General features: G+C 41.7%; 4 protein-coding genes, 1 long non-coding RNA gene and 9 other non-coding genes across 19 annotated transcripts; 12 read left to right on the plus strand and 2 right to left on the minus strand.

Annotated features, from left to right (window-relative positions):
• Positions 1-30,917: 30,917 nt before the first annotated feature.
• On the plus strand, positions 30,918-36,735 carry LOC100486597. The gene is made up of 12 exons (XR_001169043.3): positions 30,918-30,990; positions 31,469-31,498; positions 32,520-32,566; positions 32,753-32,776; positions 32,965-32,993; positions 33,594-33,626; positions 33,863-33,989; positions 34,868-34,896; positions 35,067-35,102; positions 35,636-35,697; positions 35,979-36,005; positions 36,613-36,735. It is a non-coding gene; the product is annotated as an uncharacterized LOC100486597 (long non-coding RNA).
• LOC116410671 lies at positions 31,327-31,395 on the plus strand. The gene has a single exon (XR_004222584.1). It is a non-coding gene; the product is annotated as a small nucleolar RNA U25 (small nucleolar RNA).
• Positions 31,542-31,612, plus strand: LOC116410624. The gene has a single exon (XR_004222539.1). It is a non-coding gene; the product is annotated as a small nucleolar RNA SNORD26 (small nucleolar RNA).
• Positions 32,605-32,676, plus strand: LOC116410623. The gene has a single exon (XR_004222538.1). It is a non-coding gene; the product is annotated as a small nucleolar RNA SNORD27 (small nucleolar RNA).
• On the plus strand, positions 32,817-32,896 carry LOC116410622. Its single transcript, XR_004222537.1, has one exon. It is a non-coding gene; the product is annotated as a small nucleolar RNA SNORD28 (small nucleolar RNA).
• Positions 33,654-33,779, plus strand: LOC116410633. Its single transcript, XR_004222548.1, has one exon. It is a non-coding gene; the product is annotated as a small nucleolar RNA SNORD22 (small nucleolar RNA).
• Positions 34,715-34,783, plus strand: LOC116410626. Its single transcript, XR_004222541.1, has one exon. It is a non-coding gene; the product is annotated as a small nucleolar RNA SNORD31 (small nucleolar RNA).
• On the plus strand, positions 34,936-35,000 carry LOC116410621. The gene has a single exon (XR_004222536.1). It is a non-coding gene; the product is annotated as a small nucleolar RNA SNORD29 (small nucleolar RNA).
• Positions 35,495-35,567, plus strand: LOC116410625. Its single transcript, XR_004222540.1, has one exon. It is a non-coding gene; the product is annotated as a small nucleolar RNA SNORD30 (small nucleolar RNA).
• On the plus strand, positions 36,202-36,269 carry LOC116410627. The gene has a single exon (XR_004222542.1). It is a non-coding gene; the product is annotated as a small nucleolar RNA SNORD31 (small nucleolar RNA).
• Positions 36,736-45,785: 9,050 nt separating the features above from the next.
• On the plus strand, positions 45,786-53,766 carry wdr74 (WD repeat domain 74). Its single transcript, NM_001005144.1, has 11 exons — positions 45,786-45,856; positions 48,923-49,029; positions 49,428-49,549; positions 49,646-49,709; positions 50,274-50,417; positions 50,495-50,596; positions 51,142-51,242; positions 52,274-52,329; positions 52,407-52,549; positions 52,813-52,869; positions 53,262-53,766. The coding sequence occupies exons 1-11, from the start codon at positions 45,799-45,801 to the stop codon at positions 53,433-53,435; spliced, it is 1,128 nt and encodes a 375-aa protein (NP_001005144.1). The 5' UTR covers positions 45,786-45,798; the 3' UTR covers positions 53,436-53,766.
• A 7,879-nt stretch (positions 53,767-61,645) lies between these two features.
• nxf1 (nuclear RNA export factor 1) lies at positions 61,646-100,916 on the minus strand. 3 transcript variants are annotated; one of them, XM_031900170.1, is made up of 21 exons: positions 100,381-100,444; positions 90,391-90,589; positions 90,154-90,295; positions 89,496-89,579; positions 87,971-88,075; positions 87,284-87,364; positions 87,135-87,204; positions 86,965-87,053; positions 82,908-83,015; positions 81,858-81,967; positions 79,225-79,261; positions 78,932-79,000; positions 78,793-78,848; positions 75,318-75,428; positions 75,132-75,190; positions 72,196-72,311; positions 71,358-71,400; positions 70,711-70,783; positions 68,345-68,527; positions 66,649-66,709; positions 61,646-65,449 (listed from the first exon to the last, which is right to left on the minus strand). In XM_031900170.1, exons 1-21 carry the CDS (start codon positions 100,427-100,429, stop codon positions 65,411-65,413), a joined length of 1,884 nt encoding a protein of 627 aa, XP_031756030.1. In that variant the 5' UTR covers positions 100,430-100,444; the 3' UTR covers positions 61,646-65,410.
• A 1,241-nt stretch (positions 100,917-102,157) lies between these two features.
• LOC100487425 (protein RD3) lies at positions 102,158-110,931 on the plus strand. Of its 2 annotated transcripts, none has more exons than XM_002941458.5 (3): positions 102,158-102,469; positions 106,685-106,998; positions 109,414-110,931. In XM_002941458.5, the coding sequence occupies exons 2-3, from the start codon at positions 106,694-106,696 to the stop codon at positions 109,715-109,717; spliced, it is 609 nt and encodes a 202-aa protein (XP_002941504.1). In that variant the 5' UTR covers positions 102,158-102,469; positions 106,685-106,693; the 3' UTR covers positions 109,718-110,931. The 2 variants fall into 2 exon arrangements, with proteins under 2 accessions (XP_002941504.1, XP_004919263.1); XM_004919206.4 differs by lacking the exon at positions 102,158-102,469 and adding an exon at positions 105,575-106,444.
• Positions 110,932-113,604: 2,673 nt separating this feature from the next.
• Positions 113,605-124,694, minus strand: stx5 (syntaxin 5). Of its 3 annotated transcripts, none has more exons than XM_012953584.3 (11): positions 124,536-124,694; positions 119,886-120,094; positions 119,707-119,777; positions 119,278-119,333; positions 118,328-118,398; positions 117,794-117,910; positions 117,605-117,661; positions 117,445-117,523; positions 116,912-117,012; positions 114,799-114,920; positions 113,605-114,695 (listed from the first exon to the last, which is right to left on the minus strand). In XM_012953584.3, exons 2-11 carry the CDS (start codon positions 120,078-120,080, stop codon positions 114,536-114,538), a joined length of 1,029 nt encoding a protein of 342 aa, XP_012809038.1. In that variant the 5' UTR covers positions 120,081-120,094; positions 124,536-124,694; the 3' UTR covers positions 113,605-114,535.
• Positions 124,695-144,179: the final 19,485 nt, after the last annotated feature.

The raw sequence follows: 144,179 nt of genomic DNA on the forward strand, positions 1-144,179 counted from the left end.
TACACTTGCACACTTACACACTTACACCTACACACTTACAAACTTACACTTGCGCACTTACACTTGCACACTTACACCCTTACACTTGCATACTTACACACTTGCAATTCAACGCTTACAGTTGCACCTTGTACATTTACACACTTACAGTTGCACACTTGTACACTTCCACACTTACAGTTGCACACTTGTACACTTCCACTTGCACGCTGACACACTTCCACTTGCACACTTACACTTGTAAATTTGAACTTGCACACTTACAAACTGATACACTTGCACACTTACACCTGCACATTTAGCCCTGCATGCTTACAAACTGACTTGCAGGATTACATTTACACTTGCACACTTGCGCTTACAGAGCATCACTCACTGAAAAGACCACTGAGTTACACTCACTGAACAAGACACTGAGTTACACTCACTGAAACAAGACCACTGAGGTACACTCAATGAACAAGACCACTGAGTTACACTCATTGAACAAGAACACTGAGCTACACTCACTAAACCAGAACACTGAGCTACACTCACTGAACCAGAACAATGAGCTACACTCACTGAACCAGAACAATGAGCTACACTCACTGAACTTGACCACTGAGATACACTCACTGAACTAGAACACTGAGCTACACTCACTGAACCAGAACACTGAGCTACACTCACTGAACAAGAACACTGAGCTACACTCACTAAACCAGAACACTGAGCTACACTCACTGAACACGATCACTGAGTTACAGTCAATGAACAAGACCACGGAGCATCACTCACTGAACAAGACCACTGAGTTACACTCACTGAACAAGACCACTGAGCTACACTCACTGAACCAGATCACTGAGTTACACTCAATGAAGAAGACCACGGAGCATCACTCACTGATCCAGACCACTGAGTTACACTAATTGAACCATCCATCTATCTATCTTAGTATCTATATCCATATCCAGGGTTTGGACTGGGAGGTGTCGGGCTCACAGGGGCCGCTGCCTTAGGGACACCTAATTGAAACTTGCCTTAAGCGCATCAGGGGAGGAGACCAGTGGCTCAGGGGATTGCCCAGAGATTACCGGGTCAGGGGAGGGTCCCTGCGCCCCAGTCCAACCCTGCCCATACCTATATATAGTGTGTATTTATTCTATCTATATACATTAGCATATACATGTAATAGGACAATTAAATTGCTAAAGACCAGAAGCACTCCTGTACCCTTTCTCAGTTGGGGGTTACATGTTCAACCGAAGAGGTGCAACATACCCATCCTCTACCTAACCTTCCATGAAGGACCTCTTTGGTTGAACATGAGATCCCTTGCAAAGGGACCTAACCCCTTAGAGAGCCAGCAAGGACATAGATAATAAAATAATAACATTGCATTTTACTTGTATCCCGTTTCTCTCTTCTCTTTAACCAAACGTCCTTCTTCTTCACTTTCTCTTTATCTTTTTCCTTCATCTTCTTTTGCCCAAAATGACCTAAAAAATATGAAGGAATTGTTTACACAGTGCACTCAACTTCTCAATACATTAGCCCTATGGCAGTTAAAATCCAGTTTCACCAGATCATAGTGCATGCAGCATCCCATGACAACATAGAAGGAAAATATTAACTTTAAAACCAAGAAATGTGCCTTTTTGTTGGATGTCCTAATTTCAAATGTCTCACCTAGGAAATAAAAAGGCTTTGCTTTGCCCATGTAACTCCGCTTAAATACAAACTTACTTATCTCACTGCTGCACATAGGTAGTTCAACAAACTATTTCTCCTATTTGTTGAAAAAATGTTTATCCCAACTGCAAATTTAGTCAATAAAATTAAAATTAGCCCCAAAATGACAAAAGTTGTTATAAAGAGCAGTCATAAAATCAGTGTACAAAATCTTCGTAAATTTACAAGAAAGATGCAAAGATTTCACCCTATAAACATGACAATCGCCTTTTTAAATTTGCAACTTACTTGTTTCACTCTCTTTCTCTCCTTTGCTGGTTTTAAACTAATTTTGCTCTCTTCTCTACCAAATATTCTACCTCTTGGTAGAACTATATAACTCCCAGCTTCTCTTTCTCCACTTTCAGCTGCTGCTGAACAAATATACAACGGACATGTGTAAAATCCTAAAAACATATTAAATTAAAGTTAAACTCACAAACGCCAAAAATTGCGCCCATCGGAGTCCTTTTATAAACAGCATCGGATCCTTGCTTGCTTGTCAGTCTCCTTATGCGATCTGCAGTATTCGCTTTGGTCCTGGTTTGCAAGTCTCTCCGTTCGCGTTTCCCCCTTTGGCGTCTCTCTACACCGCTTCGCCGACTGGCTTCCTCTGAGCAATCGCATAAGGAGACTGAAAAGCAAGCAAGGATCCGACGCTGTTAAAAAAGGACTCCCAATGGGCGCAATGTTTATGGCGTTTGTGAGTTTAACTTTTAATATGTTTTTGAATAAAGTTTTAGGATTTTACACATGTCCGCTGTATATTTGTTCAGCAGCAGCAGCTGAGAAAGAGAAGCTGGGAGTTATAGTTCTACCAAGGGGGAATTTGTTACAAGCTCCAAGACCATAGTGCTGGTCTGTAAGTATATGCACAATTGGTTGGGGATAAAAGGAAGTCACGGAAGAGTGTGAAATATGGAAATTCACCTATTTAAATAGACACGAACTTTAAACACTTTGCAGTGGATTGTACTTTCCCAAAAAAGTGAAGTAAATTAGGTAGTGGTGTTCACAAGATTTGTTTTGGATATAAAAACGTTTGGAGGGGTGATTATCAATATTATATTACACTATTTTTTTTTTTTTTTATCCCATAAGACCTCATCTGGGAAGTCTGCACAGAGGAGGGCGCTCCAGAGTTAAGTATTATTGTTTAAACCGAAGCACAAGGTATCTGGAGTGGGTTATACATTTCATTCACACTAAAAAATCATTTTGTTTCACTCTAGAAACCATACCACTAAGCAATACTCTATAAACTAGATCATTGAGATATACTCCACAACTCATTACACTGAACTACACTCAATAAACCAGAAAATTAAGGTAAACTCCATAAACCATACACCTGAGAAATACTCTATAAACCAGATTGTGAAGATATACTCCACAAATCAGACCAATCAGCTACACTCCAAAAACCAGATCATTCAGATACACTCCATAAAATATAACACTGTCCTACACCTAATAAACCAGAAAATTAAGGTACACTCCATAAACCATACCACTCAGGTACACTCCACAAACCAGCTCATTGAGAAATACTCCATAAACTATGCCACTGACCTATACTCCATTTACCAGATCATTGAGATACACCCTATAAACCATATAACTGTAGTACACTCTATAAAACAAATAAAGTTGAGCAACACTCCAAAAACTATAGAACTGAGCAATACTCACACTGAACCAGACCACTGAGCTACTCCACAAACCATACTACTAAGCAAAGCTCTGTAAACCAGATAATTGAGCTACACTCCAAAAACTACACCACTGACCTACACTCCATTAACAAGACCATTAAACTACATTTCAAAATCCAGATCAATGAGCTACAGTAACTGAACAAGACCATTGAGCTACATTCACTGAACAAGACCCCTAAGCTGCACTCCATGATTCAGATCGTTCAGCTACACTCCATAAACCAGACCACATAGCAACACTTTGTAAACCAGGCCAATGAGCAACACTCCATAAGCTAGACCACTAATCTACACTCCTAAAACCAAACCACTGAGCAACACTCCCATAAACAATACCACTGAGCAACACTCCATAAACAATACCACTGAGCAACACTCCATAAACAATACCACTGAGCAACACTCTGTAACCAGACGATTGAGCTATTCTACAAAAATCAGACCATATATATATATATATATATACCTGTGTATATAAATATAATATATATATATATATATATACACATACATTTAATATTATATTATTATTTATATATATATATATATATATATATATATATTATATATATATATAGACAGAGCATAGAGTGGGAGCACACCAATAAGTTTCTAGCGATACCTGGGTCCCTGCGGCCCAGCGGCCCAGTCCAACCCTGCCCATATCTATATATATTGTGTATTTATTCTATCTATATACATTAGCATTATACATGTAATAGGACAATTAAATTGCTAAAGGACCAGAAGCACTCCTGTACCCTTTCTCAGATGGGGGTTACATGTTCAACCAAAGAGGTGCAACAATACCCATCCTCTACCTAACCTTCCATGAAGGACCTCTTTGGTTGAACATGAGATCCCTTGCAAAGGGACCTAACCCCTTAGATAGCCAGCAAGGACATAGATAATAAAATAATAACATTGCATTTTACTTGTATCCCGTTTCTCTCTTCTCTTTACCAAACGTCCTTCTTCTTCTTCACTTTCTCTTCATCTTTTCCTTCATCTTCTTTTGCCCAAAATGACCTAAAAAATAGGGTGACAAGCAAGCAAGGATCTGACGCTGTTAAAAAAAGGACTCCCAATGGGCGCAATTTTTATGGCATTTGTGAGTTTAACTTTTAATATGTTTTAGAATAAAGTTTTAGGATTTTATACATGTCCGCTGTATATTTGTTCAGCAGCAGCTGAAAGTGGAGAAAGAGAAGCTGGGAGTTATAGTTCTACCAAGAGGGAATTTGTTACAAGCTCCAAGACCACAGTGCTGGTCTGTAAGTATATGCACAATTGGTTGAGGATTAAAAGGAAGTCACGGAAGAGTGTGAAATATGGAAATTCACCTATTTAAATAGACACTTTGCAGTGGATTGGACTTATGTGTTTTCCCAAAAAAGTGAAGTAAATTTGGGTAGTGGTGTTCACAAGATTTGTTTTGGATATAAAAACGTTTGGAGGGTGATTATCAATATTATATTACACTATATATATTTTTTTTAATTTTATCCCATAAGACCTCATCTGGGAAGTCTGCACAGAGGAGGGCGCCTCCAGAGTTAAGTATTATTGTTTAAACCGAAGCACAAGGTATCTGGAGTGGGTTATACATTTCATTCACACTAAAAAAATCATTTTGTTTCACTCTAGAAACCATACCACTAAGCAATACTCTATAAACTAGATCATTGAGATATACTCCACAAACTCATTACACTGAACTACACTCAATAAACCAGAAAATTAAGGTAAACTCCATAAACCATACACCTGAGAAATACTCTATAAACCAGATTGTGAAGATATACTCCACAAATCAGACCAATCAGCTACACTCCAAAAACCAGATCATTCAGATACACTCCATAAAATATAACACTGTCCTACACCTAATAAACCAGAAAATTAAGGTACACTCCATAAACCATACCACTCAGGTACACTCCACAAACCAGCTCATTGAGAAATACTCCATAAACTATGCCACTGACCTATACTCCATTTACCAGATCATTGAGATACACCCTATAAACAATATAACTGCAGTACACTCTGTAAAACAAATAAAGTTGAGCAACACTCCAAAAACGATAGAACTGAGCAATACTCACACTGAACCAGACCACTGAGCTACTCCACCAAACCATACTACTAAGCAAAGCTCTGTAAACCAGATAATTGAGCTACACTCCAAAAACATACACCACTGACCTACACTCCATTAACAAGACCATTAAACTACATTTCAAAATCCAGACCACTGAGCTACAGTAACTGAACAAGACCATTGAGCTACATTCACTGAACAAGACCCTTAAGCTGCACTCCATGATTCAGATCGTTCAGCTACACTCCATAAACCAGACCACATAGCAACACTTTGTAAACAAGGCCAATGAGCAACACTCCATAAGCTAGACATCTAATCTACACTCCTAAAACCAAACCACTGAGCCAACACTCCATAAACAATACCACTGAGCAACACTCTGTAAACCAGACCAATTGAGCTATTCTACAAAAATCAGACCACTCCCATTTTTTACTAATACCACGCTGACCCACTGTGGTGTGCATGTAATGCATATTCACAGTGCTAGATCAACCATAACAAGTCCATAAAAATAAAGTCCATGTTCATACCTGTACATTTGGCGTCATGATTATTCCAAATTGGTCATTTAAAGTGACAGTTTTAAATTCAATATAGATCAGCCTACCACACACTGCAGGTATAGTGGTAGACGTGGAAGTGCTGGGTTATTTTATTAATAACATTATGCATACACACATATATATAATATATATATTATTAGACATTAAGCTTGCACTCACGATAATAAATCTTTATACACACCTGGGTGCAGTCCTAAAGTTCACCGGATCAACATTCTTCAAAGCAGGACCACTTCACACGGGACTTATAATTCACAAATGATATTTCATTAAAGAATAACAGCCGAAATGTCAGCTTTGTTATTGTTTAATAAAATACTATTGTGATTAGAAGTCCAGTGTGAAGTGGTTCCTGCTTTGAAGAATATATATTACACACACACACACACATATATAATATATATATATAACATACGCAGATTCAGCACTCCTAAGCGTGCGTCAAAAGACCCAGGTGCTACCAATTAAGCATTAAAAATAAAAAATCTAGTGAGTATTGGTGCACACCGGGAATCGTTTAAAAAATAGCTTTTTAATGTAGTAAATACATTACAAGACAGGCCTGTCCTGTAATGTATTTACTACAATAAAAGCTATTTTTTAAACTATTCCCGGTGTGCACCAATACTCACTAGATTTTATATATATATATATATATATATATTATATACATACATACATACAGGTATAGGACCCGTTATCCAGAAATGCTCGGGACCGAGGGTTATTCTCGGATAAGGGGTCTTTCTGTACTTTGGATCTTCATACCTTAAGTCTACTAAAAATCAATAAAACAGTAATTAAACCCAATAGGATTGTTTTGGCTCTAATAAGGATTATTTATATCTTAGTTGGATCAAGTACAAGGTGCTGTTTTATTTCTACAGAGAAAAAGGAAATCAGTTTTAAAAATCTGAACTATTTGATTAAAATGGAGTCTATGGGAGACAGGCTCTCCGTAATTCGGAGCTTTCTGGATAACGGTTTCCTGATAAGGGATCCTATACCTTTATATATATATATATATATATATATATATAGACAGAGCATAGAGTGGAGCACACCAATAAGTTTCTAGCGATACCTGGGTGCCAGAGCCGAAGTAATCACAATAGCAGAAACAGTGTCGGCACTCACAGGATTTAACGATCGATTGCTTGAAATCGATCGTGAAATCGTGTGAGTGCCGACACTGTTTCCTGCTAGCTATATTATATTATATATATATATATATAATGACTGTGTAATATATTGATGTCATGATTATTCTAAATTGGTCATATTAAAGTGACAGTTTAAATCAAATACCATAGATCAGCCTACCACACACTGCAGGTGTAGTGGTAGATGTGGAAGTGCTGGGTTATTTTATTAATAACATTATATACACACACACACATATATATTAGCCACTAACAATAAGTCTATATATAGTCCCAGCAAAGGTAGCAGCACTCACGGGACTTCAAAGCAGCATCAACAGAAAAAAAAAAAGTTTTACAAAACGTATTGTAGCATGGTTTTTTATTTATCCGATGTCTCATTTTCCAAACAGGAACTTTCTTCAGGGAAAAAAAAAAACCATGCTACAATATGTTTTGTAAACTTTATTTTTTCTGTTGATGCTGCTTTGAAGTCCCGTGAGTGCTGGCATACTCACATCAAATAATTCATCTAAAGTAGGCTTTTGTACCATTGTAATTATAAGAATTATAAGAAAGCAGATCCAGCTCAACTATCAGTTTACATGCTGCCATTTGCTGCAACCAGAAACCCATCTACAGATTGCTAAATAAAATGGAGATAACTGCCATTGCGATCTGCTAGCCACTACCAAGCTTATGAGAAGGAGGGGTATATAGGCATGGGGTATATATATATATATAATAATGTCAAAACAGTGTATACTCAAATAATACCAAAATAAGTGCTATTGCCATCTTCTAGCCAGTACCAATATTATGAAAAGGAATTATGAAAAGTTATTTCCGATGGCCATTACAGTGAATGGAAATAGTGCTTCCTAGAAATAATTGCACGCTGCAGAAATCTTGATTTTAAAACTATATAAATATCATGCTGAATCAATCATATATTGAACGTTTTTTTCAGCCCATACTACAATAAATAAAATGTCAATACAGCGTAAACTCACAATTTCTATTCTGCCGAGCTAATCTGTAGCGCTCCTGTGAGATGCCATGAACCTCCACCGATGGCTGACAGGTCCAGTTCGCTATCTCCGTCCGGAGATCCAACCTTAACCTGAAGTTAAATTTGATGGTTTTGCGTGTTTATTTCTATGCTGCTATGTGCCCATGATAAGAAAACATTTCCATGCCATTTCCATCAGAGCAGACGTTTCCCTCTCGCCAGAAGCAACTTGTGACAGAAAAAGCCGCCACCTGACTTAACGGTGACGTGACGTAACTCGTCTTACCAATCAATAGTAAGGCAGGGGCGTGGCTTCTGTGACAGCGCGCTAACTACATTGACGCAGGTGGATCGTCACAATGTTGAGTCCTGGGTTGCTATGGTAGCGGCTAGTTCCTACGCTTGGAAGGGACCTTCTTGACGTCACGGTCATGTGATAATACCAAATGACCGCTCATTGCGCATGCCCCATTATTGCGCGGGAAATTTAAACACCCAGACGTCCTAATTGCTGCTACTAGCAGAGTCAGTGGGGTATGATTTTCTGGGGGGTCTGATTTTCTGGGGGGGTATCCCTGTGCCTCTGATTTCTGGGGGGTATCCCTGTGCCTCTGATTTTCTGGGGGGTATCCTGTGCTCTGATTTTCTGGGGGGTATCCCTGTCCTCTGATTTTCTGGGGGTATCCTGTGCCTCTGATTTTCTGGGGGGTATCCTGTCTGATTTTCTGGGGGGTATCCCTGTGCTCTGATTTTCTGGGGGGGTATCCCTGTGCTCTGATTTTCTGGGGGTATTTTCTGGGGGGGTATTTTCCTGTGCTCTGATTTTCTGGGGGTATCCCTGTGCCTCTGATTTCTGGGGGGTGCCTCTGGGGGGGTATCCTGTGCCTCTGATTTTCTGGGGGGTATCCCTGTGCCTGATTTTCTGGGGGGGTATACTGTGCCTCTTTTCTGGGGGGTATCTGTGCCTCTGATTTTCTGGGGGGTATCTGTGCCTCTGATTTTCTGGGGGTATCCTGTGCCTTTGATTTCTGGGGGGTATCCCTGTGCCTCTGATTTTCTGGGGGTATCCCTGTGCTCTGATTTTCTGGGGGTATCCTGTGCTTCTGATTTTCTGGGGGGGTATCCTGTGCCTCTGATTTTCTGGGGGGGTAGTACTGTGCTCTGATTTTCTGGGGGGTATCCTGTGCCTTTGATTTTCTGGGGGGTATCCCTGTGCCTTGATTTTCTGGGGGGGTATCCTGTGCCTCTGATTTTCTGGGGGGTATCCTGTGCCTCTGATTTTTCTGGGGGGTATCCTGTGCCTCTGATTTTCTGGGGGGTATCCTGTGCCTCTGATTTCTGGGGGTATCCCTGTGCCTCTGATGCCTCTGATTTTCTGGGGGGTATCCCTGTGCCTTGATTTTTCTGGGGGGGTATCCTGTGCCTCTGATTTTCTGGGGGTATCCCTGTGCTTCTGGGGGGGTATCCTGTGCTGATTTTCTGGGGGGTATCCTGTGCCTCTGATTTTCTGGGGGGTATCCCTGTGCCTCTGATTTTCTGGGGGTATCCCTGTGCTCTGATTTTCTGGGGGGTATCCTGTGCCTTTGATTTTCTGGGGGTATCCTGTGCCTTGATTTTCTGGGGGGGTATCCCTGTGCCTTTGATTTCTGGGGGGGGTATCCTGTGCCTCTGATTTTCTGGGGGTATCCTGTGCCTTTGATTTTCCCATTTCATTAAAGAATAACAGTTACCAGTGGTGAAGTGGTTTCCCGCTTTGAAGAATATATACACACACACATATATATATATATATATATATAACATACGTAGATTCAGCACTCCTAAGCGTGGTCAAAAGACCCAGGTGCTACCAATTAAGCATTAAAAATAAAAAATCTAGTGAGTATTGGTGCACACCGGGAATCGTTTAAAAAATAGCTTTTAATGTAGTAAATACATTACAAGACAGGCCTGTCCTGTAATGTATTTACTACAATAAAAGCTATTTTTTAAACTATTCCCGGTGTGCACCAATACTCACTAGATTTTATATATTGTGAGAGATGCAATGGGAAAGGTCATTATTTGGTGTATTTCCACCAGTATTTAAGGTGGGATGCAAATGGCCCAAGGTAAAATACCTGGTTTTACAGCAGGTAATGCTGTTTTAGAGTAAATCTCCCATTAAGGTTTGATTTGGCCAGCTGTAGAGAGCTGCCTGATTAGGCTGCAGGTGAGCAGCCAATAAAAGGGTTGTGTGATTTACACAGAGTGTGGGAGTTGGAATTGAACCGTGACTATGTGAAGGTCACTCTCAGAGCAGGAGGGCTGCCTGTGTCAGGAACTCCCAGAGGAGCTGGGGGTGCCACCTGCCACTGCCAGGAAGCAGAGGGAGTTCTGACCAGGTGGATAAGTGCTGAGAGGGCTCAGCAAGGCTTACTGTGAAGCCTGTGTGTTCCAGAGAAGTTGCGCAAAGTTGCGCATTTTTCGCGTAAGTTTTAACGCTACGCAAAATGCGCAACTTTTTACGCAACTTTCGTAATGGATAGGAAAACTCGTGTTTTTACGCAAAAATCGTATTGGATCCGAAAAATTCGTAAAGAATCCGAAAAAATCGCAAAACATACAAAAAAATCGCAAAGTACCGATCATTACGAAAAAAACGCAATCGGACTCCATTCGACCCGTTCGTGGGTAAGTAAATCAGCCCCTTGGTGTCCCTGTCTCTATGCTCCAGATTCTCTGCATGCCTGCCTGCCTACCATTGCTAATTCCCCCAAAATTGCGTGTACAGGCATTCAGCATGTCACAATATATATATATATATAATACATACAGGTATAGGACCCGTTATCCAGAATGCTCGGGACCGAGGGTATTCCGGATAAGGGGTCTTTCTGTACTTTGGATCTTCATACCTTAAGTCTACTAAAAAATCAATAAAACAGTAATTAAACCCAATAGGATTGTTTTGGCTCTAATAAGGATTATTTATATCTTAGTTGGGATCAAGTACAAGGTGCTGTTTTATTTCTACAGAGAAAAAGGAAATCCGTTTTAAAATTCTGAACTATTTGATTAAAATGGAGTCTATGGGAGACAGGCTCTCCGTAATTCGGAGCTTTCTGGATAACGGGTTTCCTGATAAGGGATCCTATATATATAAAATTACTGTGTAATATATTGATGTCATGATTATTCTAAATTGGTCATATTAAAGTGACAGTTTAAATCAATATACCATAGATCAGCCTACCACACACTGCAGGTGTAGTGGTAGATGTGGAAGTGCTGGGTTATTTTATTAATAACATTATATACACACACACATATATATAGCCACTAACAATAAGTCTATATATAGTCCCAGCAAAGGTAGCAGCACTCACGGGACTTCAAAGCAGCATCAACAGAAAAAAAAAAAAGTTTTACAAAACGTATTGTAGCATGGTTTTTTATTTATCCGATGTCTCATTTCCAAACAGGAACTTTCTTCAGGGAAAAAAAAAAACCATGCTACAATATGTTTTGTAAAACTTTTATTTTTTCTGTTGATGCTGCTTTGAAGTCCCGTGAGTGCTGGCATACTCACATCAAATAATTCATCTAAAGTAGCTTTTTGTACCATTGTAATTATAAGAATTATAAGAAAGCAGATCCAGCTCACCTATCAGTTTACATGCTGCCATTTGCTGCAACCAGAAACCCATCCTACAGATTGCTAAATAAAATGGAGATAACTGCCATTGCGATCTGCTAGCCACTACCAAGCTTATGAGAAGGAGGGGTATATAGGCATGGGGTATATATATATATATAATGTCAAAACAGTGTATACTCAAATAATACCAAAATAAGTGCTATTGCCATCTTCTAGCCAGTACCAATATTATGAAAATGAATTATGAAAAGTTATTTCCGATGGCCATTACAGTGAATGGAAATAGTGCTTCCTAGAAATAATTGCACGCTGCAGAAATCTTGATTTTAAAACTATATAAATATCATGCTGAATCAATCATATATTGAACGTTTTTTTCAGCCCATACTACAATAAATAAAATGTCAATACAGCGTAAACTCACAATTTCTATTCTGCCGAGCTAATCTTGACAGGTCCAGTTCGCTATCTCCGTCCGGAGATCCAACCTTAACCTGAAGTTAAATTTGATGGTTTTGCGTGTTTATTTCTATGCTGCTATGTGCCCATGATAAGAAAACATTTCCATGCCATTTCCATCAGAGCAGACGTTTCCCTCTCGCCAGAAGCAACTTGTGACAGAAAAAGCCGCCACCTGACGTAACGGCACAACTCGTCTAACCAATCAATAGTAAGGCAGGGGGCGTGGCTTCTGTGACAGCGAGCTAACTACATTGACGCAGGTGGATCGTCACAATGGTTGAGTACTGGGTTGCTATGGTAGCGGCTAGTTCCTACGCTTGGAAGGGACCTTCTTGACGTCACGGTCATGTGATAATACCAAATGACCGCTCATTGCGCATGCCCCATTATTGCGCGGGAAATTTAAACACCCAGACGTCCTAATTGCTGCTACTGGCAGAGTCAGTGGGGGTATCACTGTGCCTTTGATTTTCTGGGGGGGTATCCCTGTGCCTCTGATTTTCTGGGGGGGTATCCCTATGCCTCTGATTTTCTGGGGGGTATCCCTGTGCCTCTGATTTTCTGGGGGGGGTATCCCTGTGCCTCTGATTTTCTGGGGGGTATCCCTGTGCCTCTTATTTTCTGGGGGGGTATCCCTGTGCCTCTTATTTTCTGGGGGGGTATCACTGTGCCTCTGATTTTCTGTGGGCCTTGGGGTGGGGGGTATCCCTGTGCCTCTGATTTTCTGGGGGGGGGTATCACTGTGCCTTTGATTTTCAGGGGGTATCACTGTGCCTTTGATTTTCTGGGGGGGGGTATCACTGTGCCTTTGATTTTCAGGGGGTATCACTGTGCCTCTGATTTTCTGGGGGGTATCACTGTGCCTTTGATTTTCTGGGGGGGTATCACTGTGCCTTTGATTTTCGGGGGGTATCACTGTGCCTTTGATTTTCCTGGGGGGGTATCACTGTGCCTTTGATTTTCTGGGGGGGTATCCCTGTGCCTCTTATTTTCTGGGGGTATCACTGTGCCTTTGATTTTCTGGGGGGGTATCACTGTGCCTTTGTATTTTTCGGGGGGTATCACTGTGCCTTTGATTTTCTGGGGGGTATCACTGTGCCTTTGATTTTCGGGGGGTATCACTGTGCCTTTGATTTTCTGGGGGGGTATCGCTGTGCCTTTGATTTTCTGGGGGGGTATCACTGTGCCTTTGATTTTCTGGGGGGGTATCACTGTGCCTCTGATTTTCTGGGGGGTATCACTGTGCTTTTGATTTTCTGGGGGTATCACTGTGCCTCTGATTTTCTGGGGGGGTATCACTGTGACTCTGATTTTTCTGGGGGGGTATCACTGTGACTCTGATTTTCTGGGGGGTATCACTGTGCCTTCTGATTATCTGGGGGGTATCACTGTGACTCTGATTTTCTGGGGGGTATCACTGTGCCATTGATTTTCTGGGGGGGGTATCCACTGTGCCTCTGATTTTCTGTGGGCCTTGGGGTGGGGGGTATCCCTGTGCCTCTGATTTTCTGGGGGGTATCACTGTGCCTCTGATTTTCTGGGGGGTATCACTGTGCCTCTGATTTTCTGGGGGGTATCACTGTGCCTCTGATTTTCTGGGGGGTATCACTGTGCCTTTGATTTTCTGGGGGGGTATCGCTGTGCCTCTGATTTTCTTGAGGGGTATCACTGTGCCTCTGATTTTCCGGGGGCCTTGGGGTGGGGGGTATCACTGTGCCTCTGATTTTCTGGGGGCCTTGGGGTGGGGGGTATCACTGTGCCTCTGATTTTCTGGGGGGTATCACTGTGCCTTTGATTTTCTGGGGGGGTATCACTGTGTCTTTGATTTTCTGTGGAGTATCACTGTGCCTTTGATTTTCTGGGGGGGGGTATCACTGTGCCTTTGATTTTCAGGGGGTATCACTGTGCCTTTGATTTTCTGGGGGGGTATCACTGTGCCTTTGATTTTCGGGGGGTATCACTGTGCCTTTGATTTTCTGGGGGGGTATCACTGTGCCTTTGATTTTCTGGGGGGGTATCACTGTTGCTTTTGATTTTCTGGGGGGTATCACTGTGCCTCTGATTTTCTGGGGGGGGGGTATCACTGTGCCTCTGATTTTCTGGGGGGGGGTATCACTGTGCCTCTGATTTTCTGGGGGGGTATCACTGTGACTCTGATTTTCTGGGGGGTATCACTGTGCCTCTGATTATCTGGGGGGGGGGTATCACTGTGCCTCTGATTTTCTGGGGGGGGGGTATCACTGTGACTCTGATTTTCTGGGGGGTATCACTGTGCCTCTGATTTTCTGGGGGGGGGGTATCACTGTGCCTCTGATTTTCTGGGGGGGGGGTATCACTGTGCCTCTGATTTTCTGGGGGGGTATCACTGTGACTCTGATTTTCTGGGGGGTATCACTGTGCCATTGATTTTCTGGGGGGGTATCACTGTGCCTCTGATTTTCTGTGGGCCTTGGGGTGGGGGGTATCACTGTGCCTTTGATTTTCAGGGGGTATCACTGTGCCTTTGATTTTCTGGGGGGGTATCACTGTGCCTTTGATTTTCCCCCCTACCCCTGTATTCCCTCACTTGTGCTGAGAGCTATCTCCCCTACCCCTGTATTCCCTCACTTGTACTGAGAGCTATCTCCCCTACCCCTGTATTCCCTCACTTGTACTGAGAGCTATCTCCCCTACCCCTGTATTCCCTCACTTGTACTGAGAGCTATCTCCCCTACCCCTGTATTCCCTCACTTGCTAAGAATCCATCCAGCCCCTTCTTAAAGCTATATAATGTATCAGCCAGCACGACTGATTCGGGGAGGGAATTCCACAACTTCACAGCTCTCACAGTAAAAAAATCCTTTCCGTATATTTAAATGGAACCTCCCTTCTTCTAAACGGAGTGGGTGCCTTTGTGTCCGTTGGAAGGACCTACTGGTAAATAAAACATTAGAAAGGTTATTATATGATCCCTTTATATATTTATACATAGTTATCATGTCACCTCTTAAGCGCCTCTTCTCCAGTGTAAACAGACCCAACTTTACCAGACTTTCTTCATAACTGAGACATTCCTTACCCTTTACCAGCTTAGTTGCCCTTCTCTGGACCCTCTCTAACTCAATAATGTCCCGTTTGAGCACTGGAGACCAAAACTGAACAGCATATTCTAGATGGGGCCTTACCAGCGCTCTGTAAAGGGGAAGAATAACCCCCTCCTCCCGTGAATCTATACCCCTTTTAATACAGCTCAAAACCTTGTTTGCCCTTGCAGCTGCTGCCTGGCATTGCTTGCTACAGCCAAGTTTATTATCTACAAGGACTCCAAGGTCCTTCTCCATTATGGATTTGCCTAGTGCAGTCCCATTAAGGGTATACGGGGCTTGCATATTTTTACATCCCAGGTGCATGACCTTACATTTATCCACATTAAATCTCATCTGCCACTTAGCTGCCCAGATTGCCAGTTGGTCAAGATCCTGCTGCAGGGATGTCACATCCTGGATAGAATTGACTGGTCTGCAGAGTTTTGTGTCATCTGCAAACACTGATACATTACTCATAATACCCTCCCCTAAGTCATTTATGAACAAGTTAAACAAAAGTGGACCCAGTACAGAACCCTGAGGGACCCCACTGAGAACCTTACTCCAAGTAGAGAATGTGCCATTAACAACCACCCTCTGTACCCGATCCTGTAGCCAGTTTTCTATCCATGTGCAAACGACTTCACTAAGACCAGTAGACCTTAGTTTAGAAATCAGTCGTTTGTGGGGAACAGTATCAAATGCTTTGGCAAAATCCAAATAGATTATATCTACTGCATCCCCACTGTCCAGCTTCTTACTTACCTCATCATAAAAAGCAATTAAATTGGTCTGACATGACCTGTCCTTCATAAAGCCATGCTGATTACTGCTCATAATGCCATTCTCCACTACATAATTTTGAATGTGATCCCTTAACAAGCCTTCAAATAACTTGCCCACCACGGATGTCAAACTTACAGGCCTATAATTGCCAGGCTGAGATCTTACTCCCTTTTTAAATATAGGAATAACATTCGCCTTCTTCCAATCCCTAGGTACCATACCTGATGAAAGAGAGTCTGAGAATATCAGAAACAAGGGCCACTGTAATTCTGCCCCTAGCTCTCTCAGTACCCGAGGGTGTATTCCATCTGGCGCAGGTGCCTTGTTTACATTTATCTTGTGTAACCATTTAAGCACCATATCCTGTGCCAACCATTGTGTAGTTGGAGCTGAGGCAACAGTGCAGCTATTGGGTGGGACTTGGCACTCTGGCTCCTCTACTGTATACACAGAAGAAAAGAACTGGTTAAGCACATCTGCCTTTTCTGTATCCGCTGTAACCATATTGTTATTATAACTCAATGGGGCCACACCCTCAACCTGCATCTTTTTACTATTAATATACTTAAAAAACTTTTTGGGGTTAGTCTTGGCCTCGGCCACGATGCGCTCCTCATTTTCTATCTTTGCCTTCCGGATTGCTGTTTTACAACACTTGTTATAGTGTTTATAATCATTAAACACAGCTACTGTCCCCTCTGACTTATATTTCTTAAAAGCTTTCCTTTTTCTCCCTATTAACTTTTTACCTCAGAGTTAAGCCACATAGGGTGCTTCTTAACACTTCTACTTTTTCTTATTAATGGAATAAATTGAGAACAGTAATGATTTAATATCATTTTAAATGACAACCATTTCTGCTCTGTGTTTTTATCAGAAAACATAATGCCCCAATCTATGCCCTGAAGCGCTGCCCTTAAGGAGCTAAAATTTGCCTTTCTAAAATTCATTGTCTTTGTTGTCCCCGTGTAAATTTGTTTCCTGCACCAAACATCAAATGAAATAACATTATGGTCACTATTACCCAGGGGTTCAACCACTTGCACATTTGCTATACGTGATCACTAGATCTAGTATAGCATGGTTCCTGGTTGGCTCCTCAACAACCTGTGACATAAAGTTGTCATGCAGCAAGTTTATAAACTTGTTCCCATTTACTGTCCTGGCAGTACTATCAGGGCCGCCTTAATAAGCGGGCAAAATGGGCACCTGCCCAGGGCCCACTCTTAAGGGGGGCCCACCGTGCCGCTTAGTACTTTTTTATTTATATATATATTTTTTTTTCCCCCCCACAGCTGCAGCCACAGCCGACCACGCCCCCTCAGCACCCCCACCCCCCACGCCAGCCAAATACCCGCCCGGAAGACAGTACCTCCTCACCTGTTTTTTTTTGTTTTTTTCTTCCCACCCTTCCCTATACTGGCGGCGCTGACCTCCGTGCGCCTGTATGACACGCATGCGTATTGGGCACGCCCCCCCTACGCATGCGTGTCATTGAAACACAAGGCGCTTGGGTGCGGCGGCGGTCGGTTGGGCTGGCTGAGTGAGCAGGACTGCTGGCCTTGGCTGACTGGGACTGGGATTTCGAGGCACTGCTGCTGCTGACACAGGTACAGATGCTGGGGGCGCAATATGAGGGGGGCTTGGCTGCTGACACAGGTACAGAGGCTGGGGCCTGGCTGGGGGCGCAATATGAGGGGGGCTTGGCTGCTGGCACAGTACAGATGGGGCATGGGGGGCAATATGAGGGGGGGCTTGGCTGATGACACAGGTACAGAGGCTGGGGCCTGGGGGGGCAATATGAGGGGTGGCTTGGCTTCTGACACAGGTACAGAGGCTGGGGCCTGGGGGGGGCAATATGAGGGGTGGCTTGGCTGCTGGCACAGTACAGATGGGGGGCAATATGAGGGGTGGCTTGGCTGCTGACACAGGTACAGAGGCTGGGGCCTGGGAGGGCAATATGAGGGGGGGCTTGGCTGATGACACAGGTACAGAGGATGGGGCCTGGGGGGGCAATATGAGGGGTGGCTTGGCTGCTGGCACAGTACAGAAGGGGGGCAATATGAGGGGTGGCTTGGCTGCTGACACAGGTACAGAGGCTGGCCTGGGGCCTGGGGGGGCAATATGAGGGGTGGCTTGGCTGCTGACACAGGTACAGATGGGGGGCAATATGAGGGGTTGGCTGCTTCTGGCACAGTACAGATGGGGGCAATATGTTGGGTGCTGGCACAAATACATGGGGGCAATATGATGGCTGTTGGCACTGGTACATGGGGGCAATTGGGGGCTTTTTTATGTGGCATGATAATGGCAGCTACCCATTTTTTAGTTCTATCTACTTGGGCCGTGGCTGGGCTTCGGGTGGGGCAATACATGTGACTGGGGGTGGTTGCTGCTGTGCTGGAACTGATTGGGTTTATGTGTGCTGTGACTAGGGGGTAGGGGCTTTTGTTTTAGCACTGATAAGGGTTATGCATGCTGTGACTAGGGGTGGGGTGGTGTTTCATGTGTGCTGTGTTTTAAGTTTGGGCTGATGTGCTGCCTGTGACTTTGTGTGATTTATTATAAAAAATTAAAAAATATACTTTAAAATGCAGAAATAAATGCCAGATTTGCCAAGATTTAATAAGAAGCTTTTTGATGTTTTTAATGTATGGAGCTAAATATTTTTTCACTAAATGGGCTGTTAATAAGAGTTTAGTGTGCCTTAACTGTAAATCATTGGGCCATTCGTGTGACATTCAGCGCCGGATTTGTTTTCCGTGCGCCCCTAGGCCGCCCCCCCTACTTCCCTGAGTGCTCCGTATGGGGGTAAAATTAAAAAATTTTGTTGTGGCAGGGCGGCATGCCGCCCCTAAATTTCTGCTGCCCTAGGCCCGGGCCTTTGTGGCCTCTCCACAAATCCGGGCCTGGTGACATTGACTATTTGTCCTAGGGCTGGGCTTCAGATCTCACTGTTTTGTTGCTTATCAATATGATGTTTGTGCCTTTATAATGTTGATGATGCCTCGTGGCTCTGGGTATCATTTTTATGCCTGTCCTGCTCTGTGTTGTGTCTACCATTCTGTGATGTAGATAGTGACAATTTGCAGTTGGTCTTGATTTTCTTTGTGATTTTTTTCAATTATGTATATTTTTGTTTAGCAGCTCTCCAAACATTTCCAGCAGCTATATGGGTGCTAGGGACCACTTTAAAGGAACAGTAACAAAAAAAATTAAAGAGCTTTAAAGTAATAAAAATAAAAGCATACACATCATTGGATAATCGATTTGGATTCCTAGATGATCTTGCTTTTAGAAAGCAAATGCATTCAATCTTTAACAGGCATATCCAAGTGATTTGGAGCTCACATTTTCAGATGAAGTTGTTGCATTTCAGAGCTTACTGCAGTCCTTTCATTCCACTACTAGTGTTATTCAAAATAGCCTTTACCTCAGCAAATTTTTGCGAGAAAAAAACATTATATCTGTCTACCCAAATGTGGAAATTGCCCTCCGCATATACTTAACATTACATGTCTCTTTAGCTGGGGGAGAGCGCACTTTCTCTAAACTTAAATTTATAAAATCAGAATTACGCTCCCAAATGCAAGAACAGCGTCTTAACGCTTTAACTCTTATGGCAATAGAAAATGATATTGTACAGAGTTTGGATTTCAGTGATCTTGTACATTCCTTTGCAATACAAAAGTCGAGGAGAAAGTTTTAGGCTTGCAGCACTGTTCTGTAAATGTTCCTTTTAAGCTTTAAAGTTCCTTTTTGTGTACACAAAATAGTAGTTTTGCCTGGTTGCATCCATATTTTTCATTATGTCTTATTTAAAACTTGTAAAAAATGGAAACCATGTTCTGATGTTAATGTCCCTTTAATGTTTGATCAGAACTACTGTAACATGCCCTGTGTGTACACAAAATAGTAGTAGTTTTGCAAGGTTTCCTCCATATTCTTCATTACATCTTCTTTAAAACTTGTAAGAAGTGGAAAATATGTTCTAGTGTTAATGTTCTTTTCAGCTTGATCAGAACTACTGTAACATGCCCTGTGTGTACCAAAATATTAAAGCTTTCTAACTGACTATACAATCAGTAAAGGTTCTAAGTATGGTTGCATTTGTTTTCCTTTTATCATAACAGTGTGTGTAACTGCATCCTATGGTGATGGCAATGTGGGGATCAGTTTGTTAATGCATGATCGGGGGTGTGGCCAGGGGTGGGGCGGGGGTGTGGCCAGGGGGGCCCACCAACTGTATCTCTGCCCAGGGCCCACCAAAGCCTTAAATCAGCCCTGAGTACTATGGCTCCAGTCAATATCAGGGTTAATTAAAATCCCCCATTATTATTACTTGCCCCAAACTAGCAGCCTTTTCTATTTGCAACCGGAGCTGGGCCTACCCCTACATTTAGTTTAGTAGCTTCTTTACTATCTGTGAGAAGCTCAACCCATAAGGATTCAGCTCCCTCTGTTACCCCCATCACTTCCTCTTTAATATTTTGCTTTTAGTTCCTGCTTAACGAACAGACAAACCCCTTCTCTAGAGGGACACACACCCCTCCTCTAGAGGGACGGTCCTTTCTGAGGATGGGAACGAGTCGCTTCTGTATAGAATGGTCTAATTCCTATTCTGTTCTGGTACCTCACCACTAAAGGCATTAGGTCCTTTTTAGGGATAGGAACTAGCTCACTGCCATATGAACCGTCTATTTCCTATCCACTACACTACAGAATATATGTCAAACTCGCAGCCCGCGGGCCACATCCAGCCCGGCATGTAATTATATCCGGCCCACGAGATCATTTTATTATTATTGTTTTCAATGGCCCGGCAATATGAAGCACCACACAATAAACTACATATCCCATAATGCAGCTCTCTTCTAATTGCTCTGGCGCTGTGACACATGTGCAGTAGGGGTTGGCGTGCGCATACGCCGTCATTCAAACGGCAGAGACAGAGAGAGCTGGCGCGAAACAAAATGTGGAGGGAAAATATAAGCAGGAGAAACCGGGGAGTTCTGGCGCTTGCTGCTGGCACAGGTAGAGATGATTTGGGGCCAATATATGATTTTTTGGCTGCTGCTGCTGCTGCCTGCTAGCATAGGTACAAACTGAGGCCAAATTGGGTAATATACAGTGTTGGCTGCTGCTGCCACAGGGACAGATGGGTGGCAATATGATGGCTGCTGGCACAGGTACACGGGGCAATATGGCTGCTGGCACAGATACATGAGGCAATATGGCTGCTGGCACAGGTACACGGGGCAATATGGCTGCTGGCACAGGTACAAGGGGCAATAATATGGCTGCTGGCTCAGGTACACGGGGCAATAATATGGCTGCTGGCACAGGTACACGGGGCAATTATATGGCTGCTGGCACAGGTACACGGGGCAATAATATGGCTGCTGGCACAGGTACATGGGGCAATAATATAGCTGCTGGCACAGGTACATGGGGCAATAATATGGCTGCTGGCACAGGTACAGGGGGCAATAATATAGCTGCTGGCTCAGGTACATGGGGCAATAATATGGCTGCTGGCACAGGTACACCGCGCAATATGGCTGCTGGCACAGGTACATAGGGCAATAATATGGCTGCTGGCACAGGTACATGGGGCAATAATATGGCTGCTGGCACAGGTACATGGGGCTAATATATAGCTGCTGGCTCAGGTACATGGGGCAATAATATGGCTGCTGGCACAGGTACATGGGGCAATTATATGGCTGCTGGCTCAGGTAAATAGGGCAATAATATGGCTGCTGGCACAGGTACATGGGGCAATTATATGGCTGCTGGCTCAGGTAAATGGGGCAATAATATGGCTGCTGGCACAGGTACATGGGGCAATAATATAGCTGCTGGCTCAGGTACATGGGGCAATATGATGGCTGCTGGCACAGATACATGGGGGCAATATGATGGCTGCTGCAGTATTGACAGTATTTATCGCAGCTAGTATGGTGTGCGCAATACAAATACATAATTTATGTCAATGCAATAAACAAACATAAACAAACTTGTTACCAAAAAAAGATGCCAGGTGTCCAGCTCTGATAAAAAGATATGAGCAAAGACAACTGAATTTTAGTGTGTTTAATAAATGTTTATCCTGTTCGGCCCGCAACCTAAAGTGTGTTTTGAATTTTGGCCCCCTGTGCAATTGAGTTTGACACCCCTGGTCTATGGGGTGGGGGGATCACTGTGCCTCTGATTTTCTGGGGGGGTATCACTGTGCCTCGGATTTTCTGTGGAGTTGGGGGGGGTTACTGTGCCTCTGAATTTCTTTGGGGTAAGGTTGGGGGTCACTGTGCCTCTAAAATGGTGGGATGAGTGGGGGCAATGTGCCTCTTAATGTCTGTGGGGTAAGGGGGGATCACTGTGACTGAATCTCAATGGGGTAAGGTGGGGGGTCATTGTGCCTCTGAATGTCGGTGGGTCATTCTGCCCCTTAGTGGGGGGCCACGTTTTTGTCTTCTTTCTCCTCTTAGGCACATCCTGTCTCTTTCGGCGAATGCGTATTTTTCAAACCCAGAAATTTGCTACAACTGTGCATGCGCCAAAATGCCGCTCCATTCACGAAGATTAAGAAGATGGCGGCTGGGAGCTCCTTTGCACTCACTCTGCTTTTCCAGTCTCTATTTCTGGAGGGAGGAGGATTCAGGCGTAAGACTGTACAGGGGGGCATACTGAGGGGGGGTTAGATGGGGACTTAACATCAAGGGTGGTTGAAATCTCCTTTAATTCACAGAACTATTTAATTTTAGTAATTGTTCAGTGGCATCTGTTTTTTCAATTTATTTAGATAAGAATGTGTTAATTGATTCTTTGTTCTCCTATTTTACAGCTGCTGTTGGAATCCTCACATCCCGACTCCTTTTGTCTCTATCGTTTGGTGCATTTTCCTATTGTTTTGCCAGGAATGGAAGTGGTAGTCGTTAAAGAAAAGCTCTGGTTTTATTTATTGTGTCCTAGATTTGTTGTCTGATTCTGCTTCGTGTTTTCATTTATGTTTTAATAAAATTATAAATAAAATTACTTTTTTGTTTGAAGTACATTTTTTTGTCCACTCTTTGGGATTGAATACATAACTTAATTTACTTGGCTAGAAATACCTATGCACAACCTTAGTTGATTGTATTGTAAGTCCTGGCTAAAGACTTTCAGAGGACTAGAGAGCTGTAGTTCCGTAATATGTGTGCAATTCATTTTTTTCACAAACTGAGAAAAAGTATTTTCACCACACTTTTTCTAATCTGTTAAAATAAAGTAGAACTCTTGTTTAAGCTTTAGTTTGTGAGAACACAAACAAATGTATCATATTCATGTATTTAATCTATACGTCTGTATTGGTTGCTTTTATTTATTCTTTTAGAAATATCATTGAAACTGGTTATTTCTTTGATTTGCAACTCACTACCCCTGTTCCGACAGGTGCTATTCACTATTTTTGGCTATAGGAGGATGCCATTAGACTCAATGTCCAATTTGATTATTTCTAAACTAGTACAGTACTGCCACATTTGACAGGTCAGTGATCCCAACCAGTGGCTCATGAGCAAAATGTTGCACTACAACCCCTTAATGTTGCTCTTAGGAACAAGCATGGTTGACTATAAAAGGCAATGAGTCAGTGCATAGCAGGAGGTCATATAGCCAGACTAATACTTTACACTGATGACCTATGGCCAGATTAGGGAGATTGGGAGAAAAAGGTATGCCTACTTTCAAATAAAGAGATAGTAATAGCAGTGAACACTGCCCTTAGCTGTCTGCTCATATAGAGAAGAGGTACTACAGACAACATGAAAATACCAGATTATTAATTCAACTCCAGGCAGGATGTGGGAAGTTTCATGGATTGTTTATACAGATACCATTCATTATGCCATATTTACCAAAAAAGACATTAAGTTTGCCCAGGTACAGTTACCATAGCAACTTATCAGCAATAAGCACAAGCCAGCCCCCCCTCCGATCCCCGCACCTGCCACAAACCCCCCTGGCTCCCCGCACCTGCCACAAACCCCCCCCCCGCCACAAACCCCCCTGGCTCCCCGCACCTGTCACAAACTCCCCGGCTCCCCGCTCCTGCCACAAACCCCCCCTGGCTCCTGCCACAAACCCCCCCCGGCTCCCCGCTCCTGCCACAAACCCCCCCGCTCCCCGCCACAAACCCCCCCCGGCTCCTGCCACAAACCCCCCCTGCTTCTGCCACAAACCCCCCCGCTCCCCGCCACAAACCCCCCCGGCTCCCCGCTACAAACCCCCCCGGCTCCCCGCTCCTGCCACAAACCCCCCCCCCCCTGCTCCTGCCACAAACCCTCCGCCGCTCCCCCCACCTGCCGGGTCTGCATGTCACAGAGCAGAGTTCTCCTGTCAGCTGTGTCGCCATGGCAACCAGACGCTCCTGCTGTGTGCGCATGCGGCGCCTATAGTCCCAAGTCGCCAAGTCTGGGGAGGAGCGTTGCATTATGGGAATCTTCTCTACCCTGCTCAGTGTTTTTTTTTCTGTTTGGCTTCTGATCTTCTGAACAGGTGAAGTATGGGGAGACTTAAGGGCACTATTGAGACAACTGGAGGTATGCCTGCAGCTTGAGATTAACTCTTTATTAGCCTTTCCTTCTCCTTTAAGGGCTCAACAAGGTGTACTGCCACCTCATCCCAAAGATTCTTTCTATTTTGTTTGTTGTGATATATGGGCAAGTCAGTTAGATATAATGCCGGACGTTCCTGCACGAGATCGATGAGGCGCTCAGTATCAAAATGAGGTTTAACAAACGGCATTGTGGAAATGGGAGTGCTTTCCTCAGTGTGTTGTCGTCGGCGTGTGTTGTCGTCGGCGTGTTTTCGCACGGAATGGCTCATTGTACTTTGGCGCGAATACAAAACCTGTTCAAACTCCCCGCCCAAACTGCGTGCGTCATTACGCATGACATGACGTAGGCACCGAATCGTAGCTACTAATCTCCTCGTGTACTACGCTGTACTTGATTTCAGTGCTTGTGAATGGCGAGGCTATTTTGTTCAAGTCGCTCAGAAAAGGGTCTGTGTGCGATTTCGAGCAACAGGCGACTTGAAATAGCCTTGTATGTTTTGGCGCAGGCGATTGCCATTGGGGTCTACTGCCGTTTTGTCGTTCGTCTTGTCACCAAAGCGCCGGTAAAAAAATCGCGGGCGACAAAGCTCCCCGTGTGCCAGAGCCCTAAGGTGTTCACTTAACTGGAAGGCAGTATCTGATTCATGCTTTAATGGACTTGTTTCTATCCCTATACTGGACCTGTCAGGTATTTGCCTATTACAGATTGTCCCTGTACTAAGTTAGAGAAGGCCTTAGACAGGATAGGAATTAGCTTGTTCATATATGAAGGGACCAGTTCCTATCCCTATACTGGACTTATCAGGCATTTGCCTAATACAAATGATCCCTGTAATGTTAGAGAAGGTCCTTAGACAGCATAGGAATTAGCTTGTTCATATAAGAAGGGACTAGTTCCTATCCCTTTACTGGACCTGTCAGGTATTTGCCTAATACAGATGGTCCCTTTACTGATAGAGAAGGTCCATAAACAGGATAGGAATTAGTTTGTTCATACACAATAAGAAGGGAGTAGTTCCTATCCCTTTACTGGACCTGTCAGTGTTTTGCCTAATACAGATGATCCCTTTACTGTTAGGGTAGGTCCTTAGACAGGATAGGAATTAGCTTGTTTATATATGAACTGACTAGTTTCTATCCCTGTACTGGACCTGTCAGGTATTTGGCTAATACAGATGGGCCCTTTACTGTTAGAAAGGTCCTTAGACAGGATAGGAATTAGCTTGTTTATATATAAAGGGACTCGTTCCTATCCCTTTACTGGACCTGTCAGGTTTTTACCTAATACAGATAGTCCCTTTACTGTTAGAGAAGGTCCTTAGACAGGATAGGAATTAGCTTGTTTATATATGAACTGACTAGTTTCTATCCCTGTACTGGACCTCATATGAAGTAGCAATAAAACAACTGAACACAGGATGATGGATTTTACACATCTTATATAAGAATAACTAAGTAATATCTCAAAAAATATTTAATTTAATGAGTTGCAAATTAGTTTCTATCTATTTAACATACCAAAAGATTCATATATTGTGTGGGCCTTTACAAGAATGGGAAATATAAACAACCGCAAAAAATCCTCTGCACTCACCCATTATCAATATGTAAAAATAGGACATTAGGACATTTCTGTGCATTCAGCTACTAAGAAATGCCTTCCCTCCCCACCCCAAAAAGAGGGATTGTTTGTCCGTACATTGCAATATACTTCAAGCTGGCCAACTACGTCAAAGTCATCCCTTCTGGCCAGTCCTACACTGACTGACCTATATAAGTAATTTAAGATTAGTACTGAGCAAAGGGACTAAGTTTTACTTGCAACATGCTTGCGTATAAGGTTAAAACTCCCATATGGTTGCCCTTTTATTGGCTCCATTGGGATCACCTGACTGTAGCTGGGAATAGTGGGGGCTACAACATGGAGCTGGCCACTGTTCCTGTATAAACAAACTTTCCCTTTTTCTTGTGTTATTATTAAGAATGGGAAATAGCCAGCTCTATTAGAATAGACTAGATTCTATCCTTATTTGGGACCTTACTTTTAAAGTCCTTGTACTGGATGGCATTTAGCTTTGTCAGTATAGAATGGACTAATTCCTATCCTGTTCTGGTACCTCACCACTAGAGGTATTTAGGTCTTTCTAGGGATAGGAACTAGCTCACTGTTATATGAATCGTCTATTTACTATCCACTAGTGCAGGGGTGTCAAGCTCAATCACATAAGGGGGCCGAAATCTAAAACACAGGCTAAGTCGCAGACCAAATTTTTTATTAATATACTTTGTAAGATACTAAGGGGTATATTTATCACAATGGGTAAAAAGTGGAGTAAGATATTACCGGTGATGTTGCTCATAGCAGCCAATAGATGCTTCGCTACTGTTGAAATCTGATTACTGATTGGATGCCTTGGGCAATCACTCCACTTTTTACACAGCATGATAAATATACCCCTTAGTCTTAGTTACTATGTGAGGAAAATGGAAATTGATCAGGCTGGATGGTCAGACACTCACCAAGGGCCACATAAAACAGCCAGATGGGCCGGATTTGGCCCCCGGGCCTTGTGTTTGACATATATGCACTAGAGGGACGGTCCTTTCTGAGGATGGGAACTAGTTGCTTCTGTATAGGGGGCTACAACATGGAGCTGGCCACTGTTCCTGTATAAACAAACTTTCCCTTTTTCTTGTGTTATTATTAAGAATGGGAAATAGCCAGCTCTATTAGAATAGACTAGATTCTATCCTTATTTGGGACCTTACTTTTAAAGTCCTTGTACTGGATGGCATTTAGCTTTGTCAGTATAGAATGAACTAATTCCTATCCTGTTCTGGTACCTCACCACTAGAGGTATTTAGGTCTTTCTAGGGATAGGAACTAGCTCACTGCCATATGAACCGTCTATTTCCTATCCACTAGCAGTGCTGTCCAACTTCTGCGGTGCTGAGGGCCGGAATTTCTCTCGCATACATGGTGGAGGGCCGCTAATGGAAGCCAGTGTTGGCCACTCCCCCATTTTTAAACCACACCCACCTCAAACCACACCCATTCAAACCAGCAACCCTCAGTACATAATTACACACCTTAGGGACCATTTAATGGCTATTTCCAACTGCTAACAAACTCCCAGAACAAACCCCTGCCAGGTTCACCTCCCACAGGCAGCATAGGGTAGGCAGAGAATGGCACACACAGGCAGCACTCTGCCTGTCCTATGCTGCCTGTGTGTGCCATACTCTGCCTGTCCTATGCTGCCTGTGTGTGCCATACTCTGCCTGTCCTACCCTGTCTGTGTATGCCATACTCTGCCTGTCCTATGCTGCCTGTGGGTGCCATACCCTCTGCCCTATGCTGCCTATGTGCCATACTCTGCCTACCCTATGCTGCCTATACACAGGCAGCATAGGCCAGGCAGTACATACAATGTCTGAGGTGTGAAGAGGTGAACAATGTGGGTGATTACAGCCTGAGGTGTGAACACTGCAGGGGGTGAACAATGCAGAAACTAAAAGGTGAGAAAAACACAGGGGATTACATGTTTAAACAATACAGGGGGATTACAGCCTGAATCTGAGGTGGAACCATGCAGGGGGGGCAGTTAATCACAGTACTGATACCATTTAAAGCTTACACAAGAGTAAGCCATCAAAGCAGCCAGACAGGTGGGGGGCCACACAGAGGGGGTTCAAGGGCCGCATTGGACAGTTGGACAGCCATGCACTACAGCATGGATCCCCAACCTTTTATACCTGTGAGCCACATTCAAATGGAAAAAGTTTTGGAGAGCAACACAAGCATAAAAAAAGTTCTCGGTGGTGCCAATGAGAGCTATAATTGGCTATTTGATAGCCCCTATGTTGACTGTAAGCATACAGAAGGCTCTGTTTGGCAATTACACTGGGTGTTTATATAACCAAAGCTTGTCTCCTAACCAGAAATTAAAAAAAATAAGCACCTGCTTTGAGGCCACTGGGAGCAACACCCAAGGGGTTGGGGAGCAACATGTTGCTCACGAGCCACTGGTTGGGGATCACTGCACTACAGCATATGTGTCAAACTCGTGGCCCGCGGGCCACACCCGGCCCAGCATGTAATTATATCCGGCCCGCGAGATAATTTTATTATTATTGCTTTCAATGGCCCGGCAATATGAAGCACCACACAATAAACTACATATCCCATAATGCAGCTCTCTTCTAATCGCACTGGCGCTGTGACACATGTGCAGTAGGGGTTGGCGTGCGCATACGCCGTCATTCAAACGGCAGAGACAGAGAGAGCTGGCGCGAAACAAAATGTGGAGAGAAAATATAAGCAGGAGAAACCGGGGAGTTCTGGCGCTTGCTGCTGGCACAGGTAGAGATGATTTGGGGCCAATATATGATTTTTTGGCTGCTGCTGCTTCCTGCTAGCATAGGTACAAACTGGGGCCAAATTGGGTAATATACAGTGTTGGCTGCTGCTGCCACAGGGACAGATGGGGGGCAATATGATGGCTGCTTGCACAGGTACATGGGGCAATATGGCTGCTGGCACAGGTACACGGGGCAATTATATGGCTGCTGGCACAGGTACACAGGGCAATATGGCTGCTGGCACAGGTACACGGGGCAATAATATGGCTGCTGGCACAGGTACACCGGGCAATATGGCTGCTGGCACAGGTACATGGGGCAATAATATGGCTGCTGGCACAGGTACATGGGGCAATAATATGGCTGCTGGCACAGGTACATGGGGCAATAATATGGCTGCTGGCACAGGTACATGGGGCAATTATATGGCTGCTGGCACAGGTACATGGGGCAATAATATGGCTGCTGGCTCAGGTACATGGGGCAATTATATAGCTGCTGGCACAGGTAAATGGGGCAATAATATGGCTGCTGGCACAGGTACATGGGGCAATAATATGGCTGCTGGCACAGGTACATGGGGCAATAATATAGCTGCTGGCTCAGGTACATGGGGCAATATGATGGCTGCTGGCACAGGTACATGGGGCAATATGATGGCTGCTGGCACAGGTACATGGGGCAATAATATGGCTGCTGGCACAGGTACATGGGGCAATAATATGGCTGCTGGCACAGGTACATGGGGCAATAATATGGCTGCTGGCACAGGTACATGGGGCAATAATATGGCTGCTGGCACAGGTACATGGGGCAATTATATGGCTGCTGGCACAGGTACATGGGGCAATAATATGGCTGCTGGCTCAGGTACATGGGGCAATTATATAGCTGCTGGCACAGGTAAATGGGGCAATAATATGGCTGCTGGCACAGGTACATGGGGCAATAATATGGCTGCTGGCACAGGTACATGGGGCAATAATATAGCTGCTGGCTCAGGTACATGGGGCAATATGATGGCTGCTGGCACAGGTACATGGGGCAATATGATGGCTGCTGGCACAGGTACATGGGGCAATAATATGGCTGCTGGCACAGGTACATGGGGCAATAATATGGCTGCTGGCACAGGTACATGGGGGCAATATGATGGCTGCTGCAGTATTGACAGTATTTACCGCAGCTAGTATGGTGTGCGCAATACGAATACATAATTTATGTCAATGCAATAAACAAACATAAACAAACTTGTTACCAAAAAAAGATGCCAGGTGTCCAGCTCTGATAAAAAGATATGAGCAAAGACAACTGAATTTTAGTGTGTTTAATAAATGTTTATCCTGTTTGGCCGGCGACCTAAAGTGTGTTTTGAATTTTGGCCCCCTGTGCAATTGAGTTTGACGACCCTGCACTAGAGGGACGGTCCTTTCTAAGGATGGGAACTAGTCACAACCAGGGTGCTATGCCCAGCCTGCCTCTTCACCAGTAAAAGTTAATCCACAAATGATGGTCAATTACCTGTCATATCCACCCATAACACAGAGGCGCCTACTGCTCTTAATAAGCCGCTACCATAATTAGTTATATTGTATAATGGTTCCAGCTATGTAACACGCATGCGTCGGCAGAATGTTTGCAATACCCTATTTGTGTAACAATAAAGCATGTTGATTAAAAAAACCTCTCGGGCGCTGCGGGAACTTCTTCGCATGCGCATTGCTAATTTACCCGACTATCTGTGCGTTTCTTTGGCTATATAAGCTCACCGCGCCTATGCAATCGGCCATTTGAAACGTGCTTCGATCTGAGATGGTGAGTAGCAGTCTTTATCTGTCCCTTGTGCGGAGCGGGCCGCATAGTTCGCTGATTTCTGTTGTTACTTGGCTCCGGTTACACAGTGATAAGGGTCCTTTTGTTTATTTTCTATATTCATCAAGCCTGCATTTATTTTTTTTTCTCTTTTTGGGATTGTCTTATTATTGTGAATAATATTCCACGCTGTTATACGTATTTATCTGTAGTGTGCTTTTTACTGGTGTCGCTGCCTTTCAGCGCCAGGCATTCCCTACCTGTAGGCACAACTGGCATTTTGTGACCCATTGCCCTCTGCATAGATCTTGCATGTACCAGAGACCTTTAAACCCGATGTGCCAATGACGAGACCAATCACAGACCTGTTCTGAGAGCAATGAGGACAGCTTAATATCTCTGAGGCCCCATTAAATAAACCTACCTTTGTGTTTGTAATATCCACATCTTGGTTCTAACCATGTCTTTTATGCCATTGCAGGCTGCAGCTTATCTCGCTGGTTTGGATCTGGTAAGTGCCTTTCTCTGACTGTCGCCTATATTGCAGCCATGTGCTGCACTGATGATAAAATGAACTCTCTCTTACTGAGTTTACAGTGGAGACAGACCTTATAATCTGAGTAGCACAGTTTGGCAAAGGTGTAAAACTCATTTTTGTAAAAAGCAGGTTCTCTCTCTGAATTTAAGGGCCTCCTCATAAGTCTTTATGCTTTCTTCCCTATAAACCATTGTAACTGGTAACTAATTATAATCAAGTACCAACTTTGAAACTCTTCTGTAGTCCATTTAAAAGCAGGGATGGATGTCTCATTCTCACCACCACCAGGCTTTAGTATTTGTGGCCTGAGATGTTGCAAACAAGTCACACTGGAAACTTGAGAGGCAGGATTTATTTAGGCAAAAATAAACCTTAATTATGGAGAGTATTGGGGCAGCATATTTAACCTACTGCCTTTATAGCCTTGCAATGGCTGCATGATTAAAATGCTGTGAAAGGTAACCCTTTGCTATAGCATTTTTTCCTAAAGTGCATAGTGCTGCTTGGTGGTGCTGCTGCAACAACTTGTTGTTGGGGGTGGGTGCTAGAAGGAACATTTATTTCTAATCTTAGAGTTTCAGTCATTCAGTTAACTGCCTTGACTGTGCTTACCAGTGGTCTTACATACAATAACCTGTTCCAGATATCTGTGCCTTTTACCAAGGCTGTTTTCTAAGATGTTCAGTCCTGCATGCACCTCAATAGCCCCATATAATGTAATGCATACATAGCTGCTATGTGCAGAACGTAAGGTAAATATCTATCACACCTGCATCTAGATGTTCTGGTAAATTTCATAGCTGCAGCTTAATGCTGCTTTGCAGGGAGATTAGTAGTAATATGCAGCTCCTTACATATAATCCTTCAGCCCTGTTAATGGTTGGAAGGCAGCACAAACTTTAACCACATTGGGATAAATGTAAAGTAAGATGTGACAATTATCAAAGTTTTGACTGCAAGTCGAAGTCTTATTTAAATTTGCTTCCCCCCCTAGGGTCCCAAAGCAGTAGCTCAAATGGTGTTGATAAAAAGACTGTACAGGTGAGTAAGACTTTGCTTTATGGTAAATTTTCATTTGTTGTCAATGATGAATAAAATAGACAAGCATATGTCTGAATAGTATGTGTTGCCATCTTATTTTTTCTGAGAAACTGGTCCTTATTTACTCCTATTGGGAGTCCTTACTTTCACTGACTTAATTTTTTTTTTTTTTATATTTTTGTCCAGGTGCATAACATGAGGCTTAAGCAGGTATGTATGCAGTCTGTTTTAACATGTTGGCTAGCCTTGTTCCAAATGATGACTGAATGAAGTCTCGTTCGTCTGAAAATCTTTGAAGAATACTTTTAGCATGGTGGAGTTCTGATGGAGCAGAATTCTGCTTAGTTGGGCCACTTGTGGCTTTAAAATGAACTTAAGATGTTGCTTTTTTTCTTTAGGTGTGAGTGGTGCTGGAGTTCTGTGAAAGGTAAATTAATGGTCTGCTATGAAATACATCTGCCCTAAAACATACTTTGTTACTCTTGTTGCTCAGATGTGTGCCATGCATGGGGGACTGCAAATGGGAAGTAGGCATTAGAAAAGAATCACAAGGAGTGCAGTTTTGGCTTAGCCCTTAATGGCTTTATGTGATATGCTTCCCTGCCTTCTAAACGTCTTATCTAGATGCTTTGTGGGCATCACATTTAAATACTGATCGCTCAATACTTACATGCCTAGGCACATGCTTTTTTACTTTCTGCTGACCCTTATATATTGCCAAACAAGTTGGCATACACAGTTGGATGTCATGCGCTCCATGCAGCAACAGAACAAGAGTTGCCCCAGTTGCTTTTCAGGTGTTGGTACACAGTTCTGTATAAAGGTACCCCCTTTTAGTGTTGAGGTTTTATTATTCAGTATCCAATTATCTTCATGGTCTGAAAGGATGAATGGGTTTTACCCATTAAGTACTGGACGACAAAAGTCATATGGCATTAAGTCACCAAAGCACTGATCAGACTAAAAAGCATTCAGAATATTAATATAATGCTTAAGGCTGTTGCTGATAGAATTCTTTATTTCACAGATGCCAAAGCTGATGGCTCTTCTCTACAATCAGGTACTATATGCATTTTATTCAGATATGCCCCAATGATGAAACCTTCACATGTCCGACCAGCTGCCTGGTGCCAGAGCCTGAAAAGGTGAACCCACTGGTACCAACAGCTGGAGAGGAAGGAAGACTTGTTCCAGCTGGAACTGTCTGAGGGCTTATTTATAATAAACTGGATGTCTAATAGAAACCTTGCAGATTAAGGGGATTAAGTCCCTTAAAAGCTCTGTACTGTTTCACAGGTTGGCACTGTTGTATACAGTAGCTGCAGTTGGTTGTGCCATTTCCATCCTTCTGCTCATGCATTTATGGACTGGAGATCTGGAAACCCTTCATCTGGACCCTTCGTCTTGACCTGCTCTGTTGCAGGTATGTTACTATTGTCAACTTCACCCTGACATTTTTATCATACTGACTTGTCACTATGTGGTCTAACATGAAGAGCTTTGCACTGGGTTGTATACCACCTGGCTTGTAGAATTCTGGCCTCATCAGTTAGACTTCATATTCTGAATGCTGTGCATTCCTGTTGCCTGTTACAAAAGGGGTGCCCTAAAGGTAGTTTGTAGTCTGTTAGATGATGGGCAGAGGTGATTCATGCACAGGAGAAGGCCTGCAGATTTTTGCTGCCCCCTTGCACTGTGGTGCTCCTGCCGGAGGCAAGTTTATTAGCGGAACACTTAAAGTACTTGAAGATTGTCTTGCTGCAATCAACTAGTTTTGGTTCACACGGTTAAATGGGATGTAGCAAAGATGATTCTATGTGAACTACAGTGTTCTGATGGTGGGGACAGTCCCTGAATCTTAAATATTGCCATGCTATCATCCACTTTGTTTTCAATAAAACATTGGCTCTAACACAATGTAGAAATTATAAAGATGTGTTAGCAGTATAAAGTACTGAAATTAACATTTTGTCTACCTTAGGCAAAGCTATTGCCTACCAGGCACAAGGGGAGCTTAACTAGAGTGTTAGTGGTCCCCTTGGCATAATTTATCTTGCAAAGATACAATTTCATGAGCAAACAAGTAAAATCGTGTTATAGCTAGCTTGGCATATCTGGGTCTGTAGTACAGGCATAACTATAGTCTGGCTAAAACCTGATGAGTTCTATTACCGCCCCAGTCTGATTATCTGTGACTGAATGGTATCTTCTGATTGCCTGCCAGCTGTAGTGGTCTACATCCTTTAAATCCTGAATTACACATCACTTCTAAACTAAATTCTTCTTTTTTTTTTTTTTTAGGTCTACTATAAGGTGTCAAACTATGCCAGGTATGTGGCTCTACTGGGTAAATAGCTGTAGAATTCTGGTTGCTGTGATGAAACTAACTAGCTCACTTTGAATAAAGATGAAAAGTTAAGAACACCTGAGCATCTTTTGCATAATTTTCCTTTTTTGCCCCTTTTTTAAAGTGTGTAATTTTTAGCCTTTTCATCTGCAGATTACATGCTGTTATGTGGTTGAAACAGAGCTCATGGTGAGTGCTTGTAGCTTAATCTTCAATACCCATACCATAGCAACTTTTGTGGCTTTTGCTAAACTGTTCTCCTGAAAGGCAAGCTTTATTACTCCCCAGGTAGTTGCTATGGCTGACACTAGGTGTAAACTGAACTGCTCCCTGATTGAATTTCAGTAGCAGGCTGCTAGAATCCAACCTACTCAAACGACTAGGCAGCACTTTAGTTGAGACTGGAATGTTGTGGGCAATGCATAAAAAACGTATTCTAGTTTTTAAGCTGGAAAGAGGCAGAAGGCAAATTCTATAGATCCTAAAAAAGACAATTTAAAACAAAATTGCTAAGAACGCTATAGGTTAAATTTAACATGAACCACCTCTGTAACCTGATGCATAGTTTATGCCTAATGCACTGACGTGATGAATTCAATCTCATGGAATCTCGTTCGTCTGAATAATTCTGATGAGACTTATTATCTGACTGTGTTCTGTGTTGAAAGTGCATGTTGCACAGTCTTATGACACTGTATAACATGCCTGTATGGTATTTGCAGGGGCTACTGACAAGATGCCAAACTGCCACACCGTTGATATTCAAAAGGACAGATCATTGAAGGTAATGGAAAGTGTGAATCGGACTATTTCTTTACACTTTTGATATGCAGTGCCTAACACTTATATTGAATCAGGCACATAGCTGTTCCCATGTCTGGGACCATATGATGTGGGGGGGGAGCATTTTCAGTGGGGTCTCCAGTGATGAATCATCCACTATACCCTGAGCTGACACATGTTGGCTATGACAAGGATCGTCGCTATACTGAAGAGATTCCCCTTAGCATAAAGCAGAATACTAGGTGGTTGGTACTATCTAACGGGTATTTTTCTTCTCCTCAGCTTGTGTTCCGAAGCTGCACAACTCTGGTGAGTATAGCCTGCAATCACTTAACTTGTTGTCAAACCTGTAAAGTAAATTATTGGTCAAACATACAGTATTGCCTAACTTAAATACAATAAGTAACCTGGTGCAGTGTCAGTAGCACTTCTCCTACAATTCAAATTTTATTGGCTTTTAAAATGATGGGGGGGTTTTAACAGAAAAAGTACTCCTAGAAATAGGTTCAGCTGTGATGATCGTATACCGCCCCAGTCTGATGTCCGTGACTGAGTGGTACAATCTGAGCTGCATTTAATCACTTGTGGTTTCACTTACTGGGGGTCCTCAACAGTCTTACCCATGAGCCACATTCTAGTTTAAGTTGTAACATGAGTTCCTGTGGGATCCCTAATAAAAGCGGATTGGCTATTTGGTAGCCATCTACTGGGCACATGTAGGAGGCTGTTTTAAAACCAAAACTTCCCTCCAAGCAAGGAAATAAAAAAAAGCACCTGCTTTCAGGCTACTGGGAGCAGCATCCAATGGTTGGTGAGCCACTGGTTGGATAACTGGCTTGGGCATTCAACATTGCTGGTTTAATTAGCTTAAGTTTAATTGTAATTTTAAGAGCCCTAACTGTAATCCTGTTTTCAGCTTCTACACATGGCAAATCTGCTATCCTGCTGAGGTTCTGGTGCCAAGCATGAAACAAGACTGAAGTCTACAAATGTCATGTGGCTCTGTTGATAACCTGTAAATAAACTTATTCTGACTGACCTTGGTCTGTTTCTTGGTTATCTGTATTTTTTGACAACACTGGGGCTCATTCATCAGCACTGGGCAAATTTGCCCATGGGCAGTAACTAATAGCAACCAATCATTGATCAGATTTTTTTTTTTTATAGCCAGCTGCAAGTAGAACAATGAATGCAACAATCTGGTTGCCATGGGTTACTGCCCATGGGCAAATTTGCCCAATGTTAAAGGACTCTGGAGTCCTGACTGCCATTAAGGTGTGAAATGATGGGGGGGGGGGGTGTCTGTCCATAGCAATATGTTGCAGGTAAGTGTTAGAGTGGCAGCAGAACCACATCTGGGGTGGGCCAAGCCATCTGGGTGCTCTAGTAAACACAGCCAGCTTGCTCACAACTCTTTCCCCCCTACATGTGTATGTGGACACATGCTCTGATCTGGATGGGGGGGGGGGGGGCACAATCCTAGACTAGGGGGAGCCAGTTCCACCCTAGGCAGGTGCCCTGCCTACCTTTAGTTCCTGCCCTGACCCTCATGCTCTTAAAGGGGTTCAACTTTTATACAAAATACACAAATCTAACAGTTCACATTAATAGAACAATCTTTCACATACATATTAACAAATGTGCAGCTGGGGCAACTTAACTCAGAATTGTCCCTTTGCTGATCCTTCCTTTTTTAGAGGAGGTCACTGACCCCTATAAACACTACAGGGTTTTTACTTTATGGTATCACAGTACTGGCAGCAGTCTTAACTCCTATTGGCTGTGTCAGTTTGGCATTGCTTCCATTGCCTGTGAAGTTAACCAATGAATTTATGCAACTGGTTAGAGTGCAGGAACAACTAATGAATTGGTCCAATAGGAATAAAGTAAGGGCAAAGCCTGGATGCAATGATGTAGGCATATAGGAAGTTCTCAGTGTCCAGTTCAAAATTGTCTCTTGCATCCCTTCAGAAAGCTCATCAAACTGGATTGACAGGTATGAAAGTAGCTCTTACATTGGCCTTGTGGATTTTATAACATGCAAGATCATTGTTGGTGGTTTAAGATTTGGAAATTGAAAGTGAAAAACCTCTAATAAACTGCCTAAGGCATTGACAGGCTTATTTAAACATTTAGTATACTAGAATAGGGCTTGTGCTTAACATTAATTGGGTTAGGAAGTCTCATTTTACAGTATAAATAGCAGCAGCTGCAAGGGAAGACCAAGCATTTCTTTTATAATTCTCCAATGGAAGGAAAACACCAAGGGATATCCCAAAGACAGGCCGAAGGATGCTATAAGGCAGGGGGTCCCTCGCACCTTAAATTTCTCAGGAAAAATGTGTAAGTATTGCTGATCTGAATGAGAACAGATGTATTATGGTCATGAACTTAATTGCAGTGGCTTTAGAAAATGAGAGCCTAGACAACCATAATAGCTTGTCTCTATTATGAGAGGAGATAGAGGATGGGGTAATACAATTTTAGTACAATTTAATTTTGTCCCTTTGGGCTGTTATCACCCTCTGCTGTGTGTGGTCAAGCTGCACATTTGCTCTTTGTCCATATTGTTCTGTGGAATGGTTTTTGCTCTTTCCAACATATCAATCTGCATATAAAGTTAAATTTATAGTCCCAAAACTGCATGGGTTAATATAGAGCCTGGCACAAGTTCTGGGAAACCTTCCAACTTCTCTCAAGTGCTGGAGTGGTGCCCAGTATATTAATATGGATTTTGGGGAGGAGGCAAAGTAGGATGGTTGCTAGCTGGCTGTGGGGGGCTTTGACTACAATGTGGGCCCTGGCATCGGGCTTGCAGGAAACAGATGGATGCAGTTACCCTTTGCAGGGTGCACGTCGCTTTACCCCACCACGGCCAAGTGAGTGTGCCCTACGCTGTGCTACCCTGACTTACTACAGGATCCTTGGGCAGGGGAGGCGTATCAGCGTGCTGTTTACCGAAGCCACCACAAGTAGGGGCACACCTGCATTGCTGTGTATGTGACCACTCTAGTGTATGAAAGGAATGTTCATGTGTGTTAGCTGCAGGGCCTGAATTTTTGTTACTGTATAAAGCTAAAGTATAACTATAAAAATACAATTACATTCTCATGATTCCTCTAATTTTGCCCAAAAGCTTGTAGTGAAGTTCACACCTCCTGTCCTATCTTATAGCTTTGCCGCTGAAGTCAACAAGCATGAAAACTGAATATGAAGACCCACATGACTTATAGCATAACATTAAACCTAGCAGCTCATGTATTTGCTACATGGCTTGAATGTGACTTTATTTCAGTATGTCTAATATTATTTCTCTGATCATAGTCTCTATAGTTGAATGTATTGAAGGGCTTTTATGCCTTCAAACTTTCTTAAAGGAACAGTAACACCTATAAATGAAGTATATCAGAGTAATTAGAACATATTGTACTTTTGCCCTATACTGGTTAAAGTTGTGTGTTTGCCACAGGAACACTTATAGTTTATATAAACAAAGCTGCTGTGTAGCCATGGGGGCAGCCTTTCAAACTGCAATAGGACTTAATGGCACAGTTTACATAGCAGATAATGGATAAGCTCTGTAAAACACCAGTGTATTCTACAGAGCAAAGTAACCTGTGCCCTTTTTCCCAGCTTCAAGCCAAGGCTAAAAGCATGCTATGCCAGCAACACATAATAGAAGCTTAAAAAAATAACTAACATGAAAATGTAAAGATATTTAAGTCTTAATATGTCCATTAGACAAAACCTTAGAAATCCATAATGGCCATGTGTCTAGAAACAATTAAAAAATACAGTTTTTACCTTTACATCCTAATGAAGAATCTTTTTGTTGGTCACAGGCTCAGAGCAGTATTACTGCTGGTTCTTGTCTAAGCAGTGCCGTAATGAAGAATCCTTAGAGATGGCCTTTGTTGTAGTGGATCCTAGTCCCCTGCCATGCCAGCTCCTGATTGAACCCCAAGGTACTGGGCAGCAGAAGCTAACACCTGACAGAGAAGTCCATAATCTCCTGAGCTCACATTGTGGCCAGAGATTTGAAGTCACTTTGCCATTCCAAAAGGCACAAAACGCTGCAGAATTTTGTGTACGTCATATGTGCCCTCATCAGAACATAGATTCTTCTTCACCTGTCAAGCTGCCTCGCTGCCCTCCATTCCTTATCACATTATGGAGGACACATATTCAGCCTGGTGCATGAGATGTTACAGGCAATATTGCTGGACTGACTTTAACATGGTACTCATTGCCAGTTTCTGAACTACAAACACCACCTTTAAATGTGAAGCAGATTTGAATGGATCAAGAATTCAGACAATGAAAGTGTATTACTATGGGCACATGTGTATTTATGAAAAGTAGTCAACATTTTGAAATCATTTCCAGGGGCACTTTCTTAATGGGACTTTGTGTCATACAAACATTAAGCTAAGAGGGGGCATAATACTGGCATGTAGCATGTTCAATGCCTTTAGAACTCATAGCAACTTTGTATGTTGCAATGAAAGAAAGCAGTCTAGAGCAGTGTTTCTAACTCTGTAAATGGAAACTACACAGTGAGGATCGCTTTAAATCTGGTGAGGTTACACAGCAGACTGCACAAACTTAACTGTAGCTTCCACTTCTACACAGACCCTATCAGAAGTGGCAAAACATTGCATTCCAATTTGGAAGACATTTAGCCTTTTCTTGGGATAACATTGGGACCCTTGGAAAACATAATTGAGATGTAGTCTTTAACTGATTATATTTTTCACCTGGTCCAGTCACTATCTGTATAAAATAAGATTACACACTGACCAGGAAGGCAAATGTTTTCAGCATGCATGGACCAATGAGCTGCCAACTTAGTTAAAAGTTTTTAGCAGGGTTGGACTGGACTATTGGGAAAAAAACTGATGGGCCCTGCAAACTGCTCGCATCATGCTTTGCTGCTTACTTACTGTGAAAAAATTATGGTGGCTATGTGTTCCAAAGTGAAACGTATAACCATCTTTCTTTTACAGTAAGTAAGCAGTGCAGGAATGGGAGCAGTGGTGGCTGGGGGCAGAGCAGGAAACAGTGTTGGGCCCTTAAGTCAGGTACCTGGTGGGACCTGGGTAAGTCCAACTCTGGTTTTTATCCACTTTTAGAAGAAGAGAGGGAAATTCCAAATATAATTTGGTAGAAGAACATACAGAGAGGGAAATTCTAGCTTGTTACAGGGCAACTTATTGTAAGCAACTATTTAAATGATCTTTATTATGTATTTAGTGTGCTTTTTTAATTACTACAGTTCCTGTTCCACCTGTTCCAGAAACTGAAAACAGTACCCGGTTGTTGGGGTCACTGACCCTGACAACCAAGAATATCCAACAGCAAGTGCAATCAAGCTAAAATGGATGCAAATATAACAGAACCTTTCTAGCCTTGATACACAAATCTGACATTTATTTAAAGGCCAGTCAAAACATAAATGTACAACCCCTTATACTGACTTAAGGCCCTACATTTCAATTTTAGGCCCTAATGAATTGTTGATTTATATGTTTTTAGCTATATTTATGGGTTTTTATGTAATGTGTAAATTAGTGCTGTTAGTAGTAGCTGCTTATCCTTCAGCTTGTGTTTTATATTTTATTTGGTTCACATAGTTAAAGTTGGGTCTATACACACACACACACACATATATACATAAATATTCATTAGGGGTACTTACATCGAAACATGCTCCTTTGCCATTACTTCCACCCTGCCTCTTCTACTGAATCCTGCTGTTAACTGCAGTTATTGACACTGTGGAAGCCTGGAGTTACTACCACTCTGAACATGGTGAGGTTCCAACAATGGTGGAATCAGGGCCAGATTAATGGCAAGGCCGCAAAGGCTGGGCCTAGGGTGGCACAAATTAAGGTGCGTCATGATGCCCAGCTGCACCTGAAATTTGCTCACACCCAGAGCACTGGGGTCTAGGTGCATTGGAGATCTCTGTGTGTCCTGTCCTCTGCGCTCTGGGTGTACGTCCTAACAGTGCGCTTGTCCGTGATCCTGGGGAGCAGTGGGGAGTGAAGGGAGCCATCCAACACTGAACTTTGCAAACTGCATTTCTAGTCATAAATGAGCCTTAGGGACTGCAAAGGTTTTGTTTTCTTGTCATTATTGTTTTTATTGTTTATCTTTCTTTTTAGGCCATCTTCTGTTCATCTTCTGCTCTGACTTTCAAGCTGCTGCGTGATTGCTACAATAATTACATTATAGTAACCAAATAGAAGTTGAAATTCCAATCCTCAGAAATGTACAATCAAAACTAAAATATTTTGAAACCCATAATAGATGAAGACTAATTGCAAATTGTCTTAGAGTACTGTCTAGACAATACTAAAGGTTAAATGGGCTGTATATAACCATTATAACTGCTGCTGCAGAAATAGAAGTTTGTTTGTCTCAGCATAATTTATGCTATAGAACAGTCCTACACTGTAGAATGTAGGAATGTTTGTCAGTATTGTTTGCCAGTAATAACCATTACATTTTTTGTATTATTTTCAGTTAATATCTCATTTGTTGTGTCATTCCTTCCAACACTATTCTTTGTGTGTAATTGAACATTGAACTCCCTGGGTCAGTGCAGGAGAAATATAACAGAGAGTAGTAGGAAGGGGCAAAAGCTCTACATGTAATGTTCCCTAAACCAGAACCCATAGTTAAGACACAAAACAACTGGTGTAAAAGTTGGGAGGTCACACTTTATTTAACCATTGAAACCTTTCCTCCAAAGACTTGCATTCTGAATACACAGTGCAGTTCCTGCCCATGGATTAAACAACCAACACCTTGGTTGCCCCCCTTTGTGTGTAAAGGAAATGCAGTCTGTCAGTAAGATTTTTAAGAATAAAGTTATTTTGTAAAGAGAGGGGGGATATGGATGCATAACTGTGATAGAAGATGTTGACAGAGGCTGATGTGATTAGTCTGAAAGTCAGAAACACACAAGCTCTAGCCACTGGGGTACTGGCACACAGAGCTGATGGGTGATACTTCTTAAATCAACACAGTGAACAAGCAAGGTCCAACTTCTTACCATAGTTGTTATATTAAACACAAGGTTTGTGACAAGATGTAGAAAACAGAGGTAGCGCACATAGAATTTCCTGTAGGCAACATTTTGCCACCCCTTTGTAGCCTAAGGTGAGAATCTCACCTCTTCTTATGACAGAAGCATCCCTAGCACTGACCTACTACCAGGCTCGGACTGGGATTCAAAACAGGCCATGGCATATCAAATACAAAAAGCCCAAAACAGCCCTCCACCCCTGCAGCCCACTACAGAGTGACTGTCTATGGCATCTTATAGCACTCCTTTGGCATCTGCCAGAATCCATAGATTGCCAGTCCAAGCCAGTTCACTGCACCTGAAGCACTGTTAAATGATATAACATAATGAAAGAATTGGGTCATGGTAGAAAAAAGTCCAGATAATGTTGCCTCTTGTGTGAGGTGATGACCTCTCCACTAGCCAACCCTATTCTTATCACAATGCACTAATCACGTATGTTAGCTTACTACAGAGAGGGGCTTCCTTTAGAACACAAAGAGCAAAGGCATGCTTGATTAAATTCTATTTAAGGTCAAAGAAGTGCTGTACTTTCAGCCATGTATAGCAGCAGTAAAACAGATTTCTGCACAGGTCCAATATCTGAAACTGGGACTTGGGACCCACTATCCAGTCCAGTTGCCTTATCTGCAACCTGACCTGCTACATATTGGCCACAATGAAATTAAAGGTGGCCATACACGCACCGATATTATCGTACGAAACCTCGTTTCGTACGATAATCGGTGCGTGTATGGCATGTCGGCGAGTCGACCGATATCGCAGGAAGCTGCCGATATCGGACGACTCGCCGATCGGACAAGTTTGAAAATTTTGATCGGGCGCCATAGAAGGCGCCTGACCAAAATTCTCCCTTCAGAGCTGAATCGGCAGAAGGAGGTAGAAATCCTATTGTTTCTACCTCCTTACCTGCCGATTCAGCCCTGAATGGTGTGTGGCGGATCTTACGATGTTTCGTGCGACCGATGGTCGTACGAAACATCGTCGGATCGCCACGTGTATGGCCACCTTAAAAGTAATGTCACTGCAAGCTGGATGTGCCATCAGCAGAAGATGAGGGAGGTGGGGTAAAAACAGGAAAAAAGGAATAACATGCACTTATTAAGACCCACGCCCATGGACAGTCCTACCCACAAAACACAGATTTTATTATGTGTAACCCACAAAGCACTCATAAGCACAAACATATACTCTCCCCAGGGTTGCCAGGTTGGTGGTTTTTCCGCCAAATTGGGCAACTAATTTAAAGCCCAGGCGGGTTTCCAAAGTACAAACCCACCAAGGTACAGATTTGGGCTATTTTTTGAAGCCATGGCAGGTTTGTAGTTTGGAAACTAGTTTTTGGGTAGTGATTATACGCTTTAAAAAGGCATGTTTTCACATATATACTTTTTTTTTTCATGGTGCATATTGGACTTATTTTTGGCCAACGTTTGAAGTGGCTTTTGCCTAGTTTTGGGCTGGTTTTAAAACTGACTTTGGCCGGTTTTGAAAAATAAATCTGGCAACCCTGACACTCCCAGCAACTGCAGAGCTGCATTTGGGCATGCCCTGGGAGTAATGGGCAGTGGCATCATATTGGCATATAGTATGCTATTTTTATTACTGCTCTATTCTACTTCATACCCCCCAACTGTCCCGCTTTAAGCGGGACAGTCCCGCTTTCTATAGCGCATCCCGCTGTCCCGGATAGTTCCCTGAATGTCCCGCATTTTCGTAATAGATTACGGAAATGCAGGACATTCATAGAAGGATCCGCGACAGCGGGATGAGAAGGTTTAAGATGAGCGCTCCGACTCCTTGCGCTGCTTCTCTCCTGTGGCTCCTTCTCCGGCAGTCCCTGGCCCTTTTATAAGGTTGCGCCCGTGCATAATGACGTCACACGTACACACGGGGCGCAACCTTATAAAAGGGCTTGTGACCGCCGGAGGAGCCACATAAGGAGAGAAGCAGCGTAAGGAGTCGGAGCGCGTATAGGGGGGCTCTGTGTATGGGGGGCACTGTGTATGGTGGCTGTGTATGGGGGGCTGTGTTTGGGGGGCACTGTGTATGGGGGGCTCTGTGTTTGGGGGGCACTGTGTATGGGGGGCTCTGTGTATGGGGGGGCACTGTGTTTGGGGGGCTCTGTGTATGGGGGTACTGTCTATGGGGGCACTGTGTATGGGGGTACTGTCTATGGGGGCACTGTGTATGGGGGGTACTGTGTATGGGGGGAACTGTCTCCCCTGTGTGGGGGGGCAAAACTGGTAGATAGTTATAACTCACTTATATTTATTATAACATCTGTCCTCCCTGTGTGTAATTCCGTATATATTGTAAGATTGTACAGCACTGCGGACCCTTGTGGCGCTTTAGTAGAGGTATGCTACTTTGTTGGGAAATCCTACTGCTCCGGCTTTCAGACAATCTGTGTACTTATAACTCTGGCTTCCTTGTAAGCGTGTTGCTCTGTGCCAAGATTTTCGTTTCAGATATTTGTCATATTTGTTTGAATAAAGCCTCAACCCAGTAAGCCCACCATGCCGAGTCCTTTCTTTTCTTTTAGCGCATTTTCTTAGAAAAAACAACATGCAAATATACATATCTATAAACTCTGCACTCCAAAACTTTATTATAACATTATTATTAAATATACAAACCCCACAAATTACAGCGCTGTTTCATGCCTTCCCGGCACAAGCGGCAGGAAAGACGTAACACTGTCATTTGCGGCGTAACACGTTATATTAAAGATTTCTTATTATAGAATGTGTGGAGTGCAGCGCTTATAAATACTTATTTTTGCCTTCGGCAACCTGGATACAAGGGTTTCCCTGCACAAATAGCGCGTATTATGCCTCAGTTCTGCAAATTATTTTAGAAAAACAACAAGTATGTAACCAGCCCAAGTGAGCCCACATCTCCATCTGCATTGAAATTGCAAAGCATTCAACGTTGATTACTAACTTCCGGCTTCTACCCGGAAGTACCCGGAACTATCAAACCGGAAGTGTCCTACTCTAAGCAAGTATGGCAGCGCCTGCTCGGAATCACGTGTGGGTAGGAACCGAGACTGGAATATTGAAAGGTTAGACACATCAGATAGGAACGATTTATATGGTGTTGGTCGTTCCTATTCATTTGGGTAATATTGCAATATAAGATGCCCATTTAGTATAGTAGACGTTGTGTTCTGGTTGTTATGGGTTGATTCGGGGTGCATTTATGATTTGGTTATTGCTGAGCAGAGCCGCGCTATAAATCAGGACATGAGATGAAGAGAAATGGGATGGGACACTTTAAGTGCTGACAGATTACCGCTATAGTCAATGGCAGGTAGCAGAGCCAATGTTAGGGGGTTTGTGCTTGCACAATAAGCCCATGAGTACGAATAGTATAGGTAACATAGAAGGGAAAGACAGGAAGAAAGGGTTACTAGAAGATAGGAAAAAGGTGGATAAGGGACAAAGACAACTGAAAATTAACATTAACTTTAATTAACATTATAACACTTTCACTCTACCCTGTCTGTATTGGTTATTTGCCTTTTAAAGCCCTGCCCTTCTTCTGGATCAACTAGAAGGCAGGTTATATATAAGCAATAAGGTTGAACTTGAGGGATGTATGTCTTTTTTCTACCTAACTTACTATGTTACAGTATAAAAAAAAACCTAGGTAAATAGGCTGTGCAGAATATTATGTTTAACATAATAGCCAGAACTTCCTTGTATCTCTCTAAATTTTGACCTGTATCTCTTTTACCTGTAAGTCTGTCAGTGACTTGACAGGGGGCCACTTTTAAATCTGACCTGTGTGCTCAGGGTCAAAGCAAACTACCTGAAAAGTTTGTGTTCTCATTTCAAGTTGCAGTGTTCTGGCTATTACTTTTGACATCCATTCACAACAACCGTTATAGATTACATTTTTGGCTACTATTTTGACAACATTTTTATTTTACACAGCCTATCTATTTACACTGAACTTTTCCTTTCATGACTTCTGCCAGCTATGTGGAGATCAGTGCAAGGGACCTTTAGGTAAAGTTGTCTAAGCAACTAGGCTTTGGTGACTATGTTCTTCAAGTTAGATGGATAGTATGCATAATCATTCCCCATCTCCCCCAGCCATCAGTGTAAAGGGTATCATCTAACTCTTTAGGAATTCAGAGATTGCAAAAAGTTTAATGGGACAAATACAAATTCACAAGGTAATAAATGTACAAGTGGGTAGTACTTTAGTGACCAACACCAGTGTTTTTCAACCTTTATTGGGCCAAGGCACACTTGTTTCATGAAAAAAATCACGAGGCACACCACCATTAGAAAATGTTAAAAAATTTAACTCTCTGCCCAGCAGCAGTGCCCCCCTAGTACATTGGTGCCAAGAGCAGTGCCCCCCTAGTACATTGGTGCCCAGCAGCAGTGCCCCCCTAGTACATTGGTGCCAAGAGCAGTGCCCCCCTAGTACATTGGTGCCCAGCAGCAGTGCCCCCCAGTACATTGGTGCCAAGAGCAGTGCCCCCCTAGTACATTGGTGCCCAGCAGCAGTGCCCCCCTAGTACATTGGTGCCAAGAGCAGTGCCCCCCTAGTACATTGGTGCCCAGCAGCAGTGCCCCCCAGTACATTGGTGCCAAGAGCCAGCCCCCCTAGTACATTGGTGCCCAGCAGCAGTGCCCCCATAAGTCAGTGTGCCACGTGGCCCCCCCTAATACATTGGTGCCCAGCAGCATTTTACTTCTGCTCTTCGGCGGCTTCTCCGGTGGCTTCAGCAGCATCTTCGTATCCCTCAGGCGCGCCGCCTCTTCACTTCTGCCTACACGCGACCGCACACAGGCCCTTTTATAACGTTGCGCCCGGTGCGTACTGACGTCACCCGTACACACGGGGCGCAACCAATGACAGGGCCCGGATTTTATTAAAGGGGGCCCGAGCTACTAAGAAAAACTGTAGCATCGCCAGGCCCCCTTTGAAAGTAAAAATTGCGGCCCTGCCTACGGCACACCAGTCAGCATCTCGCGGCACACTAGTGTGCCGCGGAACAGTGGTTGAAAAACGCTGACCAACACAATAGATAAGGGTTTAATATAGATAGATTTTGTAAAGATTTTTATAAAATATTTTGAAAGCCGGAGGGAGAATATTAAAGGAGAAGGAAAGGCTAATAAAGAGTTGATCTCAAGCTGGAGGCATACCTTCAGTTGTCTCAATAGTGCCCTTAAGTCTCCCCATATTTGACCTGTTCCACCATAATGCTTCACTCCTGCACCAAGACTGGTGTACATGCTCAGTTTATAAGACTATGAGGAAGCTTCCTGCTGATTGGCTCAGCTCCACATTCCTATGGGGGGGTGAGTTAGTTCTTTGCATTCTTGAGGGAGGGGGGAGCAGGAGAGAGCTGCGTGTCATTCTTGAGGGAGAGAGCTGCGTGCCATTATTTCTAAGCATATTCTCAATTTTTTAGTTGGCTCAGATCTGCTAGTTTATGCTTAAAATTGGTTAATTAAGGACAGTGGAGACAATTCATTCTAACACTGAAGTTGAGTTTTTTTTCTCCTGCTTGCTTCCATACATTGTAAACACTTATAGGCAGGACCCTGTAGTCTTATGCCTTGGTTCGTTTGTGCTTGGTCCCTTGTTTGGAGCTGATCTATCTCTGTTTGTCATGCTATTTGTATGCCGAGTACATTGTGTGGAACTGCAGAATATTTTGCTGCTTTAATAATAAACTTTAATTAGTAGGAAATAAATGAATGTTTAATTTTAGGGGAAGACAAGTTAAACCAAGGGCTTAATCATCAGTGACTTTATTACTGTGTTAAACTGTCCCAACATATGTGGTGTGCCTACACTGCTTGTAAGGGTCATGACAGACCGTGAGGTTAGTCGCCTGCGCCAAACACCCTTGTCGCGGGCGACTAATCTCCCCGAAATGCCACCCCATCAGCTAGAATGTAAATCACCGGTGGGATGGCATACGCAGTGCGACAATTTGCCAAAATTGTCTTAATCCATATTGTAATTAAAAACACTACTTGAGCCCCTATTTTCCTTCCATAGCTCTTCTCTCCTCCTCCTGTTAACGCCACTAATCTAAATAGGCGTTGACTGGTTTGCCAAATGTCTAATTTTTGTATGTCTTCTGACTTTAACACAGGCATTAATCTTCAAAAGAGACAAGCCATTAATTACACAGATGTGGGATCCCTAACTAAGGGGCAGGAGGTTACTGCCATGTGCTGGGGTGATCCACAAGAGTCTGAGGTGAGTAAAATTATGATACTCCTATGTAATGTGCATCTGAAGAATGCTCTTAGAAATCGGCAGAAATTGTAGTAGGTAGTATATGTGCACTGGGGTTTGTTTAAAGGTGGCTGAACCTGATGAACTTTGTTTTTTTGCTTTTTTTTACCCAAATTATCTATGTAGTATAAATCCATAAAAAATTGGAGCACTATCCCCTTTAAAGCCCAGTGCTTTTGCTTCTTATTATCGACTGATCAGTGGACTATAAGTTTCCCTTTGCAAAGAAATATTTACAAAATTTGTATTTGAAATACAGTATCCTAAATCTGACAATCATAAAGTTGCTTTACATATCCAACCTGTGTGTTTTTGCTTAGCCAAGGAAAAAGATGTAGTTCATGTCTTTCTGGTCCCAGGTTTTTCTCGGTTGTGGAGACGGCACGGTCAGAGTTTTCAGCAATGAAAAATCCAAATTCACTGAAATTCATGAGTGCAGAGGAGGGGAAGGGACATTTAAAGGACTTGCTGTTGTCGATAAGTAATTGACTCTTTCTCATTAGCTTGGTGGGGAACTCATATTAGCTGAGTTTAATTAAATATGCAAGTTCAAGTAACCATAATTTGTCTGTTTCAGTGCTCTCGTAACGTGTGTGGAGTCTGGACTCTTAAAAGTTTGGAAGGCTGGGGAGTTTGATAGTGTGAGTAGGAGATACTTTACTGTTTGGATAAATTGGATATCTCACCTCATCATGAGGAGCAATTCTTTCAAAGACGTCAACATTTTTAAATGATATATAAATATTGTTGAGGAAAAAGCCTAAAAAAGATACCCAGCAACTTTTATGTATAATGAGTATGAGATGTATGAGGGCTTGTCCATATATTTAACAGTTTGGGGTTATGATCAAATCTTCAAAATGATCCCAAATATCCAACTATTGTGGTGCATGTATGGATAGCATAGATGTACAAACATCAAAGATGTATGTAATTGTTATCTTTAATCATTGTCCAAATTAAGCTGTGTGGTTAATTGGTAGGAGAAAAGGCTTAAATAAAGGGCATGACTGTGCACCATGCAATATGTAAAAAAATGAAACATAAGATTAACCTTTAGGGCTGTGGCACACGGGGAGATTAGTCGCCCGCGACAACGGAGCTTTGTCTCGTGGCGACTAATCTCCCTGTGTGCCTCAGCCCTTACATACCCATAATACAAATACGTGGTCATAGTTAATAGTGCTTTCCCAAATTATCATTAGCTAGAGGTGCAGGTTGGAGCTGGGATTGAGAAGATGCGGCAGTGTGAAACCCAAAATCAGCGATTTGGAACAGGAGGCAAAGAGAATGACCTAAAAATCTGGGATTTGGAAAGACCTGAGGAGCCCGTTTTCAGAGCTAAAAATGTGAGTATAATATCATTAATGACTGTAAGGAACATCTGTTTTGACCATATGTGACACTGTGCTGCTGTGTTTCCTAGTTAAGGAACGACTGGCTGGATCTCCGTGTACCTGTATGGATAAAGGATCTTGGATTTATTCCAGGGTCAGAGAAAATTGTAACATGCACAGGTCATCACCAGGTGAGAAATGTTCTCTGTATACCCATAATTTAATTGCCTGTTCTCTGCAGTAAATTATTATGCCAAATAAGTGCCAAATGGACTGATTCTTCAGCACTTGCTCACTCCTCAGATGGATACTATTGCGTTTGCCTCTTATTGGGACAGGCTAATAAAAAAAAAATAGTTGCTCGACATGCAAAAAGTTAGGGCAGTTCACACGATAAGTATATAATAAGAAAGTTAATCATTTTACTATTGCAGCTGGCCAATCAGGAGTAATTGTTTTTGCAAAGTAAAAATACACTTCTGTAATGACAGGCAATCTGGTTAAAAGTTCTAGGTGGCATGTGAGTTTTTGTGTCTAGATCCAGTCAGCAGCATCCACTATTCTGTTTCTGTTGAAAATCACTTTTGTATTGTGCTCCTAAGGGTCAGTTTATCTCTGCAACTCCCTTCCCTACTTATTTGCTGTGGAAAAGTGTGGAACAGGTGTCATTATGCTTCATCCTTGCCCTCTGTGGTGCAATTTTTACTTTCCCTGACAAGAGTATACTTTTTGGCAGGTCAGAATATATGATCCAAGCAGCCCCCAGAGACGTCCAGTCTTAGAGGTTCTGTATGAAGAAGATCCACTAACTGCGCTGAGTATCACCCCAGATGGCAGGTACTAGAGGAATGTTATTATGAATGAAGTAAATGTATGCTTAAGATTAGTATCATGTATAAAACTGACACCAAGCTTGGCAAATACAGTGTTTTGTGCACAGTATGATTGCCAGTTAGTTTGGCTCTGCTGAATCCAATATTCAGCTCTTAGCTTACTGGTGCATTTATACTTACCAGTCACAGGTCTTTAGCTTTGCGGTACAACTCACTGCTATCAGTAGTAATCAGACCGCGTCTGTGCTCTGCATTTTGATTGCTTCTGCTAAGTAGAAGTGACAGTACATGCACTAGTGATATGAGCAAAGTATGAATCAAAACACGGGAGCACTTACCGCTCAAAACAGGTGTGCTACACGCGGATCCTTCTCCCAGTGGATCCCTAATATAGATTCACAAAAAAGAAGAAAAGCAGACCACCAAAAAAATGAAAATAAAAACTCAGTCTTTATTCCAGCATCAGTAAAAGGCACATATACATCCCAAAGGACCTATGCTTGACGCGTTTCGTGGCGTCCCGCCACTTCCTCAGAAGCATGCTTTTGTGAATCTATATTAGGGATCCACTGGGAAAAGGATCCGCGTGTAGCACACCTGTTTTGAGTGGTAAGTGCTCCCGTGTTTTGATTCATACTTTGCTCATATCACAAGTGCATGTAGTGATATGAGCGAAGCATGCTTCTGAGGAAGTGGCGGGACGCCACGAAACGCATCAAGCGTAGGTCCTTTGGGATGTATATGTGCCTTTTACTGATGCTGGAATAAAGACTGAGTTTTTATTTTCATTTTTGTGGTGCTCTGCTTTTCTTCTTTTTTGTGAAACTAGTGATATGAGCACCATGCTTTAATATAACCATAGTATATCATTTGTATAGAACCTACACCTTTGCTTTAGAAAGAAAATACCTGTACCAAGAGAAACCCATTAAATAAGACATTTTGTTGGAAGTGGACATTTTGGGATTGAACATTTGACAGTGAATTAAAAACAATTGTACCAAGATCATGTTACTCTCTTGTGTTGTTGTGTAGGTCTGTCATTGTTGGAAATTCCCATGGGAATATGGCAGTTATCGATCTAAGGAAAGGTAAGAGTCTCAAGTTTGTACTCAAATGTACTTTTGGTCTCTCTGTCCCACTTCATCATTTTTAATTCCCTTCCCAGGCCGATTGCTTTGTGCTCTCAAGGGAAGTGCTGGATCCATACGCTCCATCCAGTGCCACTCATCCATGCCTATTGTGGCTTCCTGTGGGCTTGACAGGTTCCTTCGAATCCACAACTATGAGAACAAAGAACTGCAGCACAAGGTGCTGATCTCCTTGTATGCGTTTCATTATGTAACTAAAATCTATTTGAAGTGCTTGCACTCTTCTGCACAATCAAATACAAGCTACTAGTATTATTTCTTATGCAAGAAAAAGTATGTCTAATTGTGTGCATTAACCCCTTAGTAAAGACCCACAAATAGTTACACATGGAATAGTATAATCTTGGATCCCAAAACAGGAGTTTCAGAGCAGAAAGAAGTTGCATGTCACACCGTTCTACATACTATTTTCTTTTTTTTAAGGTGTATCTGAAGTCTCGGTTAAACTGCCTTCTCTTAACGTCACGTGACAAATGGGAGGTAAGACTCAAGCTCTGCTGGCACCTGGGTTTTGGTATAGGGTAATATATGCATTGGAAAACTTTATTCAGGCTATAAGAAAAACTTAAGAGACTTGTCCTGTGTAATCCTAAGCCTTATCCACATCCGAAGTCCTATCAGACCACACCCATTACTCTGTTAACAAGGTCAGAAATGGGCAAGTTGTTAGTTAAGCTGACCCTGCCAGTGCTGGGTCAGGCGATTACCGCTTGGAGATGTGAATTTCTAAGCAATAATTGCTTGATCCGTAGGTATGCTGCCATGGTTTGTGCTGTTGATTTGCTGCGGTTAAGTAGACCAAACTAAAAATGTATGAGCACATCCCAAAGCTCTGGTAATGTCTTTACACAGTACGTCTGGTTTCATTTTAGGAAGATGATGTAACTTCAGCTGCAGAGCAGGATGTTAAGGAGGAGGAAGATGAAGTGTGGGACAACATGGAGACAGTGGTGGACAAAACCAGCAAAAAACGCCAGGGGGTTCAAATTAGGGCGCTGGAGGCTGGAACTAAAAACCCCACCCGTAAAAAAAAGAAATGTGCTTGAGCTCTACTTTTTTTGGAGAAATGTATTGATAAAGTATAGGCAAGTACAAACATGACTAACTGCTCCGATGTCCAGACTGCCATCTCTGCTGCTGCATTCTCCTTTAATTCCATCTCAAGGAAAGAGATCTTTTCTGCAGTTCATGGAGCAGCTTTTGGATAAACTGAACAACAGCTGACTGATATAGTGAGGATGCTGGACCCCATGCAGATGAACCTTATTAACCTGTATTTTATATCTCATAGACTAAAGTGAAGTGCTATCTATTGGATTTCATGTCACATTCATGTAAATATTTGTTCAATATAGGAATAAATAGATCCTTCCTACATATTCTGACTAGATACATGTTAAACTCTATTGGTTAGTCCTAATTATTAAACCTGCCCTATTTTAGACTACTGTTACTGCATTCATTCCCAAGTAATTCTGGTATCTTTTTTTGTACAGCACATGTATTTTACATGGCTGGAATAGTTTATCTCACATGAAGTTAAACACCTTTCGCCTGGTTATGGCATGGGGTAGAAGGGAGTACTAATGAAAATAAACCAAAATAAAAAAAAAACTCAGACAATGACTGTGGTGGAAAAGCCATAGGGGGTTATGTAATAAAAGACTGGTTATGCAATAAAATAATTTCGGTAAGTTTGAATTTCTTGGATAAACTCCATCCCGTCTATGTAATTACAGGCACCAAGTTTGGCCAGGAGCAGTAACCTATTGCAACCAGCAGGAATCATTTACTGGTCACTTGTTTAAAAGCAAACATCAATTGCTATTGGTTACTGCTCTTGGGCAAACTTGGTGCCTTTTATTACATATGGGGGATAGAGTTTATTTGGAGTTTATCCTAGAAATTCAAACTTCTCTAAATGATTTTATTGCATAACCAGTTCATTCGCATAATAACCATTTCCTTCTGACCTTATAGTTCAGGAAGATAATTAATCCATCCCCGCTAATGTAGTGGGGGGGGGGGCGGCGGCGGCGGCAATGTTCACTCTCAAATATTCCATGACAAGTTTCAAGCTTAAGTTACCCATGGGCGTTTCGCCCTGCCTAATATATACGTATCTGTAAGCCCTCCTGCTCCATAGCTAGCAAATATCCCGGGGACCTTCACAACCAATCCCCATTAAGTAAATTATTCCCAGGCACTTGCACCTGAGCGATTAACCCTTTCAATACTCCAGGCCTCCCTTTGTCCCATGCAGCCCTTTGGCTGTTCTGCCCGTCAAACACCTTGAATTGCCCACCCTTTAGGCAATTATCTCTGCGTATTCCTCTGGTTTCTTAATCAAAGCATAAATGAACATATTTCTCTCTTTGTAATGGACTCTACCACCATAAGTTATATGCAAATGAGCAACCAGTGCCTCCCTGTCATTTAGCCAATTGTCATCTTATTTATTGCTTTATGTTCAATACTAGGGTTTTATGCCAGTTATTGCTTTGTTGGCACAAAGTAAAAACTAGAAGGCAACATTTGGGAAAACAAAAAATCCAACAGAAGGGTCCTCCCCAAACTTGTGTTTAGTCCAGCAAAGAATCCGAGTGTCTCTACAGTAATGTTCTCTTTCAAATACTGTAAAACGCCTGTACACATCTAATCCTTCCAGCGAGTAGGAATGAAAACCAATAACCAAACACTTTAGAAGGCACCATCTGAAAGCAACACCTTAGCAATATTGAGTTGGAACTTCATTAAGGACAAAGTTGGCTTTTTATTTGATTGTACATTGATAAAAGCTAAGTGCAATCAAGTCACAAAGACTTAGCGGCACTAACACTCTCCCTGGGCTCCAAAATACCAGAACAGGTATTTTGGAACAAAACTGCCCATTCTCCCAGGGAGGGGGGTGGGCTGCCTATTATGGGACACTGGCTCCTGGGCAGGTAAAGGGCCAACAAAAGTCCCACAATGAAAGCAAGCTGCAGGGCTGTTTTAAGGCCTTGGTGGGCCCTGGGCAAAAAATCCTGCTGCATGCAGTATGGGAACATTTTTTTTTTTTTTTTTAACTACACCAACTTTTTGCCCACACCCCTAAACACCATACCCGTTTCACCGAAACATAACCCAGATGTGCCAGAATAATTACCACAGAAGATGGATTCCAGCACTGTATTTGCCTTTTTTAAAAAAAATCTTTTATCAAAGATTTCGCAATATATTGTGTATATATGTATTACAACTTGGTTTCGTAAAATAAACGATGTTTGATAACCAATTTTTGTGTCTTGCATCTCTTTGTTGATAAAGTCTTTACGGGTAGGCTTGGTTCTTTTCTTTTTAGGTTCCAGACCTATCCTGTTGCTTGTTACTTTTTATTATGTAGAGTTGAAAATATTATAGGGTTAATTCACTAAAGTGCGTTAAAACGAGCATTATTTGTAGCATGCGATAAAAATTTTATCGCTTATTTTTTGCAACAACACACGATTCACTATAGGATATTTGCGTTAATTAAGATGCGATGTTGTTTGCGTTAAGTCGCGATGAGTATTTTTCTATCGTTATTTTCCGCTCGTGCGTTAATTCCTGCTGTGAGCAATATATTTCGGCTTTTGCTATATTAGCGCACGATTTAACGCACGTAACCATTACGTTCGTAAAACTACTTTTCTGCAAATGACCCTTTCCCTGCAAACTGGAGGCTGCATCACTCTAGGGCCAACACATACTTGAAAAAATCACACTACAAAGTCCATATTGTGTTGCCAAAAGCTCACGAACCACAGTTTTCTATTATTACCGCCTGCCCCAAGTAGGTGTTAATATTTGCACAGACTAATGCGATATTTAGCGCGTCTAACGCTTCTTATGTGTTTACGAATCCTGTTAGTATTATTTCTATGTGAGAATTAACGCAATGCGTTATTTAGCGCATGCAATATGCGTCTTAACGCATGCGATAATACTTAACAAATCGCAAATTTTTTCTTGCGTCAATTTTAGCACAAAAAAGCATGTGATAACTATTATCGCACTTTAGTGAATCAACTCTTATGTTCGGTGACATTCGTAACCATTGATTGTCCAATTGTACATTTGTATCAATAGAAATCTTCCCAAACGGGGGTGCAAATTTCTTCTAAGAGCGTAACAGATATAGATTAACTCATACCTTATAGGATGTAATAAACTTACAACCTTACTAAGTTTAACAAGTGGTGCCTCCTTTTCACTCTCCTCCCTAGTTTTTCTGGTGACGTAGATAATTCCTGTCAAAGCAATTTGTTTTCACATATAATCGTATTCATGAGGGGTTGTTCTTAGAGTATCAATTAGTGAAGTTAGTTAAATTTAATCCAGAGTATTGAAAGTTGGTTCTTCCCATATAGTTGTAGTTTATCCTCATTTGCATTGATCAGTTGGAGAGGAGGGCCTGGTTCCTACTGGATGGTGCAATATAATGTAGCCATGGTTCCCAGGTTTTTAAATTGTTTACTTATTATTTAGGATACTTGTAAGTTTCTCATTCACTAGAATCCAGTTTATTTTGTGATTAAATTGTTGTATTGGTAAGAGCTGAGATTTCCATGATTTGGCAATAGTCAGCTGCTATAAAAATTTGAGTGATAAGGATTCTCATTTATTTATTTATATTCGGGATTTTGGTTCCTATCAGAGCTTGTTCTCATTTACTAAAGAAAATGAATTCGTAAACTCTATTCCAGAAGTGCTGAACTCTGGGACATTGCCACCAGATATAATAAGCCGTGTCCTCCCCTCTGCAACCTCTATATGAATTATTTCTCTTATGTAGTCTCATAGGGACTAAATACCATCTTAACAGGACCATGTATCCTGCTTCCAGAGAGATGTATTAATTGAGCTGTGAGCCGTAGAGTCCCATACCTTTATCCAGGTTTCCTCATCTAATGGATGTCAAAAATCCCCCTCCCAGGCTTTCATATATGGTAAATTAGATGGGGAATATGCCTCTGATAATATTTGATAGAGCCTTGAAAGAACTCCTCTGGAGTAAGGTATGGTAAGTATGGTAAGGATATACCATGCAAATAGTTTCCAAGTATGAGCATGGGGGTGTGTTAGATTCTTTGTATTTTGATTTCAAATAGTGTAGTACCTGACAGTACCCGGGGGGGGGGGGGGGGGGGGGGGGGGGGGGCCTGTAAGGCCATATATATATATATATATATGTTTTAAGAATTTACCACCTTTATTTTCCCAACTTTGAAATGCTTTTTTCTCTAGGCCTCGGGGGAATTCCTGATTACCCAACAAGGGAGATGCTGGAGAGTGGGAAGATATCAATTTTGTCTTATATTTCACTCTGTCCCAAATGTCCAGAGCCTGTTCCAGCATTGGGGTAAAGTCATTGGGTCTAGAAACATATGGAATCCATGGAGTAGCTGCCAATTTAATAGGTAGAATCTCCGCTTCTTCCATCACTACCCACTTAGGAGGTGGGTTTGCAAATAGTAATGGAATAGCAGATAACTGGGCAGCTTGGTGGTATTTCCCAAAATCTGGTACTCCTAGACCCCCTTTTGGTCTAGATGTTAGCATTGTTGCTTTAGATACCCTGGGGGGTTTGGTGTTCCATATAAATTTCATTAATTTGTAATCTGTCTATTTCAGGAGTTTAACAGTTGGTAGTGGAAGGTTGATGTTCAAGACACGGGATTTGGAGTCATTAATATTAAGGCCTGATAGTTCTACGAATTTAATAAAAGTGTTGATTAAATTGGGTAAAGTGGTGAGTGGCTTTGTAATTAGCATAAGGATATCGTCTGCATTTAGACATTGTTTATGCTGTGTGGAGTTTTGAGAAAGGCAGATAATATCTGCATTTCCACCGATTAATGCAGCTAGTGGTTCCAGGGCTTAAATAAACTAGATAATGGGCAGCCCTGTCTTTTTTCAGAGAAAAAGAATCTGAATAGTAGGGGCCCCGTCGTACGTAAGCTGTTGGAAGGTTATAACACGCTTTGATTGTATGTCGAAATTTTTGTTTAACTCTTTTACTGCCAAGCACGTATGGCATACGTGCTGGCAGTAAAAGACCTTAAACGCCAACGACGTGTCCCATACGTCGTTGGTGTTTAAGGTCTTCTCTCTGCAGCGGCGGCATGTGCCGCCGCTGCAGAGAGTTTCTATTGATGACAGCCCCCCTGGGCAACGTGCCAGGGGGGCTGTCATCAGGGTCCTGCGAGCCGATCGCTCGCAGGACCCTCCAGGAAGCAGCAGACGCGATCGCATCACGTCTGCTGCTTCCTGCTTCCTCTCTCTCCCCCAGCGCCGGCGCCACTGAAGGAGGAGGAGATCGGTCTTCAGGACAGGTAAGGAGTATTATTTTTTTTTTTTTTGCATTTATACACTTACACACACTTTTACATACATTTATACACACTTACATACATTTACACACACTTACAGCACACATTTTAGCATTTTTTTTTTTTGTTTGATTTTTTTTTTTTTTCATTTTTCACACTTTTATACACTTATTTACACTCATATACACACTTACACACTATCACACAACTTTTACACATGTACACACATGTATACACAAACACTTTTTTTTTTTTTTTTTTTCATTTTACCACTTTGTTTTTAGTTTCTTTTACCTAAAAACTGTTTATTTTGACAGCGTAACTACTGGATCAGATATTCTGACCTCTAATTACACTGTCATGTGACTTATTTTGTTGTTTCACTGATTTGCACAATTTTTGTGGTTTTATTGCATTTTTATCCCTGTATAAGTGTTCCTAATCTGTTTTTAGCGTAGCTTTGCCAGGTGTAACTTTGGTGTACAAAAATAACTTTACCTATTTTGAATTCATCAGAATGTGTACTTTCCAAAAATATATGGTTTTGTGGGGGTCTCGGTATAGTTAGGGGGGTTACTGCACATAATACGCTGACAGGGGGCTCTGTGTGCAAAAGCTGAGCTGGCAGGCGAGAAATCCTTATGCGCTATTTTTGTTTTGGGTTCAGTACATACCGCAGACTTTGGTATATCTATGCATATTGGGCATCAAACTGTTCAGTAGGCCTCTGGTGTTCCTATTTGGGGTGAGTTGCCTTTGTACGCAAGAAATTGTGTGAGATAAATGCGGCAAATTGCAACATTTTTAGGCGATTTTCTGAAATGTCATAAAAACCGATAACTTTAGGAAAGCTCTGCAGATTGGTACTTTGGTGTAGAAAGGACTCTTTACCCTTGTTGGATTTGTCAGAATGTGTACTTTCCAAAAATATATGGTTTTGTGGGGGTCACTGTATAGTTAGGGGAAGTTTTGGCACATAATACACTGACAGGGGGCTCTGTGTGCAAAAGCTGAGCTGGCAGGCGAGAAATCCTTATGTTGTATTTTCATTTTGGGGTCAGTACATACCGCAGACTTTGGTATATCTATGCATATTGGGCATCAAACTGTTCAGTAGGCCTCTGGTGTTCCTATTTTGGGTGATTTGTCTTTATCTGATCTTTATTAAGAAATTGTGAGAGATAAATGCGGCAAATTGCAACATTTTTATGCGATTTTCGAAATGTCATATAAATCTGCAAACTTAGGAAAGCTTTACAGCTTGGTACTTTGAAGCAAGAAGAAATGTTTACCCATTATAGATTCGGGGGGATGTGTACTTTCTAAAAATATATGGCTTTCTGGGGTGAGCATACTTTTTCGTAGCTTTATCCCACATAAAGGATGTAAATGTGTTGATTTTGCAGGAGCTGAAATGACAGAAATGATAGATCATATGGGGGTATGTTCCCATTGGGGCCCCTACATGCCACATACTTAGGTAAACCTATACATATTGGGCATCAAACTGTTCAGTGGACCCCTGGCGTTCATGTTTAGGGTGTTTTATCTTGGTACCTAATGCTATGTGGGAGATAAGATGCTGCAAAGTTGAAGCTTTGAGGGGATTTTTGGAAATGTCATCAAAATTGCTAACTTTAGAAAAGCTGTGCGGCTTGGTACTTTGGAGTAGAAAGACAGGGGTACCCATTTTAGATTCAGGGGAATGTGTACTTTCCAAAAATATATGACTTTCTGGGGTAAACGTACTTTTTACTAGCTTTATCCCACATATAATGATGTAAATGTGTTGATTTTGCAGGAGCTGAAATGACAGAAATGACAGTACATATGGGGGTATGTTCACATTGGGGCCCCTACATGCCACATACTTAGGTAAACCTATACATATTGGGCATCAAACTGTTCAGTGGACCCCTGGCGTTCATATTAAGGGTGTTTTATTTGGTTACTTTATGACCTTTAGGAGTTAAGATACTATAGACTGGAAGCTTTGAAGCGATTTTTAAAAAAAATAAAAAATTTTGATAAAAACCAATAACTTTAGGAAAGCATTGTGACTTGATAGTTTGGAGTAGACAGACAGTTATGCCTATTCTGTATTCCCCAGAATCTGTTCTTTCCAAAAATGTACAATTTTCTGGGATAAACCTTCTGTTAGTGGAATTTTTGGCCTTGAAATCTAAAGTATGCAGCTTTCTGGAGCAGTGCTTTGGAAATTTGGTAGTGTACTGCTGGGAGTTTGTGACCTATACAAGTGAGAAATCTCCATAAAACTACATATATTTGGTATTGGCACGTTCAGGAGACATGGGACTTTCCAAATCAGTTGTATATTCGTGCATAAAATAATTTTTGTTTCTAGTATATGTGATTATATTATGGAAAATTTGATTTTTTTTTGCATTTTTAGACATTTAGAAGCCTATATCTTGTTACAGAATTGGAATTACACAAAAATTCTACCATATTTTGAAAGCTTAGGTTGTTCGGAAAAAAACGATATATTGTTTTCCTGGGTAAACTAAAAGTCCCCCCGAGGAAAGGCCCCTAAAGTGAAACAGTGCAAAATGTTCAAAAACTGTCTGGCAATACAAGTTCCGCTTTGACCAAAACAGCTGGCAGTAAAAGGGTTAAAACCCCAATTTTTTCAATATGTAGTATTTGCTTTTTTTTTACCGTAAAGGTCACAATACCAGGTCAATTAACAATAGGCAGTCCTGTAGCACCAGCTTCTATTGCAGATGAACCTCATCTTCTGCTTTGATTTCTGAACCCCTAAGCTTAGCTCTGTAACAGCTGCCCAGAGCACACTGAGTATGTGCAGTGCAAAGGACACTTATTAATGGATTATTAGGATTCAGTTCTACTTTAAAAGGTTATAACAAAAATAAAGCCACCAATTGTACCAAAAACATTTATTAAACAATTTTACAGTGAGCAAGAAGTTACAGACAAAATTCTCTGTTGCCTCACAAAGGATGAAAGTGGATCTAATATACAAGGGTAGAACACAATATACAGGAGATAAAATGGAAAACAGGATACAATGCAGAACAGAAAGGTTATGTTATATTACACACAATTCAAAACTTTGATTTTGTTAGATAGCACACAAATTAATCCTAAAAATTCCTATTTACATTGTAGTTCAGAGTTTTCAGAAGTATTAGAATTGCTAAGAAGAGCCCGAGGGGAAAAGTGATATAGACATACAGCTATGCTACACCTACTGGAACCAATCTGACTGCACTTGGGGATAAAGCCAAGCATGATGTGACATTAACAGGGCTATTAGCGCCAAGGTTGGAAAACCCTGTCATATCACTTTAAAGCCCTTAAGCCTGGATCAAGCTGCACACCCATTTTCACTTCTTATTCTATAAAATCTGCAAGATATTTAATTCCATCTCTGCCTTGTACAAAATGTAGAGATGCGGAATTGCAGCTCTGGAATGAACAATGCCTGCCTTTAACTAAAATGAATTCCCACAAAATTACACATTGCACACCATCCTCTATAGGATCCACAATCCCGTTAGAGGGACTCATGCCATTCCCACGCCCACCCACACTTTCATTCCAAAGCACCCAGGCACTACCCCACCCCCTACAAATTCTCATTAAAATAACTACTTTCCTTCATTGTTTTAGCATGTGAGCCACGAGTCTTTGGGTTTAAATATAAATGTCAGACCCAACTGATAAAAGAAAGTCAAGTTGGCAGTTAGCTGGGAAGGCACCCATAAATATTCCCCCACCCACCCCCCAACAGATTTAGGTTCCATACTGGAATAAAATATAGGGTAATGTTCTTATTACATACATCCTAAATTGTAACACCTACTATTTCATTTCAACATGGAAATTATTCCACCACTGATTTGTACACTCACCCAAACTATAGCCTACATAAACCCTCCCATACTTTAGCAACCACCCATTTCCCTGTCCCTCCCCCACAATGGCCCGCAAACCCTCCCCAATATCAGCAACCACCTACTTCCCTGTCCCTCCCCCACAATGGGCCAAATAAATCCTCCCCAATATCAGCAAGCACCCATTTCCCTGTCCCTCCCCCACAATGGGCCACATAAACCCTCCCCAATATAAGCAACCACCCATTTCCCTGTCCCTCCCCCACAATGGGCCAAATAAACCCTCCCCAATATCAGCAACCACCCATTTCCCTGTCCCTCCCATACAATGGGCCACTTAAACCCTACCCAATATCAGCAACCACCCATTTCCCTTGTCCCTCCCCCACAATGGGCCACATAAACCCTCCCCAATATCAGCAACCACCCATTTCCCTTGTCCCTCCCCCACAATGGGCCACATAAACCCTCCCCAATATCAACAACCACCCATTTCCCTGTCCTTCTCTCACTATGGCCCACATAAACCCTCCCCACTATCGACAACCACCCATTTCCTTGTCCCTCCCTCACTATGGCCCATATAAACCCTACCCACTATCAGCAACCACCAAATGCCCTGTCCCTCACTAAGGCCCACATAAGCAACCACCCAATTCCTTATCCCTCCCTCACTATGGCCCACTTAAACCATCCCCAATATCAATAACCGCCAATTCTCTGTCCTTCCCTCAGTAGGCCCACATATACCCTACCCAACTCCAGCAACCACCCAATGTCCCACCATTCCTCCCTCAGCATGGCCCACATAAACCTTACTCAACTTCAGCAACCACCAAGTTCCCATCCCTCCCTAACTATGGTCCACATAAATCCTCCTCAATATTAACAACCACCCAATTCCTAGACCCACCATGGCCCACAAGAACTGCCCCCCAACACAAGCAACCAACCAAGTCCCCCACAACCCAATTCACTATCCTCCACCCACTATGACTCACACACTCTTCCCAGTACCAGTAGCCATCCCAACCCTCCAACGTCCAATTCTCTGCCCTCCATCCAGCTACGACTCCCTCCACTCAACCAATAACCTAAATTACACATAAGTCTACCTCAATTGTAGGGGAAATGTTTACCCTTTTCACATACTAGACCCATTGAAATAGCAAGGTCCTTATTACACACACACACACTCACCCATCCTTCCCCCCTGCCTTTTTTTTTTTTTTTTTTTTTTTTTGAAAAATGGGTTTGGAAAAGGACTTTTTAATGTATTGGTTACCAGTAGCAATGTTGAGCTTCCAAAGAAAATTAATACAGCTGAATCTGTAAGATGGACCTTGAAATCTATACAAGGGTATACAACAAGGCACTAGGAAAGAGGAAAAAGCATAGCCCCATAGCAGCAACTGTGAGATTACATGGCCTAATCATTCCTATTAAACCCATAGTGGTTCTGCAAGAGCTCTCTCTGTACATGTTTGGCTAGAAAGAAAAAGCCAAAAAAAAACCCAAAAAATTTCAACATCACAGTAATACTGTCACCCATGCAAAATCACTTGCAATTCTTCGAAACAGAAAACATTTCTTTAATAAAAAATAAAATAAAATATTTGTTTTTATGCAGACCTATTAAAACTAGCGCAGGGTATAAAACAAGACGTACACACACACACAAAAAAAAAGGGGAACACCCTCAACCTTCAAGGTTGCAGGTAAGAACAGCAAGCCCATAAGTAGCGCTCTCAAATCCTATAATCATTCAATTCATCGGTACCGCACCCCCAGATTTACCTACATCTAGAAATAAAAGGGTGCCAGTTAGAGTATGAATCCCCACTAGACCCCAAATTGCATTCTGAAGCACTAACTTATAATACGAACCCAAAAATAAAGTTTTATAAAATATAGTTAAAAGAAACCTGTTCTGTGCAATGAGAAGATATGGTGCAGGGAGCGCTGCTTATGGCTTCACTGCCGCCAAAAAAACAGAATTCCTCCTGCTGAGAACTGAGATTTTTATACCAGCGCCACCCCTGCAGGCTGCAAATAGGCCTGAAGATTTGTGTGCACTTAGTACACTGGTGCCTAAATACCTCCAGACACCAGCAGTATGAAGGCGACACAAGTAACCAGACTCCTGGAAAGCAGTGGCCCCAAAGAGAGCTAAACTTTGCCAAATCTGCACTGACATGGGACACAATGAGAAGAATATGTTAAATCATCTCATATAATTCATTGTTGTTGTTACAGACACTGGATGTACTATCTTACAGGCCAAATGCACTCCCCTTGTAAATACAAGTGCTCACTTCACGCTGTTTCCCCCAGGCTTGGATCAGGCTTTCTTGGAAGTAAGATTGTCTTATAATCATAACTTGAAATGACATGGTTAACAAAATAAAAAATGTGCAAGGGAACAACATGTATCATGGTTCTCCAGCTCTGGAATGCACCATCTGCCCCCGAGAGTCACAGTTAAGGCCCCAGCCAAGCAGTTAATAGAGAGGTTATAAATAAATAACAATGTAGAGAGGTGGCACTCCTTTGGTGGAGGGGATGGGAAGTCAAAGCTCTCTATAGCAGGGTGTGATGTCTCCGATGAGGTATTGGGTTCTCAGTGTATATGTGGGATAGCCCGTGTATGGATTAAATAGTTGGAAGTGGGTCCAAAAATAACGGCGAGTTCTGGATCTGTTTCTTGTACCACCAACTTGTGTGTTATGGAGGACGTTGAAGCAGGAAGAGCTTTTTAAAATAAGGATGTTGTATGGCTGAATGGAAAAGTCACTTCATAAAGGCAACATCTGGGATTTTTCCCTCTGCCTGTGGAGAGATTTATTAATTAGGGCTGTTGTAAATCAGCATCTGCTGTTCTCCAGCAGTTATCAAGTGTAATTTGCTATTCGTGCTATGGAGCAGTCCTATCCTGCATTATGGCTAAGATTTGCAAGTTGCTTTCATAGTCATGGATAAGGAACTATAAGACCCCCCCCAATACTTACCACCATTTTAGATTGCAGTGTGTCCTCTTGGAAGCAGAGGAAAGATGCTTGCATCTTTTAGTGGGTATATTCTAGCAGCCATTAAAAGTTACCTTGCAACATAAACTTTAAAGAAGAAGTCAAGTCATAGTTGCTGGTGGGTGATGCCAAAAGTTAGGCACCCTCAGTGATTGTATTTACTTACCTGATATCCCGGGCCACGAAGGAGCAGGAAGAGGATTGCTCTGTGGTGCTCACTGGATGAACCCCAAGCCAGTGCAGTTTCCTGCTAACAGCACGGGCCTTGGGTTTCTGGTAAGTGAATACAAACACTGGGGCTTTTTTTTTCACCCCCAGCGACTTTCCTTCTCCTTGAATAGGCATTAAATGCAATTATTGTTAAACTGATATTTTATGGCATAATTTTACCCTATAAAATTATGTTTTACACCATACCTATGACTTTCTTATTTTAATGGATTTAATCCAGTTACTTTTAAAGCATTAACAAAGCAATGAGAAATGGGGTGTATTCTTCACTAGCAGAGAAGCACCTTAATGGCGCTGTACTGAACAAACTTTAAATACATTTTAACCCCTTAAGGTGAAAGAGAAAGGAAAGTACAGTAAACTATTAATAGTCACATATAACCCATATAAGCCGATTTTGTCACACCACAAAAATAAATTTGCACAAGTGGAGAATGCCATACTACTAGAGCATACCAATGGCCCACGCTCGTTCCTGCTCAACTTAGCTTCCCAGCCACAGATTCCAGTCTCATTTTACTGCATTCACACAGTATGCTTCCTATTGGCGTGATATGGGAGACCTATAATACTTCCCATTCAAGTTAACTAGAAATGTGTCAAGAGTGGGTAAAGGGCATTTTAACCACCACTATCAACACCATAACAATAAAGCATAACTATTTTCCAGCCTCAGCATCACAAAAGCTTTTTAAATTTTTATAATAAATAAGGCTTACAGATAGGAACTTTCTAGGCGGACGGATATCTTTAAGTTTATAGCTTACTTACATTTAACTTCATAAAAATTTGGCCTGCCTGGTCGAAGTCCCAACCATTGTCCTCAAGACACCTGATAAAAGAGAAGTGTAAAGAACACTTGTTAAATAATAAAGTAAGCAAATTCTTTGTCTCTAGCTCTTGTCCTTGGGGTGGACTGGTGTTTTAACTGGTAGATATTCAGACCCCAAGATATGAGCAAACAGTTTCTATTTGTAACCAGTTTTTTTCAGCATAATAATTGATTTTAATTATTAATTAAGTGATACACACAATATTGAATTGATTAAACCAAGTATGGACTACGAATATGATCACGGACTATGGAGCATTTGCACATTTGATAGGGATCTCATTGGATTATGGACACTTCATCTATTTGTCATTGTAAAGGTTTTTTCACTGAGCATGATAGGAATTGAACCTAAATGGGAGGGTGGGGTTGTCCTACCAATCCCTCTTTACACATTTATTTAAGGGAGTGTGCAGGCTCGAGAGCCCGAAACGTTGCCAGTTTTGTTGGCACAATAAACATTTTTCACAAAGATTCGGAGTGCTGCAGCGTACTGGATTTTACAGATGTATTTTAGCCCTGGCAGTGGGACTAGCAGTCAGCACCTGGTAAAGGTGAGCATTACCAATTTATTTTTGAATTGTCTTGTTCCTTGGCATGAGTATACAATGGCACACAGGTAAACGAGTAAACGACAGTGTGCAGGTACGCAGCAGGAAATGAAAGGTATTAAATACAGCAGGCTCAAGAGAAACAAGAGAAGGGGCACCTGTACAAGACATGGTGGTACACAGCACCTGTACATGAACCTTTTACACAGCCCTCTGCCCAATTGTTTAACGTCTAAAAATTTATTTGGATCTGGAAAGGGCTAAGAAATAAGAACTGTGATGGTTGAATAGGCTGGGCTAGGAAATAAGAACTGTGATGGTTGAATACCAATAAGGACTGTTTTTAGTCAATCTATGGATGGTAATAATGCATAAAAGCATCAAAATTCACTTTCCTGAAGTTTTTTTATATACATAAAGTGAAACAATATGAGAAACAGTTACTAGATACAGTCACTAGATACAATACAGCACAATTCAGTCCTACAGCCTTGGAAGTTTTGTCCACCTTCTAACATAAGGACTTGAGGGCAATAACCTATATTCCCGTTATGCCCTCTATATACCAAACTGTTTAATGTTAATCCCCCATTTCTAGTTTACCTCCTCCAACCTTCTACCCATCCTCTAGTTGTCTGTCCATCCCTGCAAAAGAGCCTCTACCTTACAGAAAAATTCCCAGCCCTCTTAAAAAAAACCGAAAAAAAAAAAAAACCCTTGGCCTTCCAGTCTGCCCAGCTTCACCAACAGGGTGGAAAGGTGTCTACTCTACAAACCCTAGCAACAGGTAAGCAAAATGTTTTTTGGCAGGTTCTGTCCTAGGGACTGATTGCCCAATATGCTTAGTTCTTGTATTGGACAGAAAATAGATTCCCCATGGTGCCCCGAGAGTCAGTTTGCCTGTTAACAGAGTTTAGAAGCATCCTCCCCAACATCTCCCATTAAAATTTCATATCTGTTAGGGTGAACCCCCATTCTTGAGAAAGTGACAAAGAGTCTGAATGAAATAGATTTTTTTTAAAGGTGTAATAATACATTCAGATTCAAAAACATGTAACCTGTTTGTACCAACAGATAAACTTACTTCTGAGACCATTCTGCATTCATGCCAGATACTTGAATGAACGCTTGCACCATATCATGGGGCACAGGTGCCAGGACTGGCACTGGGCTACTGGAAGGTGTGGGAGCAGGTGTGGCAAAGGCTTTGCGAATCTCCTCGGTGGTAGCATTCCTTATGAACTGTTCATCGTTTACCAGAAGTAGCCTTTTAGACATGAAAGATAAATGTAAATCCATTATACAAAGCTTTTGCACAGAATCTCTAAAAAAGAAATGTGTTGCTGAACTAGAGAGTAAAGCAAGTTCATTTACCAAATTGTATAGCAATGTGGCATTAATAATGTATGCCATACCAACAGTATTCTAAAATGAATGCCATTATTGCATCTCTTAGCAGAAATACTGAGATGACTTTTTAATGCAGTACTTAAAATACAAATGCTATATGCTATCTTAGTTGTGATCAAGTACAAGCTACTGTTTTATTATTACAGAGGGAAAAAAAAAGGAAAATGTGTAAAACATTTTTAATTTGGTTAACAAAGTCTATGGGAATGACCGTCATGTAATTCAGAGCTTTGTGGATAATGGGTTTCTGGATAATGGATCCCATGCCTCTATATTTTTTCCAGGACAATGATTAATGTGCAAATCAGTAACTAGCTACTTTTTTTTTCTTAAACTATTACTGCCACATTAATAATAGGACAAACTATTTTTAAATTATTTTCTATTTATACTGCTTTGTAACTTTTTCCACTTACATATTTTTAAGTAGACATCTAGTGTATGTGATCCCCCCCTCCCCCAATCTTGTAGATGATAATGAATAAAATATATGGTGCTGGTGTCACTCTAGGCTAAAAATGATCATCTTTAAAACTGCCCCTTTATTGTAGCTTCCCATAAATCTGCTATAGTCCCTGTCTGTGTTTCAAAAGAGGGGTGGGTGTGTGCCAATGGTCCCTGCCAGATGCACAGTAGGAGGGGAGTAGCCAATCACAGTCCTGCAGTCACACAAGCAAAGACAAGCTCAGGTCAGTCTAACTGCTGATTGGTTCCTAACCTACAGTGCAGTGTGCCGAGTGCCGCTGGCTTTCCTGCACAGGTGGAGAAAGGAGGCAGAAAAAAAGTGGAACAGATGGGCAGGACTAGTAGTGTTTTGGCAATATTTCTCAATCACATTCTTTGATGCGTGACAACAAAAAAAAACAATCCACTGAGAAGCCTCTGTGTAATGAGCTGCTCCTTATCTCAAGGCCTAGAAGTATGTAGCTGCCTTTCAACGTTTGTTTTAGAAAAACAGTCCTGGAAATCAGGATATGCAGTACATGTCCTTTAAATTAATGTTTAAATGATTTTTAGTAGACTTAAGGTATGGAGACCCAAATTATGGAGAAATCCCTTATCCAGAACATGTCCCAAGCATTCTTGATGAACGGTCCTATACCTGTATACAATAATGACTTGTATGGGTGCCTTCTATTTTCTATTCTTTAAGTTCAGTAATTTAAAAATGAATTTGTTTCATTTTCCTACCAGTGTCTGACATAACACTCTGTCACGCTGCCAACTGTTAAAATTTGATACATTATTAAAGGAGAAGGAAAGGTTAAGTCACTTGGGGGTACCAAAATGTTAGGCACCCCCAAGTGACTTAGAACGCCTACCTTGTACCCCGGGCTGGTGCCCCCGTTAGGAGAAAACAGCACCAGCCCGGGGCACCTGTAGACACCGCTTCCTCCTTCCTTTGCGCGCTGCTGCCGAAATCCGTGGGCCGGCGCATGCGCAGTAGAGTGAAAAGCCGACTTTAATGTTTAAGTTCGGCTTTTCACTCTACTGCGCATGCGCGCGCAAGCGAGGAGGAAGCAGGTAGCGCCGGCAGCTGCCCCGGGCTGGTGCTGTTCTCTCCGTACGGGGGCACCAGCCCGGGGTACAAGGTAGGCGTTCTAAGTCACTTGGGGGTGCCTAACATTTTGGCACCCCCAAGTGACTTAACCTTTCCTTCTCCTTTAATACACATCTTACCAGAATCAGAAAAATGCCAGAAACATAGCATAAACATAGAGTGTGGGCACAGAGTGGAGTGGTTTGGAGGTCGGCCTGAAAAACACGAATGCAGATGGTTTTCAGGCTGACCTCCAATCTGCTCTGTGTTCCCCCTTTAGGCGGTTACTTTAGCTTTTAGTACAGGCACACAGTGCAGCGTAGGAAAGCGCATCTGCTTCTCTCAGCCTGACTGAAAAATGCAGGGCTGAGAGAAGCGTATATACACGACATGTGCCTTTGCCCTACGAGTTTAAAAAGCCAGCTTGTGGCTTACTGAGCTGGTAAGAAAACCAATTCATTTTTACAACTTACATTCTACATACAAATATTATGGCTTACCCTCCATCACTGCCTGGAACAGCAATAAACACCCGACTGAAAGCGCGCACAGGGTTGCTTGATTGTCCTTCAACTTTATATTAGAAGACAAAAACAGTAACTGGTTATAGCTGAGGGCTTCATATTTTCTAATCATCAACACAGAGTAAAAGCTGGCTGCATCAGCATAATACTCTGCCCCATTCAGTGCTAAAGAACAAAGTCGGATAATCTTATATTGCAAGGTACATGCATTTTCCCAATAATACTGAGAATAAAAGTATATGGTGCCATGCAGTGGAAAGAAGTGGTGTGTACACGTCCGAGACCAATGCTTTGGCCAGGACACAACCTATTCCAAAGATAATGCAACTGAACAGACAACCTATTAAAAAATAAATAATTTTTTGGAAAAAAGATGGCTTAGCAACTTATGATACTAATGTAATTTTTTTCAAAATCAATGTAAATATTGAATTTTTAGTAAAACAGTGGGCCAAAGACATAGGTTAATGTTTAAGTATGTTGGATATGAGGAAAGCACTCCCTAAAAGCTTGCAGTTTCTTCATGTCATCAGGAAAATCAGTTTGGTACTTTGACCCCATTTACATAACATTAAAACACACAGAAATAAAATGTAAAATCTGTTTAAATAAGCAGAACTTACCTTCTTTAAATATTCCATTTACAACAAAGCAAAGCAAAGTGTTCTGAAAGTAAAAAAAAAAAAAAATGGTGTTAAAATCTAGCCTCTTTCTATTCATAATTATTTGCTAGGTAAGGCACAGAAGTGCACTGTGCTAATAATTATGGGTCAGCTGTCTCCAGTTGCAAAACATTTTTTTTATATATTTAATTTTGAAATTTCACATGGGGCTAGCCATATTCTTAATTTCCCAGGGTGCCACAGTCCTGTGACCTGTCCTCTGATAAACCTCAATTACACTTTACTGCTGAGCTGCAAGTTGGAGTGATATCACCCCTCTCCCAGCCGATCAGCAGAACAATGTGAAGGGAGCAAGATAGCAGCTCCCAGTAGATATCAGAATAGCACTCAATAGTAACTCCTCCAGTTATACGGGAGTAGGAGAAACAATAAGCAGTTCTAATGTGTAGCGCTGGCTCTTTCTGAAAGCTCAGACTCGGGCACAATGGTGCCTACACACCAACATTACAACTAAAAAAAACACATTTGTTGGTTCAAGAATAAAATGTTAAATGGTAGAGTGTATTATTTGCTATGTAAACATAAATTAGGAACAAAAAGTATACCATAAAAATCATGACAGTATCCCTTTAACTCTGAGTATTCATTTAAGAACATAAATTCCATGAACATGAAAATGACCGAGGGTCACTTACCATTGACCTGAATCAGAAGTATGGTCGGCCATTTTCAAGTTCAGACAGTGGGTAATTTAAGTTCTGCAACAATTAGTCTTCCTGTGCTTTCAATGGCAGAGCCAAGTGGCATACATGAGAGACATAGAGAAAGGGGGACTTACTGAATGAGCGGTGATATCCACTACAAAGGAATTGAGGTCATGCTGGGTTCTTGGAAGTTCATTCAGGAAACCAACCACATTTAGCCGCTTGTGTTTGAGAAGTTTGAAGCGTAGGGCTGTTATTGAAAAGATAATTTTAACAATAATATGGATTACTAGTCATAGATTTACAGTTCTGGCCACAGTTGTTTTGCTTTCCTATGGTGTGTATATTTAACACCAGAAAAAGCAAAACCTGCAGATAAGGGCACACTGAGAATCAGCCCCAATGCATCAGTCTGTCCATGGGTCTACACCCAGAATCATTGCCTCAGCCTGGGTGCAGGCACACGCAGTAGATTTCAGTGCCAAAAAGCATACCTGTACATTTCGTGCCAAAATCCACTTGTGTGCCTACATCCGAGCTAATGCAGTGTCTTTGGGTGCAGGCACATCCGAAAGTTGATCAGATATAGGTGCTGATTTTCAACCTGCATTTACCTGCAGGGGCATGTTGCTTAAAGGAACAGTAACACCAAAAAATGTGTATAAAAATAATTACGATATTATGTACTGTTGCCCTGTGCTGGTACAGCTGGTGTGTCTGCCTCAGAAAGACTGCTATAGTTTATATAAACAAAGCTGCTATGTAGCCATGGGGGCAGCCATTCAAAGGAGAAAAGGCACAGGCACAAAGCAGATAACAGATAAAGCCCCATTATATTCTACAGAGCTTATCTGTTATGTAACCTGTGCCTTTTCTCCTTTTTTCCAGGTTAAATGGCTGCCCCCATGGCTACACAGCAGTCTATTTATATAAGCTATAGTACTGTTACTTTAGCAAATACACAACTTTACCTGTGCAGGGTAACAATAAATTATATTTTAAATACTTTAATACACTTTCATTTTTGGCATTACTGTTCCTTTAAAGGTGGCCATACACGTGGCGATCCGACGATGTTTCGTACGACCATCGGTCGCACGAAACATCGTAAGATCCGCCACACACCATTCAGGGCTGAATCGGCAGGTAAGGAGGTAGAAACAATAGGATTTCTACCTCCTTCTGCCGATTCAGCTCTGAAGGGAGAATTTTGGTCAGGCGCCTTCTATGGCGCCCGATCAAAATTTTCAAACTTGTCCGATCGGCGAGTCGTCCGATATCGGCAGCTTCCTGCGATATCGGTCGACTCGCCGACATGCCATACACGCACCGATTATCGTACGAAACGAGGTTTCGTACGATAATATCGGTGCGTGTATGGCCACCTTTAGCCTAACAGCACTGATTAAAGATTGTGAATTGTTGACAGACAATCCCAGATATCACAACACAATGCACTATAATTTAATCTAAAAATACACTAATGTAATTGTTTGGCAATTACGTGAATACAAGCCACCCCGAGCGAGAACCATATCAATGAGCTGATGAGGTCGTTTGATAAGACAGAAAAAATTAAACCAGTCAAACATCTGCTTGATTTTTGGTCAAATATCAGTCAGATAGGCCCCATACATGGTAAAATAAGCTGCCAATTCTGTCTGAAGGGCCCAAACCATAATCTTATCAGCTACCTGTTTATGGACACCTTTAAGCTTAAAGGGGAAGGAAAGGCTAGTAAAGAGTTAATCTCAAGCTGCAGGCATACCTTCAGTTGTCTCAATAGTGCCCTTAAGTCTCCCCATATTTCAACTGGTTAGAAGATCTGAAGCCAAACAGGAAGAAAATACACTGAGCTGCGTAAAGAAAGTTCCCATAATGCCTCACTCCTGCACAGACACGAATACTAAGTGAACATGCTCAGTTAGACTATGAGTTAGCTTCCTGCTGATTGGCTCAGATCCACATTCCTAAGGGGGGGGAGAGAGTCCTTAGCATTCTTGAGGGAGGGGGGAGCAGGAGAGGGGAGAGAACAGAAAGCTGCGTGTCTCTGGCACAGGAATTACAGACCCAAATTATCCTTTTTCAGAGAAGTCAGTGCAGCGTTTCCGTGAGTGCTTATAGCTGTATTTACATAGACCTTTCTGATAAAGCTTACTTAGGGGGCAGATTTATCAAAACAGGAGTTCGAATCCCGAATGGGAAAAATTCGGATTGGAAACGAAAATTTCTGAAGGTCGCAAATATCACGAAAATGCTTACGAAAAAATCGTATTAGTCACGATAATATCGTATTGGCGATCTGAAAGTCACTGAATTTTTATACCAAACAATTGTAAACAGCGGCAGAGCCTTTCCAAAATTGTCGAGAATACACTCGAAGCGTTCGCATAAACGCTCCGAGCGTTTGGATCTTGGTAAATCTCCCCCTTAGTGTTTACCTTTATTTCTCCTTTGTCAAAGGGAACATAATAAGCAAATCTACACCTGGGCAGAATCAATGGCAAACAATGCTTTATTGTTTTACCTGCAGTCAGCTGCAAAAGAGCTAAACACTGATTGATTGCTGCCCAGGGACAAATTTGTCCAGTGTTTACACATAAATCCCAATGTGTATTTTCCATGTATTTTTCAATGCATTTCTGGGGTAAACCAATAACCTTCTCACCCATCACCTCTCAATAATTTCTTTACTGGTGGCAGACACAGCTACTTGCCTGGGGCAGCTTTCCATTTTAATGGAACAATTGCACTTAAAATGTACCACCCATTGAAAATGGATATTTAGACAACATTTCTGGCCACAAATTGCATCGGGTGATTGATGCGATTCTTGCCCAATGGCCAGCATTCTGTTGTTTGATCCAATAGTTGTGACCCACGGCCCTCAAGGTGGGCATATTGGGGAATGATCTGCACTTTAGTCAACCTTGCCAAACAAGTGGATCTTTACATGTATGGCCAGCTTTAGTCAGGTTCCAAGCTGCACCTGTTTAGAACCAACATCTCTGGGTGATCAATCATCAGGTTTTCTCTACAATACAGGAAAACAGCAAATGATTTAACTTACTTGGATCTCTGAGTCTTCTTATATTTCTGCTGTCCTTGAAATATTCTCCAAGACTACTCCTGTTCAAAGAGACAATTATATTTCAAACTAAATACTAACCTTTAATAACATGCATTTTCTTGTGCAACTCTGCTATTACAAACTGCAGAAATTGCTCAAGGAAAGAATAGAGAGAAAACAACAAACCTAGAAGGGTTCTGGCCTGGATTTGAAGGAATGCTCAGAGAGCAACATGCCTCATCATGATACACATTCAGAAGACCCTGCCTGTCTTCAGAATCATAACAGGCATAATACCTGAAAAACAGAAAAAATATTAGGAGAAAGTTGGCATGTGTTCATGTGATCAGGATCAGCTGTTTAGCTGGTAAAGAATGTGGGACACTGTGCATCTTTACCAGATGCAAAAAATAAAAATCAAATACTGCCTAAGCAAGCAGATGACAAGCTTGGTAGTGTCCTGAATTGTGGGAATTTTCCTTAAAGGAAAACCTTTTACCCCCCAAACAATGTAGGCCTCTATAAAAATATATTGCATAAACCAGCTTATATGTAAAACCCTGCTCCATAAAAATATACTTTTTAGTAGTATGTGCTATTGGGTAATCCTAAATAGAAAATTGCCATTTTAAGAATTAAGGGCCGCCTCCTGGGATCACAGGATTCACAGTGCACACAAACAAGCCAAGGCACACATACATGCTAGGCCCCATCAGCCAATGAATGGACAGTGTTCTGCCTTTTGCTCCCACACTACTTCCTGTTACAGTTAGAGCTGCATTATTTCTGGTCATGTGATCTGAGGGAGCAAACAGCCTGTCACTTAATGGTGGATCAAGGGAAAGGATGTAAAAGGGCAATATTTACTGATATAATATTCCAGTTTGGCGAGATTCTTTAATAGATCACTTAACGTAGTATAAACCATCAATATTCATTCTGGGGTATAGTTTTTTTTTTTTTAAAGGACATGTCAACTCCAAAAATAAATGTTTGTCTAATAAAAGAAAATATAATTCTAAGAAACTTTCCAACATACATTAAAAATTATTAGTACTTTAAAAGTTTTGGAAATGTAATTGTTTTTAAAAGTAACAACCAGGAGATCAGCAAATGCTGATTTCTATAATAATGTTTCAAGTGCCAGGCTCCTCCAGCAAGTCAGGTCTGTCAGTCTGCTAGCAGTTACATTGTTCCAAACACCAGAGCCAACAGGGCAGAGAATAGAAAATGACTGGCAAACACAACTTCTAATATGTATTATATACAAATAACTCTAAAACCATTACAAATATGCAATGAATGTATATTTTCAAAGTTGCTTAGAATTAAGTTTTCTTTTATTAGACAAAAAAATATTCAAGAGAGAAAAAGGGAGAATAATTTGGGCTACATCCAAGACTAACAGAACATATGTCCAATTCAAGATTGTGCCTGAAAACAAATAGCTGAAGATATTTTACCTCACACTGACCCATGGGGAAAAGTGTCGGTGGAAAGGCCTTTCTATCAGTAAAATTACTCTAAACAGCCTCCAGAATTACCTACCTTTGTCCCAGCATTCTCTCTGACCTGGTTCCTCAGTTAGAAGGCGATTGTTTTTCTTTACTTCCTTGTGCAGAGTGAAGCCCTGCCCCCACTCTCTGTTCAGTTCTCTCTACCTGTAGTCGACCTGGAGACCCTTCTGCGCATGACTGGAGTCAGCAGAAGCCAGTCTGTGGATTAGCAGTTTTTTTTGTTTTTTTTTATGAGAGACCTGAACAGGAAGTGGGGGTGGGGCTTCACTCTGCACAAGGAAGCAAAGAAAAACGATCACCTTCTGACTGAGGAACCAGGTCAGAGAGAATGCTGGGGACAAAGGTAGTTAATTCTGGAGGCTGTTTAGAGCAATTTTACTTATAGAAAAAAAACAAAGTTTACTTATTCTTTAAAGGAGAAGGAAAGGCAAAGTCACTTGGGGGTGCCAAAATGTTAGGCACCCCCAAGTGACTTAAAAGAGAAGGAAAGGCTAAGTCACTTGGGGATGCTAAAATGTTAGGCACACCAAGTGACTTTAATCGCATACCTTTTCCCCCGGGCTGGTGCCCCTGTTCAGAGACAACAGCACCAGCCCGGGGTACCTGTAGCGCTTCCTCCTTCCGTCTTCACGAGCATGCGCATGCGCAGTAGAGTGAAAAGCCGTACTTTAACAGAGAACTCGGCTTTTCACTCTACTGCGCATGCGCCTACCGTGTAGTCGCAGCGAAACAAAGCCGGAAGGAGGAAGCGAATCGCTACAGGTACCCCGGGCTGGTGCTGTTTTCTCCTAACAGGGGCACCAGGGGTACAAGGTAAGCGATTAAAGTCACTTGGGGTGCCTAACATTTTAGCATCCCCAAGTGACTTAGCCTTTCCTTTTCCTTTAAGTAGGAAACTCTGTATGACTTCAGATAAACAAAGTGACAAGTAGGACTTATCACCAGCGATTCTCTTTGTGGCCAGTGGAAAGGTTTTTTCGGGGAGATCGCCCACTATCTCTGCCCATTGTAGCAGAGATAGTGGGCGACTAATCCGTCCATGAGGCATAAGCCTAAAAGCTAAGAGAACACTATCATGGCAGAGCAGTATTGAGTTGGCATTATAGGGGTTAACACTGGAAATATTTGGTCTTAGACACACTGAGAGACCCCAATTAGATATTCCAGAAGGAGGCTGTGGAAAGGTGTCACACTTTAGCGTAGGACTATTCGAAACCTGACCATTTGGCAAGGAAGCTAGGACAAATGGTTTCTTTGATTTGTTGATCAAAGAAAAAAGTTGGAAATCTAGAGCTGTGGGGGGACAGAAAAGAAAAATAGATGGTTTATAAGAAAGGATCCATATCCCCTCTGCTACAGTGTTCAATGTCCTTATATATCACATATTGGTTATGAGTAGATCCCATGCTTCATAATAATACCAAACAAGGCTAGCCTATACCCACCAGTTAAGAGTGATGGGTTTTGGGGAACTGGAACATGAGACACCCCTCATGTTTGGTATCATTCTGAACACCAAGAATGTGTTTTTTGTGACAAACTATGCATTTTTCCATCTGTGTTTTGTACACATGTAGCTCCACCCACATACAGTGAATCACCCTGTGTGCAGTTACACCGAAATGCATTCTTTCAAGTTTATCAGCCAAAATCTGCTCAGTTTAGCTGTACATTGGTCGACGCATGCCTGTAAGTGAATCTACAAGAGCGAGCAGATGAGAGCAGATCAGCACAAAACTAGATTGTGTGCCCTAAGCCTTATGGATGTGCTGTATTGTTCTTGCTCCTCTGCTGCCTAGAAAGAGGCAACTCTACTATCTGTACAGAAACCATATCTACAACTGTAGTTTTATAATGTATTCTAAAAGTGGAAGCTTTATCCTTGTGTCTAACAGTAAAGGAAATACCAAAAATCTATCTAAAATCATACGCCTTCTTCCCATGGTTATAATTTATAGTGCTAAACAAAGTATTGTACCAACATTGAATAGCATTTAGAATTAAATAGGTCTTCAGTATAAGCCTTTTATTGCTAATATCATGAAAGTATGCTGTAAAGTGTGATTTTCCTTTTACTCAGTGTTTTGTGCACTGTTTGTCTGTCAACAATAAAAGTCAGAGAAAGAGGAGCTTTGTGCACTCACTGTTGTAGAAACCGTAAGACCAATGCTTTAATGTCATCAGATGCCAGATAACTACCCTAAAACAGAAAAACAAAATAATTAGATTGCCTGAGACTGCCAATGTGGGTTGATACATTACCTATCCAGACAAACAACTTACCTTACACGGGGGAAGAGTGGTTGGTGTTTCAACATCAAATGTGATTGGAGGAGGAAGTTCATGGCCATCCTGTAAAGTGTTTAGGAAGGGAAAACAGAGGACAAAAGCAGGGCAGGAGACAGGACAAAGAAATAGCAATTGCAGAAAAAGAAAATGAGCATAAAGATTGTTGTGTGGATAGAAGAGAGAAAAGAAAAAAAGTTATTGTACAGTAAATAATTGCTAATAAATAATTATAATGTGTACATGTACGTTAACACAAAAGTAAAAGGCTAAATACCAAAAAGCCTTACCAGTCGTAGGAGTTTGGGAAAGCGTTCTCGCACGGCACTGTCATCCACGGCAGCGGGTGGATCCACAGAGGGTCAGACAAACAAACGAAAAGGAACACAATGTCAGTGCCAGAAGACAGTAAACCCCTACCCACACACCATGCCCCCAAATTTCTCCTCCACCATACCTCCCCCTAATCTGGGAGATTGGATAGGATTGGTCCAGGTGCTGTTTTCATCTTAATGTCTGCAGGAATGTTAAATTCAAGAGCATTTGGGATGGTAAGATTATTTAATACGTTGTTATCAAAATGTGACCCAACAGATATTACCTGTGCCCTCACTTTTATTCAGCACAATCCACCATGTCTCACCCTGATAAGGCACCTCTTTAACCATGGTGCAGCACAACACTCTTGTAAAGACAGCAAGATAAGACATAGCGCAAATTATGAAATGAGATTCATACAACTTACACAGTACCTCTTTGTAAAAAGGAATTTCAAATTGCTTACCTGCCTAACCTGTTTCCCAACTTGTCTCCTGTCTTTCCAATGGGATTAACTGTTCTCAAGATCTAAGAAACCTGATTTTCACAGTAGCTTATTTAAACAAAGTTTACCATACAGAGTAGGGACAGAGGAGTCCAGGGAAAGTGAATCTTCGACCTAAATTTGTTTTTAATATTTCCCACAACCCCATGACATATTTATGCATGATTTTTTAAAGACACCGCAAGATATGCAGCGATCCATTCATAAATCAGGGATCTCATAGCAAAACATAGGACTTGCTACAGGACACTTATAAAAATTGCCAGCTGAAATTTAATGAAGAAATAAAAGTCAAGAGAATGGCAAAGAAGTTAAGAGGACAAGTGATTATGTGCAAATAAGAATGTAAAGAAGAGGTGGCAAATGGATATGTATTGGGAAGGTGACACTGAATTAAACAATGCGGCACCGCCTCTGTCCTCCCTGGAAATGCTCCTGCCCTAGCCTCACACAATCCTCCACCTCCTCATGCTAAATGCATTTTCCAGCTTTATTGCTTAGTGATGCCCACCCCTCATTACAAATCGTTGTCTGTCACATTCCGGTGTGCATCATCCTCCTCGTGGCAGAAAGCAAGCAGCAATATTAATTCCATGTCCCCTGTGGGGTGCAGTCCCTCCCTCTCCTGGCATGGAGGGGATTGGGAATGATATGTGTGCGTGTATGTGGGAGGAATAGAGCATCCAGCCCTACCTCCAGGCCCACCAACCTCCTATTGTGTCGTGGCTGTTTTAAGGTCTGCCTTAGGTTGCCCCCTGCTTGGGGGAACTTACCCGTCATAGACCAAACAGCCACATGTCTGAGGAGGAGGTGATGGGTGAGTGTTGTATGAAAAGGGTACTCAAAGGGACAACATGTAATTTTAATTTGACTTGTTTTTTGCTGGATTGAGGGGTGGCTGGAGAGAGGGTTCAGGGGGTTGATCAGAAGGGCAATTAATGGTCTCCCTCAGACTTAAGGAGGAACAACAGGAGGGATTCAGATGCAGAGCAGGGTTTAGTTCCAGGGTTTACAGAGCACATGTGCAATACTTCAAGACTAGGGAATATGTGAGGCACTGAATTATGAAACATGGGTATAAACAATGATACAATGAAAGGTGTGAGCAAAAATAAAGTGTTTAGGATGTGGGGTGGGGAGAAAGGAAAGTAAATATGATAGACTAGAAAAAAGTATTTAAAAGAAAAAAAGACTAAGTGTCCATGTTCCAACTCTTATTTTATAAGGTTTGTTAAAATCATATTATATTTACCAACTCTGCGAAACCAAACAATTTATGGTCATAGGACCCTAATAAGTAATAATGGATTACAGGTCTGTTTACAGATCTCCACATTTGATTTCTATTAAACATTTGACTGCCCCAAAAAGTATTATTTGTAGCGTACAAGCCAGTTAACCTACATCCCCCAGTGAAAACAAATGTCCATGTCCCAACTCTGCAGGTAGGCCAGTGCTAATATATAACAACATCCATACCTTTGATTTCTAGATCTTAGTGCGGTTCCTTAAACCCTATGAAATAGAATGATTTGTACCTTTTTTTCTGACATTAAATGTCTGCTTTGTGTCTGGCATAAACCCTCTGATATTTAAAATCTCACTGGTACTGTTTTCTTTCCATCTTACATTCTTCCATCAATTCACCTTTGTCCAACAATTTCTCTGCCCTCCACTGAAAGTTCCACTCTCCCTGACCCCTATATTTTGTCATCAAACCCCATTTCATGTCATTGCGTCTATTACATTGGAAACATGCTGGATTGCATAAATAGCTGTTGATTGGAGGAACGCTCAAGTAATAAGCAGGCATATAGTAACAGCAACGTAGACACTAGTAAACTTATTTTATCAACAGTGCCAAGATTACAGTGCTCAATTAAAAGATAAAAGGTGGATTTAAATACTTAAATATTTCTCTGCAGACCTTTAACAGCTGTAAATGCAAAAAAAACAAAATGTATGCTTTAATATAAATATTTCAATGGGATATCCTTCCATTCCCATCCTTCAGCTAATGGAAAATCACTGAGCTTTAGTAGTTTCACTTATCAACTTAGTCTCCTTCCCATGATACTATAAAGAGATCCACAAGCTGACCTGATGTAATTGGTCTGGTCTCTAAAGGTATCACAAAGTGGATTTCCATCTAACCATAGCTCCTCCAGCTTCAGACCTTTCACTTTATCCAGTTCACGGTCGCTTTTTAACTGAAAAATATGCATCCAAATTAAATTTTAATGATAATCAAATGCTTTCATCTTCTAAAATAGTATTCAACATTTTAACCCCTCATGGCTTTGATGTTAAAATTGCCTCTGAAACCTGCCTCTGCAAGGCAAAATTTGCCTGGGGAATATTGGATAGCTGGTACAGTGTACGTGGAAGCCTTTTACCCATGAGTCACGTTCAAATAAAGTATGAAAAACAATTGGGCATAAATAAAGAGCTTTGATTGGCACAATGTAGACTACCAGTCTGCAGAAGGCTCTATGCAAGAACTAAGGCCAAAGTCACCTGTGGCATAGCATCCACTTCCTTCAGTCTTTAAGCCCCTGCACTGTTCACTGCCTGTGGGAGATAAGTCTGGTGGGGTGGTTGGTTAGCATTTGAAAATAATTGTTAGGGGCGTTTAAACATGTGCTAGGACTTGCTGTACTACCCAAGGCAGGGAGGAGGTAAATGGGTTTAAGGGTATGTCAAAATATGACATATTAATATGATGGGTGATATCCCTGCAGTAACCACCAACCCTTTTTTGGCGTTCTACCTCCATTAATATGGATATGGTCTTGTGGGTTTAAAAACTAGGAGTGGTTAACACTGGATTCCATTACTGGCCCTCTGAAACATAGGCCAGAATAATTCCGGCCCTTGAAAGCAGAGGTTGGACAGCACTGCTTTAAAGTAATTCTGACACCCAGGAAGAAAAGGGAAAGTAGCAATACCTTTACGATTTAATCAGAATAATTCATAACCTAGAACTTTATAAAAGTGGATTTCCACACATTACTAGATTCTGACAATAGGGAAGTCCCATAGAACATTTTTTGCAAAATAAAATAATTCTAAGCAACATTCCAATATTTGATAATAAAACAGATAATTATAGTTTAATAATCATTGCATGGCACAGGCTTAACTACTCACCAAGTTTTGTGACAGGTTTAGGATCTTCAGATTGGGGGCTTTAAGTGTAATCTCTTCTAAATCATCTAGTTTGTAGAGTTTGTTGTTGCTGATATCCAAGGAAAGTAGCTACAGTAATAAAGGAAAGAGAGTTAGAAATAAGTGGGGGGAAAAAAATGTGCATGCATAAATAATTTGTACAAAACCACTATTAACCAGCAAATATACTTAGTGACATCAGTTACGCTTGGGAAAACATTTTTTCAAAGCACACCAGTTAATAGATTAAAGATCTATTTTATATTTAATTTTGAAATATCACATGACTGCTAGGCATATTCTTCATATCCGAGGGTGCTACATCCATGTGACTTGTGCTCTTATAAAGTTCAGTCACATTTTACTTCTGCGCTGCAAATTGGAGTGATATCACCCCCTTCTCTTTTTCCCCTAGGAAAACAACGGGAAGGGAGCAAGATAGCAACTCACAGTAGATATCAGAATAGCACAATAGTAAGCTCAATAATAGCTCAATAGTAAGACATCCAAGTCCGGCTTGAGACTCCTCCAGTTACATGGGAGTAGGAGAAACAATTGGTTATCTGAAAGCTGTTCTAATGTGTAGCGCTGGCTCCTTCTGAAAGCTCAGACTCAGACCTGCTATGTAAACATGTGCCTTTTCTTTCTTTTTCTCCAACTTGATTTGCTGTCCCCATGGCTACAAAGCAGCTTATTAATATAAAAAACAGCAGTTGCATTTTCTCACATTTCTACCAATTGCTTGTTTGTGCACATCAAGACAAGTTAGAACTGGGATTCTGCCCAACAATCCTGCTGAAAATTGTTTTTATTGCTTTGACGGATTTCACAGTTTTTACTGATTTTATTGCATTCTGCATTATTCTTGATTTTTCTTCTTATTTTTGCTCCTAAAATTGTGTGCGCAATGTTTTAGTTGTCTATGCATTCCACATAGTTTGCCAATTCTCTGGCTACTAGGTTTCAAACATTTCAGAAAATGCTTAGCAATTTTTATTATTATTAAATCTTTGCACATAAGAACATTTTGGAGACAATGCCCTTTGCTGTAATTTTTCAGAAATTTGAACAAGAATGTTATATGCCAGTGGTTTAAGAGAGTAAAACAGGGTTTCCTATACTTTCTGATATAAAAAAGAAATATGGTGGATATCTTCCAATGAGAAATTGTCTGGACCAATACCATAAACTGAGCAAATATGAAATGATTAAGCTGCACTCCACAACTTTTTGTGGGCATGATTCTAGTCCTATGAAAAAGTAATAAATATCAGCATTTCATCTAATATGTGGCAGTTATTAGAATTGATTATTCTTAGTGTGTAAAATCCTTATATTTAAAAAATTCTCAAAGTATCTGACAAGTGTTGTTCTTGCAGTAGCTGATGGGTAATGAAATCTGTATGCAACCAGTACATTTTAGGATCTCTACATTTTAGTACATTAATATTTATTATGCTTTTTGTATCTAAGAATCTGTAGAAGAGAAGATACTTTAAAGAATGTCTTGATGTGTTGTTACAAAAACAGCTACTTAGGAAAGGTTTGGCAAGGCAAGACATTTTTACCCATATTTAAAAATCTACATAAGAAAAGAAGTTAGAAATCTTCCTAAAACTATATATAATTGGCATAAGCACTCAAGATACAGAGTGTTCTGTTTAAATTGTATTTTTGTTGATAATAAAAGGTTCATATAACTTATATAAAACTTTTAATGTAGCTAGAATACAACATACAGTGGTGCATGAAAGTTTGTGAACCCTTTAACATTTTCTATATATGTATAAGAATGTGACCTAAAACAACATCACAGTTTCAAACAAGTTCTAAAAGTAGATGAAGAAAACCTAATGAAACAAATTGAAAAAATTATTCCGGATAAGGGGTCTTTCCGTAATTTGGATCTCTATACCATAAGTCTACTAAACAATCAATAAAACATTAAACCAAATAGGATTGTTTTTCATCCAATAAGGATTATATATATATATCTTAATTGGAATCAATTACAATGTAAAGTTTTATTACTACAGAGAAAAAGGAAATCAGTTTTAAAATTCTGTATTTGATTACAATGGAGTCTATGAGAGACGGGCTTTCCGTAATTCGGAGCTTTCTGGATAACGGGTTTCCAGATAAGGGATTCCACACCTGTACTTGGTCACGTATTTTTCAGTTAACTTTTTGTTCAGCAACACTTTGGTCTGGAATTTCAGTAGCTATCTGGTTGCTAGGGTCTTAGCCACCAGGCACTGGCTTAAACTAAAGACCAGAATATGAATTTGAGAGGGGCTGAATAGTAAGACAAGTAATAAAAAGTAACAATTTTAATAAATTTTAGTTTTCAGCTGTCAGGGGTCAGTGACCCCAACTGAAAAATGTAGAAGTGGAAGGCAAATAGTTTGGAGAGACAAATAATGAAGACCAATTGCAAAGTTGCTTGGAATAGGAAATTCTATAACATACTAGAAGTTAATGTAAAGTTGAACCAGGACTTCAAGAAATTCACTTTATTCTTCTTTAACCATTCTTTGGTAGAACAATCTGTATGTTTAGGATCATTGTCTTGCTGCATGTCCCACTGTCTCTTGAGATTCAGTTCACTCATAGATGTCTTGGCATTTTCCTTTAGAATTCTCTGGTATAGTTCAGAACTTATTGTTCCATCAATGATAGAAAGCAGTACAGGCCCAGATGCGGCAAGACAGACCTAAACCACAACACTCCCACCACATTTCACAAATAAGATAAGGTTCTTATGCTGGAATGCAGTGTTTTTCCTTTCTCCAAATGAAACGCTCCTCATTTAAGCCAAAAACTTTTGGCTTCATCCATCCACAAAACATTTTTCCATTATCCTTCTGGTTTGTCCACATGATCTTAAGCAAACTGTAGACAGTCAGCAATATTTTGGGGAAAAAGCAGTAGCTTTCCCTTTGCTACCACACCATTGCTGTTCAGTGTTCTCCTGATGGCGAACTCATGAACATCCAACATTCAACAATGTGATACAGGCCTTCAGTTTCTTAGAAGTTACTCTGGTTTCTTTCTTGTAACCTCTGGCACATGGGGAGATTAGTTGCCTGCGACAAATCTCCTGTGTCTCGGGCGACTAATCTCCCCAGATTGCCATCCCACCGGCGAAAATGTAAATCGCCGGTGGGATGGCATACGCGGCGGCGCGATTTCAGTGAAATCGCGCAAGTTGCCTTGAGGGGAAAGTTGCACGATTTCAGTGAAATCGCGCAGCCGCGTATGCCATCCCACCGGCGACTAATCTCCCTGTGTGCCAGAGCCCTTAGACACCTTGCAGTTGGAGTTATCTTTGATGGTCGACCACGTCTGGGTAGGGTAACAACAGTCTTTTATAATTTGTACACAATCTGTCTGACTGTTGGTTATCAGAATCCAAACTCTTTAGAGATAACCTTTTACAGCTTTAGGGCTCTGGCACACGGGGAGATTAGTCGCCCGCGACAAATCTCCCTTGTCACGGGCGACTAATCTCCCCGAGTTGCCATGACCCGCCATCCCACCGGCGAACATGTAAGTCGCCGATGGGATGGCACACGCGGCAGCGCGATTTCCCGCCGGCGACTTACATGTTCGCCGGTGGGATGGCGGGTCATGGCAACTCGGGGAGATTAGTCACCCGCGAACATGGAGTTTTGTCGCGGGCGACTAATTTCCCCGTGTGCCAGAGCCCTTACAGGCATAAACTACTCTTTTTCTGGGGTCCTAAATCACCATCTTTTTTTCTGAGCCATGATACACATTCACAAATGTGTTGTATGTGGGATCTGGCTTTGCTGTGCACATGTGCAGCACTTGCAGAAATTTTTTATTAGGCATGCTGAAAATCTTAAGACTTCTAAAACATAATGATCATGCTTTAGTGTAGTAAGAGTAATGAACCTAAACATAAAGTGGTTGCTAGGGTTTAAATGACCAGAACAAAAGTCTTTTCCTCTGTAATTACAATACTTAACTTCTTTGGAGACATTAATTGTACAGTACTATAAACAAAACTGCCTACCTCTGGTACATTATCCTCAATTATCTGCAACATTGTCGTCATGTAGCATTTTCTGTTCAGGATTAAATCTACTTTATTGGCGACTAAATCTAGGGTAAAGAGATGAGTACATTAAGATGCTGCTTAAGGATAGGCAAAGTGGGTTAAAAAGACTGTTAGAGGGGCTTTACCAGGGTCACTTCGCACAGCCTTCATATCCAGGGCTTGATGTGCACCATCATATCTCTTCTGCATACAGTTCTAGGCAAGAAAACAAGAATTTATAATTTAGTAACAATTTATTTCTATTAATGCTGTCAATGCATTTATTGATGTGTACCTTAAAATGTTCTAACTCTTCATCTTTTATTTCCTTTGTAAAGTTCTGAGGAGGCGGGCATGGCCGTGTTAAAATAGTGATCTGTAGAGTGGGGAGTAACAAAAACTTAAAAACAAAAGTATTAGTAAAATGCTGTAAAAAAAAAAAAAAAAAAAATGGAACCTGCAACATTTCAATGATAACATTTTGTAACACAATGCTCTACTCTATGGGGCTGATTTACTAACCCACGAATCCGACCCGAATTGGAAAAGTTCCGACTTGAAAACGAACATTTTGCGACTTTTTCGTATGTTCTGCGATTTTTTCGGATTCTGTACGAATTTTTCGGATCCAATACGATTTTTGCGTAAAAACGCAAGTTTTTCGTATCCATTACGAAAGTTGCGTAAAAAGTTGCGCATTTTTCGTAGCGTTAAAACTTACGCGAAAAGTTGCGCATTTTTCGTAGCGTTAAAACTTAACGCTACGAAAAATGCGCAACTTTTCGCGTAAGTTTTAACGCTACGCAAAAAAAATCGCAAAAACATACGAAAAAATCGCAAAGTACCGATCATTACGAAAAAAACGCAATCGGACTCCATTCGACCCGTTCGTGGGTAAGTAAATCAGCCCCTATATGTTTGAATATACCACTACTTTATTAGCATTGTCTTTTAAATGCCTAAAAACAAAATCACTACTTACCTTGAAGTTTTCTCTGTCTGTGAATGTCCTAGATAGCTGCTTTAAGGCTTTTGCAGCAGCAGAGTCTTCAACAAAGAAGTGAGCCCGGTTATGGTCAGTGTGATACTATTTTGATGGAAAGAAAACATCCCAAAATTATTGTAACTTCTTCCCAAAAAATTTGTAAATTAATCTGGTAGCACAGGGATAAAATCTATTAAGCAGTAGCATTCTTAAAGAGATACTGACACCTGAAATTAAACTTATTTTTTTTATTTCTAACATAACATTGTCTTTGCATGATATTTATAATTTTTGCCTTAAAAGTATTTGCCCGATGCTTTTACATTACTTATGCAATCCCCAATGTTCCTTTATGAGGGGGCTGCCATATTTGTGCAGTAGGAGTCCATTAGCATTAGAAGCTATAACTGACAGGCTGAGAAGGGACAGTCGGGTTGGCAAAGCAGTCAGGTTTAGGAACTTCAAGTGACAATTAATTACAAAAACAGCTCTATCAGCAAAAACTAATCAATATGAACTATAGGTGACTGTTAATGCACATTCATATTTTGAATGGTAGTTTTTTAGTGTCAGTATCACTTTAAAACTCTCCTTGATTTGTCTTGAGCACCATCATGAACTTAACTTGGCCCCTTGCGGGGGGGGGTAAAGCTTCACAGGCTAGAAACCTCTGATCAAGAGGTAACAATTATTTGAAGAAAAGAACAGATACCAAAAAGAAAGTCTTTGCTTTGGGCTCAGCACCCACTGATTTACAACCCATGGCTGATGCTGTCAAAGTTTCCCAGTAAACATCACAAAGTATTAGCAGGGAAACTCTCCAGCTCAATGTCTCAATTCCCTAAACAACAAGGTCTGGGACACTCCAAAGGTCAAGCTTCATTTTTCAAGTATCTGTTGTGAGTTTTGCTATGTAAAGTTGCTGTGGCTGTAGTTTACAGCAACTTCATAATAAGACATGTACTGTGTGTTGCTACATTGCATCTTTATTCTAAATTGTTTTTGGAGGCTGCATTGAAAACAAACTCTAATCCTACATATGAACTCCTAGCAGGTCATAGCCAGCACCAACAGAAATAAATGTTGGTGTCAAATCATGGAAGGTGTCAGTAACTATTGATTACCTTGCAGTTTCTATCCCAGTTTCTGTGTGGTCATCCAGCTCGGCATCTATTAATTTTATCTTAACTCCTTTCCTGATCTCCATGGGCCCCCAAAATTCTTTAACATTGCTTACTGTGTTGTCAAAGCTCCTTCCCCAATCTGTGTGTGGTACAGCCACAAACAGTCCTGTGCCCTCAAAACTACTTCTCTGATTTCCGTAAAGCTTTCCCAAAAGCTCACAATTAAGATTCTTTTTTATTTATTTCTAGATTTTTGTTTGAAATGTCTATTTGGATTTGGCCAAGAGCTTCCCATGATATCTTAAGATATTTTAATAAATAAATGAGCACTATGATCAACAAATACAGTAGACTTGCCAAAGCAACAAAGTATATTGGTAGAAGGAAAACAGTCTTACATGAACTGGATTAAAGGGCACGCTGCTAGCACCTTGCAAGATGCCAAGTAACCAGGACTTCTCATACTTCTTGCCATGTGGTATCTAGTAGGAATTAGGTGGGTGACAGGAAAACACACACTTAACATTACTGTAAAGTATAACAATATAAAAAAAGCATTGAACAATATTATTGCATTAACTCATGCTTTTTGTTGGGGATACATTTTGCATATTCACAGCACATAAAGAGGTACGTTTTCACAGTTTGTTCCTGTATTTTTTCTTTGCATGCTAAGAAGTGATTTATTGCTCACTGTGACTATTTGTAAGCTAATCTTTGATTTTTCATGCATTTTCAGTATTTGCATTTTCAGTTTATGGGTATTGACAGCTTGATGCATAAAATGATAATTGCAAATCAAGAACAGGGATTGCACTGGGATGTTTCATTCAAGTTAATGGAAAATACAAGAGGTGGTCTTGTGTGCTTTTCAGACAACTAAAAGCATCATGCGTAGGTAGGACAGGATCTACTATCAAGAACTCCATTATGCAAATGCTTTGACTTTGTAAACAAGCAATCCCTCCCCTTTTTGTATTGTATAAATAGAAATTTTAAAATTATGAAATTTGTATAATGTAAGCAATTTCACCAAACTCAGCAACCACATCTTACCGTGACCTTGAACCATGATTTCCTGTCCTCACTATACTCTGCTCTGCCCTGTTGTTGAGGCTCTCTGTGAGAACCACCAAAGTTTTTCTTGTCCCTCCCAGGCTTCTCATCTCTCCTTTTACCACCCCGGCCATACGGCACGCTGTATAAAGAAAACAGATGAAGATTTCCTGTCAAACATTTGAAGACCAATTATTATTTCTTTCATAAGGCTACTCTTTTCAGAAAATTACTCACAATCTGTGACGGGATGATTCATGTGCGTCACCCATAGCCACATCCCCATCATCATCCTCAAGACGGGAACGAGGGTTAGGTCCATAACCACCTTTGTTTCTATATTTATGGGGACCTTCACTGTACATCTTTCCCATAAAGGGACCACGCCCTTTCCGTTTTTTCATTGAGAATCCCCCTCCATAGCGATCATCATGTTCTGTGGAAGGAAAAAAAAAAAAAAAAGTCAGCTACAATTGTTGTTGACAAAATTTTGGATATCCTGGTGCTTAGCTTTTTTTCAATAACATGGTCAGGACCAATTTCAAAGACTATGATAGGATAGTACAGGTATGGGGTCCCTTATCTGGAAACTGGTTATCCAGAAAGTTCCAAATTATGGGAAGGCCATCTCCTTATTGGATTCCAAAAAGTCTACTGGGTTTAGTTAATGTTTAACGATCTGGTGATCCAAAAAGGCCTGTCATCTGGAATATCCCAGATCCCAAGCATTACGGATAATAGATCCCACACCTGTACTATATTTGTGAAGATGTACAGTCCATAACCTGACCAGTGATAAACCTATGCCCCAGTGCAGGAAAAAAGGAGGTTTATGTACTTACCGTTAAAGCCTTTTCTCTCCAGTCGTAAGGGGGACACAGGGCTTCCCTCCCCGAACTCTTGTTCCATAGTTAAGTATTCTACCAGGTTGAGAGATGTTATAGAGTTCTCGGTTACTTGTTACAAACTGGCGCCTTTCAGAGGCAGCAGGGGATAAAGGGTGAGTAGGAGGGTCTTCAGTTCTGATGTCATCAGTGTCCTGCCTCCTGATGGGAGGGACCCTTTACCCCATGGTCCCTGTGTCCCCCTTACGACTGGAGAGAAAAGGCTTTAACGGTAAGTACATAAACCTCCTTTTCTCTCACGTCTAGGGGGACACAGGGACCATGGGGACGTATCAAAGCCACCCACAGTAGGGAGGGAGAACTCTGATGATTTAGGAAACTACTGCCTGGAGCACCTTTCGACCGAAGGCTGCTTCTGCAGACAGGTAAGTATTGAAATGGTAAAACTTCGTAAACGTGTGTGGGGAGGACCAAGTGGCCGCTCTACATACCTGCTCAGCTGTGGCCGCATTTCTATGCGCCCAAGAAGCTCCGACTGCTCTAGTGGAATGAGCTCTGAGTTTTATTGGAGGTACCTTCCTCCGCACCAGATATGCGCGTCTCACTGTCTCTTTTATCCAGCGAGCAATTGTGGTTTTTGTGGCAGGAAGGCCCTTACGTGCTCCTGAGGGTATAATGAAGAGAGTCTCTGTCTTCCGAATAGGTCTTGTCCGAGAAACATACACCTTAAGGGTTCTTACCACATCCAGTCTATTTAGTCTGGCTTCCTTTTCATTCCTTGGATTATTGCAGAATGATGGTAACACAATCTCAGTGTTGATATGGAATGAAGACACAACCTTAGGAAGGAACTCCGGAACCGTACGAAGTACTGCCCTGTCCTCGTGAAAGTTCAGGTATGGTTCTGCACAGGATAGTGCACCCAACTCAGATATTCTTCTGGCTGATGAAATAGCAATCAGAAATACGGTCTTCCATGTGAGAAATTCCATTCCCACCTCCTTCAGGGGCTCGAATGGCGCATCTAGAAGTACTGATAGCACAAGATTGAGGTCCCAGGGTGGCACCGGGTGCCTGAATGGGGGAGATACTCGAGATACCCCTTGCAGAAAAGTCCGGACATCGTCCTTGAGGGCCAATCGTTCCTGGAATAGAACCGACAAGGCTGATACTTGAGCCTTTAATGACCCTAGTCTGAGTCCTTTTTGGAGTCCTTCTTGAAGAAACTGCAGTACCCACGCTATTCTGAATTCTGGAAACCTAAGTTCCTCCCTTTCACACCAGGCTCTGTAACATTCCCATGTTCGGTGATATATCTTAGACGTAGTTGGCTTGCGTGCTTTAATCATGGTCAGAATTACTTCCTCCGAAAAACCTTTATGTCTCAGTATTGCCGCCTCAAGAGCCATCCCGTTAAGGCGAATAGCTGAGGATTGGGGTGAAAGAGTGGTCCCTGAGCAAGAAGATGAGGGGATGATGGAAGTGGAATCGGAGGTTCCAGTGATAGACCTAGTAGATTTGAATACCAGGATCTCCTGGGCCAGCAGGGTGCCACTAGGATCACTGTGACTGGTTCTCTGGAGATCTTTTGCAATACCCGAGGCAACATGGGGAGAGGAGGAAACACGTAGGCTAGTTTGAATCGCCAAGGAACAGTCATGGCGTCTACTCCCTCCGCTAGGGGATCTCTGTACCTTGCGAAGAATCTGTGAACCTTTCTGTTTTGCCTTGATGCCATCAGGTCTATTTCTGGTTCTCCCCATGTCCTGGTCAGTAGCTGAAAGGCTTCCCTTGACAGACTCCATTCTCCGGGGTCCAGCTGGTGTCTGCTGAGGTAGTCTGCTTCTACATTGTCTATTCCGGGAATGTGTATTGCTGAGATCTGTGTGTTCGTACTTTCTGCCCACTCCAGAATCTGGGTCACCTCTAGGTTTGCTTTTCTGCTTCTTGTGCCGCCCTGTCTGTTGACATACGCCACTGCTGTGGCATTGTCCGACTGTATCCTTACTGCTTGGCCTCTTAATATGTTTTCCCATGCCTGAAGTGCCCGCAGAATGGCCCTGATCTCTAGGATATTTATCGGTAGTGCTGACTCCGTTCGGGACCAGGTTCCCTGGACTGAAAGTCTCTGGAATGTCGCTCCCCAGCCCGTGAGGCTGGCATCTGTTGTGACTATTAGCCACGACGGTTCCAGGAATGATCTCCCTTGATTCAGCTTGTTGGGGGTTAGCCACCAGAGTAGGGATCTCTGAGTCTCTTCCGGAAGTGCTATCTTTTGTTGTAGTGATGACTTCTTCCACAGTCTTAGAATCGCCGTTTGTAGTGGTCGGAAGTGGAGTTGAGCAAAAGCTACTGCTTCTATGGTGGATACCATCAGTCCTAGCACCCGCATGCAGTTCTGGACTGTTGGATGTGTTGATGATTGGAGGAGTCTGATGGATCTCTGGATCTTGATTTGTTTGTCTTGTGGTAGAAATACCTTCTGTGCTGCTGTGTGGAACAGTAATCCCAGGAACGGCATGGTTTGGCTGGGTACAAGGGATGATTTGCGAATGTTGATTGACCACCCGAACATCTGGAGGCTCTGGATGGATGTCTGTATGCTCTGTTCCGCTAGGTCTTTGGATCTCGCCTTGATGAGAAGATCGTCCAAGTAGGGCAATATGAAAACACCCCGAACGCGTAGATAGGCCGCCATGGAGGACATGATCTTCGTAAAGACTCTTGGTGCCGATGACAGGCCGAAGGGCAGAGCAACGAACTGATAGTGGTAATTGTGGAACGCAAATCTTAGGAATTGTTGGTGAGGTGGAAAGATAGGGACATGTAAATATGCATCTCTTATGTCCAGGGAGGCTAAAAAGTCTCCCGGTTCCAGCGCCCGAATTATGGAGCGGACTGACTCCATTTTGAACCTGTGGTATACAACCCATTTGTTTAGAAGCTTTAAGTCCAGAATTGGGCGGAAGGATCCGTCTTTCTTTGGCACAATAAAAAGGTTCGAATAAAAACCTTGAAATCTCTGATGTGGTGGGACTGGAATAATGACTCCCGTCTCGCGCAGAGAGTCTATTATGGATAGGAAGGCCTGTCTCTTTGGCCCTGGAGTTGGTATTCTTGACATGAAAAAGTGTCTTGGAGGAGAGTGATGAAACTCTAATCGGTATCCTGTTGATATGGTTTCTACTACCCAGGTGTCGTCTATGAGTTGGGACCAAGCTTCTGCAAAACACCGAAGGCGACCTCCTATGGCGTTTATGTCCGGGGTCGTCCGAATGTAGTCATGCGGAGGTAGTCTTGTCCCCCGTCTGTTTGGGCAGGTGTCTGCGTGGTTGCCATGGAGATTTTCCCTTGTTGGAGAAACGGTTCTTTGAGGTAGACTGGGAGTTGGATTGTGGGTTGGATCTAAAGTTGCGAAAACCTTGGTTCCGAAATGGCTGTCCCTTTCTCTGATTAAATGTAGACTTGGTTTTGTTTTGGGGTAAAAGCGTACTTTTGCCCCCGGTAGCTTGAGAAATTATTTTGTCCAGCTCGTCACCAAATAGTCTCTGTCCCTGGAATGGAATGGATATTAGGGATTTCTTGGAGCTAAGGTCGGCCGACCAGAGCTTTAACCAGAGGGCTCTTCTTATAGCCACTGAGAGTGCTGATGCTCTAGCTATGACTCTAGCCGCGTCAAGGGAGGCGTCCGCTAGAAACTGGTTAGCCTCCTGGATATATGAGGCCAATTGGAGGATAGTGTCCTTGGGGCTATCATCCTGAATAGCTTGCACTAGGGAACTGGACCATGTCTCGACTGCCCGGCTGACCCATGCAGAAGCTAGAATAGGTCGCATTGCTGACCCGGTAGACAGGAAATTTGCCTTAAGTAGGCCTTCCATTCTTTTGTCGGTGGGGTCCTTGAATGCGGAAGCATCCGGAACTGGGAGAGCAGTAATCTTGGACAATCTGGACACTGGTGCATCTACCGCTGGGGGAGAGCACCACTTGTCTATTGACTCTTTGGGGAATGGATACTGTCTAGCGAAGTGTTTTGTAACCTGAAATTTTCTATCGGGGAATTTCCACTCCTCAAGAATTAAGTTTTGTAATTGTTCGTGGGCTGGAAATGTTGCAGGTGACTTGCGTTGTCTTTTAAACAGTGTGGAAGACTTTTTCTGCGTGGGGTCTTCCTGAATGTGTAGGGTTTCAAGTACTGCTCTAATGAGGCTATCTACCCCGGGTGCTGTGTCTGCTGTGTTGTCTTCCTCACTGGAGTCAGAGCCCGCTGGGGAGGAGACTATTTCCCCATCACTAATCTCCTCATCAGAGGAGGGGAGTGTGGAAGATCCCTTAAGGGATGTGTCAGTCAGACAAGGCCGTTTGCGCTTAGGCATGGCGTCAGGGGTAGAGGCCATTTTGGAAAGCATCCTATCAAGTGAGGATGCCAGTTGAGGTATACACTGCAGGCTGGATAAAGATTGAGAGAGTGAGATCGCCCAATCTGGTGCCTCAGAAGGCCTCTGGGGTTCTATAGTGTCCCTAGTAGAGGGCCCTTGTGATGTACCCTCAGGGTTTGCCCCAACCTGTGGCTGGGTAGATGTGCCAGAATTGTGTGCTTGTGCAGGGCCGCAGGAAGGGCAGAGCGGTTCAGCCTGGCCCTCCCTGAACTTAGCGAGACATTTAGTACATGCAAAAAAGGTAGCCACCGAGTTATGGTGCTTGCCCCCCCTAGAAAATAAATCTCCCCTGCCTTCTGCCATGCTGAGAGAGTGCTCGGCAGATGTGGCGTTACTCACGGACCGGAGCGTCTAGGTTATAGGGGAGTAGGAGAGCCTGCGGGTCTATCTGCGCACCGTTGTGTAGTTATGGCGCGAAGCTGCGTCGCTGCTCTCCTTACTGCGCGCGAGAGTCGGCTTCCGGTGAGTGTGACGTCACTTCTGGGTGCCGGCGCGTCGGGTAGCGTTACGCTATGTGGGGAGCTTACTGGCTCGTTGGCAGTGTGGCGGCAGGTCCCGAGCATGGGGGTTCGGGTCCTTGGCGCCAGCCTGCAGACCTGCCCTATAAGGGCGCTGCTGTCAGGCCTCTTGTAGCCCGGTACCCGCGGGGGGTTCGGGAAACATGGGTATCCCACGGCGGGGGCTTGCCTATATTGAACAGACTAGGTCTGACAAAGCTGCACCCCGGGTGTCAGTACTAACTACCGACCGAAGAATTCCAGTTGGGCCTTATAAGGCCAGTCCAACCTCCTGTATGAAGGACACTGAAAAAACTGGCGCCTTTCAGAGGCAGCAGGGGATAAAGGGTGAGTAGGAGGGTCTTCAGTTCTGATGTCATCAGTGTCCTGCCTCCTGATGGGAGGGACCCTTTACCCCATGGTCCCTGTGTCCCCCTAGACGTGAGAGAAATCTTGTTTATAAACCTGCAGTATAAAAACTTACCAGTGACAAAATTATAAAAGGAAAGAAATTTTCATACCCATACTGGAAAATTCCCACAGTGATTCACACCTCATTTTTACAGGGTGGTTGTTCTGGTACAGCAAGTAACCTGCTTGAAGAAAACTACTTAATGTGCCATGGTTCCCATAGGTCAGTTACTAATCATTCAGCCCACTTGATTATTTCAATCATCAATTATTGCCTTATTGCACCAGATTATTACTGCTGGAGCCTCTGAATATTTGCTAACTATACAAACTCAAGCATTTCAGATAATCAATTTTATAATTTAGCTTTAATAAACATATAACACTGAAAACAGGCTTGTGGTAACTGAACTGAATTGGGCTATGTCTTTTCAAAGACAATACAAAAAGGGGAGGGATTGCTTGTAAATCAATTTTATTTTGTGGTACTACTGGTCCAAAAAAAGCAGAATTATCAGATTAGCTGCAGTGCGTCTACAGTCAATCCAAGCATTCTAGCTAAACACCCTGCTACTAAGAGTTTAGACATCATTTAAACAACTTCTATTTACAGTCATCCTCTTTTCTGCCAATTGCCATTTCTGCTAGGTGATTCACGCCAAATGCTTCTAGATCAACTGGTCTGTGCATGTAAAATTAAATAAAGCAATGAATACTAAAAATAACTGTAATGGCCGTGACAGACAGGGAGATTAGTCGCTGTGCGACTAATCTCCCCAAAATGCCATTCCACCGGCTAGAATATAAATCACCTGTGGGATGGCACACGGATTGGCGATTTGCCAAAATCGCTGAAGTTTCCTCTCAAGGCAACTTTGGCGATTTCGGCAAATCGCCAATCCGCGTATGCCATCCCAACAGCGATTTACATTCTAGCCGGTGGGATGGAATTTTGGGGAGATTAGTCGCCCGCAACAAGGGAGATTTGTCATGCGGCGACTAATCTCCCTGTCTGTCACGGCCCTTAAAAGCATAAAGAAAGGTATAACACTGCCTTTAAGAGCCACTGAATAAACAAAAGTTTCTGCAAACATAACAGACTGCGGCTCTGTTTGTAAAACACAATGGCAATATGGCAGCTGCCACATTAACTCTCAAATGAGTTAATACACGATATTACAATGTAGAGTGTATTCATTCCTGCAGAGAGGGGCAGTCAAGGTGCCCACTGCATGTGTAAGCACTGCACAGTGCTCACAGTAAATTTCACCAAAGCAGCTTATTTAGGGAGTTATACAGGGCATATTTACTTTAGTGTCCCTGTACTAACTCAAGGCCACTATTTTGTATTTTTCCTGTGATTTAGTAGCCTTCTGAAGTCTAATGAGTATTAACAGGATGTCTGAGGTAAGCAATGACACAAGGGCTATGTATTAAAAAGTATGTGGGGTCCAGAGCTGTGCGATGAATATATATGCTCTATATTCGGGGTGCTAGGGGCAGCTCTGAAGGGAACAAGTCACATCGGCTCATCTATTCATATACAATTGTGTTCGAGTTATCAAGGTTAGTGATACTCACAAGCAAAGCAGGTAAATGTGTGTTATAGCCATAGTCTATCGCTGTGCAATTCTTTGATTTAGGTCAGAGACTGTTAAACCTGTTTAGGGTGGATCACTCCAATAACCCTGAATATAGAGAGATTAACTCTTACTATAGGATAGCATCATTTCAACAAAGTACATAACCAATTTTTGGGTTGTAAAGGTAATTTACCAACTTAGTTTATGCCCCTTGGGAAAAATTGCTTTAGCATTTCATTCTTTAACATTTCACAATCTAACTTTGCAGAGCAGTCTATTGTAACAGTAATCATTTCTACCCATTAAAGGACATGTCAACCCCAAAAATATTTTCTTGCCTAACAAAACATAAGTCCAAGCAAATTGCAATATACATTAAGTACAAATTTGGAATGTCTTTTACATTATTTGTATATATAATTGCTCTTTTCTACTTTCTACCCTGGTGGCTCCTGACTTTTGAAACAATGTTACACAAGAGCAGATTGGTATACCTGTCTTGCTGGAGGAGTCTTTGCAAGAATTAAGCAAACGCCGCTTTAAATAGTAACTACATTTACAAATAACCTTTAACCCTTTAACTGCTAACGACGTACGGCGTTGCAGTAAATGGCTTTATCTGCCAACGACGTGCGCCGTACGTCGTTTGGCAGATAAAGATACTTCTATGCCACTTCTGCAGAGAGCTTTTAGCGATGACAGCCCCCTGGGCAACGAGCCAGGGGGGCTGTCATGTCGGCCCTGCGACGCGATCGCATCACGTCTGCTGCTTGTTTCCACTTCCTGCACCCCCACCCCCAGCGCCGGCCCACTGACTTCAAGCGACATGGAGGACAGGACTGCAGGACCAGGCAAGCTTCAAGACAGGTAAGGGTGATTTTTTTTTTTTGCATTTACACACACTTACACACAATTTTGCAGTTTATTTTTGTTTTGCACACATATACACTTATATACACATTTACACACTGTCACACAACTTTTACACATGTACACACATGTATACACAAACACTTTTTTTTTTACCACTTTGTTTTTAGTTTCTTTTCCTTAAAAACTGTTTATTATAACAGCGTGACTATTAGATAAGATATTCTGACCACTAATTATGCTGTTGTGTGACTTATTTTGTTGTTTCACTAATTTGCACAATTTTTGTGGTTTTATTGCATTTTTATCCCTGTATTAGTATTCTTGATCTGTTTTTAGCATAGCTTTGCCACGTGTAACTTTGGTGTAGAAAAATAACTTTAAATTCATCAGAATGTGTACTCTCCAAAAATATATAGTTTTCTGGGGGTGCCTGTATAGTAAGGGGGGTTACGGCACATAATACGCTGTCAGGGGGCTCTGTGTAAAAGCTGAGTTGGCAGGTGAGAAATCCATATACGTTATTTTCATTTTGGGGTCAGTACACACCACAGACTTTGGTATAACTATGCATATTGGGCATCAAACTGTTCAGTAGACCTTGGGTGTTCCTATTTGTGGTGATTTGCCTTTGTATGCAAGAAATTGTGTGAGATAAATGTGGCAAATTGCAAGATTTTTAGGCAATTTTATGAAATGTCATTAAAAATCGGCAAACAGGAAAGCTTTGCGGCTAGGTACTTTGGAGTAAAAAGAAATGTGTACCCATTAGAGATTCGGGGCAATGTGTACTTTCCAAAAATATACGACTTTCTGGGGTGAGTGTACTTTTTTGTAGCATTATCCCACATAAAGGATGTAAATATGTTGATTTTGCAGGAGCTGAAATGACAGATCATATGGGGGTATGTTCCCATCAGGGCCCCTACACTACACTACAAGTGACAATATGAACTACTATTGAACTGTAAATTTAGGTTCCATATGCAACATAAGAGGATAATAGAGAAAACAATTACAGTAAAAAGCTTCTCTTAATATACGGATATCAACTTGAGTATTGATAACATGTATTTTAGATTTCCTTGGATTTGTGTGTCTCTCTTCCCATAAAGTTCAAGGGGACATGTTTGAGGTTCAGCTGGCAAATATGGGGGGGCGACAATTAACCTCCTCTGTAATATATAATATATACCATGTCTGTAATATGTCTCATTTATGTCTGTGTAGTGTTTCCATTTCCTTGCTCAGCTAGGTTGCACAGAAATCAGTGTCTCATATCTCGCAATTGCAACCCACCTCTTGCAGAACAACCAACCAAAGCTTCAACTTCTCAAGAAACAAGAAAGTACCTCTTCAAATGCCAGATCAGCGCTGCATAGAACTCAAAGAAGGCCAAACCACAATTTACTAAGAGAGGGGGCTATATTTTTCCCCTTAGCTTCTACAGATGTTGCCTTTCTCATATCTAGCTGACAAGCAGCTTTTGCAAGCAAGACACCCCACCTTCCCCCCTTCTTTCCTGAGCTTAAATACCTTTACCCTGAGATCAATCAGAAAAGAAGACGTTTTGCTACTGAACCTGTTCGTGTCAGTGTGATTTCTTCAGGTCTGGCCAGACCCTTACCCATATATCAAATTTGGACGGGGATATATATTCGTGTCCTTAACATAGGGGGCCCTTGAGAAAGCAACACGTGGGCTTCATTACACGAGGTGGGGGGCCAAAACAAAGCGACACTCGCCCACTGCCATAGGAATGTGTTAACGGGGATTATTCCGGACTCATACAGAAGCTGCTTGTTACGAATAAGCACTCAGGATACTGCCTCCCAGTTACAGGCCACATATATACTATATATTTATCATATAACACATTATCTGTTCTCTAGAAGCGAGGTCGCTAGAAAAACATGTATGGCCAACAAGGGCCCAGCTAATCGCCAGCAGCTAAACAAACGGGGCACATGTGTAGGAACCACCTCCCCCACAAACATAAATACTCTGCTCACGAATAACTAGTCCCTACTGTCAATAGTCACTCGCTTATACAATCTTACCGACATACGACCGGCCACCGTCCGCCATTTTTCAGCTCCCTCTGTCGTCAGTAGCTAGTTAACGCCACTTCCCCTTAATGCCGGCCCGCCCACTTCTTGGAAAGTATCACCGCGGCAACGGAGCTGCGAGTTCTTTTTTTTTTTTTTCAGACGTGACGTCACGGGGGGTGGGGCAAAGTGCTTCCATGGGTGTCGAACAATTTGTAAAACCTGCCCAATTTATCTGTCTCGTATGACTGTAATGTATTAGGGAAAGAGGCCTTTGAGCCCAATGCCTAAATTGCCCTTTGATTGCAGAGCAGATTATTGTGTACTACCATTCAGCTCTAGTTTGACTTGGTGCTAGAACATTAAAAACAATATTAAAGCTGACCAGCATACTTATAGACAGACAAGAAATTTAGGGAAATCTGGGAACCTTGGTATATATATTTCTTCCCAACTCCAAAGTTTTGCTATAGCCCCGTCCTGGGATTGCCACGTGGATTTACCGGCCTGGTCAGTAAAAATCAGGACTGTGGAGTCGGAGACGGAGTCGGCAAAAAATGAACCGACTCCGACTCCTACTAAATTTAAATGGGAATAAAAAAAAAAGTAAAGCAAGTTTAAATGTCCCAATTTACAAACAGTTATAATTAATTACTTCTCTGCTATATAAGCCCAATGCACGCGGTGCATAAACGAACACGTTAAGTGACCATGAAGCATGCTTTTCATTGACTGTATGAATGTATAAAATACATTAGCATATTAAAAACAGAGGAGTCGGAGTCGGAAGTATCAGAAACTGAGGAGTCGGAGTCGGAGAATTTATCTACCGACTCCACAGCCCTGGTAAAAATGATGCTTGATCCCATAGGGGAAAAAAATATAAATATATATGTAGGGGTTTACCAAAAATGGGCCCTTAGGACAGACACCCCTAGGACAGGCCACCGGGTGGTGCTAGTTAACAGGGACACTAGGATGACTGGGTTCTAAATAGTTAACAGGGAGTATACCTGTAGTTCGGGTTATGGCCACAGGGTGGTACATAGGCCCATATAAAGTGTTGCAGCCATGTGCTGCCAGCCATCTTAGGCCTGGGTAGTAGAGCTACCAGTCCCCAGTTAATAGATAGTAGTTCAAGTAATAGGACATTCTAGGAGTGTCATGTAGGACACCAAGTTAGAATGGGCGGATATTGCCCCTCCAGGAGTGGTAGTGGGATTAAGATCCCCCAGTATTACATCTGCTGGAGTGCAGGGCACTAAGTGGCTAGGTAGGTGGATCAAGTCACCGCTAGTCCAGGAGGCCGGATCTGAGGGTGCCTAGCGAGAGTACCGGTGTGTGGGTCCCTGTGGTGTAACGTCCTAGCGTGAGTACCGGGAGAACTCTAGGATGGAGTGTCTCTGCCGAGAGTACCGAGGGGAGCACTGCTGAAAGTACCGTGGGGTAGTCCAACAGGAAAAGGTTCTCAATAAGAAGTAAGGAGATATGCCCTGCAATGTGTATAAATGATATGCCACTCCTGGAGAGGTGTCTGCCTGAATAAACCTTTACATCTATTTCACATATACAGTACTACTGTGTCGGAATATCTATCAAGCCCAGAGGACCACTACCAAGCTGGTAAGGAACGACCCCAGGGTGGGGTACATTACACCAGGAGTACGGGGGTCCCAAGAGGGGCATAGCATCCTATTCGTTTCCCAGGGGGTGGATTACAGTTCCACAAGACTATCCCTGGGTGGAGGCACGCCATTAAAGGGAGAAATCCCTGTAAACCCCCATAGTAAGCGGGGGCTCAGGACTCCTGTAGCGCCAAAGTAAAACAGCAGGTAGTGCCACAAGCGTTTAAAAAGTGGGCTACATATAGGCTGGTATTTTTCTCACAACCCTAGCCAGACCCTATGGAATTATCAATACTGATAGGATTGTTGCACTCTCCCACAGCTGCTAGCCATTAGAATATCTTATTTCCCTATATTAAAGGGACCTCATGGGAATCTCAGTCTGTATTCATTGCAGCTTTAAGGTGCCCATACACGGGCCGACTATAGCTGCCGATTCGGCAGCTAATCGGCCCATGTATGGGCAGAACAGGGCTGCCTGGCCGACCGATATCTGGCCTAAAATTGGCCAGATCTCGATCGGCCAGGTTAGAAAATCCGGTCGGATCGGGGACCGCATCGGCTCGTTGATGCGGTCCCCGAACCGACTGCCCCATAAGCTCAAATGTAATCCGACTGTTTGGCCCCAGGGCCAAACGATCGGATTATTTTTTTTTAAAGCAGCTTGCTACCCGATATCGCCCACCCGTAGGTGGGGATATCGGGTGAAGATCTGCTCGCTTGGCGACATCGCCAAGCGAGCGGATCTTATAGTGTATGGGCACCTTTACACTGCTGTTACTTGGAACCTTTGATTTAACTTTTGTTTACGTTATACTTTCCTCTTTCTTAGGCCCTATTACCTTTCCTTTCTTCTCTTTATTTTCTCACAGACTCCAGGTATTTATAAAGTCACTGTTATTTCCTATTGTCTATTGTTAAAAAAGCAAATAAGATAATACATGATTTTCTAGCACACCATTGCATAATGGCCTTAGTAATGCAAACTCTTGGGTAGCAGACCTCCATGCTCCTCTTCAAACCCAGTAGAACAGAATGATAATCTAGAATGGTGTAGTTATTATAGCAGAGAAGGTCCTGATCTTCCAGCACTAAGGTCTGTGAGACATGTAAGACTTCTAAACCCAGCTCACTTGGCCATCTGAAGAGTACCACAAACCACTGCCTGAGGCTCATATTCACTTAAGCAGGAGGTGGTTCAAACTGCCATTGCAAAACCTTACGAGCAGGAAATTGCAGTAGTGAATGAGGCCTCAGCACAGTAATAGGTTTTTGATGGGGTTTTTTTTTGAGCCAAAATGTACCAGGTTGAGCAGTGACACGTGTGCAGCCAAAGGAGGGCCTGTGCCTTGTTTTTTGTCTACCCACTGTATGAGCCAAAACATTAGACAAACATTTATTAATCCGGTAATAAACAGCCTGTCTCACCCCCGTGCCTCTCTTTCTCTGCTCCAGAGGATTATAAGGAGCTAATCCCAGTTTTAATACCAAAGCTCCTTGGTATATCCCTTCATTAGCAATGCAGGCCATTTTCCCACAATGTGAAAGACTGTTCAAACTAAATTCAACTTATAGACCTCTTTACAATTTTAATTGTAAAATATTTAGCTCTAGTGTAGCAAAAACCTTATGGTTATTTTATTTTAAGCATGCAAAAAAGTAATAGAAAGTTAGTATTCATATCAGGCCATTAATTATCTGCCCATTATACATTTAAATATATTTCTTTATAATTAATATTATTAATATAATTGAAACTGAACATTCGGCTCATATAGTGCAGGGAGTGCAATTGCACTAACTACATTAGCGATGCAGCCCCCACCTGGACCCCCTCCAGCACTGTAAATCTAAACACAGCGGGAGTGGCATCGCAAAAGCTGTCACAGGTCTAAAAATGCTCCTGGCTTGCCCTCTCAACAGCTGCCCTGACCAAACTGAGCATGTGCAGTGCCACTGACACTCCTAACTGAATCCAAGATGGTAAGTTTTTTCGACAACATTGAAGGCCTGGATCATTTCTGTTACAGAGATGCTGAAGATGCTGAACCGGCTGGTGCAGTAATTTTAGTAATAAAATGTGGCATTTCTAGCTGTATTCATTTTTATTGTTTACCATTAACACCACATACAGGGCTGCCATCAGAAATCACGGGGCCCCTCAGAACAGAATTTTCTGGGCATCCTCCAGCCCTCCTTACCATCCTCCAGCTTCCCCCCAGCGTCCTCCCCAACATCCTCCAGCATCCTCCCCAGCATACTCCAGCCCCACCTACCATCATCCAGCTTCCCCCAGCGTCCTCCCCAACATCCTCCAGCCCCCCTTACCATCCTCCAGGTTCCCCCAGCGTCGTCCCCAACATCCTCCAGCCCCCCTACGATCATCCTCCCTACCATCCTCCAGCTCCCCGTGCTTCCTGAGGCGCTTCCAGAGGCATTTCCTGTGGCTCTCCCTGCTCTCCCCAGCACCCGCCTTCTACATCGGCCGCCTCCTCCGGCTGCATCCTCCTCTTATGCCCACCAGCTCACCGCTGCATCCAGTTTTTATAAGGTTGCGCCCCATGCGTACTGACATCACAAGTACGCATGGGGAGCAGCCAACTGAATTACCCGCTGACCACCAATGACCCAAGGGCCCATAATTCTTTAAAGGGGGCCCGTGCTTAAAAGCTGTATCACGGCCGGGCCCCCTTTAAAGCAACAATTGTCCGGGCCCGGGACAACAGTCCCCCCTGTGCCCCCCTGATGGCGGCCCTGACCACATATAGTGGAGATGAGATTTTTTATAAAAGTTTCTCTAGCTTTGTCTGGGTCTCTGCTAATGTTAAATGTATTGTCTCATAAGTTTGCTATTGTTTGGCTTATAAGTTTGCCTAGAGAAATGGGCTCTGCAATATATAGTAAATAATGTAACCTCTGTTGTAAAATATAAGGATATTATAAGTCACAGAGGTGTTCCATGACCATATAAAAGGACAAGGCTAAAGACTGAATGTGTTGATATAGGTCATGGAACTCTGAGGTGACTTCTAATATAATCATATTTTACAAAAGGGGTTCATTATTAATTATAATACACATGTTTCAGTGTGTGACAGAAATAACATCACTAAGATGTGGATATAATTTAAAGGATGGCTCTTGTGTATTATAAGCCAAAACGCAACCAGCTCTCTCCATTGCTCATAATATAAAGCTTGAGTATAGAACAGTTCTGGATTTTATTTTATAAATGTCCTTCAGGGCAGCAGCCCCTTTATTTCAATATGAGCTACCTGATTTTGAAATAATGACTAAGAGGATTATTAGCTATGTAACTAGTATTCCCTGCTTGTGAGTTTAGAGTTTCAGCCCATTAACCATATCCTTCTGCAACACCTATTAGTGCAAAACTTCATTAATCATTCTGCCTAAATTACCCAAACACATAAAGTGTCATAATTAGACTTCCTGACACCTAACTGTGTCGTTTGCTAAAAACCTGGAACATCCTAAGGCTCCTTCCTTTGTTATATAAGTATTCCCCCATAACAAGAGCATCAGTACAAGTATGATATAATTCATGATGACTGCAAAGTTTGTTACCACATCCGTGTTGATGCTGCCTATGTGAATGAGGTGAGGACTATATCCACCTGATGTACTCTCTCTAACCCACACTTATTTGTTATGTAAGGTGAGCCCATGTGTCTCAATGAGAATTATGCTGACTGGATGCATTCCCCAGATTATAGAGTATTAACAGTAGCCTTGAAAAAGAAAGAGATGGAACAAGGTTAGGAGAGGGAGAGACAAATGGTGTGAGGGGCAGACAGAGAAGGTGGGGTACAAATAGGCCAGTAAAGAAAACCTGTGAGAGTGGGGAGAAAACAAAAGGAGAAGGGAGAAAGTGCCAATAAGAAGGACTAATCATTGCATAACAGAGTGAATACTGACACCGGAGCACATTTCATAAGAAGCAGACACATTTCAGGTAATGAATTTATTAAATTACTTTACATAATTTATACGTGTGTTTTATGTGGCTATATATGTTATTATACTTCCCTAAATGATACTGTTGCTTACAGCATAGACACTTTCCAAACAGCTTATGATCTTGTTTCTACTGGAGGCTACTATTGAAGATACAATTCTATGACCAAATAGTTTAGAAAGTAAAACTCCCACCCCTAGAATGTATGACAACCTTTTCCATACATATGTTTCACAGGTATCGAGAATGTTCCTGGCAGGTTTGTTTGGTTGGAATGACACAGAAGGGACAGCAATGAAGTTGGTTCCCAAAAGCAGCTCTGAGCTGGTAACAGAGACCTTGATGCTGGAACTGGGTTCCCACATCAAAAGATCAGAAAGGCAGCAACGAGAGCGGCTCATCGAGTACAGAAGAGTAAAGAGTGGGGTGGACTACACATGGCTTGCCTCCATCCCTCGTCAGGCTTATCAGATCAGCCCAGGTGACCAACTGGAACTAAGGGATATTTGCTCCAAAATAACGCCATCTCAGTGTGGTCAAGTCATACTCAGGTAAAATAATGTCACTAGCATTTTCCTTTTTAAATGATTATGGCTTGTAGTATATAATCTAAAATCTATGCAGGTACCACCTAAAAATCAACCATTTTTGTACCACTGTATCAGCCTGGTAGAAATGTAAAGAGAACTAGGCTGTCAATACTTTTGTCTGTTTGTTTATTTTTGTTTAGTTTGAATGTTAAACGAAAAAAATGCATAAATACTTATATTGTATGAGCATATGAAGATCTTGACATTTCTGGTATGGCAGAATTGTAGTAGGGACACATTTCTGGGGAGTAAGTTCACATGAGTATCAGAATTGTACATGCAGTGTCAGTTCAGAACATCCAGCAGGGAGCTGAGCCAAGTAGCATTACTATGGGTGCAAATACTACTTGGACTGGCTCTGGGTATATACATAGACTGACTTAAAGCTGATGTGAGACTCGCTGCTGGTGTAAAAAATTAACCTCCCAATTACCTCTTGCTGTTCCCACTGACTTCCGGGGATACTGTGCAAAAGTGTGGGTGGGGGTGCTTTTTTTTTACCCTAAAATGCTTAGGATGTAAAAGTATTCATACGTGCACTTCTCCATCCATTTGTGTTTGTGATCAGTTAGCTGTTAACTATTAATATGATGTAGACATGGATATTCTGAGACAATTTGCAATTGGTCCTTTTTTTATTTTTAATGGTTTTTCAGTTATTTAGCTTTTTGTTCAGCAGCTCTCCATTTGGTATTTCAGCAGCTATCTGGTTGCTAGGGTCTTATTTACCCTAGCAACCAGGTAGTGGTTTAAAAAAAAGATGGGAATATAAATAGTTAAGGGGCCTGCATGGAAAAGCAGTGGGTACTGATGGCAGATATTCAGGCTCTCACACTATAACACTGGCACTGATACACAACATTGGCTCCACTGTAACTAACTAGAAATGATCAAAACAATGACAAAAGTAAAAATAAAATAGTAAGTGCAAAAAAACAACAACAAGTATATACTGTAAAAGCACAATTATCTTATTCAGGGGGAAAGAGTTAATTTACCATCCATCTGTTAGGATAGGTGATAGGGATATTATAGATGTCAGGTGACAAAAAACTATTTAATTTCAACTAGTGATTCAGCCTTTAGAACTGTATAGTATCTGTGTATATAGTACCTGTGTATAACACCTGTGTATAGTACCTGTGTGTATAGTACTTGTGTATAACACCTGTGTATAGTACCTGTGGGAGTGGGATGAAATCTGCAGCAAAAGTTCAGAGTTGATTCTTAGGTAAAGTTTACAGTCTGCAGATTCTTCTTTTCAGTCATCATTTCTGCACTGCTTTCAGTTTGTAATATCTTCCAAGCCCATTCTGCATCTGTGCCGTGATTGGTCAATTTTACGGTCTGTCAAGAAAGCTGTGCTCTAAATCCAGAAGAAGAAAGATCCAATCAGCACAGCTGATTAGAGCAGAACCAGAGCTTGCAGGAACAGGAGAAGATTTCCAGGATAGTGCAGAAATGAAGTGAGGGGGTTTTTTTTGTTTGTTTTTTTACGGTGCCAAGCAGGTTAAGGAAGGCTGACACACGGCCCTAAGCAACAAATCAAATCAACATTGTCGTGGGCGACTAATCTCTCCGCAATGCCATCCCACTGGGCGGATGTAAATTGTCGGTGGGATGGCATATGTGACGTGGCGATTTGCCAAAGTCGCCTTGAGAGGAAACTTTGTCGACTTCGACAGATTGCGGTGCCGTGTATACCATCCCACCGGCGATTTACATCCTAGCCAGTGGGATGGCATTGCGGGGAGATTAGTTGTCCACAACAACAGAGATTTGTCACGGCACAACTAATTTCTCCATGTACCCCTGGCCTTAGACTCAAGCCGTCATACAAGTCCTGTTACTGCGGTTTGTTTGTGCTGGGCTGTCCCTGATGAAAGTTCCAGACAGGAACTGAAACGTCGGACTGAATAAAGCCTCACATTTATTTATCTAAAACTTTGTGATTCTTCAAGAAAAAAGTCCTGTGTGTGCTGTCAATCCTACTCTGAGCACCCAGGTATTTTCTTATGGTGTGCAGCTTTCCAGCAACTCGTTTTTGCTTAATATATATGTATATACACTCGATTTTAAACTTGTTGTTCTTCAGAGCAGTAGTGGGAGTAGTTTTAATTCTTCTTATCTGTTAACCAAAGACACCGTCTGCAGTTGAAAAAGGGGGGGGGGGGGGGGTTGGTGTATACAGGTTTCATCCCTTTCTTAATAAACTCTCCTGATTCCTTGGCTAGCAAGGGTATTAGGAAGGGTAAAAATATATATAATATATAAAAACAAAGAGAAAATTGATTTTTTAATGTATAGGTAGAACCTGTTTTCAATACAAATGCATTCAAAACCAACTATTGACTCATTACCCATCACCTCATACAGGTTCCGAAGGTTGATGCTGGAATTTGAGCCAGAGGGAGGGGAGATCCCGCGCCTTTTCCGCTCAGTCCTGCAAGACTTTGTAGAGCAGGAGGAACAGCGTAAAAAGCAGCAAGATGTTCGCTGGGATAAGCGAAGGAGAGCAAAGAGTCTGGCAACCTTTAGCTTTAAGCCTCCACGTCTACGGGTAAACCCTTTTCAGTTGGAAGAAACATATGGATCAGACACAGAGACTGAGTTAGCTGCATCTGGGAGGGCAAGGAGCAAGAGTATGCCTGAGTTTTGCACTACAAGAGAAGTGCAATGAGCTGGGTAAAAAGGGCTACTTTAGGTGATATTTCTTATATACATATTTGCCTAGTAAATGCCTAAACGCTTACCATCTTATTAACAATCCAAAGGATCCATGATATTAATTTGAAGGGCCCAAATATTTTACCTGCACATGTTAAAAAATCCAGTGGAATAAAAGGCTGATCATGAAAAATATACTTTTAATCAAGGGCCACAGTTTGGGGGTATTTGGGTTGCTAAAAGTATAGGGGGGCTGGTGGTGGTGGACCGTGATCGAAACACTATTACAGATTATAGGCCTCATTTATATATACCAGGCTCAAAGCACCTAGTTTTTTGGATCTTTGCTTGCTTGTTAAGCCAATAGATTTAGCTCTTTGCTTTCCTAGAATAGAGCACAAGGAGTTGTGCCTTTGCCTGCAGGTTTGGGATATGGAAGTCCCCTGAAAAGGCACTAGCTTACCCATCATTTAGAACACACAAGCCTAGGGGACACAAAGTGCTATGGAACCCAGTATTTACTGCTTGCATATAGAAGGTGTTTCTGACAGGCCCCCTTTGCACTTGTCATTGCTGCACCCTGCTATTTGCACCCAATATTTAATCCAATACAAGGCACAGAGCACAGGGCCTTAGTGCTCCTGCCCATAGCCTTTCATATATGTCCCCTTATGTGCTCTACACAGTTTATCTTATTGAGATGGACATGGCTTAAATACATTTTGGAGGTCCTGTAACTGATTATTCACACTTCTAATTCTCAGTGCACCCTACATATGCTAATACATTAAGTTGGAGATACTATACAGATATATGATTACATTATGGTAGCGATCACCAGTTGGGAATACAACTCCCAACATACCATGAACAGCTAATGGTAAATGACCCCCACCTTATATTATGTAAATATGTGTAAATATAAAAGGCTAGAAACTTTATTTTTTATTTCATGCTGATAATGTGTAATATACTTAATTGTATACAGAGATCTGTATATATCTGAATAAAAGGAGGAACTGATGGACATCCACATGAAAATATTTTCCTTTTCCTTTATTGTTTGTATACATAGAGCAAGTGGGGGTATAGTCCTTCTATTCTTGTGTGCATAGACAATTTTCTATTCTGGGAAAGATTTAATTTTTTTCATTACCTTTCTGTTTTGTTATAATCACATACTTGTGTGCGTTTGTATAATTATTTTATATTTGTTAACATTGATGTAAACATGATTTATTTATATTCAATAAATGTAAATAAATCTTTCTTCAGGGCACATTCTTATATAAATGTGGTATTTTGAATGAGTGTACGGCTAGCTGTAAATTAGTCACATTCTAAATAACTTGCCATTTACTTGCAAAACACATCAGTAATTGTGAAGCCCTGATTATTAGCCCATTAGTCACATAGGCCCCCTAGAATGAAGCCCCAATGTTGAAAAGGATAAGAGTAATAAGAACTCTAATATTAACCTTTATTTATTTAGCAATAACATATTCTGCAGAGCTTTACATTCTTTCATATCAGTCCCTGCCCCAGTGGAAATTACAGTGCCAATCACATTCACCACATTATAGACAATTTTATCGGGAGCTAAGTAACCTGCCTGCATGTTATGGAACATAAGAGAAACCCCATGCAAGCACAAGGAAAACATGCAAGCTCCGCTGCTACAGCAGGGACTTACCGCAGGCCCAGCACTGGCAAGGAAACAATGCTCATCACTACATTCATATCATATTTGCTACACTGCACTTATAAAAGATCTTATTGTCTGGATTTTTAATTGACTTGGTTTATGGCAATAAGAAGTTGGAATTGCATAAGATAGATTACTGCACTACACTGGTTTTGAAGGCACTTGGCTGTGTTACATGCAACAGTCCACATTATACTTGCTAGGAACATATGACACTACTGCACAAGGTCACAGAAGTTCCTACAGCTGTTGGTACAAAGATTTGGAGACAGATGGATAAGCAGTGGGAGGTGTGGAACTGTCCAGTTTAGCTGACTGCTTTGTACCATGGCTACAAGACACTACATTATTAAAAGCTGCCAGGAACTTATTAAAGTGAACTGATCGTGTCCTGTGTATAAGTGTTCTACCTCATTATATATCAAGGAAAATGTCATCAATTAAGCATATGTGATTTTTTTTTTAATGCATGGGTAACTCATTGGCAGCTATTTTAAAATATGGTCTGTCTTCATGATCAAGGATTCAGTGCTTAAATAAATTAATGTGGCTATAAATAAATTGCTTAAATAAATTGATGTGGCTGACCACCAAACGAGTGGATCTTTACAAATATGTCCACCTTAAAGGAGAACTAAACCCTAAAAAATGTAATATGGCTAACAATGCTATATTTTATATACTAAGTACCAGCCTAAAATTTTGGCATCTCAATAGCAGCAATGATTCAGGACTTCAAACTTATCACAGAGGGGCACCATCTTGGAAAGTGTCTGCTGTTGAGAAGCTAAGTTTAATAAATGCTCTGGTTTCTGAGCCGCCATGTAGTATTTATCTGACCAATTTTGTGAGTTGGTCCCTGAGCTCAGGTAAGTGACAGTAGCACAGAGCATGTGCAGTGAATCAGCAGAGAAGACGATGGGGGCTACTGGGGCATCTTTGGGGCACAGATCTTCCCTGCTAAAGGGCTGTGATTGCATTTGGCTCGTATAGAAGCCCAAAACATCATGTATAACATTTATAGACTACTTCTTTAGTTAGGCTTTACTTCTCCTTTAAGTGCCTGGAACTGTTAAAAAAAAAAACATGCAGGTTGTGTGGGACATCACAGACTGATATTATTGCTTGATTGTTTTCACCATACAGAGTGCAGACTCTGGTAGCCCAGGACTCTGGTGGGGGAAGCAATATTAAGGTGACCGGTGCCCTTTAAACTTGCCTTCTGCAGAATGGCTGATTAAACCTGTAAGTGCAAGTGTGCAGGTAACAAAGATAAAAGCTCACATTCAGCACTGAAGTGGAAAGAAACAGCCAATTTGCCATAATTTTTCCCACAATGCAGCACCTTCCCAAAACTGCACTTATATAGCATTGGTAGACATTCTCCTGAGGGCAGACTATTGTCAAATGGTTTTGTTTTTTTGCCTGGCTGCTTCTGGAATAGTTTAGTCTTTATAGAGGCACCCATACATAACAAAATGCATTAAATATATAAAAACTCTAATTGTGATTATAATACATTGAATTTAATCTCATATAAAGATTAAATTCTTCACATATTTATTAAGCCTCAATAATTTTAGAGTAAAAACATTTCAGGCATTTAAGCCAACAATCTTGTTTCTAAATTGGCTCAATCTGAAAAGTATTATCCAAATGCTTTTTCTCTGCATGTAAATTGTATCTGGGTGTCATGTTTTGGCTTCTACACAGCTCTGCGTTCTAACACCCCATTTAACACAATAGTGTTTGACAGCTCAAGGCAGCCAAACACACGGACATAAATATCTTGTTTTCTATAAGCCAATTTAGTACAAAAACTTTCCTGTCCTGTCAGGACAATGTTCAGCATTTCCCAGTTTAATATTTGATGCCACTGCAGCAACCTCCTCCAACAACAGCTTTTCTGAACACAGATGGCTCCATTTACAAACAAATTTGTGCAATTCTCATAGAAAATTGTGATACAGGGCAACAAATGCAGACCTGCATTTAAATCAAATTCCAATCAGTGCCGCCCTTCTAGTTGGATTTTTTTTTTATAGATGTGTGCCTGATTTTTTTAAGGGATCTGGTGAGCCTTTATAGGAGGAACTGTATTGCCTGCAGACTTGCGGCAATACAGTTCTAGTTAACATGGTAGAGGGCTTCCTCAGCTATAAACCCCTAATACTAAATCATTCATGTGTTACTCCTTTAGCCGAGACACTTATTTTAATAAAAAAAATCACAAATAACAAAAAAACTGAAGTCAATGAGCTGAAATGTAGATTATTATTCATAATCTTGCATTATATACAGTCTGTACATACATTGGGTTAGGGCCACAATCTGCATCCTGAAGGATAAGTGGTATAAGTGTCTTTTGTGTTAACGAATGGAATGTGTTTTAAAAAGTATTCCCAACCCAAATTCTCATAAATGTAACTGGCCTTACCTGTGTTCTGAGGACCTTTTTTTTTTTTAATTTCCAAGAATAATTTAAAAACAGAATATTACATTGTTTACAAGAGATTAAAACAAGCGTGCCTGGCCTGTACATATTGTCAGCTCTCACTAATACAGCCTTGGACAAAGCCACTTATCTCCCTCCCCACAAGAAGCAGGTTCCACTTGCCTTATTCAGTGGAGGAAGCCCAATAAGACACTTAATAAGAGGAACCACACATACATGCACACCGCTATTAATACAAGGCCTTTAAACACATTGTGTGTGTGTGTGTGTGTGTGTGTGTAAATATGTATGTATTCATACCTAAAACTGTAAACACACACTCTTAAAACATAAAGTGTGCATGAGAACACACACACCTCATTCACAGTACAAAAGTCTGACTGTGCATGTGTGTTTAACTGCAAACTGTCTAAAATATATATGCCTATAATAATTTGATTTATTCACACACATATATGCATGGCCTTGCTCAATCACACTTAGCATACTCATCCTTACATTACATATATACACAGTGTATCCGTAAGTGTGTTAACCTCTGTCCTCCCACATTTATCCACAGACTAACCAGAAAGTAACCCTTCTAAGTGGCAGGGTGGTTCATGGGTAAGTAGGACACTGTGTGCTGTGTTTGGGGGGAAGAAACTACTTCACAATTTCCTAGAGTGATGTTAAGCAAGGAAGACTACAAAGATTATGAAGAAGACAATAAGTATGAGGAAAATCTTGATCATAAGCCAGCGGTTCGATGTGACAGATTGGAAATACTTCAGGATCTCTTGATGGGCGCCCTCCACGTTTAACTGAGTGTCTTCTACATTTCCATCAATCCTGAGAAGGTAGAATTGAGCATAAAGTGGAAAAAGGTTAGCACCCAGGATACTAGATAAGAGTTCACAACAAGAAAATGAATAAGCATGGAGTAAGCACTCACCTTTGTATAGTCTCTTCCTGCTCCTTTACCATATGAGCCAGCTGCTGAAATATGGATCCCAGTTCTACTATTGTAGATTCTATATTCTGCATGGTGTCTGCTCGACTTTGGATGTATGAGTCCTAAGGGATAGAGACATCTATGTAAACTTCCACTGTATGTTTCCAATTAATATTTTAAAGGGTTTAGCATAATCTCTCTGCTGGTACCGTACATGCAGTATATAAAATGAAACATGTATAGCCATGTATGAAGTTTATTCTAAAAGAAGAATTTTCTCAACATTCTTTTGTTTCCTGTAACGATAGTATGGAGGACATAAAGTAATGGCAGCTGTCCTACCACATGAAGTACATTTTTAAAAATCAGTAGTTTTGATATAGTATGAGCTACTGGAAATGATTAAATTATCCTTTAGGCCTAACATAGCAACTTGACAATGTTGTTTTAATTTTTATTATCAATCTCTCCCTTCCAAAATTCAACTATCTTTGGACATAGCAAAATTAAATGAAAGTGTTAATACTCCATTCTGGGGGGACAGAATGAGTAGTTGCTGGTACAGGTATTGTAAGTGTTAACCAGAAAGGCCATCTCTCATAGACTCCATTTTAATAAAATATTTCACATTTTTAAAAATGATTTATTGTTTCCCTGGAAAAATAAAACTGTACCTTCTACTTTATCCTAATTAAGATATAATTAACCCATATTGAAGGCAAAACAATTCTATTGGCTTAATTAATGTTGACATTTTTTTTAGCAGATATAAAGTATAGAGATCCAAATTACAGAATGACCCTTTATTTGGAAAACCCCAGGTCCCAAACCAGTATAATCCTCCATATTCCAGATTAATTAATCTAAAACATAATTCTTTCCAGTCTTCTCAATTAATGGTTTTATTATTATTAGAAATTGAGTGAGGACACGTCCTAATTTCTAAGGTCTGATCTTTCCTTGGAAAAACATAAAATAAAAATCATAACATTTAATACTTGCAAAACTCCCAGGGATTTGGTATTATTTTGTTTTATTCTCTTTTCAAATAAAATTATATGGGATTTACTATTCTGATAGGTCAGTGCTCTCCAACTGGCGGCCCGCGGGCCGCATGCGGCCCTCGACCCCCCTCTGTGTGGCCCCCCACCTGTCTGGCTGCTTTGATGGCTTAAAATGGTATCAGTACTAACCTTAACTGGCCCCCTGCATAGTTATCACCTCAGATTCAGGCTGTAATCCCTCTGTATTGTTTAAAAATGTAATCCCCTGTGTTGTTCACACCTTTTAAACTCTGTATTGTTCACCCCCTGCAGTGTTCACACCTCAGGCTCAGGCTGTAATCACTCACATTGTTCACCTATTCACACCTCAGACATTGTATGTACTGCCTGGCCTATGCTGCCTGTGTATAGGCAGCATAGGGTAGGCAGAGTGTGGCACATAGGCAGCATAAGGCAGGCAGAGTATGATACACACAGGCAGCATAGGAAAGGCAGAATGCTGCCTGTGTGTGCCATATTCTGCCTACCCTATGCTGCCTGTGGGAGGTGAACCTGGCAGGGGTTTGTTCTGGGAGTTTGTTAGCAGTTGGAAATAGCCATTAAATGGTCCCTAAGGTGTGTAATTATATTCTGGGGGTTGCTGTGCTATCCATAGAGGAGGAGGCGGCATATGGATTTAAGGGTGTGTCTTAATATGACATAATATAATTCTTTAACATATGAATGATGGTTGATATCCCTGCAGCGACCATTGTGATAAAATGGGTGTGGTTTGAAATGGGGGAGTGGCCAAAACTGGCTTCCATTAGCGGCCCTCCACCATGTATTCGAGAGAAATTCCGGCCCTCGGCACTGCAGAAGTTGGACAGCACTGTGATAGGTGGTTTCACTACTATGTTAGATATAATGAAAATGGAGGCACTGCTCTTTTATACCATTTAAATATGGAATCTGCCATTTCTGGGGGGGATTGCCCTTGTTTAACAGAGCTGGAAAAAATTCTGCAAAAATGTCTGATCATGGGAAAAATATGCAGTTTAAAAGGAGGTGAGTGTTTTCTATTAAGGTATACTGATGGAATATATTAGCTGCATATTTTCGCTCCTCACCTGCTCATCAATAAGCTGCAGCTGCTGACTAACTCTGGAATCCATTTCTATAGTCACATCTCCCTGTCTGCGAGAGTCATCCTGAAGAAGAACCGAGGGACCTATGGTGACACGACATTGAGTGAGAACACTATAATGCTGATACATGCAGGAATTTTTCAGAGAGAAAAATCCATATGAAAACTACCATAGCAATATCAATACAGAAAAACAAAGTGTACAATAATAAAAACTGGTAAGAAAAAAGACCTTGTTCACCCTGCAGACTCATGATTTAGCCAAACCAAATAATTTTGACAAGGTATATGAATACCAGCCAGTTTGTCTCTCGTAAAAAACATATTCACCAAGATCTGATCAATGTTAGGTCCTCTTTCCCAGAGGAATCACCATATCTTTGGAAAATAAACAAACTATAAAGTCTGAAGGGCAAACAAATGAATGGTTGGACCACTGACCTGATACAGAACAGTGACAGCAGACAAAAATGCATGTAGTCAGTAAGGCACAGGATTACACAACACACACTCTACCTAGGCTATTATGATGAAGTGGGAGTGCCACCTGGCCTTGAGAGAAGTGTTCCCTTCGACTCCTCTGTTGCTTTAGGTTCTGTGGAAAAGATGCATGTGTTAAACATGGGATTTAGGGATTTTCACCCTCAACCTATAACGCTTAACTAAAGTACTTTACCTCTGTCCTAACTTCCAAAACCGACTTGAAATCATTAGACATTGATGCAAGCTTTGACTGAAAGAGAGAAAAATAGTTTGATTAATTAGAGATGAACCTTACAGAAATGTTTAACATGGCTTCACAGTAGCAGGAGGTGTAAGCCAGCAAGTCTTAAAGAGTACCCAACTCCCATTTATTAACCCTTACCTGCAGGGAGACCACAACCGTATTTGAATGAGTCTGAAGATGTCGCCCACTTTGACTGCCACGAGCACGGACAAAAGACTGGAGCTGAGCAATCTGCTGGTTCAGACTTCCTATATCCTGCAAGTGTTCCAAGAAAAGTATGTTCATAGTCAGCATTGGTACCCAACCAGTTGCTCGGGAACAAAATTTTGCTCACCAACCCCTTGGATGTTGTTCCCAGTGGCCTTAAAGCAGATGCTTATTTTTGAATTCCTGGCTTGGAGGCAAGTTTTGGCTGCATTAAAACCAAAGTGTACTGCCACTGTCAAAGCCTCCTGTAGGCTCCAAGCCCACATAGGAGCTACCAAATAGCCAATCATAGCCCTTATTTAGCACCCTCATGTACAATTTTCATGCTTTTATTGCTCCCCAACTCTTTTTACATTTGAATGTGGCTCAGGGGTAAAAAAATGTTAGGGATCCCTGATTTAAAGAGTTCAAGTCACTTGCACATACGCATTGAAATTAATCTAAGCTGTACACCCAGATACCTACTTGTTTAATTATGTAGGTCAATTCTTCAATCTCTGCAGCTTTGTCATCAAAAAGTGATTTTCGTTTTGCCACTGAGAAATAATTAAATTGTCATTAATCATCTTAATGAAAATGTGGTTAAATGCTGTAATTATTCTGTACCACAGAAAATATTTCCAAAAATTAAGCTAGTGCCACGGGACAGATTCTCAGCCTGCGGGTAAATGCAGACCATGATCCACCCCTACGCTTTTTTAAAATCTAAAAATTGTGCCTGCACCTGAAAGCATTGCTTTGGCCCAGGTGCAGCAACACACAGCATATTTCAGCTGGAAATGCAGTTTTGGGCCTGAAAACGCTGTAGTTACCTGCATCTAGTTAACTGCTCCTACATAATTAGTATGTATTTGTGTGTATATATATATACCAATTTATTTTATAACCAGAATAATCTGATTCAGAGTCAGAGGGATAAAGCTGTGGCTACATTCAGTCACATTTGGTTAAGATTCACACATTAATCAGCAGTGTGCAGAAAGCCTCAATTAAGACTGAAAACAACTTAAGCAAGCCATATATGCCCTGGATGCTTTAAACAACTTTGCCCATACTGCCTGTTAACCTTTCTTGACCAGCATCACTGGGGGATGGCAATAGGTCCAAACTGAATATGTAATCTTCTAATGCACCATGCAGCTGAATGTGGAATAAATGCGGAACTTCGTTTACTGCAGATATAATAAAATGCAGTCATCTATGTATTTGGTCAGAGAGGTACTATGTGTATTGTTGGACACCTTTTAGGTTGGGCCTGTAGATGATCACCTTTGAATGCCCTGACTCAAGTTCATATTTTTTATGTGATCTTGTAATCACTTGCGCTGAAACAGAATTTTATTATAAAAACTTTTGCTCTCTCTTTTCACATACACACACACACAGGGTTAATTGCAGAAGTGTTAAATACTTACATATTGTCAGTTTCTCCAGTTTGCTAAATGTGTTACTGAGATCCTTTCCAATGCGTCTGCAATTGAAAAACAATAATTGAAAAAGGAATCAATAAAATGGAGAGTATAAAGAAAGAAGCACAAGACACAAGGGTTGTTTAACAGAGAAAGGGGCAGCCCATAATAAGTTGTATTACTAACACCTGATTACGGGCTGCCCCTTAGTCTTGTTTTGTTAAATGGAGTGATGCATCTAATGGTACAGCAGAGAGATTACTTTGCACTATGCACAGGTTTAAAGCTGAAAATCTAAGATTTACAAATTAGAGTAAAACCACAATATCGTTATAACTAGAGGGTGAAAAGCAACACAAGCACTACAAATGAACATCAGCCCACATCTTGCTGGCTTAAGTGAGATGACTGGATGGAACATAACCTTCTACTTACTTGGCCATTAGGGTGAATTCACTTCTTTGCTTAACAGCACTTAGAGTCGGAGATGACAACTGTACACCATTCTATAAAAAAACAAACATATATTTAAATCGTAAATTACTTTTTCATCATGTGAATATCTTTTACCCAGACCCCAAAGACATTTTCTTCTTCCCCCATCAATTGCCAACCTGGCGTCCCTGCAGAGATTTGCAAGCAGAAATGAACTCAGCAGTGCGGTCCCGACAGGACATGATGTCAGCTGGGGGAACTGGAAGAGGAGCAACAGGAAACTCTGAAGCAGGAACCAGGACCTGAGTCTGGGATGGTCCTATGTATATTCCGTTGTCTGTGTTACGGGACCCGAGACGTTTACGAGCGTTCATGGGGCCAGGACCAGCTGTGGGAAAAATAAAAAGGTTTAATCCAGAGAATATATAGTAAAGTTTAAAGGGTTGTGAGCTACTGAACGGATTGTATATATTATGGATTTATGCACATTTGCATGTGTTTTTGTGGTGATAAGTGAAAGAGGCATTATAACAGCTGGCACAACAGTGCCAATGGCTGAACTGGCAAAGCTCCTGCAGGCAGAGAAAAGTATTTTAACTTCCTCCCAGAGAGTCTTGTGTACCACAGGCGTAAATGTTAATATATAAATACAGCTAGAATCCCAGGAATAAAGCAGTAGCTTATACCTGCCTGTGTACGCACAATAATTACTATAATTTCTTTAAAATGATCTTTATTAATTTTCAAAAAAAAAAATAAAAAATTCTCTAGGAAATTACTTTACTAAACAATACAGGATGTTTTCAAAGACAAGTTGAAATCTGTTGACATTATATAAAAGCAGCCCAAATGGACAGCCAATAATGGAACCTTGATACTGGCAGGAGCCTACTCAAAACAGACATGGAAAATCACACAGAGGAAAAAAAACACTCTTTGCTTAAAATGTAAACAATTACATTTTATGACAATTACATATGCAGAATGCCAATCAAAAAACACGCAGCTCAGCATTTTTAGCCTATTACAAAAAGAATGAAGACAGCAAGTGCTACCTCATGCAGTATTTAGCAGGCATACTACGAGAAGAAGGCTGTTTAACAGAGGATCACAGGCAACTGTGTGGGGTCAAATTTTGGATATCCTACAACTATTTACACTGAAGGAAAGAAATTCCCAAAACGATGCTGACAAGATAGATGCACCATCCCAATCTGAAAAGGGGTATTCTATTTAAACACTCAATGTAGAGTAACATTTTTAAAATGAATATTAAAGACCACACTAATATGCCTGGAGTGCCAAGAGCTAAAACAGACAGCGCACAAACATGTGGTATGTACACTAATGCAGTCAGGAATAAGTGAAAAGAGAATAAGCATAACAAGGTAATGGAAACCATTAAAGTAACATTAAAAAATGAAAGTGTTTTAAGGTAATAAAATGTAATATACTTTTGCCCCAAGATGCTGTGTGTTTGCTTCAGAGAGGTTACTATAGTTCATATAAATAAAGTTTCTGTATAGCCATGGAGGTAGCTATTCCAGCAAGAAAAAAGGAGAAAAGGCACAGGTTACATTGCAGATAACAGATAAGCTCTGTAGAATACAATGATGTTTTACAGTGCTTATCTATTACCGGATATGTAAACTGTACCATTTAGCCCTATTTCAGTTTAAATGGCTGCCCCCATAGCTACACAACAGCTTTGTTTATATAAACTATAGTAGAGTTTCTGAAGCAAATGCACAACAATACATTACATTTTAATTACTTTGATTTTCAGTAGTCCAATAAAAAGAAACCAAGGGATGCTCTTAAGAATATTGGCATACAGCATTGACTGCATTACATGCATCAGAATACATTTTTATGTAAAACTCCAGTCTTGATCTCAGACATGATGTTATGCTTTGTATGTGTTATGTTATCTGCCCATGTATGACCAAGCAGGCTGGACATTTATCATGTACAAAACATAAAGTACTTAGCACCTCCTTTGGGGAGAAGCGTTCTGAAGGAGGCCCACCAAATAGTACCCCAATGGGGCCAACAGCAATGCTTTCTTACTTTTTAATGCAGAAAAATCTGGGCCCCACTTGCCAAGGCAGGTAATGTAATAATTGCCCAATAAGTTGGTTTCTGTGGAGTGACCATTTATTATTAGAGCCATGGCCAGCCAGAGAGACAGACAGGTAGTTACAGCCATAGGCAACAAGACAGCCAGGTAGTTGCAACCATGGCCCGTCAGGCAGCCAGGTAGTTGCAACCATGGCCCGTCAGGCAGCCAGGTAGTTGCAACCATGGCCCGTCAGGCAGCCAGGTAGTTGCAACCACGGCCAGACAGGCATGAAGTCACAACCATGGCCAGTCAGGCAGTTAGTTACAGCCATGGCCAGTCAGGCAGTTAGTTACAGCCATGGCCAGTCACTTACAGCCAGGTAGTTACAGCCATGGCCAATCAGACAGCCAGGTAGTTACAGCCATGGCCAGTCAGTTACAGCCAGGTAGTTACAGCTATGGCCAGTCAGACAGCCAGGTAGTTACAGCCATGGCCAGTCAGACAGGCATGAAGTTACAACCATGGCCAGCAAGCCAATAGTTACAGCAATGGCCAGCAAGACATGCAGTTAGTTACAGCCATGGGAAGTCAGACAGCCAAGTAGTTACAGCCATGGTCAGACAGCCAGGTAGTTACAGCCTTGGCCAGTCAGACAGCCAAGTAGTTACAGACTTGGCGAGTCAGACAGCCAGGTAGTTACAGCCTTGGTCAGTCAGACAGCCACGTAGCTACAGCCATGGCCAGTCAGACAGCCAGGTAGCTACAGCCATGGCCAGTCAGACAGCCAGGTAGCTACAGCCATGGCCAGTCAGACAGCCAGGTAGCTACAGCCATGGCCAGTCAGACAGCCAGGTAGCTACAGCCATGGCCAGTCAGACAGCCAGGTAGTTACAGCCATGGCCAGACGGGCAGCCAGGTAGTCACAGCCATGGCCAGTCAGACAGCCAGGTAGTCACAGCCATGGCCAGTCAGACAGCCAGGTAGTCACAGCCATGGCCAGTCAGACAGCCAGGTAGTCACAGCCATGGCCAGTCAGACAGCCAGGTAGTCACAGCCATGGCCAGTCAGACAGCCAAGTAGTCACAGCCATGGCCAGTCAGACAGCCAGGTAGTCACAGCCATGGCCAGTCAGACAGCCAGGTAGTCACAGCCATGGCCAGTCAGACAGCCAGGTAGTCACAGCTATGGCCAGTCACACAGCCAGGTAGTCACAGCCAGGTAGTCACAGCTATGGCCAGTCACACAGCCAGGTAGTTACAGCCATGGCCAGTCAGACAGGCATGAAGTTACAACCATGGCCAATCAGACAGCCAGGTAGTTACAGCCATGGCCAATCAGACAGCCAGGTAGTTACAGCTATGGCCAGTCAGACAGCCAGGTAGTTACAGCCATGGCCAGTCAGACAGGCATGAAGTTACAATCATGGCCAGCAAGCCAATAGTTACAACCATGGCCAGCAAGCCAATAGTTACAACCATGGCCAGCAAGACATGCAGTTAGTTACAGCCATGGGAAGTCAGACAGCCAAGTAGTTACAACCATGGCCAGTCAGACAGACAGCCAAGTTGTTACAGCCATGGTCAGTCAGACAGCCAGGTAGCCACAGCCATGGCCAATCAGACAGCCAGGTAGTCACAGCCATGGCCAATCAGACAGCCAGGTAGTCACAGCCATGGTCAGTCAGACAGCCAGGTAGTCACAGCCATGGCCAATCAGACAGCCAGGTAGTCACAGCCATGGCCAATCAGACAGCCAGGTAGTCACAGCCATGGCCAATCAGACAGCCAGGTAGTCACAGCCATGGCCAGTCAGACAGCCAGGTAGTCACAGCCATGGCCAGACGGGCAGCTACAGCCATGGCCAGTCAGACAGCCAGGTAGTCACAGCCATGGCCAGTCAGACAGCCAGGTAGTCACAGCCATGGCCAGTCAGACAGCCAGGTAGTCACAGCCATGGCCAGTCAGACAGCCAGGTAGTCACAGCCATGGCCAGACGGGCAGCTACAGCCATGGCCAGTCAGACAGCCAGGTAGTCACAGCCATGGCCAGTCAGACAGCCAGGTAGTCACAGCCATGGCCAATCAGACAGCCAGGTAGTCACAGCCATGGCCAGTCAGACAGCCAGGTAGTCACAGCCATGGCCAGTCAGACAGCCAGGTAGTCACAGCCATGGCCAGACGGGCAGCTACAGCCATGGCCAGGCAGACAGCCAGGTAGTCACAGCCATGGCCAGTCAGACAGCCAGGTAGTCACAGCCATGGCCAGTCAGACAGCCAGGTAGTCACAGCCATGGCCAGACGGGCAGCCAGGTAGTCACAGCCATGGCCAGTCAGACAGCCAGCTAGTCACAGCCATGGCCAGTCAGACAGCCAGCTAGTCACAGCCATGGCCAGTCAGACAGCCAGGTAGTCACAGCCATGGCCAGTCAGACAGCCAGCTAGTCACAGCCATGGCCAGTCAGACAGCCAGCTAGTCACAGCCATGGCCAGTCAGACAGCCAGGTAGTCACAGCCATGGCCAGTCAGACAGCCAGGTTAGTAGGTATGCGGCGTACTCAAGATTATCTTAACATCAATTCTCACCCAGTGTAGTGATTATCACCTTTAGTGTCATTAGACCCCCCCACAGGCATGACGTCACGGAAGGCAAGCCCCCAAAATCAAACCCTCCCACAGAATGTGGGCAACAAACTATGAGCCCAAGGAGCCCCTTACTGGACCCCGCGCCCTCACATTATAGGAACAGAAACAAACACACCTCCCCCTTACAGTAAATCTCACCGGTCACCGCTTCTCTCTTACTCCCTCTCTCTTTCTGTTTCTGCCGGGGAAAATGCTGACGTCAGCGCCACGTACACACACGTCACCGGCTCCTGTACTTCGCGAGTCGCACTCTGAGTGCGTCAGTCCGGAGGTGTGTTTCTAACCCGGAAGTGTGCGTATTAGTAGTGGAAAGGTTGCCTATAGTAATACGTAGGCGTTATTGTGGAATGGCGTTTCTTTTTAGCTAACTCTAAGTGGCCTTACAACCATGTAATTAATGTCATGACCTTGTTAATCTATCCTAGCATTCTAAAGTGGATATTAATGGGCAAATAAATTCTACTTTCAGCAGAGTACCATATGGCTTTAGGTTATTCAATTGACTTGGTAAATCTGTGCTACCTCAGATGGAAGAACATACCTAGTTTTCTTGCCACCAGCAGTAATGTGAATTGCTAGTGAGAAAACATGCATTGTGAAGTAACCTGGAGCTGCTTTGTAAAGGGGCTGTGCAGATTTACGGTGGACAACAAATGTCCCATGTGCCTTTGCCCTGAGACAACTTTGGAAGCAGAAGTGATGCATATGTGTTCCCAGTACTTCCAACAAGAAGGAAGCTAGGGACGTTTTGTCGCCCATTGTAGCGCAGATTTACCATTGGTGACAAAGTGCCCTGTGTGACTTTGCCATTAATGCTATTACTTGTAATACACCAGCTGGGAAGGACCTGAACCAGTTACAAGGGTAAGATAACACCAGTATCATATTTGCAAGGTTGCATTGACCTAAGGGTGGGGCCTTGAAAAAAACATAAAACTGGACTGGAGTACTGGAGCCTATAAAACATAAAGACTCAAAGTCCTGCTTGATTGTATAAGTGATGCATGATTGTGACGTTAAAGGAGACATATCCTATAAAAATTAAGAATGTACCAGTGAATTATACTCCTCTAGATATAGAAGGATTGTGCTTAAAAAAAGTAGTGTTTCTGACTGAGATTTATTGAGAAATTCCACCAAAACCCCACTAGTCCTGCCCATCTGTTCCACTTCCTGCTGGCTACTTTCACCATTCCCCAATATTTCAACTGCCAATCCAAAGGGGTCATTTACCTAGCCACATGTGAGTGTGGTGCTCAGTATGTGGGGAAAACCATTCGTAAGGTTGGAACTAGGATTCTGGAACACTTATCAGCCGTAGAGAGAAAGGACACGAGATCAGCGATAGCAAAACATATAATAGAGAGACATGAAAGTAGTAATCATGTGACCTTTCAGATTATTGATAGACCTAGTATAAGTGTTAGGGGAGGTGATATAGATAAGAAACTTTCAGAGAGAGAGGTCTTTTGGATATATCGGTTGAAAACAACAGAGCAATATGGGGGCCTCAATAGATGATGGGAATTATCCTGTTTCTACTGATAATCATGTGACCACACCGCTATATAATTGATTAATATTTTTGGAAGCAGTATGTTTATATGTATACTTTTAGTTTAGTATTGTGGTCTGACAATTGGACATATAATCATATATATACAACTTAGAAACAACTTGTAACAATATTTAATACATGTGACTTTTTTGATCTATTGTTACTATTATTATTACTACTATCATCATTATTGTTACTAATACAACACCTAAGCTTACCTAAATGATGTGTGGTTTGGAGGGTACAGTTTTTTATAATTGATAAGCACCCGGGTGGGTGCTCTTTATATGTTTTTATATATACAAGGTTTTCATCACGTCTATGGACATATATGTGCTTGTTTTTCACACTTCAGGGTTAACAGTGAGTTGCCAATTAAGAATGGGTGTGTGTCCTATCTATTTAAATTCAAATGGAGGGTGTCACAATTTGGGCTTCTGAGGAAGTGGTGTTACCACGAAACGCGTTAAGCTAAAGAGGTGAATATGCTCTGACCTGTTTTTAAATGATGAAATAAATTTATGTTTTTATTTCTAAGTTTTTCTGTGCTCCGCTTCTTTATCACTTCCTGCTGGCTGAATTCTCTGGATGTGCAGGGGAGCCGGTGGCACTCAGTACACTGCACTGTAGGATAGGAACCAACCAATCAGCAGCTAGGCTGACCTGATAGGGAACTGAAATCTGTCTTTGCTTGTGTGACTGCAGGGCTGTGATTGGCTATCCCTCTCCTGCTGTGCTTCTGGCTGGAAACATTAGGACACGCCCACCCCTCATTTCAAACACAGAGAACTAATAGGATCTATAGGGAGCTCCAATAAAGGGGCCATTTTTACAAATAGGATTAATTTTTAGCACAAAGTAAAACCAGCACCATATATTATATATTATAATTGCCTACAAAATTAGGGGTTTTCCCATTGATCCAATATGTCTCCTTTAAAGTTATATGGACAATTACATGTATTTTAGAGAAAGCTTACAGTGTCACCTGAAACATTTCTATTGACTTGCTGTGGGATGAATTAGTAGCACTTTCTGCTGTGAATGGGTGGTTTCCCTTAGAACCTGCAGACTCAAGAGGTCTATGTACTAAACATGAATGGCAGGTAAGCATATTTCTATATGTGACTTGTGTAAAGAATTAATATATCTAAACTATTCAGGAAATCACATAGCAACCTGTTTCTCTAAAGATGTTTGCCCGACCACTGTGCAACCCTTTCCCACAAAAGATGTGCATCTAACCACTGTGTAACTCAAATGTCATTTTATGTGCAGCAACAGTAAAATTCAGCCATACAAATAATTGCATAAAGATATGTGTACCTTATCATTGAATAACACCTTCCTGCCTAAGATATGCATGTAATCCTTTTGTCAATTTTATTTTTTGGTGTTACTGTTGCCTTGTAATCCTTTCCTATTAGAGATGTGCATCACTAAGTAACTCTTTTCTTACAAATATGCTGTCTTTTTGCCCTTCCTACTAATTAAAACCTAAACCTAGTGTAAGGGCTTGGACATTTTAATATGTATTTATGTGCTTTTTGTCATTGGAATGGCTGCTCCCATGGTTACACAGCAGATTCGTTTATATAAACTATAGTAGTCTTTCTAAGGCAAACACACCAGTTGTACCAGTGCTGGGCAACATTGCATTATACAGTAATTCATTTTGTATACTTTAATTTTTTGGTGTTCCTGTTGCTTTGTAATCCTTTCCTATTAGAGATGTGCATCTAAGTGAGTAATCTAACTAAGTAACTCTTTCCTTACAGATATGGAAACTTAAACCCAGTGTATGGGACATTTTAATATTTATTCCTATGGAGACACTTTTTACTCATTACACCACACGGAGCAGTGTATTCAGTGGTTTGGTGTGGCCCAGTAAGTAGATGCTAAGTATAAAAGAATGGGACCTGTTAACCTATGCATGGGGCTCATTTACAAACCCTGGGCAAATATGTACCTGGGCACCCATAGCAACCAAACAGTGGTTAGATTTTTCAAGCCAGCTGCAGGGTGAACACTGAAAGCAATCATCTGATTGGTTGCCATGAGTTACTGCCCAGGTACAAATTTGTTTATTAATGACTCCCAGTGTGTGATAGCCCTAACAGCTTAGGGCTAATTACTGTGCATCTAATCTTCCTGGCTCATGGCATATGTGGAGTTTTCTCCGTTGGCAGAATGCAGAACTGTCAACCAACCCATGTCATGAGGGCAATAATGATCCAGTCCTGTTTTTTTATGCCTGCATTTCTCTTTACACTAAATGGTCTCAAAAAGGCCTGGAGTGGATCATGCCTCATCACATGGAGTTGGTTGACAGCTCTGAGAATGCCCAGATCTGGTTGTGCCACTGACTATGCTGTTTACCTACCTGACTCCATTGGTACAGGTGGAAATAGGCCAAAAATGTGCAATTAAACATTTCTGGGCCTAAGTCCACCTGTAACAGTGGTATCAGGTGGATTTCCATAATAGTTAAAGACATGGTACTGCTGTGTGTGGGCTTTTTGGAAAGCTTGTGGGTACAGATAGGCAGAAGAAAAAGAATCAAATAACTCACACACTTAAATCCACATTCCAAATGTGCATCAAACGCATATAAAAAAACACCCATGTGTAGGTGCCCTTAGGAACTTTTTCTTGGGAAAATTATGCACCCTGTAACAAACAAATGGTTCAACCCTGTTGCTGTTTTAACACTGCAGTTTATAATTCTGATTCCTGCCAAAGCCCTTTAGTAACTTCATTGTAACCACTTCCCTAAAATCAGAAGATTCTTACACTTCAAGTAACCTCTCACATACAAATTTAGCTGTGTAGTTGTCCCACTTAACTTTCCCCCTTTTCAGTATGCCAACCAGCAGTATTTAGAGTTAATTAACAGGAGTACAGTATATAGAAATAACTGACAATAAATATGTAAATGCAATGTGAATCAATACACAGCTGGAATGTGCTTTTTGCTCCAAAAAGCAGCTTAGTTCCTAACTAATTAACTGGCTGGTGGGAACCTTATACGGTGTACTTACAGTTAGGGGTGGACATTGAAATATCTGCCATTGTGATTTTTTTCTGTCTAGCGATAAAGAAAAACATTCCAGTTGCTGAAATCTTGTCTGCTGGACACAGGCACTGCTGCCATGAGGTAAGTAGAGAAATTCATCTTGGCTGGCAGCTGCCTGAAGGTTACCAGGGGCAGCAAAACGTCAAATTCAGAATTTTGACTCTTATAGTGTAGAAAGCACCATGGTGCAATCTCTGCACTAGCAATTTCTACCCCCCTGAACCTGCTCCAACACTTAAAAGTTAAGCATGGGGCGGCATCAGCTAGGCCACCTCAGGGCGCTATTAGATGCCAAATTGGCCCTGCTACTGGATGTACTACTGGAAACTTCCCCTTGTTTTGTAATGTCATTAGCATGTAAGTACATTTTACAGTAGATGGGATAGATATGTGAATAGCATTAATATATATGCTAAATATACTGAAAAACTTGTATATTTCCTTCTTCCTTACTTCTTCTTAGATTAACTCACCACTGCAGATGGGGTTGGCACTTGGCACACGTGTGCATATTATACAATATACAGATTACAGATGTATGCGGTAAGGGATTAGATGAACAGCTATATATACACAAACGCACTCCAGCTTAGAAGTGGCAAGCTAATAATAAGAAGTGGATTACTAAATGCTGATTCAGTATACATTGGTTTTGTGTCACCTGTTCCCACACACAACCAGCCTACAACATCTTTGGCCCTAAAATTCCATGGGTGACAACCCAGATAAAACAGCTTTTTATGCTCTTGTACACAATATCCCATATATCCAAAGAGATGCCCTTTTAATTATATTAATCAATTGCAACAGCATGAACAGTATGGTATTTCCCTTCCCAGCCCCTTTTGCCATGTCATTTCACTGCACAAACAAGTGAGCAGGCCGGTGACCAAGCAGGTGGGGGTGTGTGATGGAAGAGTGTAGTAACTGAGTACTAGGCCATCTTTTCAGAAGGGCCTGGCCCTATTAAGGCATTGTTTTCTATATTTCCCATATATAATGTAGCGGTATATTGTTGAATAGCTCTAAGGATTAAGACCTCTTTGCATACATATTGTTACCTAAAAGGGGTGGTTCACCTTTAGGTTAACTTTTAGTTATAGAAAGGCCAGTTCTAAGCTACTTATCAATTAGTCTTCATTATTTGTTTTTCATAGTTTCTGAATGATTTGCCTTCTTCTTCTAACTCTTTGCAGCTTTCAAATGGAGGTCACTGACCCCTGAGTCAAAACACTATTGCTTTGTGAAGCTTCAGTTTAATTGTTATTGTTACTTTATATTATTTATCTGTTCAGGTGCTCTCCTATTCATATATCAGTCTTTCATTCCAACCACACCCTGGTTGCTAAGGTAGTTTGGATCACAGCAACCAAATAGCTGCTGAAACAAAAACTGAAATAATTAAAAAACTACAAATAATTAAAAATGAAGACCAATTGCAAATTGTCTCAGACTATTACTCTCTAGATCATACTTAAAGTTAATTCAAAGGTGGACAACCCCTTTAATGCCTGTGCAACTTGCCGTTGAGATAAAACTGAATAATAATGGTAAACTATAATAAAATGTATAGATATTCCCTTCCCTTCAGAATTTGACCATAACTTCCAAACTTTGCACAAAACTGTATCAATTGCAGCTGAAAGCCTGTGCTGTACATAAAGATATGATTTTCCAAAGCAACAAGCAATGGCTCCTTGGGAAACACTGGGGGTTATTTAACTCTTGGCACTGGACAAGTCTTCACTTTGGCAGTAACCCAACCTGCTTTAATATAACTCGTGTACATAGAAGATGGGTTGGGGGCACACAGTTCTTTGCTAGGCCAAACAGAGCATTGTTATTGAGCAAGGAAAACTCGTTTTTTGGGAAGAGTCCATAATCAGGTAACTCAGCAAATGTAGTAGGGCCTTGTTTTACCCACCAAAGAATCGACTTTCCTTTGCCTGGACGTCAGCCTGGTGAGGCACGGTGGGAACCAGTGCTTCCAACAAATATGAACAAAATGCCCAAGAAAGTTGCTTACTTCTAGTCATTTGCACCTGTATCCTTACTTGTTGGGTGGAGGGGTGCTTATGCAGCTCTGGTCCCACCAGTGCTTTAAGCCTGTAGCCTTAAGTACAGTGTATTAATGGGCTTATAATGATCTCTCTGATGCCCCCGTGTGATGCCACTCTCTAATATCTCTATATTTTCCTTATAATTAATTAAGGATGCACTGAATCCACTATTTTTGGATTCAACCAAACCCCAAATCCTTTGTAAAACATTCATCAAAATACCGAAAAGTCAAGTGAGTCTAAGGATTCAGATTCATCCGAATCCACGCTCCTGGCCAAAATGTATTCGAATCCTTAAATCTTGTGACTTTTTGCCATTTCTCGCTGTGCACATAGCTGAAAAAGGCTGAATCTTGGCGGAATCCTGGATTCGATGTATCCCTATAATTAATACATTATTATAAGTTATAAATAAATCACTACTTTTCTTTAATGTTCAGCTTGAATTGAATGGTTACTAAATTGCATAAGGAATGACACTTTTTAAGTATTTGTTTTGGGAAAACAGGAGAGAAAGCTTGGGGGGGGGGGGGGGGTGGACAGTGGATAATAGTGGTGTAATACTGCCATCTTCAGAAACAAATTTGAGAACTACACTATCCTAGCTTTAAAGGGAAAATGTAGCCCCATTTAGAAATTAGTACATTCAGTTGGGCTAATGTAGAAAAGGTGCATAAACCCCTTCTGAATTTCCAGAAAAAAATGTAAATGTATTGTGTTTTTACACAGAAGCTCACAGGTGCGCTTCAGAATATGAGGAACTATTTGTAAACTGAGCACAGGAAAAGCAAATTTGGAAATAAAAATCATTGTGAATATGAATAACAAACAAGTAAGTTAATAGGAAGAAAAATGTAGTATCCCTATCAAGGGAGCAAATTAAAAAAGTGCATTATGCAGGTAGATGTGGACAAAAATATAAACTGAACAAAGGAAACACAAAATACTCACCTTTGAAATAAATAGCTAAATGTAGTAGCCCCATCAAGAGTTCAGGCCCTTCCACTGCTAAAGTCCTTATCGTGGCTTCCTATTAAACAAAGAATATCTTACAAACTCCTTCTCTTAACCTTCAAAGCTCTCCATTCCTCTGCTCCTCACTACATCTCTTCTCTTGTGTCTTCATACTCCTCCTTTCCTCACAGAGTAACCGTTTGATTGCGCCCCCCACTACTACTGCCGTTTCCCACCTTAAAGCTTTCTGCCTTGCTGCCCCTTACATTTGGAATGCCCTGCCTGATTTTCTCCAGAGAGAATCCTCCCTCAGTCTTTTAAAACTAAACTTAAAGACTACCTTTTGGAGCACTCGCACAGCACCTGATCTGGGAACTGGCACTTATATTGTAGTGTCACCCACTGTGACCTACAGCACTTATATTTGCCTATTTGTGTCTATAAGTTACCCTCCAATCTAGATTGTAAGCTTTACAGGGCAGGGACCGCCATCCTCTTGTCTCTTTGATTCTTAACTTATTGCAACTGTATCTTGTATTTATTTTTATTTATTGTTATACTTTGTATTTATCTATTATTATTTTAATAACCCTGTGTTTGTATTAATGTATTCTACTGTACAGCACACATAAGTAGCGCTTTATAAATAAAGATATACATACACACAATTATAAGATGATACAGTATCAAATCGGTGTATCCATGGGGCTTTAAGTCTCAGTAAATGTAAATGTTTGGGTATCAGTAAATATGCTTTTCCAGTGGACAATGCACTTTGAATGGAACTCCTATCATTGTTCATTCTCTCTCCATGCTTAGTAACAGATTTGCCCACATAGGCTAGTCCACAGGTACAACAAGCCATGTACACAACAAAAGAACTGGTACAAGTGAGTCTATATTTAATATTGTATCTATGTCCAGAATGGGAATAATTAAAACTTGAATAAACACGCAGGGGCTAAGCCCCGCTTGCACCACACTTGTTGTGCCGGCTAAATATCTTATTGAATAATTAAAACTTCTCATTTGTGATATGCCACTGCAGGTAAGACACGCAGTGCACAGATAACACGCAGGCTTCTGTAGATCACCCCATCCAAGTAGTACTCTTCTTATTAGTGCCGGTGGGATGGCATATGCAGCGCCGCAATTTCCCGAAATCCCGGAAGTTTCCTCTCAAGGAAACTTCCACGATTTCGAGAAGTCGCGGGGCCGCATATGCCATCCCACTGGCGATTTACATTCAAGCCGGTGGGATGGCATATCGGGGAGATTAGTCGCCCGCAACAAGGGAGATTTGTCACGGGCGACTAATCTTCCCGTCTACCACAGCCCTTAGAAGGAGCCAGTACTCTACAATAGGACTGCTTTCAGAAATTGTTTCTCTTCTCAGTTTAACTGGAAGAGTCATGTAGATAACAAGTTGTCTAATTCCAGGCAGTATCATTCAGTGGCTACTAAAGCAAATCAAGTTTTGTATAAAAAAAGGGCATTGACTCAAGGGATGAAAAAATAATTTTGCCTCTTTATAGGTCCCTGGTAAGGCCTCACCTTGAGTATGCAGTGCAGTTTTGGGCTCCAGTCCTTAAGAAGGATATTAATGCGCTGGAGAGAGTGCAGAGACTGCTACTAAACTGGTAAAGGGGATGGAAGATTTAAACTATGAGGTTGGACTGTGAAGGTTGGGGTTGTTTTCTCTGGAAAAAAAGGTGCTTGTGAGGGGACATAATTACTCTGTACAAGTACATTAGAGGGGATTATAGGCAGATAGGGGATGTTCTTTTTTCCCATAAAAACAATTAGTGCACCAGAAGCCACCTCTATAGATTAGAGCAGTGCTGTCCAACTTCTGTGGTACCGAGGGCCGCAATTTTTCCGACCTATGTGGTGGAGGGCCGATAATGGAAGACAGTTTTGACCACTCCCCTTTTTGAAACCGCACCCACTTGAAACCACACCCATGTTATCACATGACCATACCCATATTAATGGTTGTAGTACAGCAAAAACCTGCCATACTCTGCCTTCCCTACCCTGCCTGTGTGTGCCATACTCTGCCTTCCCTACCCTGCCTGTGTGTGCCATACTTTGACTGTGTGTGCCATTCTTGGCTGGTTTGTGCCATACTCTGCCTGCCCTATGCTGCCTGTGTGTGCCATACTCTGCCTTACCCTGCTTCTGTGTGCCATATTCTGCCTGCCCTATGCTGCCTGTGTGTGCCATACTCTGCCTGCCCTACCCTGCCTGTGTGTGCCATACTCTGCCTTCCCTACCCTGCCTGTGTGTGCCATACTTTGACTGTGTGTGCCATTCTTGGCTGGTTTGTGCCATACTCTGCCTGCCCTATGCTGCCTGTGTGTGCCATACTCTGTCTTACCCTGCCTCTGTGTGCCATATTCTGCCTGCCCTATGCTGCCTGCGTGTGCCATACTCTGCCTGCCCTACCCTGCCTCTGTGTGCCATACTCTGCCTGCCCTATGCTGCTTGTGTGTGCCATACTCTGCCTGCCCTACCCTGCCTGTGTGTGCCATACTCTGCCTGCCCTACCCTGCCTGTGTGTGCCATACTCTGCCTGCCCTACCTTGCCTGTGTGTGCCATACTCTGCCTTCCCTACCCTGCCTGTGTGTGCCATACTCTGCCTTCCCTACCCTGCCTCTGTGTGCCAGCATACAGTGACACAATGCTCTGATCCTACAGTCTGCACAATAACTATATATTAAAAAACTTTTTAATTGCAGTACCACCTCAGTATATATTCTTTTTGTAGTGTGCAGGGATTATTTGTGGGTTTCTAGTCTGTCTGAGGTGTGAACAGGGGAACAATGTGGGTGATTACAGCCTGAGCCTGAGGTGTGAACAAAACAGGGGATTACATTTTTAAACAATACAAAGGGTTTACAGCCTGAATCTGAGGTGAGAACCATGCAGGGGGGCAGTTAATCACAGTACTGATACCATTTAAAGCATACACAAGAGTAAGCCATCAAAGCAGCCAGACAGGTGGGGGGCCACACAGAGGGGGGTCGCGGGCCGCATTTGGCCCGCGGGCCGCCAGTTGGACAGCACTGGATTAGAGGAACAGAACCTTCATTTGAAGCACCATAGGTGGTTTTTCACGATGGGAGAAGTGAGGTTGGGGAATGCCCTTCCTAGTGATGTTGTTATGGCAGATTCTGTTAATGCCTTTAACCATTTGGCTGCCAAGCACGTAGCTCCTAAGCTACGTTTTATTTACCTTCCGCTTGTTCTCTGCGCTCGCTGCTTAGTCCGAGCGCAGAGAACAAGCGAAAGGTAAGGAACCCCCTAGACAACGCGCAGAGGGGGGTTACTAGTGGCCCATAGAAAAAGTCGGGCACGTATATTCCACGTGCCAGACTTTTTCTCCTCTCTCCCTTCCTTCCTGCGCGCCCCCCTGCTTCCTGTTACTCACCGTTCCTGCTGCTGTGCCTGCGTCTGATCTCCTGCGATCTGCGGCTCCATGGACCCCAGGTATGTGCTACTTACACACACAAACACACATACACACACATATTACACTAATACACACTTATACTTACACACACACATACATTTTCACACATTCATAGCACTTATTACACTACAGTTACTTGCACACACACATGCACACAAAACACATTTTGCCATGTGTACACACTCACTCACTCACTTTTGTAATTTTTTTTTTTTTATCGCATCGTTTTTATTCTTGCCTAAAAAAAATGTTTTATTGCCATTGCGGATAGTGTATTCGCTAACCGCACTGCGCAATACCTTTTGTGTATTATTTTGGTGTTTTTATTACATTTTCTGTGATTTTGGTGCCATTTTATTGCATTTTCAGTTATGCATAGTTGTTGTTTGCTTTACTTTGTCTGTAAACCTAATTTGCCCAAGCCAGAATACTCAAACTGCAATTCTATTGCAGATATCACTAGGAAAAAAAACCAAAACATTGATTTTAGTTTTTGGGGGGGGGATTTTAGCGATTTTACTGCATTTCATATTGTTCTTTGTTACTTGTCTAGCACATGGACATTTTATCTGCTGTATTTCAATTTGGCTTCCTCTGTGCCCCACATAGTTTAGTAAATCTATGCATATTGGGCATCAAACTGTTCAGTAGACCCCTGGCATTCATATTTAGGGTGTTTTAGGTTGGTACGTTATGAAATGTGGGATACATAATGGGGCAAAATGCAAGCTTTGTGACGATTTTCAGAAATGTTATAAAAACCGTTCTGTTTAGCATAGCTTTGTAGTTTGGTAGTTTGCAGTAGAAAGATGTATTTACCCATTTTTGTTTTGTCAGAATGTGTACTTTCAGAAAATGTATGGTTTTCTAGGGTTTCTGTACTGTTAGAGGTTCTTATGGCACATAATACACATACCGGGTGCAAAAACTGCACACGCCGGAGCGTCATTCGTGAAAACTCATATACACTATTTTCATTTGGGTGCCCCTGTACTCCGCATAGTTTAGTAAATCTATGCATATAGGGCATCAAACTGTTCAGTAGACCCCTGGCATTCATATTTAGAGTGTTTTATGTTTATACGTTACAAATTGTGGGGGTACATAATGAGGTAAAATGCAAGCTTTGTGACGATTTTCAGAAATGTCATAAATACCGTTCTGTTTAGCATAGCTTTGTAGTTTGGTAGTTTGCAGTAGAAAGATGTATTTAACCATTTTTGTTTTGTCAGAATGTGTACTTTCAGAAAATGTATGGTTTTCTAGGGTTTCTGTACTGTTAGGGGTTCTTATGGCACATAATACACATACCGGGTGCAAAAACTGCACGAGCCGGAGCGTCATTCGTGAAAACTCATATGCACTATTTTCATTTGGGTGCCCCTGTAGTACGCATAGTTTAGTAAATCTATGCATATAGGGCATCAAACTGTTCAGTAAACCCCTGGCATTCATATTTAGAGTGTTTTATGTTTATACGTTACAAATTGTGGGGGTACATAATGAGGTAATAGAAAGATGTATTTACCCATTTTTGTTTTGTCAGAATGTGTACTTTCAGAAAATGTATGGTTTTCTAGGGTTTCTGTACTGTTAGGGGTTCTTATGGCACATATTACACATACCGGGTGCAAAAACTGCACGAGCCGGAGCATCGTTTATGAAAATGAATAAGCACAATTTTTATTTAGGGCCCCTGTACTCCGCATAGTTTAGTAAATCTATGCATATAGGGCATCAAACTGTTCAGTAGACCTTAGGTGTTCCTAGTTGGGGTGATTTTCCTTTGTAGGCAAGAAATTGTGTGAGATAAATGCGGCAAATTGCAACATTTTTAGGCGATTTTCTGAAATGTCATAGAAACCACTAGCTTTAGGGAAGCTTTGCAAATTGATACTTTTGTGTAGAAAGGACTCTTTACCCATGTTGGATTTGTCTGAAAGTGTACTTTCCAAAAATATATGGTTTTCAGGGGTTACCCTACATTTCTGCAGTTTCTATCCCACATAAAACTGCCATGTGTTTATGAATTAGGTAAAGGTAAGCCATGAAATTAGTGTGCACAAGGTATATTTTGGGGTCTCTAAGTGCCATGTGCTTTGATAGACCTATGTACAATGGGCATGAAACTGTTCAGTAGACCTCTGGGGTTCATATTTAGGGTGATTTATCTTGGTACCTGATCACCTATAGAAAATAAGATGCTGCATATTGGAAGTTTTGAGGTGATTTTTGGAAATGTCATAAAATTGGCAAACTTAGGAAACCTTTGCGGCTTGGTACTTTGGAGTAGAAATACATGGGTACCCATTTTAGAGTTCGGGGAATGTGTACTTTCCAAAAATATATGACTTTCTGGGGTGAGCGTACTTTTTTGTAGCATTATCCCACATATAATGATGTAAATGTGTTGATTTTGCAGAAGCTGAAATGACAGAAATGACGGATCATATGGGGGTAGGTTCATATTGGGGCCCCTACATGCCACATACTTAGGTAAACCTAAACATATTGGGCATCATACTGTTCAGTGGACCCCTGGCGTTCAAGTTCAGGGTGTTTTATCTTGGTACCTAATGATACATGGGAGATTAGATGCTGCAAACTGGAAGCTTTGAGAGGATTTTTGGAAATATTATCAAAATTGCCAACTTTAGGAAAGCTTTGCGACTTGGTACTTTGGAGTAGAAAGACATGGGTACCCATTTTAGATTCGGGGGAATGTGTACTTTCCAAAAATATATGGCTTTCTGGGGTGAGCATACTTTTTTTGTAGCGTTGTCCCACACAAAATGATGTAAATGTATTGATTTTGCAGGAGCGGAAATGACAGAAATGGCAGATCATATGGGGTATGTTCACATTGGAGCCCCTACATGCCACATACTTAGGTAAACCTATACATACTGGGCATCAAACTGTTCAGTGGATCCCTGGCATTCAAATTTAGGGTGTTTTACCTTGGTACCTAACACTATGTGGGAGATAAGATGCTGCAAAATGGAAGCTTTGAGGGGATTTTTGGAATTGTCATCAAAATTGCTAACTTTAGAAATGCTTTGCAGCTTGGTACTTTGGAGTAGAAAGACACGGGTACCCATTATAGATTTGGGGGGATGTGTACTTTCCAAAAATATATGGCTTTCTGGGGTGAGTGTACTTTTTTGTAGCGTTATCCCACACAAAATGATGTAAATGTTACATAGTTACATAGTTACATAGGGTTGAAAAAAGACCTGTGTCCATCAAGTTCAACCCATCCAAGTAAACCCAGCACAACTAACCCACACCTACCAATCTATACACTCACATACATAAACTATAAATACAACCACTAGTACTAACTGTAGATATTAGTATCACAATAGCCTTGGATATTCTGATTGATCAATAACTCATCCAGGCCCCTCTTAAAGGCATTAACAGAATCTGCCATTACCACATCACTAGGAAGGGCATTCCATAACCTCACTGCCCTCACCGTGAAAAACCACCTACGCTGCTTCAAATGGAAACTCCTTTCCTCTAATCTAAAGGGGTGACCTCTGGTGCGTTGATTGTTTTTATGGGAAAAAAGAACATCCCCCAACTGCCTATAATCCCCTCTAATGTACTTGTACAGAGTAATCATGTCCCCTCGCAAGCGCCTCTTTTCCAGAGAAAACAACCCCAACCTCGACAGTCTAACCTCATAGTTTAAATCTTCCATCCCCTTAACCAGTTTAGTTGCACGTCTCTGCACTCTCTCCAGCTCATTAATATCCTTCTTAAGGACTGGAGCCCAAAACTGCACTGCATACTCAAGGTGAGGCCTTACCAGGGACCTATAAAGGGGCAAAATTATGTTCTCATCCCTTGAGTCAATGCCCTTTTTTATACAAGACAGCACTTTATTTGCTTTAGTAGCCACAGAATGACACTGCCTGGAATTAGACAACTTGTTATCAACAAAAACCCCTAGATCCTTCTCCATTAAGGATACCCCCAACACACTACCATTCAGTAGATAGTTTGCGTTTATATTATTTCTACCAAAGTGCATAACTTTGCACTTATCAACATTGAACCTCATTTTCCAGTTTGCTGCCCAGTTATCTAATTTTGTCAAATCGCTCTGCAAAGCGGCAGCATCCTGCATGGAACTTATAGTTTTGCACAATTTAGTGTCATCAGCAAAAATAGAAACAATACTGTCTATGCCCACCTCCAGGTCATTAATAAACAAGTTAAACAGCAAAGGCCCAAGGACTGACCCCTGCGGTACTCCACTAACCACACTGGTCCAATTAGAAAATGTTCCATTTACAACCACTCTTTGTACTCTATCCTTCAGCCAGTTCTCTATCCAATTACAAATATTATGTTCTAGGCCAATATTCCTTAATTTGATCATTAACCTTCTGTGAGGTACTGTATCAAACGCTTTAGCAAAGTCCAAGTAGATGACATCAACTGCCATTCCAGCATCAAGGTTCCTACTCACCTCCTCATAAAAGGCAACTAAATTAGTCTGGCAAGATCTGTTACGCATAAAACCATGCTGGCACAAACTAATAGTATTGTGAACTGCAATGTATTCAAGTACCCTATCCCTTATTACCCCTTCCAAAAGTTTTCCTACTACTGATGTCAGACTAACAGGCCTATAGTTTTCAGGCTGAGAACGGGATCCCTTTTTAAATAACGGCACCACATTAGCAATCCGCCAGTCTCTTGGCACCATGCCAGACCTCAATGAATCCTGAAAAATTAAGTGAAGAGGTTTGGCAATCACAGCGCTCAGCTCATTTAATACCCTGGGATGAATCCCATCCGGCCCTGGACCTTTGTTTACCTTTACATGTTCAAGACTCTTTTGAATTTCCTCCCGAGTGACCCATGCGTCAGTAGCTAAATTACTAGAACTGGGCATATTACAAGGGAAGCCTTCATTATCTGGCTCCTCAGATGTATAGACAGATGAAAAATAAGAGTTCAAAATTTCAGCTTTTTCCCCGTTTTCATCAACCAATGTACCCCCCCGTGATAATAAAGTTCCCACCCCTTCTTGCTTCATTTTTTTACTATTCACATAATTAAAAAATAATTTTGGATTCTTTTTACTCCTAGCTGCAATATCCCTTTCCATCTCTAAATGTGTTGATTTTGCAGAAGCTGAAATGACAGAAATGACGGATCATATGGGGGTATGTTCATATTGGGGCCCCTACATGCCACATACTTAGGTAAACCTAAACATATTGGGCATCAAACTATTCAGTGGATCCCTGGCATTCAAATTTAGGGTGTTTTACCTTGGTACCTAACACTATGTGGGAGATAAGATGCTGCAAAAATGGAAGCTTTGAGGGGATTTTTGGAATTGTCATCAAAATTGCTAACTTTAGAAATGCTTTGCGGCTTGGTTCTTTGGAGTAGAAAGACATGGGTACCCATTTTACATTCGGGGGAATGTGTACTTTCCAAAAATATATGGCTTTCTGGGGTGAGCGTACTTTTTACTAGCTTTATCCCACACATAATGATGTAAATATTGATTTTGCAGGAGCTGAAATGACAGAAATGATAGATCATATGGGGGTATGTTCACATTGGGGCCCCTACATGCCACATACTTAAGTAAACCTATACATATTGGGCATCAAACTGTTCAGTGGACTCCTAGCGTTCATATTTAGGGTGTTTTATTTGGTTACTTTATGACCTGTAGGAGATAAGATACTATAGACTGGAAGCTTTGAAGTTTTGATAAAAACCAATAACTTTAGGAAAGCATTGCGACTTGATAGTTTGGAGTAGACAGACAGTTATGCCTATTCTGGATTCCCCAGAATCTGTTCTTTCCAAAAATGTACAATTTTATGGGATAAGCCTTCTGTTAATGGAATTTTTGTCCTTGAAATCTAAAGTATGCAGTTTTCTGGAGCAGTGCTTTGGAAATTTGGTAGTGTACTGCTGGGAGTTTTTGACCTATACAAGTGAGAAATCTCCATAAAACTATATATATTTGATATTGGCACGTTCAGGAGACATGGGACTTTCCAAATCAGGTGTATTTTAGTGCATAAAATAATTTTTGTTTCTGGTGTATGTGTTTATATTATGGAAAAAAAAAATTTAAATTTTTTTTTTTTAATTTGAAAGTTTTTATTGATTTTTCTTTTAAGTGAAAGAAGACAGAAGATTGAAACAGTCAACAGATTTGTTATACAATTCAATTGCTTAACTTGCTTTTATACAATAAACATTACGAAATTGGTACCAGAGTGACTTTGTGCATTATTCTCTATGTTCACAGTTATTTCTTTTTTTCTTCTATTAGGTTAAAATTGATTGCGTAGTTGGAAGGATAAGATGAATGGGGTAAAAGTAGTAGGTAGAGTGGGGAAAGGGTTGAGGGTTACCGGTTCTCCGTCGGTTTTTATGTGATTCTTTCTGTCTGCTGACTCTCCAAGTATTGGGCCCATGGATACCACTCCAACTCCCCCTCGTAGCTTCTGTCTTGGAGTCTGTCCCTGATCGATTCCATGGCTTTTATCCAATTTATTTTTGTTATCAGTGTTGGTATGCCTGGTATGTTAGGTTGTTTCCAGTTGGCTGCTAGGAGTGATCTTGCTGCTGTTAGGATATGTGTGGTCAGTTTACATGTTTGTTTGGGTTGTATATTTCTTGGTTTTATTCCTAGTAGGAATAGTTGTGGGGTCAGTTCTACTGTAGTATGAAGAACCTCGGAGAGTAGAGCGGCTACTGTTTGCCAAAATTCTTGGGCTATTCTGCATGTCCACCATGTGTGTAGGAATGATCCCTGTTCTCCGCAGCCTCTAAAACATGTTGCTAGTTCTGGGTTATTTGTGAATTTGCTGATGCGTGTTGGAGTGTAGTACCATCTGTAGATAATTTTATATGCTCTTTCGCTTGAGGTTGCGCATATTGAGGTTTTGCTGGCTGTGGTCCATATATGTGACCAGGTTTGTTATGATATTGTGATCCCTAAGTCTTCTTCCCATTTGGCCATGTATGTTTGTTGGTGGGTTGTTGTGTCTTTCGTTAGCTGATAGTATAATAGGGAGATTAGGTGCGCTGGTTGGGATTGTCTGTGGCAGATGTTTTCAAAGTATGTGAGTGGTTGATTTATTTGTGTTTTAGTTTTTGATTCAATGAAGTGCTTTATTTGTAGGTATTGAAATAGTTGGGTGTTTGGGATTTCGTATTTATCTATGCATTCTTGAAATGTGAAGATTTTTTGCTCTGGTGCAAGGGCTTTTATGGTAGTCAGGTTTGCTGCTATCCATGTTTTAAAGTTTGCTGGTGTGCACCCTGGTATAAATTCTTTGTTATTGAAAATTGTTTTGAGTCTGGAGTCAGTTGTGCTCAGTTTGGATTTATGTGCCACTGCGTCCCACAGGTCTAACGCATGTCTGGAAGTTGGTAGTAGGTCCATTGGGATTATTCTTAGTGGTTTGGGTATTCAGAATAGATGCGCTAATTTCAGTGGTGATGTAGGTTGGTTTTCTATTGTTTTCCACGGCTCTTTTGTGGGTTTGTGTGTATTAATCATAGCCTCTAATCTGCTTGCTAAGTAATAGCGGTAAATGTGCGGGACTCCCAGACCGCTCAACATTTTGGGTTTGGTCATAATTGTTGCTTTAATTCTGGGTTTTTTGCCTCCCCATATGAAATTTGTTATGGATTTTTGTAGAGCGGTTGCTATGTGTTCCGGAAATTGTATTTGGAGTGTCCTAAATAGGTATAGTATTCTTGGGAGTAGGGTAATTTTTACTGCTGCTATCCTGCCAAACCATGAGAGATGGTATGTGTGCCATATAGTTAGGTCTTTTTTAAGTTTATCTAGTAATTTGGGGTAATTGGCGTTATAGAGCGTTTGGTAGGAAGAGGTTAGGTTGATTCCTAGGTATGTTATCATGTCTTTTTCCCATTTGTAATCGAAGTTTAGCTGTAATAGTTTTAATTCTGAGCTAGGCATTTGTAGCGGGAGGGCATGGGATTTAGATGGGTTTATTTTATACCCCGTGATGCTCTGGAATTTCTCCAGAGTTGCTAGTAGATTTGGTAGTGTAGTTTGGGGGGAAGTTAGTGTGAGCAGGATATCGTCGGCGAATAGGCAAATTTTGTGTTCTGTGGGGCCGACTTGGAATCCTTTTATGTTGGAGTTTTGCCTGATTGCATGGGCCAGTGGTTCTAGAGAGAGTGCGAATATTAGTGGGGACATTGGGCAGCCTTGTCGTGTACCTCCACGAATCTCAATTAGGTCCGAGTGGGTTCCCATGATGGTTACTTGTGCTGTGGGTGTTGTGTATAATCGTTTCAGTCCGGTTATGTATGATTTGGGTAATTTCAGCTTTTCTAATACCGCAAACATGTATTTCAAATTCAGTCTGTCAAATTCTTTTTGTGCATCTAGAGATAGGAGGAGTGATGTAGAGTTCATTTTGGGGGCTAGAGAGATTAGGTTGATCGCTTTGTGGATGTTGTCTGCCGCTTGTCGGCCGGGTACAAAGCCTACCTGGTCATAATGGATCAGTAGTGGAAGCACTTTGTTTAGTCTGGTGGCCATAAGTTTTGCGAACAACTTGAGGTCCGTGTTTATCAATGATATGGGCCTGTAGCTGTCACAGTTATGGG

The sequence above is a fragment of the Xenopus tropicalis genome, chromosome 4, assembly GCF_000004195.4.
Source record: "Xenopus tropicalis strain Nigerian chromosome 4, UCB_Xtro_10.0, whole genome shotgun sequence".
Taxonomy (NCBI): Eukaryota; Metazoa; Chordata; class Amphibia; order Anura; family Pipidae; genus Xenopus; species Xenopus tropicalis.

Bases quoted from the DNA above. Each gene is read 5' to 3' on its own strand.
- wdr74 (NM_001005144.1), top strand. From the start codon at position 45,799: ATGGCAGCGCCTGCTCGGAATCACGTGTGGGTAGGAACCGAGACTGGA. The intron at 50,418-50,494 runs GTGAGTATAATA...TGTGTTTCCTAG, and splicing joins CCGTTTTCAGAGCTAAAAAT to TTAAGGAACGACTGGCTGGA. The intron at 52,550-52,812 runs GTGCTGATCTCC...CTTTTTTTTAAG, and splicing joins ACAAAGAACTGCAGCACAAG to GTGTATCTGAAGTCTCGGTT.
- nxf1 (XM_031900170.1), bottom strand. From the start codon at position 100,429: ATGGGTAAGGGTCTGGCCAGACCTGAAGAAATCACACTGACACGAACA. The intron at 79,262-81,857 runs GTCAGCTTGTGG...CGTGGATGACAG, and splicing joins GACCAGACCAATTACATCAG to TGCCGTGCGAGAACGCTTTC. The intron at 65,450-66,648 runs GTAAGTAAGCTA...ATCTCTCCACAG, and splicing joins AAATTTTTATGAAGTTAAAT to GCAGAGGGAAAAATCCCAGA.
- LOC100487425 (XM_002941458.5), top strand. From the start codon at position 106,694: ATGTTCCTGGCAGGTTTGTTTGGTTGGAATGACACAGAAGGGACAGCA. The intron at 106,999-109,413 runs GTAAAATAATGT...CACCTCATACAG, and splicing joins TGTGGTCAAGTCATACTCAG to GTTCCGAAGGTTGATGCTGG.
- stx5 (XM_012953584.3), bottom strand. From the start codon at position 120,080: ATGAACGCTCGTAAACGTCTCGGGTCCCGTAACACAGACAACGGAATA. The intron at 118,399-119,277 runs GTAAGTATTTAA...ATTATTTCTCAG, and splicing joins ACTGGAGAAACTGACAATAT to TGGCAAAACGAAAATCACTT. The intron at 114,921-116,911 runs GTGAGGAGCGAA...TCTATCCCTTAG, and splicing joins TGCAGCTTATTGATGAGCAG to GACTCATACATCCAAAGTCG.